General features: G+C 32.6%; 10 protein-coding genes, 2 long non-coding RNA genes and 2 pseudogenes across 14 annotated transcripts; 6 read left to right on the forward strand and 8 right to left on the reverse strand.

The window, feature by feature from the left end:
* Positions 1 to 8,242: 8,242 nt before the first annotated feature.
* On the reverse strand, positions 8,243 to 14,351 carry LOC100781121 (uncharacterized; the record flags this gene model as incomplete). The annotated part of the gene is made up of 12 exons (XM_026124266.2): positions 8,243 to 8,608; positions 8,711 to 9,176; positions 9,265 to 9,518; positions 9,601 to 9,698; positions 10,411 to 10,532; positions 10,818 to 10,945; positions 11,559 to 11,713; positions 12,428 to 12,532; positions 13,463 to 13,564; positions 13,650 to 13,771; positions 13,974 to 14,074; positions 14,164 to 14,351. Coding segments are annotated over 12 exons (1,917 nt in total), but the record flags the coding sequence as incomplete, so codon positions are not given.
* Positions 14,352 to 18,178: 3,827 nt separating this feature from the next.
* Positions 18,179 to 19,235, forward strand: LOC102660739 (uncharacterized). Its single transcript, XR_005886791.1, has 2 exons — positions 18,179 to 18,645; positions 19,041 to 19,235. It is a non-coding gene; the product is annotated as an uncharacterized lncRNA (long non-coding RNA).
* A 1,449-nt stretch (positions 19,236 to 20,684) lies between these two features.
* On the forward strand, positions 20,685 to 21,928 carry LOC102663958 (isoprene synthase, chloroplastic-like; annotated as a pseudogene).
* A 162-nt stretch (positions 21,929 to 22,090) lies between these two features.
* On the forward strand, positions 22,091 to 23,193 carry LOC100781667 (ATP-dependent RNA helicase DDX50-like; annotated as a pseudogene).
* A 426-nt stretch (positions 23,194 to 23,619) lies between these two features.
* Positions 23,620 to 29,716, reverse strand: LOC100794585 (prolyl 4-hydroxylase subunit alpha-1-like). The gene is made up of 12 exons (NM_001255825.2): positions 29,482 to 29,716; positions 29,354 to 29,401; positions 29,195 to 29,263; positions 29,071 to 29,123; positions 28,917 to 28,982; positions 28,028 to 28,102; positions 26,288 to 26,362; positions 25,474 to 25,544; positions 25,338 to 25,389; positions 25,135 to 25,224; positions 24,418 to 24,510; positions 23,620 to 23,960 (listed from the first exon to the last, which is right to left on the reverse strand). Exons 1-12 carry the CDS (start codon positions 29,543 to 29,545, stop codon positions 23,853 to 23,855), a joined length of 864 nt encoding a protein of 287 aa, NP_001242754.2. The 5' UTR covers positions 29,546 to 29,716; the 3' UTR covers positions 23,620 to 23,852.
* Positions 29,717 to 34,743: 5,027 nt separating this feature from the next.
* LOC100782203 (signal peptide peptidase-like 5) lies at positions 34,744 to 43,956 on the forward strand. 2 transcript variants are annotated; one of them, XR_001383337.3, is made up of 14 exons: positions 34,744 to 35,051; positions 35,138 to 35,296; positions 35,371 to 35,482; positions 35,586 to 35,702; positions 38,867 to 39,024; positions 39,379 to 39,552; positions 40,935 to 40,969; positions 41,078 to 41,234; positions 42,286 to 42,339; positions 42,451 to 42,543; positions 42,797 to 42,935; positions 43,105 to 43,175; positions 43,261 to 43,344; positions 43,415 to 43,473. XR_001383337.3 is itself a non-coding variant. In XM_003535750.5 (14 exons), the coding sequence occupies exons 1-14, from the start codon at positions 34,950 to 34,952 to the stop codon at positions 43,516 to 43,518; spliced, it is 1,563 nt and encodes a 520-aa protein (XP_003535798.1). In that variant the 5' UTR covers positions 34,750 to 34,949; the 3' UTR covers positions 43,519 to 43,956. The 2 variants fall into 2 exon arrangements, 1 of the variants encoding a protein (XP_003535798.1); XM_003535750.5 differs by having other exon boundaries at positions 34,750 to 35,051; positions 42,797 to 42,939; positions 43,415 to 43,956.
* Positions 43,957 to 44,369: 413 nt separating this feature from the next.
* LOC102664211 (putative lipid-transfer protein DIR1) lies at positions 44,370 to 44,681 on the reverse strand. The gene has a single exon (XM_006590172.1). The coding sequence runs from the start codon at positions 44,679 to 44,681 to the stop codon at positions 44,370 to 44,372; it is 312 nt and encodes a 103-aa protein (XP_006590235.1).
* Positions 44,682 to 46,986: 2,305 nt separating this feature from the next.
* Positions 46,987 to 59,330, forward strand: LOC100795105 (importin beta-like SAD2). Its single transcript, XM_003536765.5, has 18 exons — positions 46,987 to 47,636; positions 47,728 to 47,912; positions 48,010 to 48,183; positions 48,696 to 48,841; positions 48,929 to 49,052; positions 49,121 to 49,301; positions 53,108 to 53,267; positions 53,371 to 53,412; positions 53,497 to 53,615; positions 53,724 to 53,922; positions 54,455 to 54,586; positions 54,991 to 55,094; positions 55,223 to 55,402; positions 57,006 to 57,145; positions 57,251 to 57,390; positions 57,519 to 57,685; positions 58,402 to 58,528; positions 58,631 to 59,330. The coding sequence occupies exons 1-18, from the start codon at positions 47,037 to 47,039 to the stop codon at positions 58,789 to 58,791; spliced, it is 3,081 nt and encodes a 1,026-aa protein (XP_003536813.1). The 5' UTR covers positions 46,987 to 47,036; the 3' UTR covers positions 58,792 to 59,330.
* A 2,343-nt stretch (positions 59,331 to 61,673) lies between these two features.
* Positions 61,674 to 65,830, forward strand: LOC100795637 (uncharacterized). 2 transcript variants are annotated; one of them, XR_416588.4, is made up of 4 exons: positions 61,674 to 61,734; positions 64,245 to 64,347; positions 64,534 to 64,717; positions 65,473 to 65,830. It is a non-coding gene; the product is annotated as an uncharacterized lncRNA (long non-coding RNA). The 2 variants fall into 2 exon arrangements; XR_416587.4 differs by lacking the exon at positions 61,674 to 61,734 and adding an exon at positions 63,955 to 64,104.
* A 914-nt stretch (positions 65,831 to 66,744) lies between these two features.
* LOC102664346 (probable protein phosphatase 2C 6) lies at positions 66,745 to 67,644 on the reverse strand. Its single transcript, XM_014763460.3, has 3 exons — positions 67,638 to 67,644; positions 66,944 to 67,443; positions 66,745 to 66,864 (listed from the first exon to the last, which is right to left on the reverse strand). Exons 1-3 carry the CDS (start codon positions 67,642 to 67,644, stop codon positions 66,745 to 66,747), a joined length of 627 nt encoding a protein of 208 aa, XP_014618946.2.
* Positions 67,645 to 68,619: 975 nt separating this feature from the next.
* On the reverse strand, positions 68,620 to 84,690 carry LOC100783273 (phosphoglucan, water dikinase, chloroplastic-like). Its single transcript, NM_001365124.1, has 18 exons — positions 83,766 to 84,690; positions 83,584 to 83,670; positions 83,354 to 83,485; positions 82,966 to 83,091; positions 82,695 to 82,873; positions 81,780 to 81,864; positions 80,158 to 80,322; positions 79,999 to 80,051; positions 79,034 to 79,242; positions 78,819 to 78,937; positions 78,304 to 78,374; positions 77,972 to 78,089; positions 73,539 to 73,625; positions 73,375 to 73,461; positions 73,205 to 73,281; positions 72,924 to 73,074; positions 71,688 to 71,799; positions 68,620 to 69,947 (listed from the first exon to the last, which is right to left on the reverse strand). The coding sequence occupies exons 1-18, from the start codon at positions 84,561 to 84,563 to the stop codon at positions 69,043 to 69,045; spliced, it is 3,561 nt and encodes a 1,186-aa protein (NP_001352053.1). The 5' UTR covers positions 84,564 to 84,690; the 3' UTR covers positions 68,620 to 69,042.
* Positions 84,691 to 88,241: 3,551 nt separating this feature from the next.
* Positions 88,242 to 90,356, reverse strand: LOC102661485 (protein LAZY 1). The gene is made up of 5 exons (XM_006589739.3): positions 90,217 to 90,356; positions 90,062 to 90,128; positions 89,276 to 89,988; positions 88,927 to 89,188; positions 88,242 to 88,447 (listed from the first exon to the last, which is right to left on the reverse strand). Exons 1-5 carry the CDS (start codon positions 90,220 to 90,222, stop codon positions 88,428 to 88,430), a joined length of 1,068 nt encoding a protein of 355 aa, XP_006589802.1. The 5' UTR covers positions 90,223 to 90,356; the 3' UTR covers positions 88,242 to 88,427.
* Positions 90,357 to 98,008: 7,652 nt separating this feature from the next.
* Positions 98,009 to 100,174, reverse strand: CYP23 (peptidyl-prolyl cis-trans isomerase CYP23). Its single transcript, NM_001357109.1, has 5 exons — positions 100,020 to 100,174; positions 99,530 to 99,943; positions 99,401 to 99,455; positions 99,232 to 99,317; positions 98,009 to 98,436 (listed from the first exon to the last, which is right to left on the reverse strand). Exons 1-5 carry the CDS (start codon positions 100,065 to 100,067, stop codon positions 98,284 to 98,286), a joined length of 756 nt encoding a protein of 251 aa, NP_001344038.1. The 5' UTR covers positions 100,068 to 100,174; the 3' UTR covers positions 98,009 to 98,283.
* A 4,081-nt stretch (positions 100,175 to 104,255) lies between these two features.
* LOC100784339 (exocyst complex component EXO70B1) lies at positions 104,256 to 106,927 on the reverse strand. The gene has a single exon (XM_003535753.3). The coding sequence runs from the start codon at positions 106,206 to 106,208 to the stop codon at positions 104,385 to 104,387; it is 1,824 nt and encodes a 607-aa protein (XP_003535801.1). The 5' UTR covers positions 106,209 to 106,927; the 3' UTR covers positions 104,256 to 104,384.
* Positions 106,928 to 109,293: the final 2,366 nt, after the last annotated feature.

The following is a 109,293-nucleotide window of genomic DNA, read 5'->3' on the forward strand; positions in this document are numbered from 1 at the left end:
TTGCCTTTGTCAGCAGTGTCGTCGTAGTGTCTCCTGCAACGTCACTCTCTCACTGTCGCTTCCTAAGACTAAGTATCATAGGTTACTTGAATTGAACATAGTCTATCAAGTATAAGAAAGTTGTACAAGACTCTAGATGATTTAGTTAGAATGTGATTTTTGGTACCAAACTACACATATTTTGATGTAATAAAACTTTGATGCGAAGATACTCAATAAAAATATTTAAAAATTGGAAAAAATATTGTGTTTGGATTTGTGTAATAGAACTAGACATATATGTATTTGATTTTAATATATTTTTTGTAACTGTAATTTTTCTCTATTATGGTTTTGGTTCCTATAACTTTATTTATTTTAAACAAGTATATACTAATGATTAGAACTATGTAGGTTTCAAACATGATAAAATTTGGTTTCAAACTGTAAATCAAAATAAACATTTTTAAAAAAATAAAATTTCTAAGACGGTTTAAAAATGTTATGGAAAGGGAAAAAAATCATCTTTGAAAACTTTTTTATAGTAATAAATGGTGAGTGAGGTTTATAAATAAAGAACAAAAAAAGCATCGATCTTAGAGAGTGGTAGATTGGTAATGCCATGTAGTTGCAAATGGATCGTGCGACTTTGTGCTAGTGTGGAGGGATAACTAATTAACTATACCTTAAAAAAGAATTTTACTTGTAATGGAAATTTAAATTCTTATGATTTACATGTTAATTTGGATGGATACTGATTTACCAATTATTTTTTTTTGAATGGATACTTGTACTCGGAAATCAAATCTCTATTCATGTCATTAATGTAGTTTCATGCTTGCCCAAGTTCCGACATACAACATGAAAAATGGCATATATGACCCATTATGATGTTTATGTCCCGTGACTTTGCCGTCTAACTTAAGCAATTTTGTTAATTAGCGTAATTTCTTTTCCCTTATGTACACATTTCAAAATCTTAAGACTTCTCTTCTTTTTTTGAAAAAAAATAAAAAATAAAAAAGAGATTTGACAAATGGTGATAAGTTAATTGTTTCTCAGCGTACGCGCATACATTAATTTAAAGTTTTAAAAAGTATGTGTGAATAGATAAAATGTGTTAATAGTACCACTCCCAAAAGGTAACAGATTTCCATGCATGTAACATTACAATAACTCTCATTCAGAATAAGATCTAGAAATGAGGATATAGTATATAAATACTTGTAACGAGATCATAGTATGTGTACCGGCTGATAGAGGGAAAATCTGATAGGAAAATAAATGTAGATCTTTAGATCTATCATGGCTGTCTCGGTGAAAAGGTGCAGCACTAACAATAATGGATATGATAAAACGCAAGGAAAAGAAAAAGAAAAAGAAAGAGGACACTCGATCAGTTGATACTTGATACCTATCCTATATATATATACTATAATACTTGTTGGTCCTTTTTTTTTCAGAGGAAAAGAAAAAGGAAAAGAACACTCAGTTGATACATATCCTAGCTATATATATATAATACTACTTGATCCTTTTTTGTCTGAAAAAATTGTGACCCTTAATATTGATCTAATCTTACATTCATACATATTCCAATTTCCCTTCTTTCCCACCCCCAGGCCCCGGGCAGTATATTCCGCAAAAGTTTTCGTATATGCTGTCGTTTTAATATATTTCAATCAGTCTATGATGTTTCTGGACAATACAAAAGCATATTATGTCGTTTTCATTGAAAATATTTATTTCTTCTTTAATAATCCATATGCTTTGCATCTGTATGGCAGTATGTTTCGGACTTCAATTGATTCATTTGACAAGGAACAGTATTTTTTGAATTTATTTAAGTTAGCTAACTTGAATAGAATCAAACCCTTTATCACTTAGTTTTCTTTTTTTTGGTTATATTTTCATCACTTTACTGTGATGGCCTATTATTCTTTTACTGCACATTAAATGTTTGGTGGGTGATTTCTAAGATTAAATCATGCTTACATACAAAAGGTTGTATCTAAATGGTGACTTTAAAATGATTCACATACGTGCTTGTCTTTGAAGTCACATTTTTTTTATCAGGTTAACAGTTTCAAATAAAACAATTATAAAAACATGTTCGCATATTTCAACATTGTAATCTTTCTTAACTATCTAGCTGACCAATAAGCCTAAAAGGTCATATTGTTGTGGTACGTACATCTAGTGATGAGATCATAGAAAACCATTAGTTATATATATATTAATTTTGTAAGAATGAATAATAACAGAGTACTATACATAGAAATGATCACTATTTATAGATATAAAACATCACTAATATGTCTGGACGACAATTGTTTTTAAATATATATTTTTACTTTGATCTTTATCATTTCATTTTTACTTGATTGGAGTCTTTGCCATTACAACCAAATATTCTTGAATTGCACTGCGTTGAATCAAGTCATGTGATTATTTTTATATAAAAAAAAGTCATGTGATTACCATGTCTTTTTTTTATATATATAAAAAAGGCATCAGCGGTATAGTCTTATTTGAAAAAATAAAAGCAAGTTTAGGAAGAAACATTCAACATCTCAGAATAATCCGGGGAATTGGAATTGCTCTATATAAAAATGAATGTAGACATGAAATATCTCTTGCTTTACAGTGAAGCTAGGTTTTAAGGTGAAGAATTTTGTGAGGATCAATTATTGAAACATTACTATATAACTTATTATGCAAGTTAAACAAAACAAAAATATATATTTCAATGAAGTGATTGTGATGGGGGTGTTGAAGATGATATAGGAGAGGAACATTTTAAATGAGTGAAAAGCCAAAAGACAAGGAAATCAGATTAGAAGTAGCGGCAAAATTTGTGAGAATATTGGCCCCACCACAGACATGATTTTTCTTATCCCACGTGGAGTTGATTGGTCACATTTTTGTTATTTTATTTGAAATGGTAACCCAATCATGACGAGTAGTCACTACTCTCTTTCTAGGCATCGTTTGGCCAGAAGCTTCCGCTGTTTTAGTTGAAAAGTCGCCACTGCTACTTCAAGCATTATTTATCAAACTTATTTCAATTTCTCAAACTTTTCATTATCTTGTCTTGGCATCCTATGTTACTCTTTTCTTTTTAATTTACCTTCTCGTCTTATCAAGACATGAAAATAGATTGTCCCAAAATTCAGCTGAATAATCACCATTTAATAGAACTATTTTCATTTTATAAAACTAGCAATGATATGCTACGATTTTTCATAAAATAGAGTATAAATAAACTGCCATTTCATTTTCGTTCAGTCATCTTACAATTTATGTTTGCGAGTGCAGAGATAAGGACACCAATCAATTCACGAACTTCGTTAAAAAAACAAAATGCTATGAACCAGAATATATTATATATGTCCCATTTTCATTGCGCCACATATTGTCTTATTCTCATTATTCCTTCAAAAAATAGTGAATTGACTATTTCAACAAATTTGTCTCTTTGCCTTGTCTCGGGGATCCATGAAACCACTTTTATTATGCCATGGATAGCCAATTTTTTGCACAATACTTGGGTAACTTAATTGTTATTAATCTTAGAAGTACAGATCACCAACCAACCACAAAACAGGAATTGAAACGTTAGCACAATTATATTACATAGCAATTTCCAAACACCCTAGCTAGGACGCAACTATAAGAACCATCTGTCACTGGGGCAACTATTGTACATAAAAGTATCTGAATTTAACAAAAACAAGTTTAAATATTGATAGTCCATTTTGTATGGAACGGTACGTAGCAAAAGTCTTAATAAAGTTAAGTTAGCAAGGCTGTTAAAGTAATGAAAAAAGAAGTAAAGCGAAAGTTACCCACGCAAGGATGCAAGTAAGTAGCAACATTATCCATGAATTGATCAAATTTGTCCTCCTGTCCAACGCCACATTTATTGGGTTCCTCGAATCTCGAATCAAGTGGACACACTTTATAACAAATTTAGGTGTAATGCATTGCAATGTCTTCAATTTTTTATTTTAGAAAAGCAAAATATTGTGTTTAAATTTTATCCATTTTCAGATTAACAATTAGAATATATAAAGATGTATCCATTTAGGGGTGTTTTGGATAGTTGTTCGTTGTGATATGTTAATTACTTTGCGAAAAATATAAAAATCTATAGGAGGATAACTATTACTGTCGGTAAGAAAAGTCATTACGTCAAAGTTGGTATTGACCATCGTTTTTATTAAAGGCCCTACTTGCTAAAACTGTAGCAAACACATTAATTTGATAAGGTTAATTGTCTACCTGCTCCCTCCACTAGGAAGTTTCTTGTGTGTAAATGTTGTACTTTCAATTACTACTATTTTTACCCCTCAAGAGTAATTAAAATTAGCATTTAATTTGTAGAGTCGTCGAACAAGAGAAATGGTAAAATTAAGGCATTTGCTAGTACATTTGCACATTCACAAAAGACTGACTACTTAAAAGTGCGAAATTAGGCATATATTATACTATAATGTACTCGATCAGATGAACCTCTCTCTAGCTTCCTGAAGCACTTTTCTTACCTCCGGCTCTTGAATTCTGACAACAAAAATATCATTATGCATGAACAATCTTAGTGTTAGTCATTCAGGACATCCAAATTATGTGCAGATCCACTTGGCTGCAAACAACGACACACAACTAACATATATACTTCCATATTTTTTTCTTTTTTTTATCGTAATTAAATACTAGTAAGATGTTTTCATATTGTCTTCCCTTCATTTTGTCTTTGTATCCTAATTAAATACTAGTAAGATGTTTTCATATTCCACCACTTTCACTCCCACTTGTTGTTCGCTGCTATCATAAATGCAACTCGAAAGTTGTGATTTGTGATAAGACATCATCTTAAGCTCTATGCATGCTCCTCAATTGCACGACGTCATCTTGGTATGAAATCATGATGCCACTCGAAAGTTGGGCTCATGATAGATTTAATTTCATTGAATCAAGCTTTCACCTTTTTTTTATAGACCAATAATGAGAATACGGCTATATAGTAGCTTTTCTTTTTCCCTCTTTTCTGATCATGGAAGTACTGTACAAACTGAAAGAGTCTAGCAACCGAGTTACATCATACAGGATATACATGGTATGGTACGTTTAAAGAGCTTAAGATTGAGGGGCTATAAAAATGCACGTTATTGTTTAAAGCTTCTCAATTCTCAAAGGACCAAGTACTCAAGTTGAACAACCAGTTTCCTGGCTTCTTGCATGTCAGAGTCTCATTAATGAAACTGATTACGCTCTTCAATTGTCTAAAAGCATTATGGATGGGTTTTTTTCCGGCATGTTGTCAAGAAGCATGTTAAGCACAAACTCAAGGCCTCCTCATTTGGATCTTAAAATGTTTACTGTTTGTGTACGGGCTTATGAAAATATTCACAAATATATGATGTTTTTAGAAAGAAACAAAAAATGTTCCAAATTAGTTGTCGATTTACAAAAGCATTGATGCATTTTTATTCTTTTTACTGCAAACCAATGATAATAATTGCTAATTCCCTTGTGAGTAAGTGGCATTTGTTGACAAAACAAAATGAAAATGAAAAGTGGGCTTCGGTTTCATCCGTTGCCCCACTCAATAGCAGGTAGAAAATTTATTACCACAAAAATATCAAACTTTTCCCTAACCAGTAGTCTAGTACTAATAGTTATCACAAAAAAAAATTAGAAACTTATTTTAAAAATAATTAAATTTTGGATACATAGTCATTTTTGTCCCTGAATATGTAATTTGTTGACAACTACATTCATATGAAAGATGAAAATACGAAATTTAATCCCTAAAAGTATAAAAAGTGTGACAAATATAACTTTCGTTTGTCACCATTAATAAAATAATCAAGATTAGAAAAAGTGAAGTATAAGATATATTTATCTTTTATTTATAGCAAATTGTGACGAATTATTATAATTTGAAAAGTTTTGTACTAATTGATACATTGCTACAATGTATTTTGGTACATTGGTATAATGTTTATTTGGATCATTTCTATCGTAACAAATAAATTATGGTTGATAATCAATATTATCATTATCATTATGTTTGTTTTAAATTATGTTAGCCATTATATTTTGTAAGTGATTATTGTAATGTTATACTTGTAATAATAAAAAATGACGAAAATTTATTCTAAAATTATGTTTTATCCTTAAATGAAACAAAATTTTAGGTCTAAGAAATTAGTTCAATAAAAACATACTCATATTTAGGTCCAATAAAAAACTACTGACATTTTTGTCCAATAATGATAACTTATTGACATTTTGGTCAAATGGAACGTACTGACGTTTAGGTCAAAAAAATTATCGACATTTTTCTTCAATAAAAAATATTGATATTTTCGTCCAACAAAAAATTACTGATATTTACGTCCAAGAATGGTATCTTACTAATATTCTCGTCCAATCTACTTAGTATAATCACGTTAACAATCATTTCAGTGACAAATTCGTTCATTTGTGTCACATGGACTATTTTATTAACGATAACGAATGAAAGTTAACGATCAAATATATTTGTTTCACTTTTTACACTTTCAGAAACTAAATTTTATATTTCCATCTTTCAATAACGCATTTATCAACAAATTACATTCAGAAACAAAAGAGACTATTTATCCTTAAATTTTAATTCATTTAAGATTCAACTAATAAGTAATAAATACAAATTATCGTTATACAAATTTTATATCCTCTATGATCAGATGATTATACTCTATTAGGTAATACTTCGTTATACAAATTTAATTTATTTAAGGCTCAACTAATAAGTAATAAAATGCTTTGATTAAGCTAATTTTAAAGACAAAAATTATAAATTTCTAAAAATCTAAAAAAAAGTACTGAGTATGAGGATTTAGTCTATTATGTAGTACAAAAGCTACAAATAATTAGATTTTTTTTCTCGAAAGGCACAAACAATTAGATCTACAATCTGCTTAAATAAACTTCCGTATTTATAAGAAAATAAAAATATAAAATGAATTGAGCTTAAGGTATGATTAACTTATGCACTTGAATTTTATAGAAATACATTTAACTTTTTTTAAAAAAAATACATAAGTTAATTTTATCTAATAGAGAAGTCCAATGCAATTTACCTTCTTATTTTGTTTCCTTACAAGTATTTGTAGAGAATTATATTCAAACTAAGGTTATATTTGAAAGTTATTTAAGTTAGTTTTTACCTTTTTTTTTTGCTAGAAAAATTGTTTGATTATTTGATAAATATTTTTTTCCAGAAAATTTTAACATTTTTTGAAATGTTATTTTTTTTAAAAAATGCTAACTTCTATCTTCTAACTTTTTATAATTTGTTTTCTTTTTATCTTTAAAATATTCATTAAATTTTCTTATTAACCCTTTTTAAATAAAATAAGGTTTTGTTATTTTTTTTCACTCATTCACATTATACTTCACGAAATTTAGTTAGCATACATAATATAAGATATAATAACATACATAATATAAAAATGTAACAATTGAAATTAAAAATATAATTAAAATAATTTATCTATAATTAAAAATTACAAGAATTTAAAATTAATTAAAAACTAAAAATATAATATCTATAAATATATTTTTATCCATAAAATAAAAATAAAATTTATATAAAAATATCATCTATAAACAGTTTTACCAAACATATGATATAATAAGCTAGTTAAACAACTTTTAACTACTAATTAATTTTTCATCATTCAATTAACTTTTTAAGTTTTAGTTAACTTTTTACAACTAATTTTGTCAAATATAACCAAAATCTTATCAAACTTAAAAGCTTGAAGTTTTAACACAAACTTATGTTGAAAGTATGATATTTTTTAAATCACTAAAACATAGTTTATAAAAGCTTAGTTGGTGTTAAAAAAAACCTTTTGGAAAATAACAATTATTAAAAATAAGCAAATGTGATCCAATGAATCAATGATCTAGATTGGAAAATCAAACAAAAAAAATATGTCAATAATATAGTGTATCAAAATCATAATTTTTTATTTAATGTAAAATTTGATAGATATGATCTACATAAAACAATTTTATTCCAAAAATAAATTTTGAGATATTCAATTGAAAGTTATTTAATAATGTAATAACATATTACACCGGTGACATTTGATCCTAACCTATATGATATATAGTAAAAGAGTAAATCTTAATCATCTAAATAACTATAGTCATAGTCAACATACCAACGTTATTTCCACAACATCTCATTATTTACGCTCCCTATATAAATTAAAATAAGCACATTTAATATTTCTAAAATGATATAGATGTTGATTTCACTCACAAGCATCACCGTACGGAGAACCGGGAGCAAAAAATTAATCCACTTCATATTACATTCAATAATGCCAGAGTAAGTTCTATTGTCCAAGGAAATCTTTTGATAACGCAATGATTTCCCACATCGAGACAATTTGGCTGAATCTCATAAAATCATTTCATAAAAGTTTCTTGATATAAAATATATATCATGAAATCATTTCATAGAAGTTCATTGATATAAAATATATATCAGATGATGTGAGGTTCCGTTACTTGATCTTTAGCAGTTTGAGCTTTCAATATCTTTTGCAAGGCATCGTGACATCTGCATGTCGAACATTTGACCAAAAGAAATAACTTAAGTAAGAACTTATCAAGCATTTTAACTTTAGAAACGAGGAAATGATCTGATGGTAATTTGCCATACCTCCAAGGAAGATGGTCAAGGAACATGGATGGTGAAACAATAATATCTTTGAAGCTTTCTCTATTTGCTATGTAAGCTCTATAACATTTTTCCCTCTCTAGCATTCTCCACGATGTCTTAAGATCAGTTTGAGGTCTTTTCTTCTCCAATACAACATGAATTACAAAACCAGGCAGATACAGCTCTGGGGGATCATCCGCAGATGGATTTTCAGAATTTGGAACAGTATCTATAAACTGAGACACTGGATCATGATTTGAATGTGCATCTATAGCAAAAGGATTTGGAAATTCGGAACTATCAATTTCAATGATATGATCCCTTGCCCTAGTGTCAGACCAAAGAGAACATTGTTCATGCCCATTGTTGAGGCAATCTTCACTTCCAAAAGGATTCATATATTCACCATAGTCAGCAGTAACAAGATCCCTTCTAATAGCCTGAACCTCTTGTTCGATGCTACCTGCTGCAATAATGGAAGAACACATGATTTCCATCACTCATAATAGTGGTAACAATATGTATTCCCTAATATGTTATTAAAGATGAAAAACCTTTATTATCAGTCTCACACTGGCTTCTGCGGATCTGATGGTTTAGATCTGCCTGGATGGCCCCTGAATGATACTCAGGTTCATCCTCTGCCTTGGACTTATTTCTCTGATATTTGCTTACATCTAGAAACCTATGGGCAAGTTTGAAAATCATGGCACTATCTGCTTTAGGATCTTGTGATAGTGATGTGATTGCAGCTGCCCTTAGCCGCACAGTTGAAAGGCGCGATGAAAATTCATTTCCAAATATAATGCTGCATCAATGAAAGCAAGCAGAAACGGAAAATGTTACCAAACAGAATCAACTACAATCAAACTTTTTACTAGTACAATTACCTTGTAACAAATTCTGAACATGCATTTGCCACAACTAAATCCAGACATGGGAGTGGCCCATATGAGTAAACATGAAGATTAGGGTAGCGGTTATAAAGCTGTGGAAAAGCTCAGCAATTTATTTAAAAATCAAATCAAATGCTTAAAAGACTACAGCATGAAAGAAAGAAAAGACATGAAAATGAATGAAAAGTTCTTTTTAAGTGCTGAATAAATGTTCAAAACTTGAAGGAAATGTTTGCAGCTGAATTTATTAAATAATCTCCCATTTATGATTTTTTTTTAGCCCTTCAATCATTTTCAATGCTTAATTGAGCTTTTAAACAGCCCCTTAATCTAATCTAACTTGAGTACTACTCAAAATATGCTAACAAAAATAGTTCTTATTTCTAAAAAATCTTAGGAAGTGCAAGGTACTAAGGGATCCTTCAATCCAAGTACAACAACAACAACAAAGCCATATCCCACATGGATCACGCTACACCATTTGTCATGGTTAAAAAGTTAGCATGTTGTGTACTTGAGTAACATCTCATAAAGATTCTGAACTTGAGGATACCCAAGATTTTGTAAAGGCCAAAATTCAATCCACTTCTTGTGACCTCAAGCCAGCTTCATATTTGCATCTACAATCTGCATTTTCTAAGGAAGCAAGGAATATGTGTGTGTGTGTGTGTGTTTTTTTTTCTTTTTTTAGAATAGCCTTTCAGTGAATACCTGGTTCTTGATGCAAGCAAAATAGAAAATTATGTTTACCAAAGAAGATAGATCAGTAACTAGCTAATCCTATTTAAGTGAGAAATGTCATACTTGCAGTCCAAGCAATGCAGCTATAGCACCCCCAAGCGAATGCCCAACTATGCAGACATTATACCCAAAGCATTCACAACCAAATCCCAGTAATTTAGAAAGAAGTCCGTAGGATTCCGAGTCTGCATTTCCACTTCGAAAAACAATTGTTGTCAAAAATGAAGTTTATGCAATAAAGTCAAATGTTTTTAAATTAAATACAATTTAAGATTGAAGATTTATTTTGGGAATTGATAAAAAGATGATTTACTTAATTACATAACCATTCAATGGTGACTATTTCACTTCACAATAACCAAAGTGTTTATCATAGAAAGCAAGAAAGAGGAATAAGAAACAGTTTGATAGGACCAACTCTACAGAAGAAAGAACCATCATCAGTATAAAAAAACTGAAGTATTTCTTACCAGGCCCTTCAGGATTTCCTTCAATCTGCATAAAAAGCTCTCGTGCAGCCTCAACTATGCCTGAATGCCCATAGTGGGGGAATGGCGAAGTCACATTTTTCTTTATATTAGAATGAATGTAGTTGCAACTGCAAACCAGAACAAAAAATATTGAAGTGAGGGACCAGAATATTGTGTTGGAACATGTAAAGGAGCTATACAGTTGGGCTCTTATAAACAATTACACATTGAACTGAAACTGTAAGATATATAGGAGAGATGCTTTCTGCAGATATAAATAACTCAATAGGGATGTCATTACTTATTTTGTTTAAAAACATAGTTGATAATCATGCAGCATAATATGTCATAATTCAACTTCCAGGTTATGTATGTGACCACTTCAGAGTCATTTGAAAACCAATCTGACTACAATACCAGGTTATGTATATTCAATGTATATGTTACAAGCTGTAGGTATTAGTATCTATTACAATGTTTACTACTTCTGTGAATTTTATAATTGAAATAATTGGGAATTCTTGGTAACTTTTCATCCCCACCTTAGAGTTATCTATCTGTTTGTCAAAGTAATCAAAGGGATGAGTTGTAGGTATTAGTAGATTACAATGTTTACAACTCGTGTGAATTTTATAAATAAATTAATTGGAAATTTTTAGTAACTTTTCACCTCCACCCTAGAGTTATCTATCTGTATGTGAAAGTCATCAAAGGGATGAAAAGAGGGAGAATGAAAAATACTTTATCAAGCCAGCCAGGTCATCCACAGACATGGTGCATTCCTTGCATAACCCATCAGTTATTAGGTCCTCTGGGGTTTCAGTTCCTCGTATAGCAATTACTACAGATTGTAGTTGATGTAGAACCACAATAAAATATGCAGCTTCACACTTGACCTGGCATGGGTATAAAAAAAAACTTTATGAATAATTAAATATAAATTAAGCCAGTATAATATAAAAACAGAAATATGCATAACATCATACATAAATTGAGTATATTATCATCTTAAATTGGATAAAACTGAGTTTCCCCACATTTTAAAATTAAAAAATTACCCCCTGAACAAACCAAAACACCCACCCACCCACACCCACACCCCATAATTTGCTCAACACCAATGTCTTCCCTTCCTTGATTTTAACAAAAAAAAAACTAAGGCTAAACAAAAGAATCATACTATTGTTGGTTAGCGACATCTTCCTTATGAGTGTATTCTGTTATTGATTACAAGCTCCCTTCAATAAAATTTAAACATAAATGGTGGCAATATCTTTTCAGCAATATTATTTATTATCTATGAAGCACGAACACCCCAGTCCCTTGCCGTGTCCGGTGTCCGACACGCGTCCGTGTCAGTGTCCGACACCGACACGACACCCGTACTACGTTCTATATTTTGGACATTACAAGTGTTCACATGTCCGTGTCCGTGTCCGTGTCCGTGCTTCATAGTTTATTATTACTGATAATCACACCCCTCTTCATTTTTGTAAGACTTAGTGAGCCTTTGTACAGAATTTTATTCTTTTGGATTTTTTGCATGGTAAACCTGTGTCTCCTACAACCAAAGCATTGTAGAGAACATTTGGACATTTAAATTCTCTAACCTGGCTGACTCGCCCATGTATAAGCGCTTCTGGAGGCAAATTGACATACTTTAGAAAGGCTGCAGCATGACCTCGCCACCAGTTATCACCATCCAGTATGGGTGTCTAAGAAGATATGAAATAGGAACATAAAATCACAATATTGAAGATGAATTTTTTTTAATTTGTATATTGAAAAAGACATAATGTAAAGGGAGAGAGGAGAGACGGAGAGAATGGAGGAAAACCAAAGATATATATATCAGTAATTCAGTATGCCTGAGAGCCAATGAGTTCTAAAGAAAAATACCGACAAAACCATTCTGAAATTTCTCATGTAACACTCTACACACCCAAGACATATATGCATAGTGGTAATTGGGTAAAAGCAAGTACATCTTCTGCCATTGCTTCTTTTGTTGAAAATTCACCACTAATATGTTTCATAGAACTTTGATTATTATTTGTGTTCTTTTATATATAAATTGTTACATTTTGTTAAGCACTAACACAACCTGAGACCTCATAAAAGGAAGTGATTTCCTTCCCTAAATTAAAATCAGGAATCACAATTTTGACTCTTCTGTTAAAGTTTCCAATAAACAAAATGAGTACACAACGGATTAAAACTTTAGGAGTTTGCTGACATGAATTTGAAAATATATACATAAATCATATAGTGTATACATTTACTAAACTAAACTAGTACAGATAAGTTTTCTTTTGTTAAGATGAAAGAAATACCAACAGAGAGAAGAAAAAAGCTACAAAGATGAGGGAAAGTCCAAAAGTATCATTTTAGAGACACTGACTGGAAAGGAAAAAGTGGAGTATCAATCAAACCAGAGACAATAGAGCCCTCCAAGCATATCTTTGATAAGCAATATACAATTTGGAGTTTATAGATCATTTCAAAGTTACGCAGAACAAGTATCAAGACCTCCTTGACCATAAAGGTGTTATCAATATTCAACCAATAACACACTAATTAAAATGTTCAGGCCACTGAGAAAAGTGAGAATTCAGATAAACAGGCCATAAAATTGAATATCCAACAAAATGCCACCTGTTTCGTGTCCAAGGAGACAAAATCCCTTGTCTATACAGCCATGCACAAGGAAATACAAATGGATTTCGGCCAACATCAAGCAATGGACCCTGCATCATTGAATGCAGGATAAATGTTCAAAGCAAGATAGTAAAAACAAAACATTAATTTGGAATAAGTTTATGATAGTAATACTGTGTATGCAGCTTCAGCAAATTTATGAAGAGCTTCAGCCTCCCTAATTTGCATCTCGGGTGCTTCCATGGATTCTTCAAAGGATTCTGTAGAGTTTCCGTGGCTTTGAAGTAAAGCTAAAGCTGGACCCAAAAATTTCATGATGTCATAAACAAGAAAGAGGTAACACGAAGGTGAAGTTAAATTGGTTCAGGTGAAAAATTGGTGAGGTTAACATTATCGCAATAATATGCTAGATGACTCATTAACACAAATACCCCTATTTGATTAATAGTATAAATCTTGCAATGGCTACGTCCCTCAAGTTAGAGAAATTGAAGAAACCTGCCAAGAGTTCCATATGGCCGGTTCCGGAGGCGCGATAAGCAACAAGATCACCCAATAATCGTGCAACTGAATAGACTTCATCTTCTTCGGGAGTACTCCTGCGTTAGTGATTTATTAAAAAAAAAAAAGAAAAAGGGAGCAGAGGTGAGAGTGAGTGAGGTGAGGTGAGGTTAGGTTAGGAGGATACAAGTATTTGAGGCGGCCTAGACAACACAAGGTCTCACGAATGGCATGATCGAAGACCTCGCTATAGTGGCATTTCGAAGCGTGATCATGGGTTTCGTAGAAAGACCTCCATTTGATAACATCGGATCCGGTGAAGCACTGGAGAATGGCAACGGAGGTGTGGTTCCATTTGGATTGTGCAATGGTTAAGAATTAAGAATATGATTTGATTGAAAGAAGCATGCATGCATAATATAATGAGAGTGAGGGACAGTGGTGATTAGAATAGGAGGTGGAGAAACGGTGGGAAGAGTTGAGGACAAGGTAAGCAGCAGAGAGAAATTGAAGCAGAGCCATTTCTTCTACAAATGAGGGTGGCAGCGGCGACTGAGGAGGTGGGCTACATGCACCAATACAAAACTTTCAAACTCACAAGTCACAACTACACTCTACGTCTTCATAATCAAGACTTAGAGTTAAGACATACTTCCTAATATAAGTAACAAACTTTTTTTTTCGATTATCTTCAAAATGTATTTCATTAATTAATAGGTCATGAAATTATCTTCAAAGTTAACATAATATAATTGACAAATCAGGGTTGGGAAGGATATTTTTCTTTTCGTGCAGTTTTGGGAAGGATAGATAGGTATCACTTTTGAGTTTCTTGTCTCAAAATGATGAATAATTATAAAAAACCTATTTTTGGAGTAAATAGATGTTTCCTCATACATACACTTAAATATGTATTTTATATTTATAATTTATTTTTTAAGACACATATCATATCATTTGATTAATTAATGATGTGTCAGATTAACAAAATATTATATTATCACTTAATAAATTTAGACTAATAACAAATATTAAAAATAAAAATTAAAAAATGTAAGATAATAAAATAAAATGAAAATATTTTTGAGGTATTAAAGGAAAAAAAACAAACTAAAAAATATATATATAACATATTTAAACTTAAATATTAATGTTCTATTATTCATACATTTACAAATGCTTGCCTGCTACATAAAAAGAAGTGTACGGTATATGTTAGAAAAGAAAATTTTTACATTTGCATTTTTTAGCCTTTAAAATTACATATAACTAATGTGGCTAGAGTATGTTTGATTTGCTAAAACAATATAATATTAAACACTATAAATATACATATTTCATGTTTGATTAAAAAAAACACATGATGATACAAATAAAATCACCATCAACAACAAAAAAATTCATTTTAAACACGGTGAAATAACTTTTTTATCACAAGTACAAAAATATTTAAAAATTAATATTTATTTATCATTAAATAACTATATTTTATCTTTTTTTATTCTTCTTTCATCACCATCATTATTATTATGGCCTCCATCTTCACTATTATCATTATCATTACATTTATCATTATTGTCACCACCATTTTCAACATCAACATCAATTTCATTCTCATTGTCACAACCTTCACCGTCATTGTTATAATTATTATTATTGTTGTTATCACTTTTAGGGGTATTTGTGACTCATCTTATCCCACCCTTTGGCCTAATTCAAAGGAACATTAGACAATTTTGACTTTAGGACTGCAATCATAAAATAGATTTAGATTATACTTTAAGTCATTCCAACCTGATTTAATATGGTATATTTTCTAAAAAAATAAGAATAGTTTTTAAACAATTACATATTAATAATATGAATTCTTGACTTAATAATATTTTATGTAATATAATATTATATTGTATTTATATTGATGTCATTTATCATAGAATATATATTGTGAAATATACATTAATTTTAATTGTATATACTTCGTTAATTTTACTAAACCTACATTATAATCACTATGAAAACAAGGTTAACAAAGGGGCAAGTGAACAAGTGGCATGGGGATAGAAAAATATGATATCTTTCAAGGAAACAATAAAGGAAACCACGAGACTCAAGTTTAGTGTGCTCGTGAAGCTGGAAAAAGAACAAAAAAGCCATAACCAAAAACACGAAGGGAATTTCAATTAGGCGTGGTATGATAGAAATGCTCAAAAGGTGAGATATTAAGGAAGACATTGATGACATAAACAAGAATGAAAGTGACTTCACCCAAAAGTCATTCCATGGCGAGAGGACGAGATGAACAATCGAGCATGGCTCGAATGAAGTCTAGCTAGAATATGACAATGTTTTCTTTCTTTTCTTTTCAATACAACCATTTTGCTGAGAGGTGAAATGCAAAGAGAAATCTTGAAGAGTACCTAGTCCATTGAGAAGAGTGAGAAGTTTGCAACCGATATATTTTGAGGTATTATCACACCTATAAATTTTAGCAACTATTTAGTTGATATGGATTGTTTTCATCATATAAGAAGCACAAGATGTTACTTTAAGTAATATCGTATGCTCATTTTTCGTTCATATAACAGGAGAAGTTATTCTTATTTTGAGTGATATCTCGTATTTTACTTGTCGCATCATCTGTTGTGTATTTTTATATATATCAGTTGTAAATAAAAAATCGATATAAAAGAGTATGAGAATCAAAACTGAAGACATCACTTAGAGTGATTCCTCCTAATACAAGTAAAAAAAAGAAGAACATAAAGTGTTATTTAGAGTGGTGTCTCCTGCATTTTTATGTGGTAAAAAATACTCATACTAGATAAATTATTTCAAAACTATAGTAAATCGGTAAATAGTTTTGTTTTTTAATTCATTTTGGTCAACAAGTCCATTTGTCACTAATTTAATTTGAAATATATTGCGTACATCTTTCATTTATTAAAATTTAAAATTAATATCATTTTAAAATAATTAACTACAATCTAAGCGAAAGAAAATAATAACAATTATAACTTCAATGAAGATTGAATATTAAAATATTCCTATTTCCTAATGGGTTCCAGACTTCCAATAATCAATGACAAGAGTTTAAAACAAAACAAGTATTTTTTCCCTCTTAAATCAAATATTAAGGATATCCTTTAATCCAGTGAATCAAATACTAATTCTTATTGGTGGAATGTGATTATTGTTGATAAAAAAAATGTTACTCTACTTTTAAAAACAACAGGATAATTATTGTGTCAAGTTAAATCAAGTCTTTGAGACAAGTGGTATGGTGCCACACTTTTTATTCTTGCATTTTTTTTAATAGAGCCGTTTTCGTCCTTGAGGACAACTTGGATGATTTTTTTTTCCTAGAGATACTTCAATGGAACAATTCTCAAGAACTTTAAAAATGATATATTTTTCATATTTTTATAGCATTGTATTTTTATCATTTTTAAAAACTTAATTAATTTTATTTTAACTTTATAATTTTAAAGAGCTTTATAAATAAATTTCACAATTTATCTCACACCTTTATAATTTATTACTCTTCTCTATTTTAGTTTAATACATTTTTATCTTAACTTTATTCGTATGATAAATAAAAAAAAAACTTTATTTGTATGACATATTTGTATAATATATCATAAAAAAAATTGTTAGAACAGGTTCAAAATGAAAAAGAGAAAAAGAAAAGAGAGAGATGTTAATAGTAACCAATGCTGTATCTGAATTGTGTTTTTCAACCATATATAATTTCTCTCGAAGTTATTATTTTGATATCAATTCTGGTTAGAGATCGATGAGTCTAGAATTAGTTTATTTAAATTTGAATAGAATTATTGTTACCTTAATTAGAAATAATTTTTTATGTGACTTTTGGGCTAATTATCATAATAGTCAATTAATTTATTAGAAAAAATGTTGATGGTTAAAAATATTTGTGAAATACTAATAACATATTATTTAATATACTACTTTGAATAAAATTTTATTGATTTTTTTTTCTTTATATGGATTATTTCTTATTTAAGGAGTCTTTCTTTTAATTTAATATTTTTTTAAAAAAAATTTAACTCATAATAGAGTGTGTATCAGAAAGAGTTTGAATTGAGAAAAGAAAAAGGGAGTATGTGATAAAGTGGCAGGTGAGTGACTCCCTTATAAAATCCGTGCTAAGCGAGGTTGTGCTACTCATCCCCGTAGCATTGCCGAGCGTCAGAGTAGGATTGAGGCAGTCGATGTGGAACTTGGGTATTTTTTCAATACATCCCCTTCACGCCTTGTGGGTGCTTGTCGCATCGGAGGCGAATGCGAGGTCCCAGGGCTAGAGCCTGCTCTGATACCATGTTAGATTTCATCTTAAAACCAATTGGCATTAAGTGAAGTTGTCCAACAGATATATAAGCTGCACTCCAAGGATTGAGACAGCCGATGTAGGACTTGGGTATTTTCCCAATACCAAGAAGAACTAGAATCAGTGGCAAGCTCAAGAAATTACAGGACCTTGTACCCAATATGGATATATAAGGTTTTCCTATTTCTATTTATGCCTCCTTTCTTATTTCACTCTCTTCTGTCTAACTCACCTTCTTCTCTTTAATTCTAGCAAACAAGCTATGCTGACATGCTCGATTTGGCCGTTCAACATATTAAAGGTCTTCAAACTCAGCTTCAGGTCCCTCTTCTTCTTTTTTTATATACTACTGTAATTATTTGCTCATCTCTCTCTCTAAACTAAATGATATTTTCTATCACATGGTTAGGTACATGTTGAAGCTGTGAATTCTTTAAAAATAGAAAAAAGAATGGATGTGAAAAGTCACATCGAGTCGGTTAACTTGTACCAAGAATATACTGTACTTGTTCTCTTTAGTCTTCATTCCTGAATTATTATTTAAGCCACTCAAACATGCTCAAGTCCTCGACTCTAGTCTAGTCTGTTCGTTATCTCTATTATATTGAAGCTTACATATCTTCTAGGATAACAATAACAGAGAATAAATTGAAGCATCACTTAATTTTTATTACATCTGTTGATCTTGCCTACAATATTTTTTTGCCCTCTTTCAGAACCTTCACAGAGAACTGGAGAATTGCACCTGCGGATGCAAACCAAGCAAATAATTAACTTATTTTGTTTTACGAGATTCTATTCTATGGCAACGTGCATACAAGTCAAGGTTTTGATGGCAAAGAATGAAAACTGATTTTGTACCGATCTACTTGAATGAATAATGAAGGAACCGAAAGTTTTTAGATTGTAAATGCTACAATTGTACAGTGTATGTTGTAATATGGTAATCTAGAAATATTTCTTCGTTTTCTTCAAGAATTGCCTTTCAAAGTCCAGGTTCATTTTCTATTCAGATTGTTTATTTTCTTGTTTGGCTAAGTATGGTACAATGAATGACTAATTTTTGGAATCAGAACCTGAATACAAGTGAGAATGGGGTGAATTAAAATAATCAACCTGTTCTATGTTTGCAATTAGGAATGAAATCCATTTTGTTTTATTTCAATCTATTTTCATGTTCGGTGAATTACTGTGGAAGTTTGTAACCAATGAAAATGTGTACATTTCTGCCTGAAGCAAAAAAAAAAATAATAATAAAGCGTGATTGAGTTAATGTCATTTTGCTAGTAATGACTATTTTTGTCTCTGATCAAAAGCTTCGAATAAAATGACTTCTCATGGTTTCCTACACCAAAAAAAGGATTATATATTCATTCGGATAGAGTAAATGTAGGTATAAATTAAATCATTAAGAGTTCGAGATGTTCAATCAAGATTAAGATCGGTACATTTTTCTAAAAGTTTTGAAAGGTAACAACTCCAGTGGAATCTTTATGTTTGGAAGTGGAATTACATGGATTGTGTTTTTAAAGAGCTATATATGTAAAATTTATTTCTTTTATAAAATGATTACAGTATACTAGTTCCATTGTGTTTATATTAAAGTTGTTCTCTTAATATATGCTCCTTCTTTAAATACTTTCTGAATTCATTCATGATGATACTATCATCAGCTATGCAAAAATGGATGCAGTTATTTGTGAAAATGGAGGTGGAATACACTGAATTATAAATCTGACAGGCTGGCAACAACTTTATTTCTTTTAAGATCTCCTTTGATTATTATGACTACTGTGCTAGGCTAGCTGCCTATTGTTCAAAAAAGCATACTAGGGCATTTTACATGTTAAAAGGCAATACAATGAGTCTTAAATGATGAAGATGACGATTTTGGAAGATACATAAGGCGCGCTTGATTATTATATATGAACAAACTCATTCCAAAGATCGTCTTCAAGTAGCTTTGACTGTCCATTTATGCTAAGTCCCATAACATGCTAGCTACGTCGACTAATCTCTCCATGGCGAGGAATCTCACAGGATGGGTAGATGGTGTAGATTGCGATGCCGCAAATAAACCTGATACAACATATATATGTTTTTCAAAAAATAATTTATTAAAATGTAGAATAAAAAAAATCTTTGAAGCTTATGATTGCAAGTCCAAGGAGGCAAATTGATAGATTTGCATTACATTAATGCCTACAGCAAGACTCAATTTCATGCATGTGAGCCAATGTCTCTTACTAACCACTTTAAAAACCTTTCAATGATATATATAAAATAGAAACAATTAATGTTAATTAAACTAAGCAATGTTAGACATGTGTCTTTTGAAATATAAAAAAAAAATACAACAAATGACAAGTCTATATGAAGATGTGTTTGAGGTCTCCCAAGGTACGTTTTTATATGTTACGATTTCCACCTACATATGACCTACCTTGTTGATTTGCTAACATGGTGCATGCAGATGTGTTTGAGAGATTTAAGGACAAGGATGGTGAACTCAAAGGTGATGTGCAAGGGTTGCTTAGTCTATATGAAGCACCCTTTCTTGGCTTTGAGGGAGAAAATCTCTTGGACGAGGCAAGGGCATTTTCAATAACACATCTCAAGAACAACCTAAACATCAAAGTGGCAGAACAAGTTAGTCATGCACTAGAACTTCCATATCACCGAAGATTGTATAGACTGGAAGCACGATGGTATCTTGACAAATATGAACCAACAGAACCCCACCATCAGTTGCTAGCTACTCGAGCGGCTTGCAGTGTTGGATTTCAACATGGTACCAGAAAGAGCAGCGAGAACTGTCAAGGTTATTAAAAAGTTTCAATTCTTAATTAATTAACGTACGAGGGAGATACAAGAAGATAAATTAATGTAAACTAATTAATTGATGCTTTGTAAGTTAGATGGTGGAATGAGATGGGGCTAACAAGCAAGCTGGAGTTTGTCCGAGACAGATTAATGGAGGTATATTTCTGGGTGCTGGGAATGGCACCCGACCCTCAATTCAGTGAATGTCGTAAAGTTGTCACTAAAATGTTCGGACTAGTCACCATCATCGATGATTTATACGACGTCTATGGTACTTTGGACGAGATACAACTCTTCACCGATGCTATTGAGAGGTTAATTTGTTAACTCTTTAGTACTCTCTCTCTCTCGATCCAATTATATACACTAGTGGCCTGAGTGCAAAGCATTCCTCCAAGAAGCAAAATGGTCAAACAAGAAAATTAATTATTCCAACATTCAGTAAGTACCTGGAACAACTACCATTTGTCCATAAAAAACGCACTGCAGGCTGAGTTAGAGAGGGGTGAAACAACAAATTCAATCACGTCCCACATGCATGAGAAAGGCATGCACTTCTGAGGAGCAAGCACGTGAGGAGTTGAGAAATTTGATTGATGAAGAGTGGAATAAGCTAAGATGAACTAAGAGCGAGTTTTGGATTCTACACTCCCCAATGGTTTTATGCAAATAGCTATTAACATGGCTCGTGTTTCGCATTGCACATACCAATATGGAGACTGACTGCACCACAGACAACAGAATCAAGTTGCTACTTATAGACCCTCTTCCAATTAATTAACTATATATACGTTGTATTGAGTACGGTGGAAAATGATCAGGCCGCACCGAACAATACAATGGACCAAGTGAAATAATTACTAGCTAGGATTCCCTAGCTTTTTATGCATTTTGTTTTCGTTATTTCAATTTTGTCAGTACATTCTCATTTTGTTGTAAGGATATGACTTTAAGATCCATAGTATTAGAGATTGACATATGCCTTTAAATATTGTTTCCTTCCAGAATTAATCCAGTTTTCTCTAAAGCCGTTACAAACATCTCTCTTCTTGTAGAGAGTTTGCAAACTTAATGCTGGAAGTCCCGCAGTTCTTATCTTAACTTCATCTGCTTTAAGATGCATACATCTCTCTGCAAGTACTGTATTTCTTTAACCAAAACCCTAATTTTGTTTTCTCCTGCAGGGGCTTTCGCTCTATGACTAAACAATGTCATGCTGCAAAGTTATTCTCAAAGCATATGAAGTTTGATGAACAGGTACGTTCCTTACATACTCTCTCAAATGGATCAATTCCCTTCATTTGATAACATTAGGATATCGATGGAATATTTGCCAAATTCAAGTTCATGTGTTGATTCTGCTAAGATATTTTCAATTCTCTTATGCTATCTTTCCTACCACTTCGACTTGTTAATTCTTCTTATGCAAATGCTCTACAATTCCTATGGTTCCGTCTCCAGTCCAGAGAAAAATTTGTAGGCATTACAGCTCACACATTTTAACTTTAACAAGTTCTGATTAAAAATTTCAATATATTATCCAATAAAACAAGTTTAGTTTCCTTACGTACATAGGAGCTATGATTTTAAATTTTTATCCATAAAGTTTCAATTCCCTTTATCCTTGAACCCTGAAAGAATTTAAATAAATGTGTTGTTCTTCATATAATTGTCCTTTATGATTAATGCAGATTTCTTTGTTAAAAAACCGTGTTAACATTGCTAGCGGCACACCAAGCAGGTTGGCCATCCCATACCCTTTTATTTACTAACCATCTGATTAAATATACCTTTTGTTAATGTAATTATTGTCGTATATCAAAATTTCAGGATAAAGAAGCTAATTGATGCTCTGAGGCGTTAGACCTTTCAAGGTTGCAAGTGCTTGTGCTTAATATGCACCCTGATGTAAAGGGCTATTCCTTGTTGACCCTTCCACAAGTCAGGTTTGCTCTTAAACAAACTTAATACCACGTCATCAACTCTCTTCTAAGATTTTGCATAAACTTATTAATGTTACATACATAAACTGGCTGGCAGAGATGAATTCTGGGACCTGTTCAAGAATTATTTCTATCAACCGATGCTTGAGGGTCATCTGCGTATCTGTGTATCTGTCTCTATGGTTACCAGGTCGCTGTTCGTTTAAAGACCAAACATAAACATAAACATAGACAAGGACATTCAATTCCCGATACATAAATCCTCCATGTTTTGATTTAGGCATGTATTCCTAGAACTTTATTATTTTGCCTGACGATTAAAGGGTGACATTAATCAGTCATATGTTTAAGCATGTACTTTCATCTTTCGAGTATTCCTTCATATCATTCACATGTTGAATTTTAGCAACGATAAGAGTATACGTATGAATTTTGCGTCCAATTTAGTATTTCTTTATCTCAATCAGAAAGAGTTGAAATCTTGACGTTGGTTTCTTCTAATCAAGATGTCTAGAGATTTAACAGAAGCTTGAATAAATGAGGACTATATCATTCGCAACCAATGGTATAGATAAAACCATACATGGAGCATCTTATAATAATATCAGATTATGCTGTAGTTTATTGATCGAAGGTTAACACTATCAAGTGCTTATAATATCAATAACTAATTTTTCATGAGTACAAATATAACGGGGGAAATCCAATTAGTGATTTTTTTTTTCTTGAGTCACACCGCACAAGATGTTGACAGCTAAAAAATCAAGTGTGAGTCGTCTGCCTCAACCACTTGGTAGCTGACCACTTCTCCCCAGAGATTACCTCACATCCTCCATGCACACTATTCGGATCTGACTGTCCATCCAGTCCCTGACAAGATCAAGTAGACAATTTTGCATCGTAAATTTTCCATCCAGCTTAAAAATCCACAGGACAAACATAAGTCATATACTGTGTGATATTATAGCAAACTCTTTTATCAGACTTAAGTTTATGACATACGTTGAATCAAATTTATGTTTGCAAACTAAGATGTATAAAATGTTAAAAAGTGAGATGTAGGGATGAAGATTGCCTAAAACCCATACTGTGTGATTTGAGAAATAAGTCATTTCAGCAGATTTTAAGTTCCAAATTAATATGAGATGAGCCTGGATTCTATTTTATTTGTAAGGGATTTGTTTGCCTGTTGATAATTAAATTGATAACTCCCAGAAATTAGAGTTATTTAAGCCTTATTTTGTAAATACTTGTCTTACTTTACCCTTATAATCATTATTAGGTGTCCGTGGATAATGTCCATAATAAGCAAACTAATTACACTAACCATACTCCAGAAAAGCACTGCATTTCCTTTAATCGGCTTCACAGATAGCCCTTTGACAAGTTTCCCACCACAGCTGCATTCACCTGAACCAGCCTGAATTATATTGTATATTATTAACAGCAGCATCAGTACGGTCAAAATGCCCAACTAGAATGACAGAGAACAGGCTAGCACATACCACAGAATAGATAGCTATTACTAGCATGTTACAAATTGAGCATATTTCTCATGCTTAAGGTAAAATCCAATAATCTAAATAGAATCAATATATACCTTAATTCAGGAAAAGACAATAAGGCATAAGATTGACATAACTAGTTTAACCAGTAAACATAATCACGGGCATCATAATAATTTGGCATTCCATTTCTAAGCAACTGTCAGAACACGTATAAATTAAAATTTAACTAATTATCAACGAGATGAATGCAGAATAAGATTTGGAACAAAGCTGCTGGGGGGCATACAAGATACAACACAATATTTGATACTTCTAGGAACTAAACAGAGGAAGTGAAAAACAAAAGACCCAGTCATTAAACAAAACACACTCACTTTTCTCAGTTAGAACCTAAACTTATGGTCTAGACACAAATGCAGCATCAGCCTGGCATCTAATATTTCCTCTTGAGTCAGGCTATTCATATGCTGCTTCGTATGTATACAGCAACTACCAAAGTAAGTTAAATGACAAATTTCAGAAAACAAGAAGCTTACCAATGGAAAATATGTTTCTCCTCCTTCAATATTGTCACTTAAATACATAAGCATTGTGGCTATTCGCTGCCCACCACGCTTCAAGTTGAACTGTCTCAAAAAAGAAACACAAAAGGTTGTAGATGGGATTTCGTTGAAGCCACTTCAAGGAAATTATTATCTTGGCTATAACTTGAAAATTAACAAAGACAAATACAACTTACAGTATCAGAAAAATAGTCATGATGTGGTTTGTAATATTGATTCTTCTCGTACCTGTGCTGCTGCAGATGTTAGTCTTGATACTGGTAAAACCCATCATGTTCAGATGTAGCATGAAAAAATAAGTCATATTCTCACCTCAGGACTTGCATAAGCTCTCCATTTTCAATTGGTATTTGAGAATAGACAGAAATTCTTTTTTCAATTGCCTAGTTGAGCAATTTGAACATATTTTATCAAACTGTACAATTAATGTTATTCAATAAAATGTGGATTTGTATAAAAAAAAAATTAAATATAAGGTTTTCAAGGAATCTAAAAGTTTTATATAATACATATACAGAGATCAAATTTATTATGATTAACTGGTGCAGCTTCATGCTTAGCACTTGCAGGTTCTTTCTAAGGAACTACAACAAAGACTAAACCAGTTCATATTTTAAAACTGAATCTGAACTGGTTCACTGAAATCCAAACCAGTTCTGAACTGACTCACTGAAATCCAAAATAGTTTGGTTCTGGAAACTGCACCATATTACCGGTTTGGTTTGTTTCAGTTTTTCATAGGGAACCAAACCATGCTCACCCTTAATTTAAACAGCAGAAATGTTTCCAATTTTTTTGTGATCAGATTTATGAATCTGGGGAGCAAAATAACTCTTTGTGTTTGTGTGTAACCAAAACCAAGGTGTCAATCACTAATCCCTAAAGGACCATAGGGGTGGCAATATGTTTCAACTTTCAAAAACCAAACTGGTCAGTGATCACTAATAACCACCCAACAAGGATTCTTATTGAACCAGCTAATTTCATGCAAAAGTGTTTTAGTGTGTATCAGACTACAGAAAACTGTTTCAATTTAATGGTTACACCAGATGGTGCAGTCCATGCTTTTTACACTGATTTAATGACTAAAGTAAGACTTGAGGGGAAAGTAAAATTGTTAACTTACTTGTACCATAGGATATTTTCTCTCTTTAGAATTCAAAAACATACCAGAGCTAGTCCTGACATCACTCTTGATTCCCTGTACAAGATAGAAATATCATGTTTCATGAAGAAACACATGTTCATAGATGCCAATGACCCCATATAGTACTACTGCACAATATGTCCACATTTGTTTTGATATGGATTTCCTTTTCTTAATCTGATTATGTAGTGATAGAAGCATCTGAAAGTAGTCTTTTGGCCATGTTGGAAGAGGCTAAAGCAATTCTTACTATTTTTCAAGGTTGGCTCACAACCAGAACTGTGTTTAGCAGCACAAATTTGCCATTTTTGCCCAACACCAGAAGCACTTGTTGAAGTTTCTTTTTTTTTTTTCAAAACGGAAGTTCAATTAATAACTTTAGTTTTGACAAGTTTAACTCCAATTTTTCCCTTTTCATAATTTTGACAGTACAGAGCGCTTTTGCTTAACAACGATCATATGTATAGAATATCAAACCATATTCTAAGGATGATATGCCAACTGAGATAAGGCTTTATTGTTGTTATTGTCGTATTCTAAGAATGACATAGTACCAGATCTACAAGCCCATTTGGTCATTGTGTGAATAAACAAAAGCTTCCTTTAATCTTAACATTTCTTTTATTTCTGCAAGGTGTTTTGCCAAATTCTTTTAGGTGTTTTATATGTAAATGCATAAAATTGATGTCACAACCCAAAAAAAAATGGTATGATTGGAAAGCAAAGCAAGAGAAAAAAAATAGGAAAAAAAATTCTTTATAATATTTTGAACCTATTTGACCATTGTGGGAAATCAACAAAAAACTTCTTTTATTCTTACAGCAAAGCATATCTTTTAACTCTTCAAGGTGTTTTGCCAAATTCTTTTTAGTGTTTTTATATGACAGCAGAGTAGCAGACACACAAAATTGCTGTCAACGAGTGTACTCCATAATATTTCACAATAAGGCCAAACAGACATGCCTTTATGTGACAGCAAATGCACAAATGTGAAAGAAGTGAAATTTTGTTATAATTAGTAAGCAACTCAAAGCAGTAAAAAAATCAATTCAGAAAAATTATTTCTTTCTATGGTTTTTTTTGTAACAGCGTATTTTAAAAAAGCAATTCTCAAAAAGGCCAAAATTTCACAGCAAGGCTAAACTGACACATTGATCAAAGGAGTGCACAAAACATTTGTACCATACTCGTATGCTGCACACATCCCTCTCAAGTACAATAAGACTTAGACTGGATTTTCTCTATATATCTTTGTCTCTTTGGTTTCTACAAGCTTCATAATCTCCAATGTGATGTATTTTGCTGGGTAGAATCAAAGAACTTGCCTAATAGAGGGTTAGTCCATAGAGGAGATCAAGCAATGATTTCTAAATAACTCTTAAAATGGATTCAGTTCTTCCTTTGTTTGAAGCATGGTATTCTTCTTTTTAAGTTTGAAAACTTCTCACTTATCTTTTTTCCTAGTCCTAGATTAGATATTTTCTGTGAGAAGGGTCTTCCCACCATCTGAAGCTATATAGTAGTTTACAAAAATATAATTAATTCATAAAAGAGAACAAAGAAATAAAAAAACAGAGTACAAAAGTTTTCCCATGGTGAATCTGGCAATACTTCACTTGAGCAAAATGAAACTTAAACCCAACCTCATCACCTAGCGTGTATTGATGATTATGATCAATCAAAGTGAAATTGCAAAAGAAAAGAAAACTGTCAATGTACCTTTCCAGTTTTTGTATCCACAACAGTTGAAATATGCAGGCGAGGGAGAGCTAAAGCCCTGAGATAATCACATTCCTGGGAAGATAAAATAATTTTAATACACTCATATGCCCATCATCAGCAAAGTTTTTATTCAGCAGATTATTTGTTTTTTAAATTGCTGTTAATTGCCCAGGTGTAGCATGTTTGATCTTATATATGGCTAACAAGCATATCACACTTTGGCTCTAGCAAACTAGCACTTCAAGAACAAACTTCTTTTTTTGATTCCCACAGTATCCTCCCACTCAGTAGGTGAGAGACTAATCTCCCGGGGCATGGTCAAGAACTAAAGCAGAGGACCCTACCAACAGAATGTTTTCCACACACAAATCTTGGAATCAAACCCAAGACCACACACTTAAGAGATTTAAGCACCTTCCGCTCAGACCAACACATGTTGGTACCTCATGAGGAAATTTTAGTTTACTCATTAATCTTCACTGATGAAGTGCTAAAATAGATCCACTCATCCACTAAATGGTACTTTGCCTATAGAAATTGAATAATATGCAACTAAGTGAAAAAGGTCCCAGATGACAAGAGTGGAGGCTTGATAGGGTCTTTCTTTTATGCTTAACATCCTTAACTCCAGTAGTTTATATGACCTTATACATATAGACACACACACAGTCCAAACATGCAGTTTCAAGTTTTCCCATGAATAACAGCACAGAATATAATGACAATTATAGAATGATGTAACTATTTGGATTTATACCTTAACTTTACAACCAAATTAATAGGCATAGGTATGTTAAAATTAACAAAGGTTTACCATAATATGGTTGTAATTCGGGGATTCTGAGTTTTAAGAGTGAAAAATCAGCATTAAGAAGGGAGGTCATACCTCCATGCTCAGGAAGTTATGAAGTAAAATAATTCGTGGAGACCAGTTAAGCACTTCAGGTTTGACCTACGGGAAGGAATAAGAGGGTGAGACTAAGAAAACATGTAAATATAAAAGTTTGGCAGAAAAAAGAGGGACAACAGAACAGACATACATATCCAAGGCGTAAGATTTCTGCTTCCTTGTCATTATTCCAAAAAGGAACACCTGAAAAACAGAAGAAAAGTTTGAAAAGGAAGTTCCAATCATACTGTAAAGAAAAGTAAAAGAATAGTGACCTCTTGGCAATTGAAGGTGACGATCAGTGTCGAGTCCACGCAATCTTCTAAATGGCAAAGAATCGGTGCCTAGACGGAGCAGTTAAGCTAACAGAGCATAAGAAAGTGTACCTATAATAATAAATCCTAAATTTAACCTATGAAATAATAATAGTATACCGTAAGAGTCTTCCAATCTTCGTATGATGGCCAATTGAGAGAGAGCGCCTGGGATTGCAGAAGGGAATAGTGAATAATGTTATAAGGTAGAAGAGATCGTACTTTTTATAAGAGAGGAAAGAAGATACCTATAATCATTCCGACGGTGACAAAAGTGAGAAGACCGAAAACGATCCTCATCGCCGGAGCCATGGAGTTGGAGATGAATTCAATTCAAGATCAGAATGTGAATCACACACACACACACTCTCTCTCCTTCCTTCTTCAATCGTCAACTCAACAATCACAGACCGCTTTCTAACGCCCATTGCTGCTTTTATGCTCTCCCTTTCCTTCCTTACTTCCTTTGCCTGTGCTATTCGGAATTCCAACTCTTTCTATTTAATTCAAAAGAGTTATATATTTTTTTATTCATTATTTATTATATATGATTTTATAATATTTTTATTCATTAAACTAAAAAAATAAGATTTTTACTTCCTCTTCCGAAAATTTTCATGGGAGAGGGATTAAAAAACATTAATGGGAATATTCTTTTCTCATTAATCATATATTTTAAAATGCATATTAAATATGGAAAATTATTTACTAGTCTTTACTATAAGTGTTTATTTCTGTTTTCATTTTTTAAAAGTAATTTTCATTTTTAAATATTTAAGATTTTAAAAATATGTATAGAAAATAAATTATTTTAAGGTGTTACTGTGTTTTCACTTTTCAATAAAGATAGACAATATTAATATATTATTTTTATTTTTAGATCTTTTTTTCTTAAAATATATTTATAAAAAATATTTTCTAAAATTCAGCGTACATATTTTCACTTTTATTTTTTATTTTCTTTTAAAACAAAAACAAAACATTCTCAATCCAAATATCACTTGACTTATAATTCTCGCAAACCAAAATCTTACCCAACTTCCTCTCACGTCAAAAGTAAATAATACATTTTGTTTACTTAACTCCTCAATTTTGTATTAAATTTTACTAAAAACTTGGGATGAAATTATTTATTGATATAAATAATTTCAATTTAGCTTGAAATATATTTAAAAATTTAGCATGATATATGATTTTTTTTAACTGAACATGATATACGAATTATCAAAAGAGTTTCATATTTTAATTTTCATATGAAATTAGCATTTCATTTTAAGTCCAGATCAAACCAATATTAATTTTCTTATTATTCTTTTTTAATCAAATAGGATTTTTTTATTTTTTTGAACTTGTTACTATATTTTTTTTATTTTACCATTATACATCAAGATATAATAATAATAATAGATAATAAGTTTATTTTGTTTTATATTTGTAGTTATATTTTATATTTTTATGTTACACTATTATTATAATATTTAATTTATTATTTGTAGTTATATTATTGTTGACTATGTGTCTATCATTACGTGTGTTCTATTAGAAAAATGTCCTACTTTTTTTTTTCAAAATTAAAAATTAGGATAAAAAAGGAAGGAAAATGTTTTTGATTTATGACAATTATATCAATATATGTCATTCAAGAAATTAAAAATAGTGACAAAAATTAAATGTGCATTTATAATAATTATATATAAAGAAATCAAACAGAAAATTCGAAATTACTTTTAATTATTTAATATATCATATAAATGTTTGTATAATTTAATTAATTATTATTTTATATTATATATTATGTATATTATAAAAAATAAGATTTTATATAAATGGAAAATGTCACATGACAACTCCAAAATCCTTCTCTGATTAAATGTAATTAATTCAATTTTAATTAATTAATTCAATATAATTTAAAATAATAAGGATTGATATTATTGACGAAAACTGCAATTAATTCAATTTTAAATGTAAATTTAATATATCAAATCAGATTCCTATTAAATGCATTGTATTAATGATTTAACTTTGTGTATGAATTTTATCATTCTATTACATGTTAATAAATTATTATGTTTCTTCAAATATATTAAAAATTAAAAATTAATATTTATCTAAAAAATTCATTAATTAATATTATTATGTTAAATATTTTAAACATTTATCCTCTAATTAAAGACAATTAATAAAATTTTAATTAATTAAAAATTCAGAACAATTCCATATTTTATAATTTTCTAATCATCTAATACCCATATTCAAGGAATTAATTTGGTAAGTATTTTTCAAAACCTGGTAAATACAATGAATATTATATTATAATTAATATGATTTATAAAGTCTTCATTTAGGAAAATATTAGTAAATCTGTTTAACAAATCAATATTATAATCAAAGGATTTTGAATCATGCAATTGATCACGTTAATTGTTAACAAATCAATCTATTAATTTTGAAGCAAATTGGATTTTATTTTTCTGGCTTTTCTTTTGCCATATATTTGTTGCAATCCTTTTGAATTTGATTTTTTAAACATTTTTATGTACTTTTTCAATTACTTCTTGTGTACTTTTTTTATTTCTATTAATTCAAATTTTACATAAAATTTTACACCATACTCTATCTCTCTCTCCCATTTTAACTCTTCTTCGCCTTCCTTGTCCACTGTATGATGATATTTCATACTTCTTTTATTTTGAGAAGAGACTAATATTTTCTTTTATTTTATTTATTCTGTTTCCATAGAGGGATCAATACAAGTAAGAAACACAAATTTATTGATATTATTATTCTAAGCTACATTTTCTCTCTTTTAATTTACTTTCAATGTTTTCTATATATACATATTTTTTTCACTGTTTCCTTCTAATACAATCAATTGCTAACACATGTATTTTATTTTTTTTATTCAGATTATAAGAGTGGATAAATACAAGTCAAAAACACAAATTTACCAATCTTTTCATTCATTCTCTAAGATAAAGTTTTGAGTTTTTTTTTTTACAAATTTCTTTGAATGATATTTATATATTTATATCTAATGTTTACCATTATGTTCAGTCATTTTTCTCTTAAAAAATCTTATTTTACCATATAACATAATTTTTTTTCTAATAAGATAATAACACTATCAAACGATAAATTCAATAATTTTAAAACTGACTCTTCTCTTTTATTATTGTTGGTGAATTTTTTTTCAAAGGTTGTAGGCTTTTATGTGATGGATGTGTATGCAGGGGCAGATCCAAACTGGAATAAGTTGGGGATAATAAAATAAAATAAAATTCACCTAACAATTATATTTACCAGTTTTTAAACAATTTTTTTATAATTTGATGTTCTAATATGTTAAATATTTACATTTATAATCTACTAAAACACAAAACGTCTTTCTTATATCTCATGAAAATAAATTAATAATTGAATTTATACTACTTTTTCAATAATTTTCTTTTTAATGTATATTAACAATTAGTCAATAAATTTTTTATCTTTCATCTTTATTACAAAATGTAGTATTTGTTACATTAAATATCATATTTGGAAATTCTTCTCTTTAGTGTGGTATTTGTGTCTTTCAACTTTTATCTCTTGTCAATGATATAGGTTCTCACAACTCATCATTACTGTAACTGTTATGTGTTTTCATGATTTAAAAATTACAACAATCTCTAGTCAATCAAATAATAGTTGTTTATATGAGATTTGGAATTTTTTTTCTTCAATTCTATTAAATAGAGTTTAACAATTAGATATTAATAAAAAAATTAATTATATAATAACTAAATTTTGATGAAATATAATATTTATGTAAAATTTGTTTAGAAAGATAAAATTACTATTGATTTTATAATTTAAAAAAGTTATGAGATAAAAACAGATTATATAATAAATAACTAAAATTTAATATTGAGATAAGATTTAAAAAAAAAAAGATTACTATTTATTTTATAATGTAAAAAGAAGTTAAGAGATAAAATTAATCGTATAATAAGAATATAATATTTAGTTTCAAATCAATTTTTCTACTACTAAGAGCGTGTAATTTAGTTGGTTGATTGAGCAAAATCCATGAATGTTGTAAATTTGTTGGTACTGATGGATAAAAAAAAATCAATTTTATACTAAATAAAATTTAATTTTTTATAATAATAATCTATTATTTTTTTGAATTGGAGAAGAAATCAGAGCCCCTCCCCATAACGCAGGTCCTTCCCCGTGTGTATGAAGCAGAAATGGTGATTGTGATTATGGGTGACTTTGATGGAAAATGTTTGGTGATAATTTGAGAGTATTACAATATTAATGAGTTCTTTTTAGTTTATACTATTTGTTTTCTTTTTAACGTTTTTTCTGTGTTCTTATTCTTCTTTTTATTTGTAAAAATACTTGGATTAATGACTTATTTATGACTTTTTTTCATTAAAAGTTGTATATGCAACATGAACAACAAATATACGTTTGAAAAAACAAAGACAGTAAGAGAAGGGTAAAGTTTAAATATTTTCATAGAATCAAATGTCTATCACGATGAATTCCATAATTTAATTAACAATTTTTTACATCAATTCATAGTATCACATTTCCCATAGAATTAAAATTTATATAAGAAAAATTATCCCATAAATGTTATCTCGCAAAAATATAAATGATGAATAATTATAAAAAATAAGGTGATTATTTAGTTATAAAATATTTAATCACGATAATTAATCCTAATTTAAACATTATAACCTAACTTATAATAATATTATATATTTTGATTAAAATTAATTAATAACAATGGCATAAATTTTGGTTTCAATTTGTAGCAAATTCAAATTTAGATTAAGACATCTTACTATTTTTAGTAAATGCAACTGAAAAAAAATTGTCATAGAAAAAATTATTTTTCTATTTTTATATCATGAAAATACATAATGATATTAATTAAAGTAATTGTAATATAAAAAAAGATTAAATTAATCGTAATTAGTATGGTTTTCTTATTCAACATTCAAATGTATTATAATTTAAACTATGGTAATTATATTCTAATTGATAAAAAAATTATATATTTGAATTTTAAATTAATTAATAACAATAAAAAAATTAGTTTATATTAAGAATTTTTATGATATTTATTTAAATTATTTCTCATGAAAATATAAATAATTTTTTTCATTTGTAACTAAAAATAAGTATACAATTATATTAATTAAAATAATCATTCATTAGCATTTTTTAAATTTACAGGAATTAATAAATTAATATTAAAACAAAACAGATCTGAATCATAAAAATGATATTTTTAAATTTGGGATTGAGTGAATTTTATATAAAAATACAATAATATAAAAAATGTAGATTAAACTCAAAATTGGTGTGTATGAAGTGAGCATTAAGTCAGTAATCTAATAAATTTGAGCTTCTAAGATATAAAAAAGGACCAAACATGTAATTTAGGCAAAATGAAATGGAAAGAGAGAGGGAGGAAGGAAATGATTTATGATGTTTTTAGAATGAAAGAAAGTATAAACGTAACGGTGCAGAGTAAAGTTTGGGATATTGTGAAATGTAAATATAATTTAAGTGAGCTGTGGAAATGGTTGGTTTTAAAATACAGGAACGAACGGCGAGGGAGAGGGAAAGAGAGGAGCGAAGGAAGGAATGCCATTCGCATTGATTCACGAAACAAAACAAAACGGAACCAAGTGATTGAATTCGATCGCAATTAACCATGGCGTCCTCCCCTTCTTTGGCGGTGGCCGTCGTCGTCCTTCTATTGTTCGCAGCAGCAGCGGCCGCCGATGACGCCTCCTGCCATCATTCCTTGCAATTGGTAATCAAACACATTCATTATTTCTCATTTCTTATATATAATTTCTTCGATTCTATTCAATTTGGGTGGGAATGGTTGCATTGCAGACCAAGATAAAAAGCTGGATCGATGGGAATAAAGATGTGGACTATAATGGTATGACTGCAAAATTCGGCTCTTATTTGCCTGAAGATGCCGATCAAGCTGCCAAAACTCCTGCTCTTTTTTCTGATCCTATAGACTGCTGTTCCGCTTCAGCTTCAAAGGTTTCTTTCTCATCCTTTTCTTTTCCTACCCCTGTACTTGTAAATTCATTTACCCCTCTTCTTCCTTCATCCAGTTATCCGGATCAGTTGCTCTCTGTGTACGGGGCACTTGTGACTTCACAACCAAAGCTGCATTTGCACAGTCCGCCGGTGCTACTGCCGCCTTGATGATCAACGACGCCGATGGTTGGTATATTTTGTTATTTGTTACAATCCACTCACTCTGCTTTTTTTAATCTGTTTCAGTCAATCAACTTTGTCTGAAATCTTTCTGTTTTTTTTCTATCAGAACTCTTTGAGATGGAGTGCTCCAATGACACTAGCGTAAATATTTCAATTCCAGTTGTTGAGATAACTAAGTCAACAGGAGACGCTCTCAACAAACTTTTGACGTCTAAAAGGAAAGGTCAGTCCTGCAATTTTTAGTGAGACTAGACTATGTTTAACTTATTTATTTTATCCATGGTAATGTTTAACTCATGTACCTATGTTGAGGTGTTCCCTAAGTGGTGACTTATTATGTGGCTGTCTCAAATTCATTTTTTAATACAAGGAAGATTTTTTCCGCCAATAGTGGAGTGGGTTGCTAGAGAACTTCTCTATTATTGATTATTGTTAAGAACCTGGAAAACAGAATATGAAATCCTCTTTGTCCTCTGGTCCTGTAGAAAACAAGTGGTTGGAGTAAAAGTAATCCAAGAGTTAGTGTCTTTGAAAAGCTTGCTAATGACAAGAGATTAAAGTGAAAAGAAGGAACATGGAGAACATTTGAGATTAAAAGACCTGATTTTAAATAAACAGAACCAACATGATGAACTGAAACAAATTGGTTATCAGGTAATTTAACGGATTTAGATACTCTTGTGTATGAGTGAAAAAGATAAAGATCAAATACCATATGATTGTAACACCTGAATCTAAAATCCAAATGATAGAATGAGTTTTAAAAGAGAAAACAGCGAAAAGTACCTGCAAAATCTGCAACAGGTTGTTCATTACCAATGCTAATAAGAGAAAGAAGTTGTTGAATCTGAGATGGAGTCAAATTATTCTGAGGTGTAGAGTCCGAAGATGTGGGAATAACAGCAGCAATGGAATGAGCTTGCATGGAGTGAGATCTTGAGTCACGACCATTATGGGTTGAAGGACCATTATTAGATTTCTTATAGGCAAGATATGTTTCCACCAAGAAGGATATCCAATTTTTGAGTAACAGCGACTGCTGGAGTGACCATCAATATTGCAAATGGAACAATGATATTGAGGCTTAGATTTGTCACCTAGAGATGGATTTGATTGCCAAACAGTCATGGCCGATTGATCTAAGGGAAAGAATCGAGAATCTGATAATGAACGTTGGCGTTCTTCCTGTAAGAAAAGAGAATATGCTTTAGCCATGGAGGGAAGAGGATCCATGAGGAGAATTTGACTTCTAATAGAAGCATATGAATCATTTAAGCCCTTAAGAAAACCCATGAGATGGTCAGTATCATAAATGTCACTGAAATTTGCCACAATAGCACAAGCACAAGCTGGAAGTGTGTGATAAGAGTGAAGTTCATCGCGATAATCCTTTAATATCGTGTATTAGGCAGAGATGGAGTTGGTGCCTTGGGAGAGATTAAAATGAGCAAGAAGATTGAGCTAAGTATCTCGTGCACTTTTGATCCAGAGAATGAAATTAATGGCTGGGGTTGTGGAATGGACAATCCTTGATTGGACCATACTGTTGCAGTGGACCCAAAAAGAGAAATTTAGAGTACCTGGTTCAGGTTTGGGAAGGCAGCCATCAACAAAACCAAGTTTGATTTTGGCCTCTAAGGTCATAATGACTGCTCAACTCCAAGTGGAGTAATTGTCACCATTAAGGAGTTGTTTGGCAAGTGGTTGACCAGGCTGATCAGAGGAATGGAGGTACTATGCAGATGAAAGATCAGGTTGGTTGACAGCAGCCACGTGGAGACTGGAGAAGATCCAGGAACGAGGTTTGGGCTGATACCATGCTAAGAACGTGAAAAACAGAATATGAATTGAAATATTAGTTGACTTTCTATTGATTATAATGCTGTATATATACAGATTACAAGGAAACGGCAAAACAGAATGATAGAAGATAAAGACAAACTATCACCATAGAAGATAAGGATAAATTATCAGCTAAGTTTAAAATGAAACAAATCATAACAAACTAGATAAGAAGTAAAACTAATACCCTGTAACAATTATCAGCGTTAGTATGCTGCTATTCTCACCAGAGTGTTGGGATTACTTGATCATGTCGGAGAGCTTCTAATGGGGTCAGATGAGGTGGGGTCTTGCAAAGACATTCCGACACTTATGTGTTAGTCTTGCATATCATTAACTAAATTTCATAGCAACAGCAAGATTGAAGTATAACTCTAGTTTCCCTACTGTGCCTAAGAAGAGTATGTATGTTACAATGAAGGGTTATGGGTCATAAGTCTGTTACTAACAGTCCATATCTCTTATTCTTTTGTTTTCCAGATTATTTTCCCTTGCTTTAGAGGATGCAATATTATCACTTCCTTTTGTAATTGTGCTCTCCTTCTCCTCCTTAATAAAAATTGTTTTTCTAAAATAAAATGGAAATCTTATTAGAAACCATCTCAAACAATTGGAGTGATTTTATTGCAAGATAAATTAAGATGTTGCTTTGATAAAGAAATGCAACAACAACAACAACAACAACAACAACAAAGCCTTATGTTACTTGATGAGGTCGTCTACATGGATCGCATGACATCGTCACAATTGAAAATCAAAGCTTCAAGAATATTATTAAGCATGAGATCTCCCTTGATGACTTCTTCCAATGCCTTTTTTGGTCTCCTTCTCCTCCTTTATCATAAAACTAAAAATCATGCAATATGCTCTTTTGACTAGTGAAGAAGAAAGGCGTGAGATAAAGGCAAATATTATTCATTGTGAGGCCCTAATTCTCAACTGGAGGGGACACCGAAGGCCTCTGCCCTTCCATCCCTTGGATAGATAGAGAGGAGGGGCTGAGTTTTTGATTTTTTTTTCATGTTGTCAAAGAGTTGAACAATAAAAATGGATCACTAGTGCATGATCGAATTGATTTGATCATGTGGGAAGAAGGTTCAAGTCTATATCGGCTTGTTAGGACTTAGGATGCCTCAACTACATGCATCATTGCACTTCCACTTGACACCTATCATTAATTAGAAACGGCTCATCTTACTGTGACCTTCTCTTGAATTTTCAAAACTTCTTTTGCTGCATCCATGCTGGGGCAGAGAACCCATGCTTGTCTCAGTTGTGCTACCAAAGGCTTTGGGGAAGATGGAATAGGAGAGCACCCATCTTGGGGTGGGTTTGTGGCATTCTCTGTAATAATAAACAGTGATCAGTTTCACACTTAGTTTTCATTTTTCAAATTGGATTTTGAGAAAGCTTGTAGTTCCATTAAATAAATAAGATAGAAGAAAAATATTATTGCTTTATCAATAGCAAGTACATTTTTCTGCTAGATGCCAATTTTGTTTCCACATGATTTACCCACGGTTGATTCTGAGTTATTCATTTCAGTGGAGGTTTTGTTATATGCTCCAACTCGCCCAGTTGTAGACTACTCAGTTGCCTTTTTGTGGTTGATGGCTGTTGGAACAGTTATATGTGCTTCACTATGGTCGGATATAACTGCTCCTGATCAAAATGATGAACGCTACAATGAATTGTCTCCCAAGGTTTTTCCATGCATCCCTACATCTATCTTTGTGATATATGCTCAAATGTAATCTTATGTACTTTTCTTGTTGTTTGACGTGACTGAAGTAATTTAAGTTACCTCATGATGCGAAGGTGTGTTTTAATTCAACAATGTTTATATGGTAAATTTGTAACCACAAACTGACACTGACCTTGGCATGTGTGCTAATCTACATTTCCTTTTATCTTATTGTGTTAGCCATTGATCTTTCAATCAATTAACTATTAGAATGGAGCATGACTTCTTCCATTCATTTTGTTTACTTATTACAACTTAAATACATCTTTATGCTTACTAGTATTTAACATATAATTTTCTTTTCTTTTGCTAGAGCTCTATGTCTGAAGCAGGGAAAGACGATTCTGAGGACTTGGTTAACATAGATACAAAGGGTGCTATCATCTTCGTCATCACTGCATCTACTTTTCTTGTACTACTGTTCTTCTTCATGTCGTCTTGGTTTATCTGGGTGCTGATTATACTTTTCTGCATTGGTGGTATTGAGGTGAGGTAGCTCATTTTCGTGGATTTTGCTCCTAACCTTCCAATTAAAACAAATATATCTTATTTCATGATGTGCCCAAAGTGTTGGCTCCTTATTCTTGTTCATGATTAAATTATCGTTTATATATATAAACTAGAAATATAAATTCTAAGTCAGTTAAGCATACATCGTTTAAATTGTAACAAAAAAATAGTACTGTACACTTTAAACAGTGCTACATTGATGCTGTTGGATAACCAAGTTATGGAAAGGCAGGAGGAGGGGGAGGGATAGTAAAGGTGGTGTTCGCCCTAGTTTCTTAAGTTTTTCTTCTCGAGGGTTCATTTGGTGGCCACTAGCCAGGATAAAACATTCTATAGAATATGATTACTTTATCCTACTATTTATCCTATCCTATTAAGTCAATGTATTTCTTATTCTATAATAGGAGAGTTGGGTTAGGAAATAATTTAAAGTATAAATATTTGTAAAATTATTGGATACTTCATTAAAAAAAATTCACTGTATGATATATTTTATAAAAATATAAGTAAAATGTTATTAATAAGATTACATAATTACAAATTTCTGATTTATTTAAAATTTGGTTTGAAATATGATTGAGTTAATATCAAAATATTCAATAATTAGATTAATAAAATTTAATTTTTACAGAGAGTTATTGAATGGAATAACTTGATCTCTTTTCATATAATAATGTATATTATATAATGTGATAATATTATATATATATATATATATATATATATATATATACAAATTTAAATTATTATTATATTATATATAATAAAAAATCATATCAATTATTTAAGACATGTGATAATATTTTTTTAAAATATTATATATATATATATATATATATATATATATATATATATATATATATATATATATATATATATGTGAATAACAGCAAGATACAGTTAGTGAAAAAGTCTTGGAGTAGGTAGCCTATCCAATAAGATTGGCCATAGCCGATGGCAATCAACCAGGCAATGGACCCATCCAGATTTACTTTTGTTTAATAAACTTGTTTACTTGTTTCAACTTTCAAAGAGAATTGGTGTTTCTCACATACAGAGAAATTGAGCAACTTTGCTATGTTCTGGAGTCTGTTTCTCATCGTATTTTGTCCTTTGGAGGATATTTTGTCTGCCCCCTAGTTGTATTTTATCTTTATTTCTGTCTAATAAAAATTACTTATTCTTTTTTAAGTACATCAGAGAGTACTTTCTCTTTTCTGTTAACTGGTATGTTGATCTATTAGAAAGTCAAAACCACAATACGTATAAACTGCTGACAAGCATTTGGATTCTGTTTTTTTTTCTTCTTATTTACTTAAAATTTCTCTTTCATTAATAAAAGTCTGCTTTCATTTTCAGGGGATGCACAATTGTATTGTAAGCCTCGCTTTAAGGTACAATAAATGTCTTCTTTCTTCTAATGATAAGGGAAATCAGTGTTCTTTCCGCATGCTATGTCTTTTAATTTCTCATAATTTTTTTTTTCAAATATATTTGAGCAGAAAGCGTCCAAAATGTGGTCAGAAGACTCTGAATTTACCTATGTTTGGGGAGGTTTCTATTTTCTCGCTGGTAGTGTTACTATTCTGCGTGATATTTGCGGTTGTATGGGTTGCTACTCGGCGTGAATCATTTTCATGGTTTGGCCAAGATGCTCTTGTGAGTTCCAGTTTCTAGTACCTGCGCTATAGGTCTTTCTATTATATTTCTATTTGGCTTAAATGTGTTTTTGGTACCTGTAAGTTAATGTTTTTTCGTTTTTGATCCCTGTAAGTTCATTTTTTTTAATTTGTAAGTTGAGTTGACGCTTTTCTAGTTTTGGTACCTATAAGTTCTTTTGTTTATTTTTAGTTCTTGTAAGTTGTTTTTTTTTTTCAATTTTAGTCCCTTTAAGATTTTATTTTTTTTATTTATATTTTTCATAAGTTCATGCTTACAAGAACTAGAAATGTGCAAAATATAAGTTCATGCTTACAAGAACTAGAAATGTGCAAAATATCTTACAAGGACAAAAATTTGAAAAAGCCCAAACTTACAGGATTAAAATTGACCAAAACAAAAAAAATATGAACTTACATGAACCAAAACCACGTTTAAACCCTTTTTGTTTCAAAATTTGAACTTAAAGAGAGTGAGGAAAACATTGAAATGTATTGTTCGTGATGCTTACTATATGAATGCCAGTCTCTTTTCTGGAAAGTTGTCACTGAATACTGACTCTAAATGGAGGAGCTGAGAGCCTGAGAGAAACCCAAGAAATTGGTTTTTGGAACAAGGGCAGAAGTTGCTATAGTTTCTAGTTCAATGTGTGTCTAGTGTTGATATGTTCATATTTCCAGAAAATTTGCATACATTACTGCAGCCACTTATCTATATATATTATACATATATGAATGCGCTGATTAAAAAAAGAAAACATATATGAATTCACACATAAGTGCTTATGCACAGGCACGGGCATATGATGCATATATTTTTGTGAATGTGAATTTGTGATCTTATCGAGACAAAATTGGTGTCTTGTTTGATTCTATAGTGAGATCTTTTTTTTTTTTTTTTTGATAATCCATAGTGAGCTTTCTTCAGTATTGCTCTAAAAAGTGGTTTGTTGTCTCAATTGTGGCTGTTACCATTCATCGATGATAAGCTGTTTATTTTATCTTTTATTTTATGCAACGATTCACTTGAAATATGGCTTTATTGTTGACAGGGCATCGGTTTGATGATAACAGTCCTACAGTTGGCTCGGTTGCCTAATATTAAGGTACCTGAATGAATTCCTTGTGTTTATATTATGCTGTTATTTCCTTACTCATTTCGTTCCAATATCTGTTGGAACATTTCTCACAATTTGCTTATGCATCTGATATCATAGGTTGCAACTGTACTCCTATGTTGTGCATTTGTATACGACATCTTTTGGGTATTCATATCTCCTGTGATATTCCAGAAGAGTGTTATGATTACAGTAAGTCTTTGTTCATACTAGCATAGTTCTCTTACTTGGATTATTTCATTGCAGTTTGGATCTCAAATATAAATTCCCAAATCGTATACCCCGAATCATCTTGTTCTTTCCTTTACTATCATTTTTCTTGTTCATCTGACATCTGTCTTTCATCTTGCTATAAATATTTAGATATACGTTTTTCTTTTTCATTCTCACTCCTGAGATTTATTACACTGAAAAGGTGTCCTGAAGTTATGAGTTTCCTTTCTAGGTTGCTCGTGGTGACAAGGCCGGTGGTGAAGCAATTCCTATGCTTTTGAGATTTCCTCGTCTTTCTGATCCTTGGGGTGGCTATGATATGATTGGATTTGGAGATATTCTCTTTCCTGGTTTGCTTGTTTCCTTTACTCGTAGGTATTGAATTCCTTATTTGGTCAAAAAACTTGAATAAATGGAAGATTAATAAACTTCTCTGAAGATATACACTTGTTTTCAATATTTGCCTTCGTGTGTGTGTGTTTTTCTTCTTTTTAATGTACATTTGAGAAGATACATTGTTATGGTTTTTTATTGTCTCAGATTCGACAAAGCTAATAAGAAGGGGGTCGTAAGCGGATATTTTCTTTGGTTGGTAGTTGGCTATGGTTTTGGTAAGTTGTGTAATACTACAATGTTTAAAGGTAGTAGTATTATTCTATAAGGTGTTGACTGAGGGAGGACATTTTCATGTTTCAGGCCTCTTCTTCACATATCTGGGGCTATATATGATGAACGGTCATGGACAACCTGCACTGCTCTACCTGGTTCCATGTACACTAGGTAACTAACTAGTTTTGTGCTTTTGATCAGGTGTGCATTTATATAGCTTGCCTGATCCAATTATGAACAGGAGTAACTGTGGTATTGGGATGCAAAAGAGGTGAGCTAAAGTACCTTTGGAGCTATGATGCAGACTCCTCCTCGTCTTCGTCCAAAGAGCCTTCTCGAGTTTAGATGGCAACTGGGAAATGGAAATGTTCTCTCTGACAGTGTTTAGGACTTCGGAGAGATTCCAGGTGTACAGACAAAGACAATTCTTTCCTCTATTGTATTTTGTGATTAACCAACGATATGTGAATTAATGTTCTTTCTGCTGCTGCTGCTGCTGCTGCTGCTGCTGCTGCTTCTTCTTCATAGTTCATGCAAAAAGAGCATAGTTTTGTAGGCAACATGGCAATGTAATGTCATCAAGTGCGCGTGCATTGTAATATCCTTGATTTCACTATCACCTCTTACAGTAATATTCTATTCTTTGTATAGTTTTTAATTTTCTCTAACAAAAGTTGTGATCAATTGTCTTAGTGACTGACTGACTCTCTTTTGTTCTTTTTCATTATGATGGACTGGTACGTGTAACACCTATATATATATATATATAGTAAAATTAATTAATATTTTCGTCTTCTAATCTTGAAGCATTCATTTTGGTTCTGTTATATTTTATTTTTGTGTAACGTTTGTACTCTAATTCTATCATATTTAGTAGACGGGATTATCGACATTAGCAAATACTAGTGCAAAAACACTCCTTGCCTGAAATTGGAAGTTACCTATAGTTTTGTGTAACTTATTTTTTTTAAAGATGTAATTGTTCTTGGATGTTAAGATAAATGTAGTGATAATTTATAATAATTGAAGATAAAAATGATAAAAAGAAAGATGATATGAAATAAAAATTATTCTTCTTATGATAGTTATAAATTAATGTGGATGTTAAGCAAGGAAAAAAAGGGGAGTGCACATGAGAAGAGAATAATTAGAAACTGTGAATATTATTATTTAAGTAGGAGGCAGAAGAAGATGCATTAGCAGTTGGGAGGATGAGGAAGGTTGCACTTGGCAGGGAGTTGGAGGGCGAGTTTAGGATCAATTCCGAGAGAAGGCAAGAGTGGGGAGTTCTTGTAAGGGCAAAGGCAGGGCAAGTCTGCATGTGAGAGTACAGAACAGCACTCTGGGGTGGGTGGCGGTGGATTTGGAGGCGTCACCGCTGGTTTGCATGTCAGTAAATCTGACATCGATACGTTGCATGTACTGCTTTGCCCATTCACCGAAATCAACGCCGCCACCACCACCACCACCACCAATGCCACACCCACTATCATCTGCTTCATATACATATTCATATATTAGCTTGTATTACTATTTCTTTGCTTCTGCACTTCTGCTATGTAATTGTAGAAAGTGCCTTATATATATGATACCACCGACCGAAGAAGAATATCTGCAATTCTGCATCCTCATTTACTGCTATTGCAATTTCCAAGCCGGATAACCTGCCACTCTTTTTGGTGACTCACTGCATCATAACATGTGCCTCACACCTGTCCTGTCCACAATTAAAGGCCCTTTCTTTTTACAGCTTTTTTTCGCATCTCCTGCAAATATTTTTACAAATAAGTACCAAAAAAAGAATAATCATAATTTTACAAGAGAAAAGATACTTCTACAAAAAAATTTACAACAAAATATACAAAAGAAATAAAAAGGAAAAAATTAAATTTAAATTGTAATATTGAGAAGAGATACAGATGTTGTATAAATTATTGTACAACTTTGTTATATATGTATCATATCCAATATTATCAGAATTAGGAAAAATACTATATTAAGCAATATTAAACAAAAAAAAACAACATATTAATTAGCATATAAAGAATTTATAATGTTAAAAATTAAAGTTCACTTCAAATTGTCATAATTTATAACATATACCAAAAATAAGTTATATTTTTTGTCTTAGGTCATAAATCATTAGTGTTTTTTAATTGATTGAGTTAGAAATTAATTTTGTTTGCGGTATATGATTGTCGAAGGTTCAAGAGAATTTCTCACATAGTGAAAATCAGATGTTGATTCTCCTACTAGATAGATTATTCTTACTCGAGTAAACGTATTACAACTTTACACCACCATGTCAATCCTTTGAATTATATATGTGAGTAAATCTAATATATCATAATATTTTAAGTTCAATAATAGAAATAAAAATCATTAGCAACTAGTGGTTTAAGTTCAACAATGACAAATAAAATCAACTAGCATAAAAAAATGTGATTTTTTTGAACCGCCAATGGGTCAAACCATCATTTTTTTATAGCAATTTTGTTGACCAGTTCAATTGTACATCGATTTTGGGATTAAACTGACTAGACATACTTCTGAAAAAGTTCAACCAATTGAACCGATGGACTCGATTCAATTCTGAGAACCATGATGATATCTGTTTTACAAATAAAAAAAGATACTCACAAATTAATTTTTAATTTCTAAATATATTTAATACATTAAATACTTATTTCGTACATTAAATATTATTTGTGGAATGCATTAAATACGATTCTTGAATGCATTAATTTTCGAAAATGTATTTAATACATTTAATAAACTTATTTTCATAAGGGTCTTGTTAAAAATATTTATTATGAAGATCATAATAGAGCATAAAAAAAATTATGAACAATGTAATTTTGCACATTCTAATAAAATTATTTTTTCTTTTAACTTTTTAACTAATATCCCAAACACACTAGTTAGTATTTGTCATATATTAAATGCATTTTTAGGAATTGAATGTGAGAGAAGAAAATTTAACTTATTCCCCATAGTATACTTCATTTGGTTTCAAATATAAGAAAAAATAAATATTTTTTTTGGTTTCAAATATAATATTTTTTAACTAACTTTACTTCATTTAATATTATTATCTCTAAAAAATCCCTTCATTTAATTGACCTATTAGTTTTAATGGTTGTTTTTTATCCTTGATATCAAATTCAAATAAAGAGTAAGTTAAATAAAAAAATATTTTTTAACTAAAATTAATGTGATTAACTGTGATTAGCTAACTTTGTTAGTTAAGCTATCATGTTTTTTTTTTTAATGTTTGAGAATGGATAGAGTATTAAATTGTAATACTTCTTTAAGGCTCAATAATAAGCAAAGAAACACTTTTGTGGATTAAAATATAAGTGAGTTTTAATTATTTTTATCTTATAAAAAAATGTCAATCACACTCTTTTTAATACATTTTTTTTATTATTGATTGAAATTTATTTAAATAAAATTTAGTAGGTCTTATTTTTGATTTAATGATACTTTCTCTTTATTTAAAAGTAAGATACACCAAAAATTAATAATTTTCAATAACTTTTGATCAATAATAAAGAATATTAGAAGGAAAGTACTACCTATTTGAGAGTATCAATGACATTAATTTTTACTTTATTTAAGGATATCATTTCAAAATTACTCTTTAATTAATTAGAATTTTGTTTTCAATAATGACTATTTTATTTTTAATATAAAATCCTAGTGAAGGGGACAAAATTAATTTTACTAGAATTAAGTAACAACGTGTTACTCTAAAAAGAGTAAATATTAGCTTATAGGTGTGATGTTATGAAGGGATAAAAAAGGCGTAAACCCTAAGACATAAATTGATTCGGTGTTGCTAAACCCCAGTGAGGCAGAAGATGGATCTTGCTATGATACTAGAGGCTGCTCTGAGTCCCCAGCCCGATGAACGGAAGGGCGCGGAGCAGAGGTTGGATGAGATGCAACAGGCCCCACAGCATCCCGTTAGCCTCTTCCAAATCATCGTCGACAGCAGCAACTGCAATATGCCCATTCGACAGGTTGCCGCCATCCATTTCAAGAACCTGATCGCCAAGAATTGGACCAAAATCTCCCTCGACCATAAAGAGCTCCTTCGGAATCACATCCTCCTCTTTCTGCCTCAGCTCCCTCCCCTCCTCCGGTCTCAGCTCGGCGAGTGCCTCAAAACAATCATCCATTCCGATTATCCCCACCACTTCCCTCATCTCCTCGATTGGATCATCCTTAATTTGCAGGACCACCATCATGTCCACTCCTCCTTGTTTGTGCTTCGTATTCTTTCTAGAAAATACGAGTTCAAGTCCGACGACGAGAGGACTCCCATTTATCGCGTCGTGGAGGACACTTTTCCTCTTCTCCTCAATATATTTAACTCCTTCCTCCAAATTCCCAATCCCTCAATCGAACTCGCTGACTTGATCAAGCTTATCTCTAAAATATTCTGGTCCTCCATCTACGTGCGTTTTTTCTGACTATACTTTTTTTTTTTCATTTTCAGTTTCCTTACCTGTTTTTATGCTCAAACGCAATTCTATCTGTTGTATTCAGTTGGAGGTTCCAAAGGTTCTGTTTGATCAAAATGTATTCAATGCTTGGATGGTGCTGTTTTTAAATGTGTTGGAGAGGCCTGTTCCCTTAGAAGGCCAGCCTGCCGATCCCGAGCTTCGCAAATCGTGGGGTTGGTGGAAGGTTAAAAAATGGACAGTTCACATTCTAAATAGGCTCTATACTCGGTATGTTTGAGTTTTAAAATGTCATTCATTTGGTTAATTAACTGCTATGACCTTTCCTCCTGTTCATTCATTCTCTATTTCTACTACCTTGTTACAGTTTTGGTGACTTGAAGCTGCATAACCTGGAAAACAAAGCCTTTGCTCAAATGTTTCAGAAACATTATGCAGGGAAGATCTTGGACTGCTACTTAAATCTGTTGAATGTCATTCGAGTTGGTGGCTATTTGCCTGACAGAGTTATCAACCTCGTTCTTCAATATCTAAGCAACAGGTGATTATTCATCATTTTATTTATTTTTATTTTTTATCTACATGTCTATTCTTTTCTTATTTATGAACAGCGGATATGCATATTCAGGTAAGGCATTTTTAAGCACTTAGCTCACAGGTTTAGTCTACGAATTGTTACATGAGATTATTGGAACCCATAATCTCTCTCTTTTCACTTAATTATTTTTTACCTAATTAATTAATTTATGTTGGTCATCTTTTTCCCATCCTCACATGAGATAGAATGAGTTTATCTCATTAATTTATACTCCCTCCGTCTATGTACCCATACCCATCAGTCTTGACATATTTTCAGGAAGGAAGGGTAAATGGTGGTGGTTTTTGTCCTTTGATACTCTTATCCCTCCTTTTTGAGGTCTTCACTTTTCACATCCTGAGAATATTAGTATCTTTGTTGAATGCCTTTTATTTTGCTAATGCTGAGTGAGTCTTCAGAATATTAATGATTCTGGAAATAATTTTTTTTCCTCTGAATTTTTATAACACATGCAGTATTTCAAAGAATAGCATGTATACTGCGCTGCAACCTCGTCTTGATGTTCTTCTTTTTGAAATAGTTTTCCCTCTTATGTGCTTTAATGATAATGATCAAAAGCTTTGGGATGAAGATCCACATGAATATGTAAGAAAAGGCTATGGTAAGTCTTATTGATGTGTATACATGGACATGAAATTTCGAGGAATTTTATTGGCACATGCTTATAGCTTTTAATTCTTTATTACAGACATTATTGAAGACTTGTATAGTCCCAAAACTGCTTCCTTGGACTTTGTGAGTGAATTGATTCGAAAACGTGGGAAAGATAATCTTCACAACTTTATTCAATTCACAGTTGAAATTTTCAAAAGGTAAATACTTTCTTTCAAATCAAATGATTTATGGATTCAGTGTCATAATTAGGTTTTCACTTTGCTAGGTATGACGAAGCACCTGCAGAATACAAACCCTATAGACAGAAAGATGGTGCACTTCTTGCTATTGGGGCACTTTGTGACAAATTGAAGCAAACTGAGCCTTATAAATCTGAACTTGAGCATATGTTAGTGCAACATGTCTTTCCCGAGTTCAGCAGTCCTGTTGGCCACCTTAGGGCCAAGGTACCATCTCCTATATATTTTGTTGTTTGCATCTTTTCTCATGCAGGCCACATTCACTCTTTTTGCTTTTTATCTTTCTTTTGGGTATAAAAAAGAATGTTTTTGGAAAGGAAAATCTTTCATTGCACAATGCAGAATACCCATACTAAAAGCAGCCCTGTTTTAAAATGACCAATTGTCCATGCTTAATAGTGTTTTTGGATGTAAAAGATCTGCAAAAATTAACTTGGCAGAAAGAAATGGAAGAGAGTGGACTTTTAAACCAAGAATGTAAAATAAAAAAATAAAGGGAATGGGAAATGATAATCTTTTCATTTAATTTTATGAATTATGAAATGAAAGTAGTGTTTATGATGAAGATAATGTTAATATGACATTTACTGGCTACAAAGTAAATGCATACTCCCCCGTTTCTCATGAATCATTGTTGAGGCAGAAGGCGAGGTCAAGATGGATCAAAGAAGGGGATTGTAACTCTCTTTTCTTCCACTTGTTAGTAAATTTTAACTGCATGAATAATACCATGAAAGGAGTGATGGCTGATGGGTGTTGGAATGTTGGATTGATGAACCTGGAAGGGTGAAAGAGGAAACTCATCTATTCTTTACGAAGAGGTTTGAGGAAAATGAGTGGGAGAGACCTAAGTTAGATGGGATCAAATTTCAAAGCATTGGACAACACCACAATGATCTATTGACGGAGCGTTTTGATGAGGAAGAAATAAAGGCTGCGGTATGGGATTGTGGGAGTGAGAAGAGTCCTGGACTAGATGGACTTAAATTTTAAATTCAGCAAGGAGTTTTGGCAAGTCACCAAACCTGATGTAGTCCGGTTCATTTAAGAATTTTTCATCAATGGAGTTTTTCCGAAGGGAAGCAATGCCTCATTTATTGCACTGATCCCTAAGGTTCATGACCTACAAAACCTCAATGAGTATAGACCTATTTCGCTAATAGGTTGCATTTATAAAATTGTGGCCAAGGTATTAGCAAGAAGGTTGAAGAAGGTGATGTCAGTAATTATAGACGAAAGACAAACTGTTTTCATAGGGGGTAGACACTTGTTGCATAGTATGCTTATTGCAAATGAAGTAGTTGAGGAAGCAAATAGGTGTCATAAGTTGTGTTTGGTGTTTAAAGTTGATTATGAAAAGACATATGATTCAGTTTATTGGGAATTTCTGCTATACATGTTGAGGAAGATGGGATTTTGCTCCAAATGGATTGAGGGGTGTCTCAAATCTGCTTCTATCTCAGTATTGGTAAATGGAAGTCTCTCAGCTGAGTTCACCCCACAAAGGACTTAGACAAGGGGACCCACTAGCCCCACTCTTATTTAATATAGTCGCTGAAGGCCCAAACGGGCTGCTGAGATAAGCATTGGAGAAGAAGCTATTTGAAGGTTTCTTAGTTGGAAGAAATATTGTATCATTAGCATTTTACAATATGCTGATGATACAATATTTTTTGGGGATTCCTAACAGAGTTATGGATAAGTTGGTGAGCTTACAACATAGGTTTTTGTGGGGAGGAGGGACAAAGCAGAAGAAGATTGCGTGGGTCAAGTGGGATACAGTGTGCCTACCAAAGGAGAAAGGGTGCCTAGGAATCAGGGACATCAAGAAGTTCAATCTTGCTCTTCTCTGAAAATGGAGATGGAATCTATTCCATCACTAAAGGGAACTGTGGGCTCGGGTGTTGGATTCAAAGTATGGCGGTTGGAGGAATTTGGATGAGGATAGGAGAGGCAGCAATGAATCATTCTGGTGGCAGGACCTCAGCTACATGTTTCAGCCTTTGTAGGAGGGCAACTAGTTTCAAAATGGGATATCTTGGAAGGTGGGTTGTGGAGCTAGAGTGAGATTTATGGAGGATCGGTGGAAAGATGATGGTGTACCACTAATGCTAAAATACCGTAGGTTATATCTCATTTCCTGTCAGCAAGAACATTTCATACAACAAATGGGGAGATTCTCAGACACTGGCTGGGAGTGGAGCTTTCAATGGAGGCGATCACTTTTTGATGCTGAGATTGATGTGGTTGATAGGTTATTGGGAGACACAGAAGGCATCTCAATTCATCCTGACCGACAGGACAAGTGGGTGTGGAAGGGAGATTCAAGTGGTAATTATTCAGTGGGGAGTGTGTACAGGCTGCTTTTGGGAGATTCCATAGGCGAGAATCAAGAAGGAGTTTTTAATGAGCTGTGGAATCTAAAGATTCCAAGTAAAGCATCCTATTTTGCTTGGAGATTAATTAGGGACAGGCTGCCAACAAAATCAAATTTGCGTAGGAGGAATATCGAAATCAATGACTCTTTCTGCCCATTCTGCAGAAACAATGAAGAGGATGCAGCTCATTTATTTTTCAACTGCAGCAAAATTCTTCCGGTTTAGTGGGAGTCAATGTTTTGGTTAAACATTTTGGGTGTTTTTCCACAAACTCCGAGACATCATTTCCTCCAACATGGTTTTGGGAGGCCTTCTGGAGTCAGGTCTCAGAGATGGCAGATCTGGTGGATAGCTTTAACCTGGAGTATATGGCAGCATAGAAATGAGATGGTTTTCTCAAATGATAGCTTCAATGGTAGTAAATGATGGAGGATGCCACTTTCCTTTGTTGGTCGTGGTTTAAAACATGGAAAAGGGTTTTGAAATATCTTTTAATCACTGGTCCAGTAATTTGAGAGAGGGATTTTGTAATCGGGGGAGGGATACATACATAGGATTTTGGGTGGATTATAGACAACAATATGGTCACATTGAAGGGGATGTGAATCATCGCATTCAAGCAGGATGGATGAAATGGAGAAAAGCATCGGGGGTGTTATGTGATGCAAAGGTACCGGTCAAGCTAAAGGGAAAGTTTTATCGGACTGCGGTAAGACCGGCGATTTTGTACGGAACAGAATGTTGGGCGGTCAAGAGCCAACATGAGACTAAAGTAGGTGTAGCGGAGATGAGGATGTTGCGGTGGATGTGTGGTAAGACTCGACAGGATAAAATTAGAAACGGAGCTATTAGAGAGAGGGTTGGAGTAGCGCCTATTGTAGAGAAGATGGTGGAAAATAGACTTAGGTGGTTTGGGCATGTAGAGAGAAGACCGGTAGACTCTGTAGTGAGGAGAGTAGACCAGATGGAGAGAAGGCAAACAATTCGAGGCAGAGGAAGACCCAAAAAGACTATTAGAGAGGTTATCAAGAAGGATCTCGAACTTAATGATTTGGATAGAAGTATGGTACTTGATAGAACATTATGGCGGAAGTTGATCCATGTAGCCGACCCCACCTAGTGGGATAAGGCGTTGTTGTTGTTGTTGATGTTGTTGTATAGACAACAATATGGTCAGATTTATGGTTTTCTAATTCTAGTATTAAAGCCTGTATTAGGAAACCATAATTCTGCTAATGTTGGACATCAATTGTACTCCTTCAGTACCCCTGGTACTGTCTAATATATAATATTTTATCTTTGCTGATAAAAAAAAGAAGTAAATGTATACTAAAAAATGTCCTCTTGTTACCTTCCTCACAATCCTCCTACAGGTTTGGGTTTTGAGCCTCCACTGAAATAGAACTAATCCTCTTCTCTGTTTCCCCATCATTTTAATATGCAGTGAATCTAGGGAATGATGCAATCCATTCTAAATAGCTTTCTCTATAACCAAACAAAACATTGATGTCTCAATCTAATATTTGTTTGTCTTGGTGTAAATTAATTAAAATTTAAGCCAGGCATTGATTATGAAATTTTTAATTTCTATTTTTGATAATTTTGGCTATCCATTGACTTTCCTGTGAAAAATAGGCAGCATGGGTTGCAGGACAATATGCGCACATTAACTTCTCAGATCAGAACAATTTCCGAAAGGCATTGCAGTGTGTTGTATGTGGAATGCGAGATCCTGAACTTCCTGTTCGCATTGATTCTGTTTTTGCTTTGCGTTCTTTTGTTGAGGCTTGCAAAGGTGGATAATAACCTTTTCTTTGTTCTATTTTGATTTCTGATTTAAATAAATCTTTCTAAAGTTTAATGCTGGTTATGCTCATTTTTCAATTGTGTTGATGCAGATTTGAATGAAATTCGACCCATTCTCCCTCAACTCCTTGATGGTATGTGAATTTGAAAAAAATTGTCTGTACTTTACATTTGTTACTTGGCTGTGAGTGGGTGTAACTGACAAAAAATATTTCCAGAGTTTTTCAAACTTATGAACGAAATTGAGAACGAGGACCTTGTATTTACCTTGGAGACTATCGTGGACAAGTTTGGGGAAGAAATGGCACCTTATGCACTTGGGCTGTGCCAAAATTTGGTAATATATATTTTTTTAAAATATTTGTATCTGCCAAGAAAGTTGTGCTTGCTTTAGAGAACCAATATTTTCTGTATAATAACATTTCAGTTTTCTTTCTCACAACAGGCAGCTACATTTTGGAGGTGCATGAACACTACTGAAGCTGATGATGAAGCCGATGATCCAGGTGCTCTTGCTGCTGTTGGTTGTTTGCGTGCTATTAGCACTATACTTGAATCAGTGAGCAGTCTTCCTCAACTCTTTGTTCAAATTGAGCCAGCCTTGCTACCCATAATGCGTAGAATGTTAACAACTGATGGTCAAGGTATTTTTCCCAATGAGCCATGTTTATCTACATTACTTTGAGGATTTCTTTTGTTTTTATCTCCTGTTGTCAATGTTATCTGGTGCGTGTCTTTGTAGACACATTTATCAAAGCAAAGGTGAATCTACTTTACAGTTTGGATCATAGTGCCACTCATTTAACCACTTGGATGATTTTATGCATGAGGTTTTACTGATAATAATAATAATAAAAATCCGATGAAAGTATTTTTGATGTTGTCCACTAGATTTGAAGAATATCAAGTGATAATAAGCATTTCCATGTTTAGTTTTTTGGACAGCTGTTATTATCTTAGCTTTAATATGGAATAGTATGCTTCAGTTTGTGTTAAAATAACGTGATTTTGTGAACAACTTAAGCTGGTTTAATTCTCACCTTCCACTTGAATTTTCAAATGGGGTGTGCATTCTGGGTTGCCGTTAGATTTTGTTAGGAAGGCTATGATTCTGAAATTTTAATTTCACTTGCATTGCATGCATTCATTTCCATTATCTCCTGTAAATGTGTGCAGAGGTTTTTGAAGAAGTTTTGGAGATTGTATCATATATGACATTTTTCTCTCCAACAATATCATTGGATATGTGGAGTCTTTGGCCACTAATGATGGAAGCACTGGCAGATTGGGCAATTGATTTCTTCTCAAGTATGGTTCTCAACTACCTTTTGGCTACAATTAATCTCAATTTCTGTTTGCTCTACTATAGTCAAGCACATAGTTTGGATCATCTCTTAGTTGACCTTTTTAACATGTTAATATGAAGCTAGAGATGTGTTGGTGTTTCCCAGTGAAGTTGATGATAAACTCGGCTATGCACCTAATAGAACATCTTGGCTTTTTCCTTTGTACAGTGCTTGTTTGACTGTTTAATAAAATGGGTTCTATATGCGTGGAACTTATATCCATGCTATTCAGAAGTGGGGAACATCTTTAGTTTCACTTTATAGCTTGGTTGTTTTGTCCACATATGGTACCCCAACATTTGAATTATATAATTTGCATATAATTCTGCATTTTCTTTGTATTTATTTGGCTAGTTTCTTCTGCAGATATTCTGGTTCCTTTGGACAATTATATTTCGAGGGGAACTGCCCATTTCCTTATTTGCAAAGAACCTGACTATCAACAGAGTCTATGGAATATGATTTCATCCGTGAGTTAGTTACCTTTGCATTATTAGAATTAGTTCAGCCACCACCTGTTAGGTCTTAGGATAGAATACTTTTTTTTAAAAAAAAATTCCTTCGTGTATCTAATTTGTATTTGTATTTCACATTGAAGGTTATGGGAGACAAAAATATGGAGGACAATGATATTGAGCCAGCTCCGAAGCTAATTGAAGTTGTCTTTCTGAACTGCAAAGGGCAGGTTGATCAATGGGTTGAGCCTTATCTCAGAATTACAGTTGAACGTTTGCATCGAACTGAAAAATCACATTTGAAATGTCTTCTCATGCAAGTGGTAAGGGGTTATTAGGATCCATATCGACATGCATCATGCATGATTGAGATAATTGGCTGTTGCTAGACTTGCTTCCATAATTATAATATTTTGACATTGTTCAACAACTGGATTTTCTGTTTAGTCATTAATCTAGAGTAGTGGCATGGAGCAGCCATGCCAATAGTGCTATAGTGGGATACTGGATTGCAGGATGACCACTATCATGAATAAATGCTCCAAAAATAAAAATTATTCAAAATTAATGAAATTCTGAATTAATAATCAAAATTCATAATTTTAAGCTAAAGATATGAAATTGTTAGATTTCAACTTAAAACCAATTAACACTAAGTGAAGTTGTCCAACAGATATATAAGTTGCATCCCAAGAACTGAGGCAGACAATGTGGAACTTCCCAACATCCCTGGCACTAAGTGAAGTTGCCCAACATAGATACATAAGCTGCACTCCAAGAACTGAGGCAGGCGATGTGAAACTTCCTAACACCCCCTTCCACAGATGCCTGCCAATACAGGCAAGCCTATTAGAATAGGCAAGAACTAAGATGGGCTATAGGCTCTGAAACCATGTTAGATTTCAACTTAAAACCAATTAACACTTAGTGAAGTTGCCCAACAAATATATAAGCTGCACCCCAAGAACTGAGACAGACGATATGAGACTTCCTAACACACAGAAATGATGAATAACAACAAAAGTCCAATAACATAAAAGGAAAATAGTATAGCAAGAAAGACTGGAATAGCAACTTAAGGCTGCCTATCTGAACATGACACCGAAAGAATAGAAAACAGAGGCATATGGATACAGAAAAACAGAGACATGTTTCTGACATGAATGGAATAGAGACTGCAGAATGTGAGCAGAACATGCACAAGATGGGGTGCTGTCAGTTGGCTGGAATCTCCACCTGTGGTTTGGTTGAAAAATAAAAACACATCTGAGAGCTCTTTGTCTGATGCTTGGGTCGAATGGAAGAGATCTGTGAGGGTAGTTTGTGATTCTGCTTGTTTGGATGGTTTTTGCGATTAGCCCCAAGCCAGGGCAAAGGTTTTTTAAGCTACTTTGCCAATTGTGTTTGTGACAAGCTTCAAAATGGTGTTATTTGGGATGTTGTGAAAGCATGCATGATGGGTGCTATGCAACAACTTCCCTGTACTGGCCTCCAGCTGTGTGATATGACAGCGCTTCAACGCACAGTTATTAACTTTGGGTCATTGGATCCATTTATACTCCTGTTCTCTTCAAAACCTGTGTTCTGCAGCTTAATTGGAAGTATGCAGAATTACACTGGTTTTGCAAGATATATATGAACTTCCAATCTTTAACTTACGTGAAGTGCTTGGTTTATAAAAAATGGAATATGTATAATTGTGCAGTAATTTTCGAAGCCTGCTTTGTTCTCCACATTCAGTTGGATTGCACTTATTTGCGTGATTTAATAACTTAAAATTTACAAAAAAAAAATCTAATATGATTGATTATTTTTTGATCAATTGCTATAAGAATGACTTCGGTCTATCTATTTTGTAAGTTTTCCAAACTTCTTAAAGTTGACATCATAATCAACCTTCCTTCTAAGCAAAAATAATTTTTGCAGATTGCAGATGCTCTTTACTACAATGCACCACTGACCCTCAGCATATTGCAAAAGTTAGGTGTTACATCAGAAATCTTCACTCTTTGGTTTAATATGTTGCAAGGAGTAAAAAAGAATGGTGTGCGTGCTAATTTTAAGAGGTCTGTATTTTCCTGCCTCTTCACCATCCCCCTTTCTTCACTTTGCTTCTATTAGTTGTGACAATTTCTAGGTCTAACTACAAACTTATGATAATATTTATGCAGGGAACATGACAAGAAAGTTTGTTGCCTTGGTTTAACATCATTACTTGCACTTCCAGCTGGTCAATTGCCAGGAGACGCTTTAGGCCAGGTGTTCCGTGCCACTCTTGATCTTCTGGTTGCATACAAGGATCAAGTTGCAGGTCTTTGTCACTTCTCTCTGTAACTGATATTGCAGACTTGCTATTGCATATTAATCAGGAGTAGAATTTTTTTTTTACTTTAATCAGATTTATGATCGTCTAATTCTAACCAATTGCACTCTTTGCAGAAGCTGCAAAAGAGGAGGAAGCTGAAGATGATGATGATGATGATATGGATGACTTTCAAACTGATGATGAAGATGAGGATGACAATGGTTCTGACAAGGAAATGGGAATTGATGCTGAGGATGGGGATGAAGCTGACAGTAGTAAATTTACAAAGTTGGCTGAACAGGTTTGTGGATATGAAAACCTACATACCTGATACCATTTGTATGCCTATATTAATCCGACATAGGATATCAAATTCATCAATTTTCTTGGAATAATGGAATTTGTTGGGTTATCATATGTATAATTCTAACGTAGGAAATTCTAGTAGTTCACAATTTGATTCTGAAAACTTGATTAATGTTAGTAAATATTTATTGTTTTTCTTTTTGCAAAGCAAGCTAGTTATGCAACCAAAATGGGAGCAGTTTACTGCTATATGGGTAAAATTTAATTTTAGATGTTACTCGTGTAGAGAACAGATCAGGGCATCAAGATTCAAAAGTAAAGTATTTCATGACTGTTTATAACGTGAAATGTAAAATATATTAGTCTTTAGTCATATTTTGTAATTTGTATATTAATTTTATAAATTTGGTTTTGTTGGTATATATTATTGATTGGTTTTAAAACAGATATTTCAGTAATTCAATATAAATATGAAATAATGTAACGTGCATTACTTTAACCACTGTCAGCTATATTCTACAGCTGCTGGTAATTCATAGGTGGTGGGTGATTGGGTTTGATCCCCTAGCCGCCACTTTTTGCATAGTGTTATTCAGCTGGTAGAAGGCATTCAATAACTAGTTTTTCACAATAAACATTAGTTTATTATTTTTTTTTCTCTCTTTTTGATTTTTTTTATTCTTATTGTCCTTTTACATTGTCACCCCAAAGACAAAGACATTCAGGCCCAATGATGAGGATGATGACGACTCAGATGATGACTTTAGTGATGATGAAGAGTTGCACTCCCCAATTGACGAGGTGGATCCTTTTGTTTTCTTCGTGGATACAATGAAAGGTATGCTGATATTGTCCCTTAAACTATAAAACATGTAAGTTTCATTAATGCCCCTTTATTGTTGATTGGCATACCTGACTTTCAAAATAATTTTGTCTGTAGTGATGCAATCATCGGATCCATTGGGGTTTCAGAACCTCACTCAGACACTTGAGTTCTCTTATCAAGCTCTTGCAAATGGTGTTGCCCAGCATGCTGAGCTGAGAAGAGGAGAGACGGAAAAGGAAAAATTAGAGAAGTCATCAGCTACCATAGATTCTTAAGCTTTTGCATGTACATTCTTGGTTCTTGCTTTTACGGAGGCATTTTGTTGGCTCAGTGGTCCTAATTGGTCTTTTGTGAGCTTTGAAGAGTTTGCAGTTTTGAAATTGAAATGGTGAGTTTAGTGTCCTGAAGTTCCTGTTGACTTCAGAGGATGTGGATTCAGGAGTTTGGTGCTTCGGGCTATCCTTTGAATGAGTGTGGCCATTGCCCACCCTCTCAAGTTTCTATGTTTTGATTTGAGTTGACGGTTTTGCTGTTTCCAATATATGGGAACCACCGTTGTCTGTTCTTAGCAATGGTTTGATGTATACGAGTTCTGTCACATAGACAGGGCCGCCAATGGCTGCATTGGTAATTTTTGGTGAGGAATAGTTTGATAATTCTGTGTTTTTAAGTTAGTTTTGGTCGAGAGTATAATCCATTGCGTATTGAAGGGATCAGTTTTGGGTTGTGCAAAGCTTTTCTAGTGTGGCTCGCTGCATGTTGTAAAACAGTTATATCCATTCTTTATCAATATTTATAAATATTTTGTGTACAAGGTTTAAACTTCCAAACTTACTATTCGAACTCTACCAAAAATTGGTGCTTGGTGAAACCCACTCTACTTTCTCCAAATATATTCTGATAGTATTAACGAATCATGTGAATTTATTGTTGCCTGATTAATTTTGTATCTATGCGGATTGTTTGATTAACGACAGAATTGTCATTTATAAGATTACTTGACAAAAACATCAATTACTTAACAGTCAAACACCATATGAACAGTCGAAATGAGAAGTATCATTAACTTTTTTGCAGTGTCTTAATTTGAAATTCATGAACTCCTGTTAAAACAAAAAGCAATATAAATTGTCCTGTGGCGAATATGCTATAAAAACAGTAAACTCTTAAAAACACTTTTATTGAAAAATAACTTTTAAAAATGTTATTTATTAAATAAATTGATTTTGTTTTTGTAAACTTTTCTTTGATTTGAATCCTTAATCATTATTTGTGGTCCCTATTATCATGTGATACTTGTATGTGTTGGACTTTGTGGCCTCAATAACTTAGAAAGGAGTGAATTAATTTTCTACTAATAAACTTTTAACCACCTTTTAAAAGAGATAGGCTCAGAATGCAGAAGAAGCAACGAGAATGCAAACATAGTTTTATACTGGTTCGGCAAATTTCGTGTTTACGTCCAGTACTCAAGCATCCCACTTGAGATGTTCCACTCTCTTTGAAAGAGAAGAAAGAAAGAAGAATTCTCTCTTTAAAAGAAGAATATTACAATTGAAGTCCATGGAAAAACTCTTAATGAATTTGCAAGTGTTTGTCCAAGAGTTTCTTTTGAGAGAGTATTTGGCAATAAAGTTCTCTTGGAATCTCTCTTATTTCCTTTTGAGAGGATAAGATATTTTGAATAAGCAAAACTCTCTCCCAATTTCGTCCCAAGTCATACATATATATAGGCCTTTGATGGTCATTCAAAATTCAAATGATAAAATGTGACGGTTGACGATATTCCTTGAAAATCCTCTCTGGTAATCGATTACAGCATTAGTGTAATCGATTACCCAGTTATTTTTCTTGAATAGTTGTGACTCTTCATTTAAAATTTGAATTCCCAACGTTGAGAGTATCTGGTAATTGATTACAATGAAATCTTTCAAATGTTCTATCACAAATTTCAATCTATATTTAAAAAATCTCAATAATCTCATTGCAATCTCAACAATACAATCTTATCATGATCTCCATTATTCATTTAATCTATGTTTTTATCAGATTCTTATCTTGTGTATGATTGTTAGGAAGAAGTTATCCAATCAGGTGGTCAGATTGAGCCGCCTGGAATGCACATAATTTATCTTCCATATTCTGATGACATCAGACTTGTTGAAGAGGTAGAGAACTGCTATATTTGGACTTGTGTTTAAACCTTATATGTCAAAACAGTGAAAACCAAATTTTAAATATGAAATTATTGTTGAGGTGTGCATGATTTTTACAGCATTATTCAGATACAAGTGGGATGGTGAATATAGCAAGTGATGATCAAATAAAAAAGGCTGCTGATCTAATTAAGCTTATTGACTTGAAAGATTTTTCAGTATGCCAATTTACCAACCCAGGTACCTCTTCTTGACTCTCTTCCACTTGATCTTTCTTACTACACCCTCTCCTAGATGTTTTGTGGTTCTGTTTATACTTCTAGTAAGCTTCATTTGTTTTATAGTAAATTATTCTTGTGTCTGCTATATCTTTTAATAGGCCTCACGTGTAACATCCCAATTTTTTGTAAATAAATTTAAAAAGCTTTTTAGTAATAAATAAATAAATAAATAAATATAGAGCAAATAATAGGCTGAGTACCCTAGGTATAAATAGTTATGTTAAGTCAGCTGCCTCCTTTTGGCCTCATTTTCGTTTTTCCCCTTCTCCTCTCAAAACCCTTTCTTTTTCCCGCAGCCCACCAAACCAGTCTCAGAAAAACGACGATCTCGAACCCGTTCACCGTTGGATCGTCGTGAAATTTGAGTATCATGTTCGCAACACAATTCCGAGCATTCTCACCGTTGGGAATTTCGATATCATGTCTGAACTGAGAGAAAAACCCTTCGCATTGTAGCCTTTTTCTTTCCCGCAGAAACCCAGAGCTGTCTTGGTAAAACTACGATCCCGGTTTCGTTAACCGTTGGATTATTGTGAAATTTGGATATGTTGTTCGAAATTCAATTCCGCACGCTTCCACCGTTGGGATTTGCGAGATAATATTTGTGGAGGGAGAAAAAGGAATCGTATGAAGACAGTACAAGTGGAGGTTTCAATCTCTTCTCCGTCTCTCTGACGTTTGGGAATTCTATCGGAGCAGGCGGATGAATAATTGAAAGAATTTCTGGGAACCGCTAGAGATGTTGCTATCGCTGGCTGAAGACACGTGAACCCGCTTAGAGGTAAGGGATGAGTTATTCACAGTTGGGGATTAGTGAGAACATGTGTAGGGATCCTTAGAGGATTAAATTGGGGTTTTATTTTGGGATGTTTGTTAAATTGCAATTTTTCCTTTATGATTATAAATAAAATATTGATGTCCTAATGAAAATTGCTTGATAAATTGTGTTCTTGATATTTGTATATTTCGACCTATGATTTTGATATAATTGTGTAATATTATTTGAGGGGTTTTAGTCCTCATGTTGTGATAGTCTTTTATATAAATTGTTAGATTGAGGATATGAAATGATGATTCAAATTGTGAGTATGTGATGAATTGTAGAATAACATGTTGCTTTGAGATTGTAATATTGTTATTGAGATTGAGTATAAGTGTAAAGTTGAACATGTGTTAATTTGTGAGATATATGTGAACATGTGATGGTGGATTGTGACACTATGAGATGTGAAATTGTGAATGAGTTCTAGTTGTGGATAAGTGTGTAGTTAACACTTGATGTGAAATCACTTGTGTTGTAAGCTATGAATTGTACAATAACCCGACCAGCGTTATCTTGAGAAAAGCGTTGATGCGCAGTGTTAAAGAGAAAATGTAGGTTTCCTATTTAGGAACCAGTGTTAAATCGTAGCGCAATTGTGTTGAACGTGTTTAAAACACGAGTGTAAGGTCGTGGGTATTGTATAATTCATGAGCAGTGTCTGCATGCAAAAATTATTTTAGGGGTTGGACCTGAATCAGGAGGGAGAGGCCCTGACGGACTCTTCGGAGTGTAGGCCTTGGGGGTCACCGGGTTTGAGTGCTCCTTTAAGTCTATGCTGATCCCATATGGTTGGAACATTCTCGCAAAACATCGTGACCCTGACTGGTCTCCCTATGATCTTACTTAGTGAGAGTGACCTGACAAACCCATTGTGTGGTGTGTCTTGTTATGTACTCCTAAGCACCCCAGAGTGGTTTTTCACTGACATGGTACTACATTGCATATAGAATTGAGTCTTAGCATAACTATTGCATATGCTTGCTAATTGATGTGTTATTATATCTTGATCGAAGTGTGAGATTCTTGTGTAATGTGATTGATAATTGAAAAGTGAATTTTGAATGACGAAGTGGTGAAGTTACGTGAGCTATGTTTAAGCAAGTGGTATCTCATTTATATAATATGTATATTTAATTGTCTTGTTTCTCTATTAGCTAGGAATGTGATAACTCACTCCCTGTGTGTTGTTGTGTTTGGATCCTGTGATGATCTTGAACTTGTGTTCGGGGGAGCAGATGAATAAGTGGATGACTATGAAGAACCTCATGCTAGAGGACACGGGAATACCACGCTCTGATAGGATGTGACATTAAGATATAGGTTCTATATTAATTGTATAAGACTTATATGACTTTCTTTGAGTCGAGATGACTTTATTATTTATTTGGACAAGTTTGAATATGATGTAGAAGAAAGTGAATGTGAGCCTTTTACCCATTTGAAAAGCTTGTATTTAAAAATTGTTTTAAAAATACTTTTAATTAATATTTGAATTTTTATTCCTTTATTAATATATATGTGAGGGGTAGAGGGTGTCACATCACGTCTGCTGCATTGTGTCATCATTACACAAACCTCCTTATAGACTGTTTACTTGGAACTTCTTTAAGATATTGGATTAAGCATGTTGATGATTTCTATATGCAGACTGGTTGACAATGAACAAAGATAGTGGGTTAAAAAACTTTTCACTACAATTTAAGTAGCAGTTTTACTCGAGATTTCTCTGAATATACTTTAGAATATTCATTTTGCTTGGAGATTCTATGATCTCTGCAACACTGATAATTACTACATTTTTTTGTTGTTGAAAGCATGGTCTATAGAATTGAATTTATACATTCAATTCCATTAGCTTTACCCAGGAATTGGACCTCTTATTTTGTGTTCTGTTGAAATCAATAGATTATAGAAATATATTAACTTTGTAATAACATTTTACTGATTCACACTCTGTTTACTTATTTTGATACAATTCCTTGATAATGTATGTTAGGAGACTTACTATAAAATAGGAATAACTTAATTATCTTTTATCCTAGGAAAAATAGAAATAAGTTAGCTATCTTTTTATAGAAAAATAGGGATTAGTTATCCTTTTATTTATCTTATCTTTAGGAAAAAAATATTAATTAGAGGTATGTTATGGGCCAGGCCCAAATAGGTGGATACTATGGTAGAGGGGAGGCATTCCGATTAGTAAACCTTGTGGGGATAAAGAAGTGGCTTTGTCATAAAAGGGGAAACCCTTTGGAGGAGAGATTATCCCCTATTTTAGTTAATAAAATTGTTCTTTTCCTTCTTTTCAATTTCTGAATTCCTAACAGTGTAAGATCATTAACTACTGATATGCTTGCTATATGTGACTTGTTATAGTTCTTCAAGTTATTATTATTCCCATTTGACAAAAAAAATAAAAGAAAATGATATTATGATTCTTGTTGTTAACAAAAAGTTTTACTTTTCAGCCTTGCAGAGACACTATGCAGTATTGCAGGCATTGGCACTGGAAGAGGATGATATTCCAGAAATGAAAGATGAAACATTACCTGACGAGGAAGGTTTAGCCAGGTAAGCTCAGGTTTTCATAATATATTGAATATTTTGTTGTGCCTGATTTGCAGGTTGTAAAATGAAACTTAAAGAAAGAAAATATGCCTGTTTTATCCTGTTTGGCCTTTCATATCTCTGTTGGAAAATGTTTGCTGTTCAAGAGTTCAGTATCAAATGATAACCCTTCTTATGCATCACCTGCAGACCAGCAGTGGTAAGGGCATTAGAAGAATTCAAAACCTCTGTATATGGGGATAATTATGAAGAGGAAAATAAGCCTGGCACTGGGAAGCCTACTGAAGCCTCCAAGAAACAAAAAGCAATTGCTGAGTTTGCAACAAAAGAGTGTGAAAACTATGACTGATGTGACCTCGCTGATACTGGAAAGGTAAACATTGAAAGTTATTTCATGCAGTGCTTTTTTATGGAAAGTTTGATCAAATTTGGGATAAGTAGGCGTGCTTAAGTCTCAAGCCAATTTTACAATGAACATAGCTAGTTACCTACTTTTTTATGGAAGGTTATGCAGTGATTGGTCCTAGGTGTTTTTTTTTTCTATATCATCAGCTTTTGTATTTCATCAGTAGACAATTTATACTTAGCATATTTTTTTACCTACTTTTTTTCCCGGAGAAGTCTGCCTATTTTTACATCTAGGATTTACATATACAACATATATCACTGTCAAGATTAAGAGTGAATTTTTTGATTATTTAGATTAGATATTTCAATTCCAAAATTAAAAAAAGTAACATAAGCCTGTAGAAAAATACAGGCAAACTGCACTGGATAAGCCATACATTTATACCTAAACTAGCTCCCCATGTTAAAAAAAGTTAGACACCATATAGAAATTTGTTATCAATGATCCAGCATCTACGCAAGTTCCTGTTGCACACTTGGTATAAATCATAACAGTAGAGCAAAAAGGGAAACATAAGGTTACACACTTGTAATTATGGCTCGAAGTTCCCATACTGTAGACAAGAGGTTAGCCACACTTCAAATTTGAGTATCTGAGATCTGATGTCTTGAAAGTTTAGGTGGGACGTGTAGTGGCTTAATATTTTCAGTTGGCTACCTTGTTCCTCTCTTTCAACTTTTAAAATTGCTGATACGGAATCATCTGATCTTGTTTTGCAGTTAAAGGACTTGACTGTGGTGGAGTTAAAATATTATCTTACAGCACATAATCTTCCTGTTTCTGGGAAGAAGGAGGCCATAATTAGCCGAATATTAACTCACATGGGAAAATGAGCAAGGGGCTGACGTTTTATTAATGATTTTGTAACCTCGATAAGTAGAATGCAAGACTCCTCCTAGCCACCAGAGCTGCTAAATTGATGCTTTGGTATACTATTGTTGACCCGGTTTGGATAAAAGACTGTTTTGTACTTGACTGATCAACATGGCAGTAGGGTACGTAATAGCATATTTTACTGGTAGAAGACATATCTTATTAGACCTCCAACCACAAAGTAACACATCTTATTTTGCAAAATGTAAAGTTATTTATATCTTCCTTTTTATTCACACACCTTTTAAAAGTCCAATTATGATCATAACCCAATCAATATCACTATAGACAGGGAAATTACAAATAAAAATATTTGCGATTACAAGGTGTATTTTTTCCTTTGCCCAATTTATAATTTCAGTTGTGTTGTACTCATTTTGCTCCAGTTGCTCAGAGCAACATGAAATACTGCCAAGTCTTTAAAGAATTAAATGTAAAAATGATCAGGCTTCTGTTTCAACTCTACTAAGCGTTAGCAATTGCAGTAGTAACCAACAAGAAATTTTTATACAAAAAAAAAAAATAAAAATGTACCTTGTGTTGCCAGAATATCATGAGTTTGGTTTTGGAAGGTGTTGGCTATTTGGAATGTTAAAAGTAAAATACAAATAACAAGGTCTTGGTCTTGGTTTGTTTCCCTTCAAAATTCAAATTCAAATGATGTAATATGATTATTACCTGGATTGTTTTGCACATTAAAGTTACATTTATAAACAAGGTCAACTCTTACTCAATTACAGCATTGACTTGATCTTTATGCACAAGAAGATCAACGTTGAATTCACAATAAAATTTGATAATAAACAGAACAAGCGTTCATAACAAACAAGTACTTAATCTTTCAATTTTCCTGTTTCAAGCAACCCACTGGATAATACACTACATGATATAATCTAGAGACTTGAATTTACAGAAGTCCACATGTACCAGATATACAGAGAAGAAAATGACCTCCAGCTAAAAGGAGAAAGGAAGAAAGAAAGTATATACAATGTTATTAAAGGAATGTGGATATTCCTTTTCTTTTTACATGACTACATCTCTCCATTAAGTGACATATGTGTTAACAGAAAGTATATACAATGTTGTTAAGCCTGAGGGGGATGTGAGTGTAATTGTCAAATTAGTGAAGTGAGGAGGAGGAGGCTATTGGTGGTTTTGTTGAGGTTGGAGTCTAAGTAGCGTGGAGCAGATGCCACAATGGTCACAGCATCTTCGTTTGATAAAACATCACATACCTGTGATGTGAGTGAGAAATGAAATCATGTAATATGATGATGGATGATAAAGGAAAGAAATTTAGGAATGAATACCGACCCCATCTGTGGCTAAGACAACAAATTGATCCCTTTGAGTGAGGCGGTGATATGAGAAATCAGGAGCAGAGATGACTCCAAAGTCCTTGAGACAAAAATCTCCAAAAGCACGTGACATGGCAAGGCCAGGGGAATCAATGTTGGGGAGCCATACTCGAGCAATCCCTGGTTCGTTCTTAATGGCGAAGACCCTTCCTTTACAAATCCTTATCCTCTCTGCTTCCCTTGGAAGATGTGGCTTGTGGTCAGTGCTCAACTGGACAGCAATAAGAGAACCATTGCTACGATCTTGGGCAGCTAATACAGCTCTGGAGTCATCTACATTCACAATAACAAGGTCCTGTCCCTGCTTCAGCAACGTCACACCCGTGCCCCCGTCATCTACAGGCACGATCCCATCCCCAAGACGACGACAACAACAATTCAATCTTGATTGATACCCAAATGAATTGAATCCAATGAAATTCAAAGATGTGTCTTTGTCCAGAAATGGGTCACAAACTAGTAGTATTATACGTAAGTTGTAAAAAATGAAATGATATCATATATATATATATATATAGAGAGAGAGAGAGAGATGTGGGACACGTCACGTAGAAAGAGAATAGAATGATTGAAGGAAACTCGACTCAATCCGCTTCACATTACAGCACACCATGAATCCATCCAATATTGGATCAGTTAGTTGTACTCACCTCCCATAATTCTCTCAACTTCTTATCCTCTATCCCTTCAATCAAACCAAACCTATTCAAATCCTTCAAATTTGGCTTCCTTTCTAAAAAAAAACTACAATACTAATTAATATTCTTTGAATTTGATTTCACAGGATAGTTACCTTTGATTGATTATTAAAACACTAATAAGATCATATCAACAAATGCTTATTATTTGTTGAGTTAGGGATACATTTTTTTGTCTAGACCACTTGCATCCTTAATAGATTTATTAGAGTTCCGATACCAATTTATAACATAGTAGTGTTTCCTTTTTTTTTTTACCATCATAAGGGTTATATTTCAGAGCTTAATCAAGAAAAATCAATGATGTACTACTCAAACCAACTCATTTAGTACAAAGGTAATCTTTTTGTACATAAAATTGGTGCAAAATTAATTGTTTTGTATTTACAAATAACTAGTATTTTAGCTTCTTTATTGTATTTATATAATTAAAACTATAATTTTATTTTGACACTTGTTATGATTGGTGGTGAATCTACTTGAATAGTCTAAAACTAAATCATAAATTTCTGATGAATTGTTTTTTTTTCTTATACTCAAAAGCAACACTTATAGGAGAAACATTTACATTTTGCAAAATGCTAACGTACTATTTGATACACTCTTTTACACATCCTTTCTTATTAATTGAAATTTTTAAAAAATCATAAAAATTTGTAGATCCTATATATTATTTAATAACTCTCGTAATTGTATAGCTTCCATTAAACTTCAATCTGTATGTTAAGAGAAATGCTCTCTAAACAATTTTTCAAAGAAAATACCAGTATTATAACCACCCACATCAACTTCAAGGGTCCACGTAATTACCCGGAAGTTTTTATTTTTCCACCTAAATCTGGGTCAAGTACTAAGTATTGAAATGAATTTCATAGTAATAAGGTCAGTTAATCATTATTTGGCTAACTCTAGCAGCAACTATCTGTGGGCATTATATGGAAATCCTTGGTGAAAGATATATTTATTGGTTACATTTACATAAGAAATGAGATATGAACACGAGGTCTTCTGAAAAACAGAAGAGGTAAAAGTGTGTTCAACATGGAGGGACTAATAAAAGAGATTAGACACTTGATGCGTATTAAGCTAGCTTTTTAAATATCATGATGTCACAAAAATGTAATTCAAGAAATAAATCTACGTAGTTTACACAAGATACAATCGTAGACAGACCAACCGTAACGGCTGATTTCATATCCAACAATTTGTCGAAGTCGAACTTCATTCCATTTCCATCACGTACATGCTGGAGAACATAGCTCTGGTGCAATAGATAAGCATGTGCTTCCTGTATTAAATGTGTACTCCCAGCAACTACGGTGCGATGCAGCCGTATCGAGAGAGAAACAGGAGATCTCTACAGGGGTTGGGGCCTTGTCTGTACGATAAAGATGTCTTTTCCAACAAGACATCCTTCCACATCCTGTGGGCAACCAAACTTTCTCTCCAGGAAAAACCCAACTGCACAAAGACGTTGACCAAGTTGTCCACGGAAAACTGAGTCAACTGTCAGTGGTTTCTTGCTGTAATCAACAGTCAAACGGATAACCTCCCCATCTGCAGGCCCTGCACCTCGTACCAGCAATTCCTCACTGAAGTTTGCAAAAGCCAATGTTTGCACTTGCCCGTCAAATTTCCCAGATGATATACGCCATGGTGTACCCCGGGTTCCAGAAGCTAGAGTTTCACCAAGGCCAGAAGCAATTTCAGCCTCCACACAATTATTATCCTGGTTTGTTGGGCTCACGGTATGTAGTACAAATGATAAATCCGGTGAAAGCATTTCTTGGATCAGTATTGCCATCGAAGCTTCCTTCTGAGGAACACCAGCAGCACGGCGGCTCAAAACTGCTCTCCGAGTGTACAGTGAAGCCCATACTTGGCTAACTGCATTTCCAAAAACTGTTGGATTGGAAGGACTAACGTTGGGTATTGATTCATAAAGTCCAGCTGCTGACATTCCAGCTAAGTCCTCAACATTGGCACTGGATCGAACAATTAAACGTGCATTGCTTGGGAATATTCTCCCAATGCTTTGAATTATGTCTTTTGATGGCTTCAGGGAAGAAATTAATTCCTGGAGTTGATGGCATAGAACATCAAGTTCACCACCCTCCAGCTTGGCTGTTTCTATCTTTTCCAGGATAGACCTGAATGCTTCAGTCGAATTGCTCTTCTCTAGCTCCAATTCCATGGATCCAAATGGTAAAACTGCCCCAGAAGGAACTCGAAAAGAAGCAGGCACTCCCTGATCACTGTAAACTGTCATTCAAAATTCAGATATTAGAAATATGATTTGCAAGAAAATATAATTGTTGTTAATTATTATATTGATATCACCAGTTAGTCTATGATTCTGATCACTGAAAATTAAAATTGCATAGGCATCTTCCAAAATCATCTTAACCACCATCAGCAATCATCTTCAAAGATCTCATTTAATTGACAAGATCTTAAAAAGAAATAGTATGGTTTAACTTAGCACTTCAGTCTATTTGAATATAAGAACATAAAGCAAAGCTGTACAGAAAGCGGGAGAAAAAATTCAGAAACATGAAATTTGCAGGAAAATGCAGCTGATATAATCAGTGACAAGAGCATAATTTTGGTTTTACATGTTTTAAGCTAACATGTTTAAATCAGATGACATTTTGAAATATGACATGACATGCATATAAGACATGGCATGAGTGGACCAAATTTTTTAGCGATAAAAGTTTTATCAAGAGGACAAATGTTATTGCTTCAAACTAAAAATGTCCAATTTTGATAATTATATACATTTTTTAATGAAGGACTCGAACTGTTAGAATTGCAAAAGGCTTAAATATTGTTGGAAAAAATCACCTAAATTGTGGTCACCCTTAGATAGAGGGGGTGATGAAAGCCTCACATGGCAAGTAGCCGTGGGCAAAACGGGGACATATTGAAGTCTCACATCGATTAAAGATAGTGTCAAGATAAATTATATAAGTGGAAAACAATCCTCACCTTAAAAGCTGATTTTATAATATTGAGTTATGTCCAAACCCACTTTCTGACATGATATCAAAACTTATCCTAGATGGGTCCCTGTGTCTGTCATCATCTAGGCAGAGGTAGCTTTGAGCGTGAGAGGGGATGTTGGAAAAAATCACCTAAATTGTGGTCACCCCTAGCTAGAGGGGGGAGGGGGTGTGTTAAAAGTCTCACATGGGCACCGGTAGTCAAGGACAAAAGGATACATGTTGGAATCTCACATCAACTAAAGATAATGTGCCGAGCAAAAAAAAAAAACTAAAGATAATGTTGAGATAAACTATATAAGTGGGTCAATTTTGAGGGGGGACTAAAAAAACAAACTTTAATTTGGGGGACTTAAAAAAATTATAACCCTAATTAGAGGGACTAAACATACTTAAGCCATTGCAAAAAACATTCTAGGGTGCATATGTAACAGCTTATTTGAGAATTGAGACTTAACACTGATGAATATCTTATGCAAAGTCATGCAGAACAGTATGCATATAAATCAGTGTTTCCCTACCCTCAATGACTTGATATGTGGACAATAATATTAACCTATTTGTTATTATAGTAGATAACTGGTTGGTTGTTTTGCGTATAAAAGAAGAATTCGTTTAGAGGAAAGAGTAAAGAATCCGACCACAACACATCCTCCTAGAATATATGGGAAAAAGCAACTCCAAGACTTCAGCTCATGAAAAAACATAACATCAATTTTCAGATGAACAAGAAGATTTAAAGCATTGTTTCAATAAAATTCTCTAAGGATAAAGTCTTGAGCTGGCTAGTCTAAAAAAAAATAGAGCTGAAATTTCATTCCTTATGAGTGTTAGCAAACTAGAGAGAGCGTTTTAAAACAGGACATAGTATCAATCCATAAGAAATATATCATTAGAAAGATAAAATATGACACTACTTGAGTTGAAGTCAATCAATATATTGCGATAATGATGGTCTGACATATTTAGGCAACACATTGCTTTTATTGAATCCTACCTTTATCAGAAACTGCAGACAATGATGATAAGTGACCACATGCAGCAGCCTTTGCACCTGAAGTCTGTAGCTCTGCATCAGGAAGCAAGATAACTCTTCCAGAAGAAGCACCCTTGATATTAAAAGAAAAATTATGCATTAGAGGTCATTTTTACGAAGAATTAAGAGAATTGTAATAGAATAAATGCTTGGCAATAAAAATCATTACTCTGAATAATAAGAGATTGACATGACATGACATGTCATAATATAAAGCAAGAGTTAGGTGATGCTAGCAAGTTCCGAGAATAAGACAATGTAGAGTTTCAAGTCAAAAGATAAGGTGCATACATATTGGGAATTGTATTTTTATCACTAAGATTTAGGTGGATTAAATGCAAAGTGAAAGATTACATTTTACTAGATGAAGATTATTTGAATGGATGCAGTGGAAGTTGTTTTTGTTTCAACTTTCAAGAAAACTTATTTCCTATAGTTAATGACAATCTTCACTATAAATAGAGAAGAGAATTAGTGGAGAAGAAACACATGAAGAAAGAGTGTGTGAGAAGAGAGATTGTGAAATAAAGTCACTTTGTTGAAAGAAAAGTGTTTTTATGTGAGAGTGTTATCATTTCTTGTAACCATTAAGTGGGGTACTCGGGTTTGTAGAGTGATACACTATTTAGGGTGGATTACAATCTTGTAATCATTTTTTGATAGTGAAATACTTTTGAGACGGTTCCGTGGACGTAAGCAAGAGGTGTTGAACCACATTAAATTCTTGTATTTGTTATTATTTTTCCTACGGTGTAATCTTTATTGTGTTCTCATGATCCTTTGTGAGGGTGGGTAATTTTATTTGTGGGAGCGTTGATTACCCAACAAGCAGAGATAGGTGCTATTTGGTGACACCGTGACAATGCAAAGGTTCAAGGTAGTCTGACTAGTGGCCACAAGATTGAGGGGGCAGTTTAGGTTAAAGAAAGTGCAGCTGTTGCGGGGTATGGTGTGAGTGTTGCATACTTACTCTAATACTTATGGTAGGATACAGGGTTGATGGATGCTGAACCAGTAGGTTGGGGGTGTATGATTAGCTCCGTAAACTGTTTTACAAAATAGTTTTTTTAAATTAAAATAAAATAATTGTCTAATTTTTCAACCCTAAATGTCACTACTTTCACCAGCCTAGGATTTATCTCCAAAATATCAACTCAGCCAAAAAAAAATTAAGTGGATAATTTTATCATTCTCTACCTGATCAAAATTGGAGATTCTACCAGAAGAAAAAGAAGGAACCTCAACTCCAGAGACACAGTCATCAGAAGAACTTCTAATGGAAGAATTGTCTTCTATGTCAACTGAAGAGGACAACTTCAGATTAACCCCAGCAGTTGATGCTTCCAATCTGAAAAGTTAAATTGAACCAGGAAAGGAGAAAATGGAAAACATTATTGCATTAGATATGCTCACAAGATTATATCAAAATATTTTGAAATAAGTATTCATGGATGGGAAAATTGTCTTGACAATATAACCTCACATATGACCCAATCAGCCTTTGTATATCAGCAACCTTTTCATCATCTTCACACGTGACAAAGATGACCTTTTCCTGTAATAAACAATAGCTGTATGAATGTCATTGACATATTGTATATACTCAAACTTCAAAATTATTGATTGGATATTTAGAAAGAAAAATTTCCTGCCGTGCCCTAACACCGAGATGAGATAAGTGAGGCAGCTCTTGCTGAAGTATAACTCCCACTATGTTCCTCCCAGCAGCTGTTACCTGCCAGAGTAATCAACTTATAATCTTAATATATTTAGTATTTCCATAAACTCTCAAAGAAATACAAATATATATACCTCTTCATCACCATCCGCTTTGTTAACAACAAGGATAATAGGTCCTTCAACTGATGATGGTAGTGAACCAGGAACAATTTTTTCAACCTAGGTCAAAGAAATCCAAATTCATGTTAGTCAAGATTTTTTTTTATCCGCAAAAATAGTAGTATATATTAATATGATAAAGCAGCACAAGGGGTACTGTTATATGTACACACATTAGTCTCCCATGCAGAGGTTTGGTTCCCTAATACAAACTATTCAGCAAATTAAGAAACCAAAACTCAGACTGTATAGGTTACATAGATCATCTCAGCACCTAATCCTAATTCCCCCTTATTACAAAGCCCTCTCTGATATTGCTGGACCAATAGTAGAAAGGTATGTCAAATCCTTTCACAAAAAATTGGCACCCATAGGTATCTCTCACCTCCACTGCAGGAACCACTCCTAGGCTCCACCTGAACTGCTCCCTAACTGTTGAATGTAATGGTTTTTTAGGTTCGAATTCAGGTAAAGTCTAGGGTACTTTATCATCAGAGGGATCCCATCATCCTTCCACCCATCTTCCTAAAACCTAACCTTTGAACCAGAACCCACGCTCCATTTTATTCCAGATTTGAACGAGATTTCCTCCCCAAAGCTGTGGCATATAGAGTTAAGATCTTTCCACCAGACAGATTCTACGGAATTCCTTCTATTCTCATTCCGGTTCCTCCACCCACCATATTTTGAATCCAGCACTCTAGCCCATAACTCTCCTTGATGATGAAACAGATTCCACCTCCATTTTTCAAGAAGAGCACAATTAAACTTGGTCAAATCTCTGATTCCCAGACCTTTTTTCTCCTAAATCTCTGATTCCCAGACCTCTTTTCTCCTTCTATAGACATGCTGATTCCCAGCTAATCCCTGCGATCTTCTTCTGCTCTGTATCTCCACCCCACAAGAACCATCTCTGTAGTTTCACCAGCTTATGTACCACCTTCTTCGAGATCTTGAAAAATGAAAGAAAGTAAATAGGAATTGAGTTTGGGACTGACTTTATCAAAGTCACCCTTCCCCCAAATGATATATGCTTTTGTTTCCACTTTACCAATTTACGCTCACATTTTTTGACAATAGGATCCTCAGTCACACTACTTCTTGGGTTTGCCCCGATCGGGATACCCAAGTAGGTAAAAGGTATAGACAGCAGGCTGCAGCTAAGGTAGGTTGCAACATTCTTCGTCCAATGCAATGGCATTCCAATCACCCTAAACTGTGTTTTTGCAAAGTTTATTTTTAAACCTGACATCATCTCAAAGCTCCTTAGCATCACCTTGATAACTCTCACATTTTCTATCGATGCTTCCCCAAAGAAAATGGTATCATCTGTATACTGCATGATACTAATTTCAACCTGATTTCTTCTAACCAAGAGTCCCTTAAACTGATTCTTTTGCAAAGTTTCTCTCATTAGGCCCGTTAAACCCTTTGCCACAATATTAAACAGAAGGGGGCTAATGGATCCCTTTGTCTAAGTCCTTTTTGGGGAATGAATTCAGCTGAAGGGCTCCCATTGATCAATATGGAGATAGAGGCTGATCTAAGACATCCTTCAATCCAAGTGATCCACTTAGGACAAAACCCCATCCTCCAAAGCATGTAGACCAGAAAATCCCAACTAACTGAATCATATGGCTTCTCATAGTCGACTTTGAACACCAAGCAGCTCTTAGAACCTCTTTTCACTTCCTCCACCGCTTCATTAGCAATGTCCTACACTATGTAGCATGTGTCTGCCTTCAATAGAGGCAGTTTGTCGCTCATCAATAACATTTGGCAGCACCTCTTCAATCTTCTTGTTAGCAATTTAGCCACAATCTTGTAGATGTAGTCTATCAGGGATATAGGTCTGTACTGATTGAGGTTCTGTGGATCCTGTACTTTGGGGATTAGTGCTAGGAACGAAGCATTTGTTTCCTTCGAAAATCTGCCATTTACATAGAACTCGTCCAAGAATCTAAGCACCTCAGGTTTAATTACATCCCAGAACTCCTTCATAAATTTGAAGTTTAATCCATCCGGTTTGGGGCATTTATCTCTCCCACATTCCCACACTGCATCTTTTTTTTTTTTGGAAGGCAAAAGATATATATATTATTAATAGAAAAACTAGTACCAGTGGTACTAGAGATACATACAAAGCACCAGAGTGCTGCCCTCCAAAAAGCCCATCCTAAAACATGAGATTAAGGAAACCCATCAAAACTATCCAAAGGACTTCGAAATATTGGAAGACCAGTGGATGAAGCTGGTATTAAAATCTTTATCTATAGCCTTGAACCAGGACCAAAGAAGGTAAATGGCATGATCCATGACTTTATAGGGGTCGAAAGGACTTCCTTGGAAAATCAGATTGTTTCTATGATGCATCTTTTACTTCCTTCTCATGAAAACGATCTATCAGGAAATCATTTTGATTTTGTGCAATTACCTGAAAAATTACCCCATCTAGCCTCGGCCTCACCTCCTCACTTTCCTCAAATCTCTTCCTAAAGAACTGATGGACCTCTTCTTTGATCCTGTTGGGATCTTCTATCCAACAACCATCAACAAGAAGTCTTGACGGGCCTCTTCTTTGATCCTGTTGGGATCTTCTATCCAACAAACATCGACAAGAAGTCCTCTTAGCATATTGTGTTTGCAGTTCCCATTAATTGTGAGATACTAGGATCCTGTCTAGCCTGCCATCTTCTACCCTGCCATTTATTAAGCCATTCTGCAGATACTAGGATCCTGTCCAGTCAGCTTTTGGCTGTCCCATTAGGCCTGTACCCCTTCAAGGTACATCTTCCACTTCTAGGCCTGTACCACTAGGACCATGTCATCCCCAAGATAGTTTGGCTTAACTCCTGTCTTGTCTCCCACATGAGCTTATCTTCTAATCTATTGAGCACCGACAATTTCCTCAGTCTCCCAACCCAGGTGTTATAGAAACGTTTCACCTGTTCCATGGGTATGCTCAACTGCAGTGATGAGTGAGATGTTATTGATGTTTGATGCTTGTACCCCTGGAACTCTCTCCTCCCCACACTTCTATTGCCTGTCACCACTACCTTCGCGTACGACCTTGACTTTGTCCTTTGGTGTGGATATTGATTCGATATTCGTGCATCCCCTGTGTTGAATACCATGTCATTCTTGCTATGTTCCTAACCACCCATGCCTGTTCTACTCCTATTCATGCCCACCTTATTTTGCACCTCCCTTCGAGTTAGATTTCCCAGCTGTCGTCCTCTGCCTTCCGTGCTTAGGGAGGATAGCATGGAGTTTAAGGCCACCGATAACCATGCTGTCTAGCTATTGTTCAAGAAGCTTCACATCCTCAACTCCTTTGAAATGCACAAAACCGTACCGCCGTTCATTCCTGTTTTTGTGCTTTGCAATGAAAATCTCTCGCACATCTCCCCATGTCTTAAACTTCAGCCACATATCCTTCTCCCCCATTTCCTCCGGAAATCGTGTGAAGTAGAAGGAGTGGACGTCTGTTGCATCCCTCCAGTTACTAATTTCCACATCCCTTTGCCTTGCTGCTCCTTTCCATGCTGCTCGCTGACTGTACCATTTCCCGTCATAGTTGTGACTTGGTCCCTTTCTCACCCATGCTCTGTTGTGTTCCCTCAACCTCTCTTTGTATCTCTCTCTGACTCTCCTCTCTCTCTCTCTCTCTCATATCTCTCTACACATCACTCTCTCTCTCTCTCATGTTAGTCAAGGATGAGGATATCTCTAACCTTGTTTGTTACCTATTTTGGTTATTACTTTGTTTTTAGGTTTTGCTTGTATTGAGAGCTATAAATTCCCGTCTTCCCACAACTTGAGGACTTCCGTTTGATAATTGATAGTATAGAATTACTTGATCTCATTTTTATTTTATATTATTATTGTTGTTGTTGTGTCTTACACCATGTGTCTCCATCCTATTAGTACTTTACTGTTTTCATGGACTCTATCTTGCCAAGAGTGAAGCTTCAGAGGCTCTTGCCCGTGATGGGTGGTGAGAGTGTGCAGATGGAAAAGGTGGCTCTGGAGAGAAATGAGACCTGTCTTTTGGTTCCATTACCTTAACACAAATATGCTATAGGCTGCAAGTGGGTCTTTGCAGTCAAAATAAATCTTGATGGTAATGTACTAATGTGAGAAAAAAAAACCCATAATGCTGTACAGAATACTATTAGTGACAAGAAGTTAGGCATCATTATCATTTATGCTCCATCTTGCACCAGTGTTAGTAGTTTTAGTATGAGGATACATTCACTTCTAAAATATAGGTAAGGGATTATTCACTTCTATAAATTCAATAAGGGTTTTCCATAAAGGTCTCTCTCTCTCAAACTCACAAGCACACAGTAAATATCATAATCACATTGTACGTGATATTTCTAAATGCAACTTGGTAGTGGTACCTGAACAAGTTTTCCTAAAGCAGTTCCTGGAACAAGAACATCCCAACCTTGAGAACCAAGTGTGTTTCTAACTGCTTTTAGAAGAAGAGTACATAGTTTTGAAACCTGAAAAATCACACTAAAAATGTACAGTAGAAAAGTTAGATATCATGTATATACTTGTTATGTTTGGTAATGGTAGTGAAATCCTTAGTCTAGGAATAAACATGACAAGAAATCACAGATATTGGTGAAAACACTTTAGAATATAATTCTTGAAAAAATTATCTTACTAAATTGCAAAAGGATAATGTACACAAAAGAAAAGTATGAAGGATAGAGCATTATCATACCCAGCTCGAATCTCAGCTTCTGTATATGTCCTGACACTGTTTTCAGGTATTCCTAGAGCTTTTCCTAGTATCTGCAACATTTAAAATGACAAGTTTATTTATTTCATGATATATGCATTTGACATGTAAAGGAACCCAGCTTTGAAAACCAAACAGTACCAGTCTCATAAGGCATATATTATTTAGCTTTGAAATGAAGGATGAACTACTATCAAGATTTCCTATGTCTGAATTGAATTTGTCTCAATGTTCGGATTCATTTCTGATTAAAGGTTGTGTAAAATTTCAAAGATCCTCATAGGTCACAAATTAAGGCTATTTAGAGTTATTAAGACTAGCAAACTGTCTGTTAAGTTAATTATATATTTTCAGTGTACAAACTTTTTGAATTTTTTGTATTCCCTAGTCTCGGTTGTACTCAGCCTCGCTTTATGTCATTGGTTTAGTATCATTTTACTAGACATTAAAGGCACAGGCCTTTAACATAATCCTCATAATAATACTCTCCAACGGACCTGGACTTTCTGAGGGAATATCTTAAGAAGTTCTTCAGTATATTCATCAGTTAGCCTCTTTGATCTATCAAGAGTAGCTTTCAGTCTCAATGTCCAAATAGTCTTGCCATCTTCATTTCCTGGAATAAAAGGGAGTACATTTAAAATGAAAAATTAGTCAACACTGTCTAGAATGATTTAAAAACACAATTCAAGAAAAGACCTGAGAAAGCTACCTTCCGTTTCAGAAAGGCCTCTTTTACTCCAGGTGATGAGCTCATTTTCAATAGCACCACATTCTTCTGGCTTCCAACCAGATAACTTCAGCTGGTGGACTCCAATAATAAGTGCTCCAAGTGGATCATTCCATGAGTTTAGATTTTTTGACTGAATGCTTTCAGCCAGCCGATGAGCACCTCCCATAACTTCAAACTCATTGAGAAATCTATTCATGTGTTCAGAAGTTAATGTGCTACCAAGAGAACGGTCTATAACTCCATCAAAGTCAAACAAGTTCTACATAATTCAATCATACTAAATCCTTATCAAGTGGCATATAGATTATAGGCAGATTGAATTCACAGCTTCCCAATATTTTGCAGTTATTTGAAATCAACATGAAACTTCATATATTTTGCCCTTTTAAAGTGTTAGACAATCGATTTAATTCTTTAACTAATTTCAAGGTCTAATTAACATCTATCTCATGTATTTTGAGATTATGTATTATTCTAGTGTTATCTAGTACTGTATAAATAGTTCTTTTTTTTGTCGGAAAAAGAAATATATATCAATAAGAAGCACAAGTAGTGCCACATAATAAATGTACATGTAGCAGCACCACTGTAAGCAGTGTCGTTGAGAAACCCACACACCGAAACTAAGCATGTACCGGTTCCCATAAAGCATCTTAATTTATACAGCTATCCTGCATACAGAAAGATGCATGACTTCCCCCTGCATACACCTGGATGTTAACAAACACAAACATAACACCCCCCTTGTGTCCACTATCCAAAAAAAAACCCAACAAAAATACCTCCAAGACAGATACCCCCATGTGTCCACTGTCTTAATAGTTAACAAGTACCCCATGCTTTTTGCAACATGTGTCCTTAATATATTTCACAAAAAAGCATTCAACTACTGAATATCTTACAATTGTAAAAAGAGTAAATTAGGAAAAAGGTGTGACAACAACCTGCTTAAAAGAACGAATGAGTAATCCTCAAGTCCAATCTCACAGAGGCGCCACTGTACTTTCCAAAAAAGATGAGAATCAAAAGATGTTCTGGCATTCTTTAAATAGCTAACCAGACTCTCAAGGTCTGGCTAAATAATTGAATAAAATTAGTGTCACCTTTTGACGCATAGCTATTGCAGAATCTGGAGCATCATTCCTGAGGCCACTTTCAAGTCCCTTTACAATAGTTTCTCTCAAAACATTTAAAGATTCCATTGTTTTAAATAAAAGTTCAATTACTTCTTCTGTGGCAGCAGTTGATTCTGCTGCAGCATCCATATTCTGGAAAAGTATAAAAGATTGTCTCTTATCAGTAGATACCATTATCAGAACAACTATAAATACCACAATCACATGAAAAAGATCAATGCAACAGTGCTGCCCACCCCCCCACACAAGAAAGGAGGAAAGGAGGAAAGGAGAGGAAGTTCTTATCCAAGCTATAGCTTGACAACCACAATATTTCACCTTCGTGCTGAATCTGAGGAGCATAAATTATTTGGGTTTCGTATTCTACATCTATAATCCATGGAGAAGTATTTTGACTAAAAGAGAATCAAGAGAGAACAAATGGCTGAGAGAATAATGCATCATAGAAGATAGCAAGTTATTATCCTAAATCCATTATTATATTTTAGAAAATAGGATAACCACTCTACATCTTCTCACAGTCATATGTTTTCCCCATTTTGTGACACGTCTTTCAAACTTTTAAATTTAATAAAACCAATATTTTTTTCCTCTGTAATTAGGTATTCAATCAAATGATACTTTCGTGTTTCTTAATTTTTTTCCATCAGTACCAAATTTTCTCTGATCAACATTAAGCATATTGGGTTGTTTGAAAATCATCATTAAAATATTATTATATTAATTAAACTGACTTTTAAGTTTTTTCAAAGTTACAAGTTTCAAACAATTATATTTTGTTTTAGTTTATGTTAGTTTATTACCAAGAAAAATAATTTCATATCCTTTAAGCCAACCTTCTCTTAGAAAAAAAAATTCACACTTCACCTATATTACAAATACCCATGTAATGCACAGGATTCTCACAAAAATTATTTATATGAAACATTAACATTCATTATTTTTCTAATGACTTAATTGCATTTTTAGTCCCCCAACAATTGTGCAATTTTTGCCCCTCAAGTTCTAATTGGGTTAATTAGGTCCCCCAAGTTTTTTCATATTTAAAATCAGGTCCCTCCATCCTGATTCCATCCAATATTTTAAGTCATCCTTCTGTTGTTCACTGCTATGATGCTATCATAAAAATAATAATTTACCCACAAGCATCGTCAACACCACAATTAAGTAAATACAGCCAAAGCAATATTTTAGGTCATTTAGTTCAACTATTCTATGTTTTTTAGCTAGTACACTGTATTTACTCACTGCTATGTCATGTCCAGATTGTCACGTCAGCTAATTACGTTAAATATTGGACGAAATCAAGATGGAGGGACTTGATTGTGAATGGGAGAAATATTGAGGGACCCAATTATCACAGTTGAAACATAGGGAACTAAAATGGCACAATTGCAATACCTGAGAGACTAAAGATGCAACTAATAATTTTCTAAGTATTCCATCCCCTATCTAGCTAACTCACTAACTAACTAATTGTTCCACCCTGGGTTATCTAACATCTTATTCCGATTAGTTTATTCCAGTGTCAAACCTTGAAGTCAAATAAAGAAATATAGATACAAGAGAATTAGAAAAAGTAAATTCACCTTTTTGCACTCCAAGAATGAACTAATTGCTGAAATGCCATATTTATCCATAGATTCATGAATTGATTCTAGCTGTTCAGCAAGACTGGAACATGACAAAGCCATATGTAAAACCATCAAATCATGATTTTCCAGTACTAGTTTTTTTTTTGGACAGAGATTTTCCAGTACTAGTTAGATACAAGTTCAAATGATTTGAATATATCCTCGAAATTTAGTATGCTTTGCTCACTCAAAAGTGTAAGATCATGATTTTCCAATGACTAGTGTAATGCAAGTCCAAATTATTTGAGTATATCCTTGAAATTTAGTATACTTTATTGTTAGCTCCCCCCCCCCCCCCCCCTCCACCACACCCCCACACACACCCTCTGTAGGCCAAGAGATGGTAAGCCTTGGCACAAGAAGGTTGCTGTCTTGTGACCTTGGTAGTCACAGCCTACAAGTTCTAGTCCTGAAAGAAGCCTTTCTGCATGTGGAGTGCATGACACTCCCCACATTTCATAACACTGGAGATTAATGCATTGGGCCACCATTTTTTATTGGAGCCCTTTAGCAAGTTGCTTCCAATGGGATTGAACATGGAACCTCCTAAAAGGAGAAACTATCACATAGTGTTCAACCAGTTGATTTTCTGACTTAAGGAAATATATGATTACTTCAAAATGAAGATTTTCTAGTCAGCGATTCAAATGCATGAAGTTCCATGATCAGTCTATTGGTTTACAGTGATACAAAATGAAGAATTGTGTATTCAAATGATGGGGCTGTGATCATTTAGGGAGATTCCAATAGAAAACAACATAATGTTAAAATTTAATAACAGAAATTGATGTGAAGAAGAAACAAAACTTTTACATGTGATTACAAGGGATACTTAGTCATGTTTGTGATAGACTGATAGTCATGTCAAACCTGCTAGCATTGAAGAAGTCTTTGAGTTCTTGATGAAATATCTTGAATTCCTTCACGAACGGTTCACTATATTCTGCAGGGTTTTTTGTGATTTTAGCAAGCATAGCTTCTGTAGCAACCAAATCTTCAGGTCCAGCATTTCGGTGAAGCTTGTTTTGTATTGTATGCTTAATTTGTAACTGGAGAATAAGCAATACAGAAAACAGTTGACCTATTATTAACATTGAACTACAATGAGATTTCATAGTTCAAGTACTTTGAAAAGAACAACCTTTAGGTCATGTGGGATGTCATTCCGATGAGCAATGTCTCTAATTCGAGTAAGAGGAACAGATGCAGTGAATTCAGCCTTGAAAGATGGCAAACATGGATGAATCTTACGAATGACTAGAACTTCCTGTATGTTGATGAAATTATGGCAAATGAAAGAAGTAAGGCATAAAATTTATTGGACAGTAAGATAGAAAAGGTGGCAAAGAAATATTATATCAACAACCCTGTTGGAACAATTTCCAATTCTTGGACAATTAACATGGAACACATTAAGAAGATATGAAACGAATTGACTGCATTTGAACTATACTATCTTCATCCGACCTGAAATAAGGTTATTGCAATATTGAACCTATGACAGAAAGATCTACCCTCATATAAATCACCTGTGGAGATATATCCTTGCGACTAGTGTGTCGCTCTAGTTCACGAAATATAAGCCTTGAGATCTCAGCATGCCTATTGGGCCGGTGGTGACCTCCATCTTCAAAACAAGAAATTTGCCCTGTGTTTATCCACTGCACGAGATGATCTAAGAAGGGCTCAGATGATGATATTCGATAAGAAGAACATAGATAAGATGATTGAAAATGAAGAGAGAGAGAGAGAACAAGACCTTGAGATAGATAGCAGAGTATAGGAGAGCCTCCAATCGATCTTCCCCTTGCAGACTTCCAGCTATAATATCACGCACGATATCAAGCTTCAAAGTGAAAAATAAAGATAAAGTTAATATGTTGATTTAAAAGAGGCATTATACCATAGAGCAGTTATGTTAGGGTGAGGGAAGGGCAGTACCTTTCTCCACCAATTCCTTGCGCTTTGATCGGCTTGAACGAACTTGAGAGGCAGGCCTTGAAGACCTGAAGTGTCCCATTTCCGTTCTGTTTCATGGGACCGATGCTCGTTGGATCGCATGAATGAAATAGGCTTACCTTGCCACTGACCAACAAAGGGACTTGCCTCTGATTCGGAAACAGACTCATTAATATCTGCATCTTGTACTTGTTCATCATCATCCAAAGAATGTAGCTCCAAAGTCTCTTGAGTGGCGTCCCACGTAGCCACGGTGGCAAAATTACCTGCCCCTGGCACTTTCAACACTCTGTTTTCTCCAGCTTCCCAGACTAAAGTGTCGTCCTTGTTGACGGTGACGAATTTAAACTCAATGTGAAGGGTCCCCTGCCCTTGTTCAAATTCCAAGTCGCACACCCATCCATTTTGGGTCCAATTCAAGGGCACACTGTTGGTCCAGGAGCCTAATTCTTTGGTAGATCCGCGAATGACAACGTGATCGCCAAATTGAACCTGGTGATCTAATCGAACTTGCAAACGAACTTTGTTCTTCAGGGACTTGTTCTTTCCTTGTTCTTGTTCTTGTTCTTGTTCTTGGTCTTGGTCGTCCCTAGTTTGAGTTTGGGGGGAGGAGGAGACAGCGGAGATAAGCGGAGGCAATCGGAGATGGAGAGGGCGAAGGTGAGGCGGAGGGGGAGGGATAGATGGAAGGAGGAATCTGAAATGGTTACTAGGGTTATGTTGTCTGTTCCGAGAAGGACAGAGATGAATGGAAGACGCATAGACACGCAGAGAATCCATTGCGATTGCAGTCACACTGGATGGGATATTGGGATCAGGGAGGAAGAAGGATATGATATTTTCTTTCTTTGGAGAGCGAGTATATTATTACACTCACTCCACACACGTGGACAACACCTCAACACCTGCATCGCATCCATCTCACTAAATTATATTTCTGCCAACGTTATTTCCGTTCAAAATAAAATATTAAAACAAATAAAAATTTATTCTATTTTCATGCAAACCTTTTACACCGGATAGAGACAAAAGAGAAATCATATGTAATACATATTATTGAAATAATTTTTTATAACTTGTATCATGGAAATGATACTTTCCAAACTCATAAATTACTCTTATTCACAACTTCACACCTATTCTTTCACTTAAAAATCAATCTTTTTTTCTTCTTTGCAATATTAACTTTTTAAACATATATTAACTTATTAAAAGATATTTAATAAGTTAAAAGAGTCTACATTACTTAATTAAATAAGATTGTATGAGTTGTTGTAAATCTTTTAATATTTTTTAAATTTTATAGATAAAATAAGATATTTAATAAATTTAGTGTTTTAGTATAATCAAATTTTTGTAAACTCACAATTGACAATTTCATTAATCTTACACAATCTTTTTTAAATGTGGTTGCATCACATAATGAAATAACCATGCTAACTTATCATATTTTTCCTAAAAAAATGCCCAGCAGTCTAATACACACACCTTGTGAAGGAAGTTTTTTTTTGTTTTATTTTTTATCAATAAATATTAATAATTAATTTTTGTTAACACGACAAATCAAATCTGCTACTTTTTTTCTTCTTCTTTCACCAACCAACCTTATCACTCCTCTTTGTGAAGGAAGTGGCAATAGATAATTTTTCTTACAGTTTATTGTAACATTTTTATTATTGACGTCTTTTTTATAAGAAGTGCATTATCCATTTATACGAGTAATATTCATGTGTTTATTTCATATACAATTAAATTTAAATGAATAAATTTACTTAAATTATAAATTAATCGTGTAAAAATAAATAAATAAATTTGTTTTTGGCATCTCTGATATCTTCACTTTTTTCATTTGAATATTCAAATGTTATCTATCTTTTAGGTGTAAATTTTTTATATATTTGTTAACTTGACATTTTGCAAAAGTATTTGCATACTACATAGTTGTATGGTACATGGTCATAGCAAGTAAGATTTTGATCCATTTCATTTGGGTATTTCAAGCATACTTTTGCAGCTCCAAATTTGGTGCGTGTTAAGATTGCATGTGAAACTACCATGTGCGTTTTCCAATATAAATTCAACATATAAAAAAAAAAAAATAAACGCAAAAACAATAATTATAATACTTTGACAAAATTACTTTTGCCTCAAAAATACTTTTTGGTATGATATTGGATTCTCCAAAAATTACTTCTACAATCTACATTTGGGACAAACTTGAATTTGGATCAGAAGCAACAAATTTGATTCTTTTAAAGTAAAAGAACTTTTGATTTGTAAACACGAAGTAAAAATAATTTTGATTGATATTTCCAAACAAATTTCATTTTATTAACATACTTTTGAATAAAAAATATCCAATCATAAACGATGTTATAATAAACTCATTTTTTATCTGACTTAAGTTTATAACATACTCTTGATTCAAACTAAAGTTTATAAGCTTTAATCAAAGTACACATGAAAGTTGTGTTTGTGTTGCAATTGAAATCTTGGTAGCATGAATTCCCAGGCACTTAAATGCAAAAGTAACGAAGAAGGTCCTTTGACAGAACGCCATTTGATGCAACTCAACATTAACACAAACATACACCAAGTGTGTTTGGATTTCCGATGGAAGGATTCCTAAAATAAGTTTGAAAGTAAAATGAGTTTGGGATCATGTTTGATTATCCCTCAAAAGTATATTTGAGAGTAAATTTTAGCATGAAAATTTGGTTTGAAAGAAGTAAAACTTGTAATACTTTTAGAAACTTAGTTTAGAAATTTTAATCCAAACATACAAATTTTTACTTTAAAGAAAAAAGTGATACATGAGGTCTTATAAAAGTGCGGTCTTTTATAATTGAAAAAACTAATAACGGCTTAAAACTCAAGGTTGAGTTATTTTACCCATGAGCCAGATGTGGGCATGTGTTATATAGTACATGATCATAGGAGGTAAGACTTTCAATTGCAACGTATTGCCCTGGTTTGTATCTAAGTAAGCAACAGTAGAGCTGAAATTTAAACCGCAAACTCATTTTTACAGAAAAAAAATGAGATTCAACCTGACTTGCTCTGGAAAGACACCATGGAAACTTGTCTAGCTGAAATGTAAGAGAAAAAAAAGAATTAGATATGGAGCATCTTATAATCATAAAGGATAGCATGATTTGAATGTAACTGACCACAAGCAGCTTTGACTTGTTATTCCATCCTCAAACCCAAAACTCTCCACGGGCAGAAGGAGCAGCAACAGTGACTCGAAGATCACTATCTTCAACTTCAATAGCTTCAAAGAAGCTAACTCCAATTCTTGTTCCGCCCGATAGCATACGAACAGAGCACACTCCATTGCAATGTTTGCAGTAATAAACAAAGAGATCGGAGTGTGGACCCTCGCTTGGATCAAACTTCCAATGATCTAAATTCACTTTCCCACGGTAGAATTCCTCACCAACCAAGCATAAAGAAAGAACGGCAATATACTACGTTTTGCTGAGAAACAAGCGAATCTGTAGGACACCAATTTAGGTCTTTAAGGAATGACCACGAATCCAATCAATTTTAATTGGTTAAGTTTATATCACATTTTATTTTATTTAAGTCTATAATTCAATTCAAATCAATCCAATAATAATCAAACAAAATTATCCGACTTATTAAAATAAAAAATAGAAAACTAATTTTAATAGTATGTAATTTAATATATTTAACTCAAAAATTATTTTCCTCTAGTTTAATATATATGAAACATGTTCCATTTCAAATAAAAAATTAAATCATAAAAATGTGATTTATTTGTCAGAGATTTTATTAAAAAAAAATACAAGTAACTTTTTTGCTTTAATATAATGATTTATATGTATATATTTTATTTTTAAAAAAATGTATATTGTTTTTAGGAGTAAAGAAAAGTATATTTAAATGTACCAAAAAAAGTATATTTAAATCACACACGGTTAAGTCTTGTTGTAATTAAATTCTGACGTTTTTCTTTACAAGAGCTTGTTTAACCAAATATCTTCTTTCAAATATATTTTGATTATATGCTTTTCTAAATTACTAATGAATATGTGAAAAAAAATATTTATTATATAAAGAATTTTATCATACATATTAAATTGGAAGATTCATACAAAGGAATAAAATTATGGAGAGAACTCCTTTTGATTTTATTTAATAATAACTAATTAAAAATGTTTATATATCAAAATGTTAAGAATGAACTTTAAAATGGTTCGCATCTATGAAATGGGATGCAATGTAGTTGGAAGTTTGCAACAAAAACAAAGATCCATAAAACTAACACGTAATACTCCATTACTCTGCATAATCGTCTTCTACCAGTCCTTTCAATTTCCACTGTTCTACTTGCACGCCATTATGATTCGTAGTTGATTTATACATATATAATTGACAGTTTTTGTTCAACCGCAAATATTGTCTATGATTACTATATATACGGAACATATATTTTACACTGCTAAGAGGTAGGCATGGAAGATGACTACCTCTCTTATTTACTTCTCCCAAACTGTTTTTCATATCATATGTTTAACATTTGCTGCTGGCATTGAGAAATAAAAAAAATCGTACAAACACAACATTACTTCTTAGCAACCCTGGACGATAGCTTAGCTATTTTTGTTTCCTTTGTCTTTAGAGCTCCAAGACTAAGTCTGCAATAAAATGAATAAATAAATAATCTGAGTCAAGATATATAGAAAAAGAATTGGGACAAAAAACTGAAAGTGGGGTTTTTATCAAAGGTTTAATTATTCATCAATAAAAAAAATTAATTACTCATTTTAGTTTCTATGCATGCATTTTAAAATCTCAACAAATGTATATATGTAGGATTAAACTTATATATAAAAAGATGAGATTTTTTATGTACAAATTTTACACCTATAACTCTCCCATAAACCACTATTTCTCTTCCATTATAACAACAACCTCTACTGTAGTATTAATTATTTAACCTCTATTATCTTTGTCTTTTATTTTTCCCTTAATCATGTCTAATTATTCAAAATAATAACTATTACTTAAAACGAACAGTTAATTGGATACGAGGTTATCAATTCATTTTGTAGGGGATGAAGTGGATCCATGTGATAGATGGAAGTTGCAAATAAAACGACGACTTTATACTTACAATCGGCATCTGTTTTGATCCAGTGTTCCTTATTCTCAGAAGAATCTTCTTCACAGCCAAGTGTAAACTGGAATGGATTCGGTTGGATCTTATACTGTCGCGTGTAATTTTCCTTTGACAGTTCTGCTCTTTTGGGCTGTATCATTAATATATCTTCCTCTGATCCCTCATTCATTGTTTTCTTCTTTTGGTATTTATCACACTTTTGTGCACCTGATGTTGAATTTTCTGGGTGAACTTTCCTGTGAAACATATGGAGAATCTGCCACCACCCATGCGCATATTAATTATGCATATATACAGTATATTGGAAAAGAAGGAAGATATATACACACACATAGATGATCACCTTATGCAGTTTTCTGTCTGCTGAAGCGGAATCAACAGTTGTGGAGGTGGAGCTTCGCATTTTTTTCTTGAGCTTTTTCTTCATGAGATGCATGGCAGATTTATCTGCTTCCTTTGGGCCAAAGTTGTTGTTTTCCTCTGCCAATTTGGTTCTCTGGAACAGCTCCCCAAGTGAAGTCCTGTGCTCCTTCTTTGCCACTGTAACTGTTGTTGTTGTTTCAGACAGTTCAATTGCTGATCCAAACAGATACCCCTGAAGTGGACAAACTGCATTTCCATTTGATTGATCTCCTTCCAACAACGTAGCTGCAGCAGGCTTCCCCCCTCCTCCGCTCAGAGTTATTATGCTTCCATGACTGCTTCTCCCACATGATATTGACGATGGCTCGTCATTATCCTCTCCCAGTACCAGAACTTTCTCTAGCTCATCGTTTATCAGCTTCAATTCATTCTCGGTCACTTCATCTTCCTTTTCGGTTATGTTCTCCAAAGAGATGGCAAACGTTGGCGTCGTTGATGCCTCCGAACCAAGAGTTCCAATTGCCAGGAACCCATGGAACAGCTCATACATAGCTCCCGCTGAATCTTCCTCATACTCATCATGATCGAATGATTTTCTTAGCTCTTTTTGATGATGACTTTGTTGTTTCACATGTTTGTAATTCCCAAAGCTTGCTTTCGGATAGTTGTGCTCCTCATCGCAAGAATTCCCTCCTGACACAAATTAATCACCATTTTATTCATTCATGCTCCACCAGTTATCTACTTTTTTTATAAACAAACTTACCGATGATCAAGTCTTTGAACGGTTCAGCGCTATTCTGGCGAAATTTTCTATGCATCCATCCAAGTAACTGCGGCAAAGAAATAATGCATCAGCACATACATGTACTTTAACTAGAAGAATACGCATCGATCCTAAAGACAATTGATCGATCTTACCTTCATCCTTAGCTTTGATAGTATTGTTGCTCAAACAAAATCTTGTGCTTAGCTAGTTTTGCCTGACAATTGTGAGGAAAAGTAAGAGAAGCTGGAACTCTATTTCATAAGATTTTCCACAACGTGTGTGGAGAGATAAAACATAGAGATACTTACAAAGATTGTTTGTTAATCTATGTCAACATTCAAGTAAGCTAGCTAATGGCTAGTGGGTCCTAAACAATGTTAATCCGATCATGTGCAAGGTCGACATAACTGTGAGGCTCATAATTTATATCCATGATTTGGTATAAATAAATTTCACTTTTCAATTCTTGTAACCATATATAATTTGTTTGGTCTCAGTCTCAGAGGTGTTCGCAACCCCATGCAGTCGAGTTGAGATTGGATACTCCAAGCCAACTTAGATGTGAGTAAAATGCCTTCCATCTCATCGGTGAAAAAACAAACAAATGACAATCTCCCAAATCTCTCTTTCATAATTCAGACACACAAGTTAGAACAGACCTTGATGCAACTGAATCATGAATTAGGAACTTTAAATTGATTTTTCTTTTGTTAAGGTCACCCGTATCCTTACTCGAGATTTATATTCAATGACTGAATTAATTAATTTATATTTTACAAAAAGTAATTAAGAGGTTTAAATTAAAAAAACATTAATATATATTAATTTAAACCTCTTAATTACTTTTTGTAAAATATAAATTAATTAATTCAGTCATTGAATTATCTAATTTTATCTTTTTTTATTATGTATATCAAATTTTACATAATTAGCAAAATGCATTATAACAGACTACCGAACCCTCTCTGTCTCTGGTATTTTAAAAAAACTGATAAAATTAACTAACATAACTATTTTTTATGGTTTGTGTAATTATGTTGTAAGTGTTTTATAGTTTCTCTCGACTACTGAAATATAAGCAACAAAAAATATGTGTTACACTAAAATATATAAGTAAATTTTACTTAATTTTTTCGTATTTAATGATAGTATCTTTAATATATCTTTGTTTAATTAGAGTTTTATTTTTAACAATTTTTTTTATCCCACACAATTAATGTAAATGAAAGTATCAAAATATAAGTCATTTTAGAGAAAAAAAATTATTCCAAATTAAATACAAGTCGTTTTACAAAATCAATACTACATTAATTTTTTTTTTCAAAATTACACTCAATCAATATTTGATGCATTAATGCAATAGTCTTTTTAATTCTTGTGAAATTTTTTTCTTAAGGCAGCAGTATTTACTCATGCATTTATATCTTTGATTAATTTCAAAATTCACTTATTTTTCCACAAGTAATATGTATATAATGGAGTTAGGTGAAGTGGAAAGATCTTAGTCCATCAAGTTTGTATAAGAATTTTTTATTATTTATGAGAAAATTTTGTATAATGAGAGTAATGAGTAGGGGTATTATTTAGTTAGAGATAAAATGATATATTAAAAAAATCACTGATATTTTTTTATGAAATTCAACAAATTAATTACTTTTCTTAATACATGTTCAACAACTTTAAACAACTTATATTTTAGAAGGGAGGTAGTATTTTAGGAAATGAACAATTTTTTCATTGAAATTATTAAAAATAATATTAACTAATTTTCTTAATGAATGTGAGTTTTTTTATCTTATGTTTCAATCCGGAAGGAGTATTAAGGGACAAAGAAAGTAACATTTTTACTTAAATTAAAATTCAAGGAAGTAGAAACAACTCAAAAAGTCTCTTCAGTATTGAATGGCTTAATCATTCTTTTAGTTTTTTAATTTGGGGGGTGTGCTTTTTTTTTTCTTTCACGTAATAAATTGATACTTTATGTTAGTTTCTAGCACTTTGTGGCTATTTTTTTAGCATTTAGTGACAGTTTTAAAATGTGTATTTAAAATGAACCAATGTTATGATTTAATTTGGAAAATCAATCAATTTTCTTGTCAAATTGATTTCAAGAACTTTTAAAATAAGTATAAAAATTGATCTTGGGTATCAAAATTAGTTTTGAACAAGATTTAATTATTGTCTAAATTTAGAGTGTGTGTTTTTTTTTACTTCCTAAAATTCAACTTTTTTTTTGTCCTATACAAAATTGATATTTTGTGTGTCATAAATTAATTTTTATTTTTAGCCGCTTGAATTTACATTTTAAAACTATCACAATCACAATGTGATAAAAACTATCAGAAAGTGCTAAAAATCACCGTAAAATACTAATTTATTATGTTAGATACTAAAAAATAATATCAAAAGTCAAGGACTGAAAAAAAAAATTAAATTTCAAGCACTAGAAAAAATACACCCCCAAATTCAAGACTAAACAATAATTAAGCCACATTGAATTGAATAACATATGATTAGAAACAATTTATTTAGGAAAAATATTTTAATTTTTTGTTTTAGTTTCATCTTTTAAATAATTACATTTTGATTCTTATAATGGGAAAAAAATATTTTTAGTGCTTATAGTTTAAAACATTTAATTTGATTCATATAGTATTGTGTTTTTTTTTTTATTTCTTTTGGTTTCTGCTGTCTAAAACCGCTTAATGTAATTACATTCTGATCCTTTAAAAACACTACGAATTAAACTAAAACTGTCTAATTTATTTGGCAGTTTTTCGCCATTAGATTTAATTTTGTAGTAGTTTTAAAAGATTTAGATTCAACTGTAATCAATTTTAGACAAAAAAAAGTAAAAAAATGTAATTATAGGAATAAAAATGTGACATTTTAAATTATAAGAATTAAAAGAATTATTATAAAAACCAAAAGAATTGTTAAACCAATTTTAAATAATTTCGTATTTATCTCTCTTCTTCCTGCATATACATCCAGCCACTTGCGTGTAAATTAATTTCTACCGAAGCATAAAAAAAATTAATTATCTACCTTGCTTGGATGCCTGTAATCACCTAGGAAAATAATGATAAGAAAAAAAACACCTAGGAAAATATTATTATCGGAACGTCTTATCGATGGTGATTGAATTATGAAGATGTGCATAGCGTTTAACATTAGCAGTACAATTATTTGAAGCTGATTAGTTCCCTTTTTTTCATAAAAGAAAAATCCCTCTTCCTGTAAAATAATTCGTATTCTCGTGGTCAGGCTTCGTTTTCACATGTAATGTTTAAAAAAGTTAGGATATCCTAGTTGGTGTAAATGAACTGATTCCAACACAATAAAAAAAATCATTTACTATTGGTTTATGGTGTGATTAGTTCTCATTATTATAACTAACGGAAAATCAAGTGTTGTCACTGTTATATGTCTACATGTGTCTATTGTGTTAGTAAAAAATTAATATAATAATTTTTAATTATAATTTTTGAATTCTGTTACACTCAGATGAAAAAATTAAAAATAAATTAGATAACACAACTAAAAATAAAAATAATTAATTATCATAGAAAAATCACAATAATCTTGACTTAAAAAAATATTTCCCCTTCTCCTTTTTTCATGAATTGTCTCCCCATGAACAATGCAATTGTTAACTATATATTTCATGAAAGATCTTTTAAATTAAGTAAAGCAGTAGGTAGTAATCAACAAAAGAAATAAAATATAGAAAAATATGTAAAAATGAGTTGGAATAAAAAAAAAAAGAGATAAAGATTAATTCTTAAGACTTTGTATCCTGTTTATGCCATTCACAAGAAAAACCAACTTTGCAATTTACCCATTCCCCCACACCACAATTCTTCTTCTTTAATTTTTATTCTCAATTTCTAGTCTTTGTATAAATAAATAATTGTACCATAAAAATAATTAGATAAATAAAAATGAAAGATAAGATATAAATGAAATAATGGAGAGTGGTTACCTAATTTTGATTAGTAAGTCAATTTTAATTAGTATAATATTGTGTTGTTACTATAAAAATTAACTTATTAGGATAAAAATGAGGGACAAAACAAAATAAAAAAAACAAGAGATTAAAGAGTATTAATTATTATTATTACTACTTCAATATTATTAATGATAAAATAGTCTAAAAAATATAGAGACCAAAACCAGCCAAAAAGAATTGTATTCATTTTATATATGTTTGTATATTGGTATAAATTTGAGTAAATTGTAGTCTTTTCTCTTAACAAATGTGATATTACCACTACCATTTTCTATTATATTTAAAATAATAAAATTATACAGTTTAATCTATTTAACTTAACATCGTTAAAGTAAATTGGTCTTTCATCTTCTAGGACACGCATGCAATAATTTATCATAGAGAGAGTATTGATTTGTTGTTGAAACGTTCAATTAATCTCGGTATTTATAACGAGACTGGAACTTGGGAGTTTGAAAGCACAATTTTACTAAAGAGTTTTGAAAGGGTCAGGAGCGTTAATTTTGGCTGATCAAATACAATTAAAAATAAGAAATTTTATTTCCACCAAATGAAAATATATGTGGGTGAACACAAGGGCTGCCAGCTTACGAAGTTTATAACGGTCCTAGGCCTAGCACATTCACTTTGAATAATTTTGCCTTCTATAGGGTGAAACACAATTTTCATTTTCCCCTTACTTATGTAAGAATTATTTGCTACGAAAATAATGTATGGTGAATGGCCACTATCTACACTTGCATGTAGAAGTATGAAACTGTACGTTGCAACAAAAAAAGGCGAAGTACATATCTCGTTTGAAAACCTCTGCGAAACTAATAATAGGAAGGTTTAAGGCTTTTATCCGACAAGAGGAGGATATATCTATAGCTCTATAGGGAGCACTGAGAAGCATAATCACCGTTTGATCCTTGAATTTAATATGAAAGCCAAACTTGCATTGTGGTATTTTTGCGAGTGCCGTGTTATAACATTCTATTCTTTGTTGTCTACATGTCATTTAACTCTACTGAAGCATGTGAGTACAAACATATATGCCCTCAACCAGGGGCCTCAAACTACTGTACATCGATTCCAACTTGGATCTCATTTTATATGAATATCATGTGGAGAAATAATGACAACCACAACAAACATATGAAAAAGTCACTTCTTTAATCTTCTAACATGATGCTCGTAGTCCAGATTTAACTGCTTTGTTAACCCACTTGTGGCTATGAATGAACATTGATTTGATACCGGACATTAGTATTTTTATATTTTTTTCCTTGCATGGTTGGTTAACAACACATATGGATAAAGTTTCTTTAGCCTCCACAGAAGGATTCCACAATTTTTTGACAAACAATATTCACATTATATATATATATATATATATATATATATATAATACCTCAATCTTACCTATTATTATATATTGTTATTATTTGGCTGAAAAAGAGGGGTTTCTTAATTTGGTTTACCAATCCACTGGGTGATTAGGGGACTGAGTTGAAAGGGTGGCAAAAAAATGATCGTTTGAGCAACATACATATGCAGTTGCGTGTTTCCCATTCAATGATAGCGAGTTAATGGTGGGATGCTATATTGGAAAAGTTCACGTAAATTGCCAAAGACACAGAGATACAAAATTGGCGTGAATACAATACAGAGTCAGGCGGATATTGGTGAACAGAATCGTGTGTGATGATAACATTGGCCATAGGAAATTAGTTTTGTATGGCACTATATATATGCACAATTAATGTGGTTCTTTGAGATCCTTATTCATTAATCGTGCATTCTGCAATAGCTATGCGTCAAAAGGTGGCACTAATTTTATTCAATTATTTAGCCATACCCTGAGTCTGGTTACTGGTTAGCTATTTAAAGAATGCTGGAATCTTTTTTGGAAATTACAGTGACGCCTCAGTCAGATTGAGTTTGAGGATTACTCATTTGTTCTTTTGAGCAGGTTTTTTCCTAATTTAATTTTACCCTTTATACAATTTTAAGATATTAAATATAGGATGTGAAAAAATATAAGGCTGACTCATTCATGAGGAAAAGAGAGAAATTGTGGATTTAAATATATTTTATATATCTAACAAAACTAACAAATTAATATTTAGATGTTGAGGCATGAAGTTATAAGATTGATGTAAGGGGAAAAGAAGGAAGAGAAATATAGTAAGGACATGTTGCAAAAGGCATGGAGTAGTTGTCAAGTTTCAACTATTTAGAAAGTACTAGATAACCCAAGAATATAATGCATAATCTCAAAATACAATATTTGGTCCGTGATTAACTTTGACTCAGTGGCCGGTCCCAATGAAAAAGTATGGGAATCTCACGACGTCCCTCCACATACTTCCATATCCCAGGCCATGCAATACCTCCACGAATGGTACACAGTTTCTAACTCGAGAGTCTCTGCTTCAACTTGGACAAAACCACGTTCTGGTTTCTTCAAACTGAACGTGGATGCCTCGATTTTTCAACCTCAAAATTCCTTCGGTGCTGGCTTAGTACTACGAGACAGTTGTGGATGCTTTATTCAAGCTAAACCAAGAGAGGCTGAAGCCATGCATGGCACTTCTTTCTGTAACGCAATGGTTACTAAACATGAATTTACAGAACATAATCATCCAAGTTCACTGTCAAGCCGTTGCGGATGGGTAGGCATTACAGAGGTTCACAGCCAACCAACCAACTTCTCCATATTCTTGCATGGACATCTCGATTTTATTCACACTTCCATTCTAAATGAAATGCAATTCTCCATTTAAAGATGCAATTTTACTCAAAGGAATGGTCGCGTTTAACACTCTCTAGTACTTTATTTTTAGTTAAAACTTATTTAAAATTACAAATTTAAATAATTTTTACTTTTCATTTTTTTTCTGGTTTGAATGTAAGATCCACTAAAATTTCCATTTCAATAAATTCTAACAAAGAAAATATTAGAGTGTTGCAAAGCATTCCTTCTTATTTTATTACTTAACTGGAATTCCAACTTTAATTAAAAAATATTAAACACAAACTGTATTTAATTCTTGTTCAACAAAACAAACTAACTTAATCCAATAATTAATAAATTGAATTAAAAAAATCACAAATAACTTGTTTATATTCTATTCTGTTGTATACATATACCAATAGTCTCAAATTCCCTCAAATTCATACTCATAACATATACCCCATTGTCTTTTGATTCATTAGAGTTATTAGACGAGACGAATATTGTCAACTAGTTTTATAACACACTCTAGTACACTTTTTATTATTTGATAAATTTAATGTGTATTCTACAAAATAATAATATAAATCATCAAACAAAGTAAAACTCACTATTTAGAAATACTCGTATAAATTTAATAATAAAACGTGTTAAAAAGAATACATGACTGATACTAACAGTTTTTATAACATACCATGGATTGAAAATTTATTAAAACTTACAATGTCAAGTAAGTCTCCCTTAATTTAGTAATCTCACATAATTTCATAAATATTAAGAGTATAATAAAGAAACATGTTAAAAATGTAAGAAAATATTCTCCTAACATTTCTCAAGAGTATATTAAAATATGTATTTTTGACATTTTCATTAAAATTACGTGTTCTATTTATATATCCTGCTAAAGCATCACGAACCTCACATAATTTCATAATTTTTAATGAATTTCAGCCATAAGAAAAATTGTTTTGTGAAAATGTATAAGAAAAATTGTTAAAAATGTAATAGAAAATGTTTTCCTAACATTTTTCAATAGAATAATAAAAAAATGTATTTTTAATATTTCTCATCTAAATTATTACAAGTTCTATTGATGGCCCGCTAAAGCATCACGAGAAGCATTTAAAGAAGTTTTATTCTTTCCAAATTCAACTAAATGAATTCCACATTTGATCATGCATCTTGTAGAAGACTCCAATAATTCTCTGGCCATCCAATTCCTCATGGAAACTGCACTTCGGCTTAAGGAGATACCATTCAAATGGCCCATTAAATTTTCTAACCCGACAACAACTCAAATCAGAATACATGTGGCTGCTAAAAGTTTGTTGGTTCAGTATGAAAATAAGGAGTTACTGAACATATCTTAAGAATAGTCAAACAAAAATTTCAAGAAAGCTAGAGTTTCTTCTTCCCCACCCCTCTTTCCATTCTCAATCTCAACAAGTTAATAGAAAGAATAACCAACAAAATTACACAAGAACCACCTCAAGCAATTGGAAGCTCACCACAGTCACTAATGGTCACCTTCTTTCTAGGACGGTCACCCCTATCTGTCTCCTGTGATTCGATCAACCTAACAATGGCCATGCCTTCCAAAACTTGGCCAAATACCACATGCCTCTGATCCAGCCAAGGTGTCTGCCAACTCATCAAACAAGTTTATTATGTCAAGACTCAAAACCAAGGAATACAAACAATATCAACCTTATTTTACCAGACAAGTAGATATTAAGAGTTTTTAATATTTCATCATAAATATTAATCAAATGTTAGGTTGTGATGATGTTTTTTTTTTATCTTGGGAGCTGGGTTTTCCAAGTTGCGGTGTGTGATCTTGTGTGATCTGGTCTGCCCTGAATGCATTTCAGCCTTTCGTTTTCCCCTAAATTGGTGTATTCTCCCCCATTCTAATGCAGCCCACCCCATTCTATCTGCCTCTTCGAATCAATCATTATCTCTCCCTCTCGTCTCTATCAATCCCTTGGTTCTGATTTCTGAATTTGTTTTTTGCTGTGCATTCAGACTTGCTGTGACTGTGAGCACACTGGCTGTCTTGCACTCTGATTTCTGAATCTCTCAAATCTCGATTCTCTCTGCCATGAGTGCTAGTAGACTAATAGTGGATGTTATGGACTTATGTTTATGAAATTTCAGTTTTAACTTTACATTTAGGTAGGATCTTATGATCTATGTTTTACGAACTTGTTAAGTAGACTCTCAATCTTGACAACATTGATTAAAATTGCTATTTTCTATGTTGCACGGAAAAATAGGCAAATGTTGGTGACAGTGGAGATGAGGCTCATTTGACATGCATAGTTGCACAAGAAGCATGTGAGTTTTTTAAAGGCAGGAATCATAAAGTTAGAAAAAAAGCATATTTGTAATTTAATCCTCTTGTGTGGCTTGGTGTTATGAAGAAGAGAAATATACCTTGACAGTGCATATAAAAAACTGACTCCCATTTGTGTTGGGACCTGCATTTGCCATGCTGACAACTCCCGGTCCAGTGTGAGACACTAGAGATATTGTATAGTAGATATCAGCATAATTTATTAAAGAGCATTGAAATTGAAAGCAGGAAGGGAAGTGAGTGACTGACAATTAAAATTCTCATCTTTGAAAGTACGACCATATATACTTTTGCCTCCAGTTCCCTACAAGGAAGGGAAGGAAATTAGAATGAATCGAAAATGAGAAAGCAAAGCATACAACATTAAAACATACATACATTTCCTTTGTCAAAGTCTCCTCCTTGAATCATGAAATCCTTGATGACACGATGGACGGTAGAACCCTTATATCCAAAGCCCTTCTCGCCAGTACAAAGGGCACGGAAGTTCTCAGCCGTTTGGGGGACATCGTCGCCGTACAGTCCAATCACAATCCGTCCCACAAACTTCCCAACTGGATTTCCAATACTCACGTCGAAGTATACTTTCTGAGTCACTTTTGACTGCACACTCACTGCCTCCTCCTCCTCCTCAGAAGAAGAAGAACTCGAACTCGCCCGAACCCTTCCAATTCCAATTCTCACACTCACTGCCACTCCAGAACAACCGCCAAACCCCCGCATAACCTTAAGCTTATTGGGATTAGGGTTACACTTACGGAGCTGCAAACTTTTGCTTTCTCCAACATTTGGCTGACAACACAAATTAATCCTATCATTAATCATAATACTAACAATAACAATATTCAATTCAACAAAAACTAATTACCAGTCTCAGTGTTGCAGTTGTAGTTGCAAATGCAGCCGCCATGGCCATGGATTCACTGTAGCTAACCCCGCCACTGCTACTCCAAGAGGATTGATATTTTTTCTCAATTCTTAGACTCAACTCTGCCACATTTTAAATTACTATCATATCCCTCCAACTAACCTTACTACTGCCTCATGCCTCATCAGTTAGCTGAAAATTTGTAAGGTGTAAGTTTATAAATTAACTGGTTTAGTATAAAATTAATTGATAACTTAACTAAATAGATGTTAAATGATATAAAAAGATATGTTTAATATTTATAATATTTAAATTTATTTTTAATAAGTTATCATCTTAAAAAAAAAAAAAGGATAATAACTTTATGATATAAAAGAATAGTAAATGTCTGGTGAGTTTACTAAATATTGATTAAAATCAATTTTTAATAAACTAATATTGTCTTAAATCAAACTTTTCCAGCAGTTGTTGGTGTCTTGTCTGCTTTAGTAATGGATATGCAGCTTAGTTAGTTTTCTTTTGTCTGTTGCTTTGTTTCCTCCTGTTATAAAAATCTTTTTTTTTAAAAGAATAATTAAATTAAATAAATTCCCTATAAGCTTTTATCTACCTTATAAGTTAGATTATTTTTTACAATATATTCAACTAGTTTATGAAAACATAAGCTTGAAGTAGCTTATATACATAACATAAACTATTAAAATAAACTTGCATATAAAACATTTTAGTCAAAATAACATCTAAATTAGTCAAAAAGAGTTTATAAATTTCTCAAAAATCTTATCAAACACATTATAAGTCATAATCAAGAGATACGTAATAATTTCTTGAAGGTAAATTTTTTTAACTTTTTATTATAGTTGTGAATATAACCATGAAATTCTACTGAAATTAAATATGATACAATAGATAGAGATTACCTACAGTTTATACAAGAAAATATAAAGCATGACTTTCATTTTTTTATTATTTTTACTAAAATTGTAACTTTTTATATATGACTTCCTACTTTATTTTTTAAAATGTTTTTTTTTTCTCATTATCATTTAATGAAATGCATAATTTTTCACTTTTATGATAAATATTTATAAAATTTATAATAATATTTATTATATACTTATAAATACTTTTTTATTTATAATCAATTTAAAAAATAAAGTCATTTTACCACATCCACATAAACTCATCGTTCTAGAAAATGTTTAGAACATTGTTTTCCTCTTTAACAAATGAGAGTTAAAAACTTAAAATGATTAATTAATGCTTTTATTAAGAATTTTTTTTTATTTTCGTCATTAGGCTATGTTTTAGTAAGTCTTTTTAGGAAATTATAAGTTGATTTGAGTAACTTAAGTTTTTTTTTTGTCAAAATAAACTTATTTGGTACATGAGTTTATTATAGTAGCTTATTTTGATAAGTTACTTTAAGTAGCTTATGAAAAATAAGCTCTTTTTTTCTTTTCAATTTTTTTCAAATTTTTTACTCTTTTATCTAATTTTTACTTTTCATCTTTTGTTGGTGATTACTTCTTTTTTTCTTATCTTATTCTTTATTAATTAAAAAAACTCTTGTATCTAATTTTATATTTTTTAACTTATTAATTGTCATCACTACATCACTACATTAGAAATTCTTTTAATCATATCAATACTTACTTACAATTCTTTTATAATAATGCAAGTCATATACTTTAAAGTTCATGCAAATTAAAAAAATGAATGTTTAAGAAAAATTACAAAGAAAAAAAACTTTTTTATTTTTTGTTTTACAATAATATTATTAATAAAGTACTTAAATGTTAAAAAATAATTTTAAACAATATAATTTTAATAATTTAATTTAATTTTACTTTTCAAAAAGAATGAAAAAAAATTAATTTTATCATTTTTTATAATACAAAATTTAAAAAATATTATCCTACTTTTTAAGATTAAAAATAAATTAAATATGTGATTTAACATTTATTAGTTAACTTATCAATTAACCTTTGAGATTTTGACATAATTTCTTTTTGAAAAGCTAAATAATATTCAAAGATCCAATGGCCAGATCATGATTACACTGTCATATGCTTATAAGCATCTAACAGTGGACGCCTCTCGGAAACAAGTTCATTGGATACATGAAGCGCTTATTCATAGACAATACTTGATAAACAACGTACAGTCAAATTATGTTTACTGGTTGGTAATTTTATGCCTGTTTTGCCTTCGAATTAAAATAACTTGTTCCTTTGATCTTGTCCAAGTATGTAACAGTTCCTTGTTGTATTTTGTGAACATCCATGACTAATTGGTTCTCATATGGTATCTCTGCAACATGCTAAAAAATTTGCAAATAAGTGGTAGTGGAGAAGTAAAAAGGTGTGATAGAAAGAAATGCAAATTCAGCATGTGAATTCCAGTATTGAGTTGTGTTGCAGCATCTCTTGTTTGAATAAGCAAGCGAGGAGTAGAGTTCATGATTTGCCTAATCTCGAACCAGATTCTGATGCGGCCTTGGGGTGTATTGTGGTACTTGTGATAAACTGATAATTATCCTTTTGAGTGGTTGGAGTGGCCCAGGATGGTGGCCATGGTTGAGTGGGTTAAGCAAGCTCGCAAACCCAGTAAGTCAACTGCTCTAGGCATCCCAGAAAATATCTTCTACCAAGACATTCACTGGGGAAGCAGAAGTCCTTTTGAAGTCCCCTGCTTACACCGGAGTGAATGAGTTCAATCCCACAAAGCAAAGTAGAGAGCTATGGACGTACGTACGTAGCTGCATGTTAATAATTCCTGGGAGTAAGATTGTCCGATAGCTTTGATTTTATCCTCTTCAATCACTTGCTGCTCCTCGTCCATCGTTATGATCATAGATAGCACCGTGCAACACACTCACCAACCACCTCTTTTTCCTCCTCTCTCTCCATCATCATCATCCCCCCACTCCTCTCTCTTGTCTCAATCTCTTACCAATTGTTATTTTAGATATATATATAAAAAATAAATTTAATTATCACTCAAATAGTTTTAATTTTAATTGTATTTTATTTTTAAAATTAATTAAAATTCTATTTTCTATCAAACCAAACTAAATTTCTGTTGTATTCAAAGTAATTATTAATTATAAAATATCATTTAGGAAAAATGTATTTTATATACCATTGGTGATGTATGTATCTTAAATATTAATAATGAACATAATAAAGTTTCATAATATATATTTTTAACAATATTTGAAATAATCACCTTTTTTTTGTTTAGTAACTTGTACTAATAAATTTCATTTATATGGAAAGCTAAATATCTAATAAATATATTATAATTGAACAATATAACATTTAACAATTATCTGTGATGATTATACATATATCATAGTTATAAAGTTATAATATTTAACACTAGTGTACGTCATTTTTTATCACTTGTAGATGGATTGAAACTAAGTAACAATATGCATTCTTAATTACATGTTTCACATTATTTACATTAAAAAAAATACATATTTTGAATGTAAAATAAAGATATGTAAATTAACTATAAAAAAAAAGAATTACTTAAAAATGACAAAAAATTTCAAGGATATACTCAAATAATTTGGACTTGCATTACACTAGTCATTGGAAAATCATGATCTTACACTTTTGAGTGAGCAAAGCATACTAAATTTCGAGGATATATTCAAATCATTTGAACTTGTATCTAACTAGTACTGGAAAATCTCTGTCCAAAAAAAAAAACTAGTACTGGAAAATCATGATTCGATGGTTTTACGTATGGCTTTGTCATGTTCCAGTCTTGCTGAACAGCTAGAATCAATTCATGAATCTATGGATAAATATGGCATTTCAGCAATTAGTTCATTCTTGGAGTGCAAAAAGGTGAATTTACTTTTTCTGATTCTCTTGCATCTATATTTCTTTATTTGACTTCAAGGTTTGACACTGGAATAAACTAATAGGAATAAGATGTTAGATAACCCATGATGGAACAATTAGTTAGTTAGTGAGTTAGCTAGTTAGGGGATGGAATACTTAGAAAATTATTAGTTGCATCTTTAGTCTCTCAGGTATTGCAATTGTGCCATTTTAGTTCCCTATGTTTCAACTGTGATAATTGGGTCCCTCAATATTTCTCCCATTCATAATCAAGTTCCTCCAATGATTATACATATATCATAGTTATAAAGTTATAATATTTAACACTAGTGTACGTCATTTTTTACCACTTGTAGATGGATTGAAACTAAGTAACAATATGCATTCTTAATTACATGTTTCACATTATTTACATTTAAAAAAAATACATATTTTGAATGTAAAATAAAGATATGTAAATTAACTATAAAAAAAATTACTTCCCACATTAATTAATATAGTACAATCATGTTCTTCTTCTAGTCATAGACGTAGCATTACCACCAAATAAATCATCAATTAAAAGTTCAATGTCCTCGGGATGATATTTGATATACTTGTCAATATGTCTAGTTGATTCTAAATGTTGTTTGAATCTTCCAACAAAGGAGCGATATGCTGGGATCACCAAAGTTGAAATCGAAACCCTGAGTTCGGACTGGAGTTGCTCATCGCTCACCATCCAAGTACACTGAGTTTTGTGTATCTCTTCAAACATGGAATTGAAGCACTTAAACCTTTCCTTCACAAGTTGTTTGGACACCTTGTTCCTAGTCCCCTGCAAACCCTCTGGCTTAAGGCACTGCAATATCTTACTCCAAGTTTCTCTTTGATAACACTTATGGTACAACCTCAACCCCGATTGTCTCCTCCTACACCAATTGTCACCCATCAATTCATGAAGCTCTACACACCCTTTGACCTTTTGCACTATGTATCTCTTATTGTTCATTAGAAAAAAATAGTGCAAAGCAAGATCCCTGTACAACTTTGATTTCCTTTCTAAGTTTGCATCCAAAAGGTCCATGATGGTTATCAATTGAAGTGCAAAAGGTGAATTCTTGGGCATCCCTACATCTTCCACTTCCTCATGGATGGATTTGTGATTTTGAATCTCAATCCCTTCAATGTTGGCACCTTGACCTTGTGTGAATACTTGCTCCAAGGTATCTTTGTACTCACATGCATATTTAAGATAGTTCATAACATAACGAGTTAAGGGGTGAACTGCACCATTAGGGACAGGAATCCTTTCATTATCATTCTTGATAGAGGTTTTCAAATCACAAAACATGGCCACAATAGCCTCTATTATCATGTCCTTTGTAGTGCTTGTCTCGTATGCTAACTCTTTTGCACACGACTCCAAATAAGAACCCCCAACAATGTCTTCCCTCAAAGTCTCGTACATATCCAGGAATTTGAATAGTTTCTCTGCTGACCATTTCGTTAAAACTGCACCTTGTGCAAAGTTAAGTAAACGAATGATGACATATCGTGCAAGATCACCAAACAATTTTTGAGATATAGAAGGTTGATTGGGGAAGATAGAGTCATAAAGCCTTTGTTCAGCGTTGAAAAGCACGGTGGTGCAATGCCAAACCACTTGGTTCCATGTTGCAATTTCTCCTTCGAGTGATTCCCATGGCATTTTGTACACATCTTCCATTTTCATGTTCCTATGCCCAAATCTTTGCAATGCAGTTGTAAAAGCACTTCGCCTAAAATTGGCAAAAGTCATGCAACATTCGATCTGGTAACCGGTTGTGATCATGGTAGTGGTGATCTTGTTTAAAATGGAAATTTTTTGTGAGGAGAAATTAAAAGGGAAGTCATGGTTATCCTGATCTTGTTCCAAAAAAGGGGACTTAGAGGGAATGAGAGATAAATCAGAACGAGAACCAAAGGAGAATGATTTCTTTGGTGCTTTTTGTTTGGGTTCCTCTAGAAGAGAACAGAGGTCTTTCTCTAACAGGGACATTGCTTTTTCTAGGACAGAACTAGTTTGGTCCAAGGCAATATCACATGTATCGCAAGTGGAAAGCTTGAAGATGCGTTCCACAACATTTAGGAAGGACTTGTCATCTTCTGGCTCTTCCCCTAACTTTTTTCTCCCATCGTTGTATTTATCCACAATACGCTCTAACAATTTGGGCAACACATGAACACAATCAGGAACATGATCCCCACCACTACGGAGAAAAGTATCAACATCCTCCACAACTTGCAACACCTCCTCCTTTTCCCCTTCCCTTATCCCAATATCATCGTTTCTTGATGACATGGCCATCACCTTTTTGCATTAATTTTTGTTTATTGCTGTCCTTTTTATATTTTCAATCGAATATGGGGTTTGAGCGACAAACTCAAGAGAAACTCCACATTTGAGGTGAGATATATACAAATAAAGCAATTCCTTTTTCATTTTTTTTTTCATTTCATTGCTCACCTCTCCACATCCAAATCTAAATCTAAGGATTGGATTGAAAAATGAAATGACAAAGGTGTATCCTATCTCTAGTTGCTAATTGGAATGCCGATTTGATCTTCTTAATTTGTCGGCCTAATCTATCTTGATGTATTTTTCTTTTCTATTTTTTTTATTTTACTTTCCAGTTATTTTTGTGGAGGTGGCTTGCTGTGTCTTAACCACTAACCCAAATAGGAAGGCATTCCGTTATGTGGTCAATGTTTACATGTCTTAATTATTGCCACATTCTTACTTTTAGTTTTGTCTTTCTATATTTTTACTGAATGTTGTTAGCCTACAAAATTAAATTATATATGTTTTTGTTCAAAGTTTAAGGTCCACCCTCCAATTACTTAAAATTGTTTAACAACATACAAAACACTATTTACAACTTTGGGGAAGAATGCTAGTATACATATTTTATTTCTATCACTAATAGATAGAACTCAAGCAATTTTCATCTTCATAATTAGGCCCTTTAACGTTGTTTCCCCCGGGCGCATGTGTTTGTGTGTTTGTTTTTCCTGCTAAAAAACAAAGGCTATATAGCATGCAGATGTAGATCGATGTTTAGAAAATGCATTCCATGATAATGATATAAGCAAATATAGCTGGTAAGTATGTTTTGACTATTTTAAGAACATGCATTTAATATTTTCCATCCATTTATGTTTTTTATAGAAATTTTGTGGCATATTTATGAAGTTCAAGGTACTAACTTTTAAATGTGTTGCATATTCTATTAGGAGCGCGCCCATTACTTTTCCTGGCGTTTTAGGATTCTAATTTGATGGCAAATGAAGTTATTATTTACTATTTTTTATACTAAAGTGATGGTCTAAGAAATATTGATGATAATAGATTAGAGTGGATCAATTGTTGTAATCTTCATCATCTACAACATTGCAAAGCAAATAACTTGAAAATGCTAAGGTAGAAGAGTTAAACCTATCTTTACCTTATCACTTTCTTGAAATTCAACTATCAATGGAAACAAGTTGTAGAGTAAGTACTATTAATCATTGTGATGATAGACCTAAGAAATTCCCATCATGAGCCCAATTGTTATGACCTGTCAGGATTATATATTAATTTTAAAATAAAATATATTTTTAATCCTTATACTTTCTGTGAAATTTAATTTTAGTCCTTGAAATTTAATTTTAATTAATTTGATCTTAAATCTTTATAAAGTAGTAATTTTCGTTCTTTCTCAAGAAAAAATTTGTTTGTGAAGAAGAATAAAATAATTATTTTTTGAAAGTTTAAGATCAAACTAATCAAAATTAAAATACAAAAACTAAAACCATATTTTACCATTTATCTCATGTCCAGTTATTAGGAATTACATTGTGATCTAGACAGATCAATAATACATGTCCAAAGCTCATGACTAAATAACACTATATTAATAGACTCAAGTATCATTCAAATGATAATGATTTTAATCCATTTTTCACAAACCCAAAAACCACAAAACCACAACATATAATTGATTAATGTCTATAACAATTATTAAAAAAACATTAAATGTTGGAATTTTCGTAAATAAACCTCCACCATTGCTAGAACGGGAGTATCTTATTAAAAACCATCATTTTATCTTGTTATGCTGAAGCACATGATGACTCTTCTTGAACAAGAGAAGAATAAATATATTTATTTTTACTGAGTAAATTCAAATAAATTCAATTAATTATTTTAATTACCTTGTTATCTTTTAATTTAAATTTTCATTAGACATGTAGGAATTTATTTGAAATTATAATGTTAATATATTTTCACTTAGTATTCCTTTATTGAAAATTATAATGATTGTGACAAGGATGTTCACTTGTGTTCTTTTATTTATATCTGCATTTCGATTTTGATAAAGAATTTGAAAAACAATTTGGACAATCATGTCGAGTGTGTACAAGTAATGTTATGAAGAAATATATGTCGAGAAATAGAAACGAATATAAAAAAAATAAAAATGAGATGAAAATAATAAATTGTATTCATTCATCTTAAAATAATATAGTTTATATTACCATAAATCAATATACACAACCTAAAAACGAGAGTATCATTCTTTTCACTTTTTTAATTAGACGATTTTTTTAATATATTTTATCTTCTTTCCGTTAGATTCATAAATAATAAAAAAATCTTCTTTCACATCTCAATTTCATACCATAACTAGAAAGATGTTAATTTCATATATTATAGGCTAAAATGCAAATCCCATCCCCTTATTTTTCTAAATTTATAATTTTACTGCTTCTATTTTTTAATTAAAACATTTTATTTATTGTTTTTAAAAATTTTGTGATTTTAATTCTTTTTGTCAATTTGAAACTTGATTATGTACTTTTTAATTATTTTTTTAAAAATAAATTAAGTATTAAATAATTGAAAAAATTATCATTTGGATTAAGAACAGACATATCTCAGTTAATGTTTACAAAATACATAAATCAATATTTAAAATTAGTCATAAGACTAAAATGATATATTTTTAAAAGTAAATAACGAAATATTTCAATTAAAAGATGAAAAACTAAAATGATGAATTTTTCAAAAATAAAAATGAAATATCTTAATTAAAAACTAAAAAAATTAAAATTATAAAATTGAGAAAATAGAAGGATAAAAATTATATTTTAACCTATATCATATTTATAACTAGTAAAAAAATTATCTCACAATCATTGCAATCTACACCCACTTAATGTTTTATGTTTTTTACTGCAATGTTTTTATGTTTATGCATATACTTATTCCTCTTAATTTGTATCCCTTTTAATTCACCATCTTTTATTTCTATGTTTAAATTGAATTTCAATAGATTTTTTGGAATTAAACATGCGTTAAGTCATGTAATATATACAATATTATAGTTTAGTTTTTTTAAAATTATTTT

Source organism: Glycine max, chromosome 10 (assembly GCF_000004515.6).
Source record: "Glycine max cultivar Williams 82 chromosome 10, Glycine_max_v4.0, whole genome shotgun sequence".
In the NCBI taxonomy this organism is placed as follows: Eukaryota; Viridiplantae; Streptophyta; class Magnoliopsida; order Fabales; family Fabaceae; genus Glycine; species Glycine max.

What these genes read in the sequence shown, in the direction of transcription:
- LOC100795105 (XM_003536765.5), top strand. Translation starts at nt 47,037, where the DNA reads ATGGATCTTGCTATGATACTAGAGGCTGCTCTGAGTCCCCAGCCCGAT. An exon ending in GTTAACAACTGATGGTCAAG is followed by an intron (nt 53,923 to 54,454) that starts GTATTTTTCCCA and finishes AAATGTGTGCAG; the next exon opens with AGGTTTTTGAAGAAGTTTTG. An exon ending in CTTCGTGGATACAATGAAAG is followed by an intron (nt 58,529 to 58,630) that starts GTATGCTGATAT and finishes TTTTGTCTGTAG; the next exon opens with TGATGCAATCATCGGATCCA.
- LOC102664211 (XM_006590172.1), bottom strand. Translation starts at nt 44,681, where the DNA reads ATGTATATGAAGCAGATGATAGTGGGTGTGGCATTGGTGGTGGTGGTG.
- CYP23 (NM_001357109.1), bottom strand. Translation starts at nt 100,067, where the DNA reads ATGGCCATGGCGGCTGCATTTGCAACTACAACTGCAACACTGAGACTG. An exon ending in CAACTGCAACACTGAGACTG is followed by an intron (nt 99,944 to 100,019) that starts GTAATTAGTTTT and finishes TTGTGTTGTCAG; the next exon opens with CCAAATGTTGGAGAAAGCAA. An exon ending in TTTTTATATGCACTGTCAAG is followed by an intron (nt 98,437 to 99,231) that starts GTATATTTCTCT and finishes ATGAGTTGGCAG; the next exon opens with ACACCTTGGCTGGATCAGAG.
- LOC100782203 (XM_003535750.5), top strand. Translation starts at nt 34,950, where the DNA reads ATGGCGTCCTCCCCTTCTTTGGCGGTGGCCGTCGTCGTCCTTCTATTG. An exon ending in ACAATGAATTGTCTCCCAAG is followed by an intron (nt 39,025 to 39,378) that starts GTTTTTCCATGC and finishes TTCTTTTGCTAG; the next exon opens with AGCTCTATGTCTGAAGCAGG. An exon ending in TCTGCATTGGTGGTATTGAG is followed by an intron (nt 39,553 to 40,934) that starts GTGAGGTAGCTC and finishes TTTCATTTTCAG; the next exon opens with GGGATGCACAATTGTATTGT.
- LOC100794585 (NM_001255825.2), bottom strand. Translation starts at nt 29,545, where the DNA reads ATGGCTCCGGCGATGAGGATCGTTTTCGGTCTTCTCACTTTTGTCACC. An exon ending in AAGATTGGAAGACTCTTACG is followed by an intron (nt 29,264 to 29,353) that starts GTATACTATTAT and finishes TGCTCCGTCTAG; the next exon opens with GCACCGATTCTTTGCCATTT. An exon ending in ATGACTATTTTTCTGATACT is followed by an intron (nt 25,225 to 25,337) that starts GTAAGTTGTATT and finishes TTTTTGAGACAG; the next exon opens with TTCAACTTGAAGCGTGGTGG.
- LOC100784339 (XM_003535753.3), bottom strand. Translation starts at nt 106,208, where the DNA reads ATGGCCATGTCATCAAGAAACGATGATATTGGGATAAGGGAAGGGGAA.
- LOC102661485 (XM_006589739.3), bottom strand. An exon ending in GTTCAAAGACTTGATCATCG is followed by an intron (nt 89,989 to 90,061) that starts GTAAGTTTGTTT and finishes AATTTGTGTCAG; the next exon opens with GAGGGAATTCTTGCGATGAG. An exon ending in CAGACAGAAAACTGCATAAG is followed by an intron (nt 89,189 to 89,275) that starts GTGATCATCTAT and finishes GGGTGGTGGCAG; the next exon opens with ATTCTCCATATGTTTCACAG.
- LOC100783273 (NM_001365124.1), bottom strand. Translation starts at nt 84,563, where the DNA reads ATGGATTCTCTGCGTGTCTATGCGTCTTCCATTCATCTCTGTCCTTCT. An exon ending in TATTCCCTCAGAAAGTCCAG is followed by an intron (nt 78,375 to 78,818) that starts GTCCGTTGGAGA and finishes TAAATGTTGCAG; the next exon opens with ATACTAGGAAAAGCTCTAGG. An exon ending in CTTTAGGAAAACTTGTTCAG is followed by an intron (nt 73,626 to 77,971) that starts GTACCACTACCA and finishes TCTTTGACCTAG; the next exon opens with GTTGAAAAAATTGTTCCTGG.
- LOC102664346 (XM_014763460.3), bottom strand. An exon ending in TTGTCTTAGCCACAGATGGG is followed by an intron (nt 66,865 to 66,943) that starts GTCGGTATTCAT and finishes CTCACATCACAG; the next exon opens with GTATGTGATGTTTTATCAAA.